A 114354-nucleotide genomic window follows, 5' to 3' on the forward strand; every position below is an offset into this window, starting at 1 on the left:
TCTAAATTGACTGGCAGGGTTATGGATTATGGAGTACTAAAAGCAAGAATGAAGAAAAAATCTATGTTTGTTGACTCTGTTATGTTTTTATTGAAACTGCACATGTAAAATCTCAAAATTCAATTTTCCTACATGTGTATTAGTTTTAGTAACCGTGATAAAACAGTAATTCTAATATGACTACATATTATTGTCAACCAGTATAATCACAATATATCTACCTTAAGCTCAAACGCAGTTATACACAAAAAGGGCTGTTCCGAATTACGACCAACAGATATTCTCAATTTTCGACATTAAAACCCCAAGTTTACGAATGCCAAGATTAAGATACAATACATTTATTTCTATGCTACAGCAAAATAAACAAATCAGACCATTTCAATTTATTTTTCATGGTAAAATTATATAAATCAAAAATTCCGCAAAATGATATCATTGTCTTGGAATTGCAACGAATCAAGGTGACTTCACAAGTATGTTTCTGTAAACAAAAAATGTAATGTAAATACCAGCTGTCTTGAAGCTTCTTGTACGCCTCCGAACTAATAAAATTACATTGGAAGAAAATATATAAGTGAAAAATGCAATTAAAATAAAAATCATTAAATTATATAATACTAGAACACACCCGTGATATCGCGGGTCTGTGAATGAATTAATGTATATAACTATGCGCAAGCCTTATTTTAGTATTAGTATTGTCATCTGATAAAGTCATGCCGATTATAAGATACACAGTTTTCTCTGCTTTCAAACGGTTTGAACCCGTCGAACTGGAACTTATCAATTATTGGTAATATTAATTATTGTGAAAACTATATAACTATGCGCAAGCCTTATTTTAGTATTATAGTATTGTCATCTGATAAAGTCATGCCGATTATAAGATACACAGTTTTCTCTACTTTCAAATCTTTCTGTTTGAACCCGTCGGACTGGAACTTATCAATTACTGGTAATATTAATTATTTGTAAAACAATGGAGTATTTTTTAATCAACAGCATTGTAATATATTAGTTATGAATAAAGTTGAATTCTGTGATTCGCTGTTTTATGTCATGCATGCCCACAAACAAATTGAAAAGTGTACCGATACGCCTTATTTTTAGCCCAAATTTGTTATCTTAGAAAGTCTTACTGATTAAAATACTACAATAGGTAACAATTTGACAATTTAGTAGTGTCAACCCTGTGATTATGACCCGTGTATATGGCATATTATAATTAATCCCGAATACACCGTTTGGTGGTGCGCCTGTCAGATGCAGAATGTTCAGATAAGGTAATAGGTAACAGGTGAATATACTATTGGTATCGGTATCGGACTCGACCCTGAACTTCTTAATTATTGGCAATATTAATTACGTGGAAAACAAAAAGGCCTGGAGTGGTGTAATTTTTAATCTACACCTTTGTACTATATTAGTTAAATATAAAGTTGAATTCTTTGATTCGTAGTTTTTACGTGATGATGGCTGACAAATTGGACCTCGTAATTTTAGTATTATAGATTACTAATAATATCATAATTGGGTTAACTGAACAGCCAAAACAGTATTGTATGTGGCTTTCACGGTTAACAAAATTACTGAATTTGTCTTATTAGAATCAAAATAATTCATGATTGCAGTAGATTTGTTATCATTTAATCTTGCATTGGGCATTTGCAGGGTAAAGTAATCTAATATAAATGCCAAACCATTTGTTAAATGAAAAGAAATATATGGCTGCCATGAATTATTTCTTAAAAAAAAAAGTTTTTCAATTTTGCTATTACTTTTAATAACAGTCACTGTGATAAAATGGTAAATAATGAAGTTTTTTATGCAGTCACTAAGCCATGAAATAAAGTCAAAGATAACAGATAAAGTCTAGAGACAGCTTCATACCGTGAGAAATCTGATAGATATTAAAAGCTTTAAACAAAGTTTACCCATCAATGTTGGACTAGATTTCTTTTACTCTTATTTTTCTGGATCTGTTGCAGGCAAGATAAAGTACAAAAATATAATTATGATGTGTAGTTTCGGAGGAGTTGTAATGACAAACTGTTGTACATTAGGCCAAAATTCAAAGGGGCATAACTCCTAAAAAAACAAGAGTGCACACGCTGAAATGTCTCACCTTCTTTACTAACCATTGATATGTTGATAGTCCCTAATATAAAGCTTTACAAAAACTATCACATAAACTTAACATGATCCGAGAAAATGAGGTCAAGGTCATATAAACCAAACAAGAAATACATGTACACCTAACAATCATTTAAGACACTGAATATAGTTGTCCTATTGCTTATAGATTCTAAAAAAAACTATATAACCAAGAGAACTAAACATTAACCAATAAACCATGAAAATGAGGTCAAGGTCAAATGAACCATGCCAGGCAGACACATACAGCTTACAATCCTCCCATTCAACAAATATAGTTTACCTATTACTTATAGTTTAAAGAAAAACAGACCAAAACACAAAAACTTATCACTGAGTCTTGAACCCTGAAATTGAGGTCAAGGTAAAATAAAACCTATGAGACTGACATGTTCATAAAATATTTCCATACACCAAATAATTTAAGTTGAATTAGTATTAGAAAAAAAGAACAAAACTCAACAACTGAACTTCGACCACTGCACCATGAAAATGGGGTCAAGGTCAAATCACACCTGCCAGCTGGACATGTACACCCTGTAATCCTTCAATACACCAAATATAGTAGACCTATAATGGCTATTGCATACAGTATAAGAAAAACAGATCAAAACACAAAAACATTACTATAACCACTGATCCATGAAAATGAGGTCAAGGTAGGATGACACTTGTCAATTGGACATGTACACCTCAGTCCTTCCATACACTGAATATACTAGACTTATCGCTTATAGTATCTGAGATATGGACTTGATCACCAAAAGTAAACCTTGTCTACAAATCCATGAAATGAGGTCTATCGAGTGAAAGCTGTCAGATGGACATGAGGACCTTGCAAGGTAGCACATATCAAATATATTTATCCTATTAATAATTCAAGTCGTCACTGAACCATTAAAATGTGGTCAAGGACAATGGACATGTAATAGACGGAACTTCATAACATAAGGCTTCTATATACAAAGTATGAAGCATCCAGGTCTTTCACCTTCTACCGCAGCCAGATAACTATCCCTATGTCGAGCTTTTGCGACAAATGGGGCAGGTTTCGAAAAAATTGAATCATAAATTCCTATCAATATGTTCATCTTCATAGTGTCTTCTTATTATCTATTAAAATTTTCTGAAATTCAGGTGGGTGGTTGGAGTTGAGTCTGTTAAGATAATGAGAACAGGACAAATGGACAGACAGACTGCCAGATAAATGGTTCACATTGTACCTTACACAACAAAGTTATATAGTGTATGATTAGGAATCTGCATGTAAGGCATGAAACATACATGTATTCTACCGTCTATAATATAAAGATTTAAACAAACAGTAAGCACTGTTGCACTGAATTGTAATCCTTATGTGTTGCAGTGAGACAAAAAAGAAGCATGCCAAGTTGATGTCAGCTACATTTTTAACACTTGTATCCCACTTTTTCTGTATTCTAATATTGAATGCATACACAAATGTGCCACTTCCTTATCTTTATTTCATCTTTTTTAAGTTTTTGTTGGTTTGATTTAAGGAATAACAGTACTGTAGTTGAAGAGTTGCCACCGTCAATTGTAGATTTGACGGTTGCAAATGCAGTTTTACTGGCGACGCGTAGCGGAGACAGTAAAACAGAGATTTGCGACCGTCAAATCAAAATTGACGGTGGCAACTCTTCAACTACAGTACTGTTATTTCGATTCTAATGCACTACAAAATGAAAAAAATACGATAAAACTTGAAAAAATGTCTAAATTTATCAGATAAAAAAAAATCTGTGAATCTTCATGAGTGATTTTGGCACAAAGACATCATGGCTAAACGTGACGTCATACAAATGAACTTACAAACTGGAGGTTATGACGTTACTTGTACGCTTCAAATTCGGATAAAATTACATTAAAACGGCGAATTTGAGGTAGGTGTTGTTTTATTTTCGATTATATAGTAGTAATCGAACATTTGTTGATTCATCAATTCAAAATGGTGGGTCCCTCCTTAGTTACGCCTGGTCAACTGTGGATTTGACGGCCACTTTTAGCCAATGAAAAAAATTGTTACATCCAAATTGCTTTAGAATTTCTGTTGAACCTTGAAGACCATGAAGTAAGCTTATATACTGTTCCTTTGTCAAATGATGAATATGGGCCTTGGTGTCTTTCCACAATATACTATCTCCAGCTATTGCGACCAATATTTTTTCAATACGGTTAAAAACCATTGTCATTTCCAATACAAGTGCTGTGCTTATTTGTTGTTCTTGCAATGTGATGCAATAAATCAAAATGGAGAAATTGTAAAATAAATTGGGAATGTGGCCCGAGAACACAGTTATTTCGTAGTGCATTTCTTTAAGACAATAAATTCAAATTAAAAAAATCGCACCTGCTCTTTCTCAAAAATATTTTTACAGTGTAGTGTACCACCAGTGAGACAAATAATATCAAAATTATAGAAACTTCTACCAGCTCTAACTCAAAATATTGACGATTCTGTGTTAAGGGGGTGTAAAATTCAGTTTGACAGCTTCAGACGTGATAAAATTTGACCTTTTAGAACTGGACCAATTCACTACTTAAACATAAAGTTTCAGCACCCAAATTTTTTTGACATGTAATTACGTCCCCCTACTTAATATTTCATGCATTTAATATAAAGAAATAAATTGGGAAAGTGAATTAAATAAAACATGCAAGTTATACACTATTTACACTAGGGACTATATTCGTAGACAACGAAAACCAAAGGACGATAACTGTGTCCTTGGACCATGTGTCCATGGGACACAAATGATGCCCCTGCTTGCTTAATAACTTTTTCAAAGGGACATAAGTCAAGAACTGTACAAGTGATGCTACTCAAATTTGTACTTGACCTAAGTTTTGTGGTAATAAGCATTGTGTATCAGTTTCATTACATTTGGTAGAGGCAAGCTAAAGTTAGAAAATGGAAACAAAAAATTCAGCAATATTTCCGTTTGTAAAGGGGCATAACTCCCTGTGAGAGGACAGAAAGTTAACTGAAGTTTCTTACCCTTGCTTAAAGCAACTTTTCCATTTCTGGGATTTATTTATTAAATTGGCTGCAGTAACTGTGAATACTCTTTATGTATTGGCTTTTGTTTGTATGTTGTTTTATTTATGCTAATTCCAATTAATTGAGTTCATCCATTTGCACTTTTTTTATATGCTCAAATTTTTTGCTACAACACCTCTGTCTCAGGTTAGGAGATGGTTTACTGCTCACATATTTGTTTAATGTAACTCCTTCCACATTTTCTATGTCCCTGTCACAAGCAAGAAGCCTGTAATTCAGTCACTGTGGTTGTCATTGTTTCATGTCTGTCAATTTTATTTTTAAAAATTTTATTGTATAAATTGTTTGGTATTTTTATGGTTTGGCCTGTTAAAGCTTAATATACAGAATTGTTTTTTTCTCTTTGTTGAAGGCGGCTGTACAGTAACCTTATAATTGCTTTAATCTTCATCATTTGAACTCTATTGGATGGTTGTCTCATTGGTAATCATACCCCATCTCCTTATTTTTATATACAAATGGCTGTTAAAAATAATCAAAAGCTGTATACTTGACAACATTTAATGAAGGCCTGATGTTACATATTAAGATGTGTAAATGTATTCCATCTATTTCACAACCACATAATGCATCCTTTGCATCCAAGTTACAAACATACAGTTAAATACAATCTACAGATGTCTTCATGAAATATGAAAGGAAAATGATTTCTAACCAATGAATTAGGCTCTAAGATGCCAATAAATATATAGTTCCTATGTGACTCGACAATAATATTTAATCATGGTATGAAAGCCTACATATTTGATAGATTTAATTTCTATATTACAAAAAATAAACTGGTATTTCAAAACTTACAGGGGATAAGGATAATGGTTACAGTGACATAAAAAATAACTACAAAAAAAACAATATGATCTGTTCCAGTAGTTTGCTCTTTAATAGCCTTAATAATTTAAATTTGAAATAGACAAATGAATATATTTACAAAAATAACACATAGCTGTATAGCAAGTCTTCATAAACAAATGAATTTGTACTAAAAAATCGATGTTTTTTATCTTGAAAAATAAACGAAAAAGCATGGACTCTGTGAGCAAATAAGTGCAATTCCAATACTTCTAATTTCAAAATAATTAATGATGGTTCAACGAAACATCCCCTGGGACTGAATAAAATTATTTGGATTATAATTGATGAATATAAATGATTTAATTGGTTTGTAGACTATAAATAAAAATTCATGGGTAGGCTAGCAGCGATAACTTGTGGTTATTTTTTCTGATTACAAAAACTAGTAATACTTATTTGCCTTTAAAATATTCTATTTTTACAGTTATTCATTTTAATTACTAAATATATTCTGATAATGATTTTATGAATGATAAGTTGAACATCCCATATAAACCATAAATGGTTTTGATAATAAATAATCTGATCATGGTCATTAATGAATGGTATGTAATGGTATTAAACACAACATTAAAATGAATTACAAACATAATGTATCTGGTATTTACAGTGAAATGTGGATTAAAGAAATGTTTACCAAGTTTAAAATATCTAATATTAATTTATTTATGTACCAGTTTATATTTAGCATATAAAATTAAACACCTTTTCAAAAAATTATACAATATGTTCTTAAACAATAATATTGAAAAGTATTAAAAAATATGAAACCCATTTACTGCTGAATCCAACTTAATTTACTCTTACTCATGCCTTGTTCACATGTACGTTTAATTCTAATTGAATTCAAATCGAATGTTAACTGAATTTGCTTATCTCGTTCACACACTCTTCTTTTTTGATTTGAATTATCCAATTCTGATTAGAAATACGCTTTAGTTAATAAAATTTAAAAGTTAACATCATTTGGACAGTTATTGACACGTATTGTAATTTGGGACATTAAATGTTTGGAATTCGAATTAAACTAATTCAAATTAGTTAATGCGAATCAAATTCGAATTACATGTGAACTCAGCACAAATGGTGAATGTAAATTAAAATTTTTATTATATGACAAGTCACATTCACTATATAATACATTGTATTGCATTTCACAAAACACTGCATAGTATGTTTATTTCATGTGGCACCGTGTGCTATGGTTCTGATATATGAAGACGTACCAAGTTGTAGCACTGATTTACCATTACTGTGTTTTACAGTAATATTTGTTTTAGAGGTTGTATAACGATGGTATTGCATAAAAATTGAACAAGGAACTACATGCAATGCTAAAAAGTGAAAAATATAAACCCAGTAACTTAAAATTTCATGATCAGTGAGTAGGTATAAACATGGAAGTAATATTGAAAGGAATTTTAAATATAACTTCCATGGTATAAAAATAAAAGAATTTTGAAACAGGGAGTAATATGATCAAACTTTTAATTGCTTTCAAAACTGGTACTACACACCATAATAAAGTTCCAGATTAAGTAATTTATAATTCCTTGATACAGATGCTAAGAAATGTGACAAAAAAGGTATATTAATAGGGAATTAATTATCAATTTTCTATGGGTCTGAGAAAGAATGCTTTGTTTTTTCAGTTATCAGAGATTTCACATTAAAAAAAAAATCCTCCTATCAACACCAATCAATAGTTAAAGACTTGGATAGACAAATGAAACAGAAAAGGAAATACATATACACCAGTCGAAAACCAAATGCTCCGCAGGGCACAGCTTTATACGACAGCAGAGGTTGAACCCTGAACGGTTGGGGCAAGTATGGACACAACATTCAAGCTGGATTCAGCTCTAAATTTGGATTGTGATTAAATAGTTGACACAGCATAGGTTTCTGACACAGAATGAATGTGGTCTGATGAACTTAAAATTTTTGTTTTGCCTTTGAGCAATTCACTATGCTGTTAATCCTCTCAAAAAAATGTTTGAAAAATTTTCTTTATATTTATGAAATTTCAAATGAGAAAAATTGAACCCCCCCCCCCTCCCCCTCCCCAATTTTTTTTCACATCCCCCTATCCTTTATTCCAAAAACGATCTCAATTCAAATTTCTAATGCAGTTTGCAACAATAATCACTCATTTAAATACATCATAAAATATCAAAATGTAAAAAAAGTGCTTGTTATCACTGAATGTTAAAGATTGTTTTAATTTATCAGTTGGTAGTAAAAGTGAATATACATTGTATATTGTATAAAACATTGATTTAAGTTGATTCAACTACTATTCTGGACAAAGAAAGATAACTCCAATTGAAATTTCTTGCTATTGCACAATATTGTGCAATTAGATATTTCTTGCTATTGCACAATACTGTGCAATTTAAAATACTTGCTATTGCACAATACTGTGCAATTGAAGATTTCTTGCTATTGCGCAATACTGTGCAATTGAAAATTTCTTGCTATTGCACAATAGTGCGCAATTGAAGATTTCTTGTTATTGCTGAGTACTGTGCAATTGAAAATTTCTTGCAATTGCACAATACTTAATATAATCATTTTAGATCCTGATTTGGACCAACTTGAAAACTGGGCCAATAATCAAAAATCTAAATACATTTTTAGATTCAGCATATCAAAGAACCCCAAGAATTCAATTTTTGTCAAAATCAAACTAAGTTTAATTTTGGACCCTTTGGACCTTAATGTAGACCAATTTGAAAACGGGACCAAAAATTAAGAATCTATATACACAGTTAAATTCCGCATATCAAAGAACCCTAATTATTCAATTTTTGATGAAATCAAACAAAGTTTAATTTTGGACCCTTTGAGCCCCTTATTCCTAAACTGTTGGGACCAAAACTCCCAAAATCAATACCAACCTTCCTTTTATGGTCATAAACCTTGTCTTTAAATTTCATAGATTTCTATTTACTTATACTAAAGTTATGGTGCGAAAACCAAGAAAAATGCTTATTTGGGTCCCTTTTTGGCCCCTAATTCCTAAACTGTTGGGACCATAACTCCTAAAATCAATACCAACCTTCCTTTTGTGGTCATAAACCTTGTCTTTAAATTTCATTGATTTCTATTTACTTAAACTAAAGTTATGGTGCGAAAACCAAGAATAATGCTTATTTGGGCCCTTTTTTGGCCCCTAGTTCCTAAACTGTTGGAACCAAAACTCCCAAAATCAATCCCAACCTTTCTTTTGTGCTCATAAACCATATGTCAAAAATTTCATAGATTTCTATTAACTTAAACTAAAGTTATAGTGCGAAAACCAAGAAAATGCTTAATTGGGCCCTTTTTGACCCCTAATTCCTAAAATGTTGAGACCAAAACTCCCAAAATCAATCCCAACTTTCCTTTTGTGGTCATAAACCTTGTGGTAAAATTTCATAGATTTCTATTAATTTTTACTAAAGTTAGAGTGCGAAAGTATTCGGACAACAACGACGACGCCAGCGTGATAGCAATATACGACGAAATTTTTTTCAAATTTTGTGGTCGTATAAAAAGTTAAAGAATTTATCTTTACAATAAACATTTTACTACAACAAATTATACAATTAACAATCATTATTATACAATTCAAACACATAAATTAACAACATGTACATGAACAATAAAATAAAGCACTAATATGCTGCAGGAATAGCTGTTTCTAGTACATGTAATACTCATATAGATTGTACAAAATGTAACCTCAGTGCTGAATCAATTAAAAATTGCAAATAAATGAAAAAGCCAAGTACATGTACTAGTTTTAATAGTCAATATGACTCATGATTTTTATCTAACAAACATTATCTATCTGTAAAGTGCTGGAGTAAACAAGAGATGATAGTAGGATTTATTTGAAGAAAAATCAAACTAGTCATTTGAAAGGGGAGTAACTCTTATCAAAATAAAATTTCAAAAGTCAAATTCACTTTTTGTGAAACGAAAACCTATGCTGTCGATAAATGAGGGATTGTATATCCCTTTTAAGCTTAAAACTGTAACATTTGCTTGCAACAAATATCTTCTAATGGAAAACTGTACCAAATATCACTTATCATGCTCATGATGACTATCCACAGAAATTGTGAAGGAACTTAATTTTTAATGTTACATAATCAAAAACAAATCGTTGAGCTGTTCATGCTTTTCTAGCCAAAAAGATTTTATAATATTAAAACAAATAAGAATTTCAAAATCATTAAAACATTACCAGGATAAGAATCTTATAATGACCTTGAAACTACTGGTAAAATATGCAGATTCCTATGAAACAAATAAATAGTACTGATTGTAAAGATCTTAATACATGTAACATACTTCTGTACATGTATATAAACACTCGGATGTGTAAATTGATCCAATAAGAATATTTGAATAATTAAGCTGCTAAGATAACTATGCCACTTCACAAAAAATCTGACCTTGTACTGACCATAATTGTATAATGAGAAACTATCAACGTGTGTCAAACTTGGGGGTTTCTCAAGCTAATCTGATAAAAAAATATATTTCAGTAAAGAGTATAAAATAAAAATTTATTCAGTACACAATTTGATGAATTAAAATACAAATGTATCTAATTAATTCAGAAAAAGACATAATCAGTAAACTGTAAGTTAAAGTGTGAGTGCCTACATTTGACTTTTTGGCCTTCATGGCAGTGAAGGCAATTTTAGAAGAAAAAAACAATGAATAAAAGAAGACATGAATCAAACAAGTGTTTAAACTACAATATGTAGTAACACATGCACTTGCAACATTTGAAGGATATTGGTCAAGTCATACACAAAGTTGCTTTCAAAAGTACATGTAGTAGACCAGATGAGATACAATACAAAGTATTTTGTAAGAAACATACCACAAACATATAAAAAAATGTTGTTTGAATGTAAATCTTAGTCTTGAAAACTTGGATTATAGAAAAACATTTCTCTTTAAAAAGATATTGGTTTGTATTCAAAACTCGTTTAATCATGTTAACTATTATAAATGTCATGAATGTTTCACAATTTCAATATCAACAAAATTCAAATGAAGATTTTGAAAAATTGAGTTCAAAAAAGCTGTTTAGATTTTTCCAATCTGATAAAAATAAAAAAAAGAATAACAACTGACTGACACATTCGATTTTCATGCATGCCATTGGTTGGTAAAAATACATCACTATTAAATATCCTTCAACTATGACAGAAAAATCTTGCATTTATGATTTAAATTACATTTGTTATTATATTCTTAATTATGATATCAAAACTTAAATTATAACAAAGTATTGCAAATGTTCAAGACATCATGGTTGTTGCAATTTTTTTAACAGATAACATGAAATATTTCACAAACATGGATGCATAAATTTAAAAATTTAAGAAACAGTGTAAAACCCTAATTATGATATTCTTTCTGAATTTCCTAATAGTCCAGTTCCTTTGAAGCCTGATTCAGGCCCAGAAGAGACTTGAATCATATCTTGTAACACTAAAAGGTCTTCAGCAGGTTCGTCTGCTTGTAACATGATTATGGATCCTGGTGCAATACGTAGGCCACCTAACGTGGCAGTGTCATCACACAAACTGTGGCCATTCAACAATAAAGTTTGATCAAAAGGCGGCACAGAAAACAATTTCATTAACTGTAACTTAAAATCTTTCAAAGTTTGTGTAGATTTTACTTTCACTTCTTTTTCACCTCTCACTTTTCTATGACGCTGACTTTTCCTTGTTCCGTTTTCATTTTTGGATATTTTTTCCGGAGGTTCCTCTAAAGGATCACTTGTGCTGCCTCTTTTCTTTGAACCATGCTGATTGAAGTCTGGGTCATAATCCTTAGAATTCTCATCGTTAGGATTGAGAGAACTGGATCCTGCTGCTTTTTGCAATTGCTTGGGTATTTTGCGAACAAATATAACTGCTTCATCATAATCAAACCTTGCATTCTCTTCTTGATTTAGACGACTAACAACACATTCATCACAGACTTGTGGAAGTGTTACAATTCCTAAATTTTTGTCATCGTCTTCATAACTGATAATACTAATTTCATAATCTACATTGAACATTTGACTGACCTTGTCCCACTCTGAACTCCATGTGTAAACAAAGTTATCATTTACATATAACTCTAACTGTCCTTGAGATTGAGGATAAAGGTAACCCCCATGTTCACATATCAGTATGGCATTTCCTATGTTCTGAATTGGTTTGTATTTAAGTGGTTCCTTAATAAATCTTCTCAATTCTTCTAAAAAGGCTTTATTCAAGATAAATACTTCTATTGGTTTTTTCAGGGTTATTGGTCTTTTTCTATCATTAAGAAGGTCATTTAGAGCTGTTTTTTGTTCTTGAGCCAATTTTCTCAAATATTCTTTTGTTTGCTGTTCATTTTGCATTGCGTCATTGCATTGTCCACACACAGGATCATCTTTAGAAAACTCTGGACAATTGGCAAAATATTCCTTGAGCCTACGCCAGACTTCTACTGGGACTAACTTTCTACATGTCATATCTGGGTCAAGTCTTTCATGAGCCTCACAGAGAATGTCTTCATTAAATTTAAAGCTTTCTTCTTCTTTAGACAGAGCTTCTGCTGTTGTTATCGAATTTTCTTTCTCTTTTTGCCCTTCTTCTTTGGCACTTGCACTTTCTTTTTCTTTCAAACCATTTTCTACGGAAGGTTCAACATCAGTTGAATCTCTCTTATCGTCATCATTTTCTCCAAGCTGTTCTAAAACCATCTTCTTCCATGATCTAAACGAAGCTTTACCCACCCAGTAACTAGGACCAGAAATGACATTTGGTTTGGTCATGCTGCCGAAGACTTTATCATCTTCCATCATTCTTATTTTTGTCCTAATGACATGGCACTGTTGCTGGACACAAAGCATACATAAGCTATCTCCCCCGATAAGTCTCTGTCCTCCTTCATATCTATTACACAAACTTTCACTTCCGTTTAAGTTGACAAATTTCAGTTTCATAGCTGCTGCGGGAGACAATTTGTCATGTTTGCATAATGAAGTTTTATTGTCTATTGGTTCTGCTTTAGCTGGGTCAGTTAACCATGAATTCAGCCATTTTAGGCTAATCCATTCTCCTTCATTGACCTCCAGTTTATCAAAGGCTAGTTTCTGATATGTTTCTTTAATTTCTTCTTGTTTTTCCTTACCACTTTCTATATTCTGATCTCTAATTAACATTAATTCAGACACCCAATTTTCAAATGTTTCATTGTCTTTAATGACATAATCTAACACATGAGCTGGTAGAAGCTGTTGAGAGTCTGCCTTACTATCAGTACTACAGGGATTTTCTTCATTTAGTGTATATACCAACATGTATGCATTACGTGATGAATGATATCCTTTAGGACATCTGCCTTTTTGTTTAGCGCCTGTCTCTTCTGGGTCATCCTCGGTACCCAACTGAAGCTTACTTCCTTTCATTTTCTCGATCTCTTCATCATTAAATTTATACCAGTTTTTACTGTTGATATCTCTGATATGTGCAATATAATGTCCACTATAAGCAGTGGGACCACGATGTATCAATACAGCTGTAAGGTTGTATGTAACAGAATTCCCATCAACACCTTCAGCTGTGGCTGAATCTCCGGCACAATTGTTCACAGTCAAATATTTTGTCATATCAATTTGTTCGGGAAACTGAATAAAGCTGTTCAGTTTCTTTTTCATTCCAGTTTTCTTGTCAAAAACAAATCGTAAAAGTTGTAAATTGAGGACAGGCGGAAGGTATTTCAAATGAATTTTCCGTGAAGCATTTTGTTTACTATTGCACGAAGAGCACATGTACTGGTTATCTCCTTCTAATTTCTCTTCTTGTAAAAAATCTTTTAAAGATTCATCTAAAGTTTTATGACCTTTTATACTTAAATCTAGTTCATAGAATGTTGATGGTCTTTCAGATTTTGTTCCACATCTATTACAAGTAGTTACATATGCATATTCTCCCCTAAACTGACTTTGAATAACATTTCGCACACATGCATCCTTTTGTCTAGATAAGGCATCTTCTAATAATGTTAAAAATAGATTCGAAAATTCCTGAGCGTCTTGCTGCTGTCCAGCATCTAAACCTAAATGTGTTATGAAATCTTTAGGATCTAAATATCTTCTCTCGGATAATGAAAGTAATGCAAATAATGCTTGAAGATGACCACCAATGGAAGAAGGTGACCATTCTGTAGTTACATCTCTGGTCACATGTTCATCTGGTTCCCTGAATTTGTAAAGTGCATTTCGGATAACAGGATTATGAAACCACAACTGAAGAAATGTGTTTACATAACAGGTGGCGCCAAGATTTTTGAGTCCAACAAACATATCATCATCCCGCCTTTCATAATTTGGATCTTCAATTTGGTGCCAATCATCATCATCAATTTTCCCAAACCACACTCTTTCTCCTATTGCATTGAGACAAAGGGGATTTCCTTTGCAGTTCCGTTTACAAGATCCTAACGGACATGGTTTTAAGTTCAATCTGTATGCTGTCCGAACATGGTCAAAAGTGACATTATCAGGATCAGTTGTTTCTGCCCATTGCCAAGCTGCTTTATCAAGCTGAAACTTTGAAGGCATCTTCAAAAACCTGAAATATATAGTATTATGTCTATTAGTCAAAATTATAAAACCAGTGATTATGCTAGCACCCTTAATAAATCTTACATATATAACTAAGAAATATTCTGTGATCAGACAATAACAGTACTATATTTAAGAGTTTTCATGGGTAGTTGTAGATTTGAGGGTTGTAAATAAAGTTTTGCTAGCATCATAAAAATTATTACAATGCAGGGTTTAAGCTAGGATTTTGAGGGCTTGAGTCACTTTTGCACGCTACGAAAATCAACCATTTTTTGTGTAATACATTGTAGCAAGGGACCAAGGATGTATTTTTGTAACTAGCTTCATCTTTGACTTTGTCAGATTTTAAAAGACTTAAAGCATTATTGGCATTCAGTATGGTATGATTTGACTGTATGTATTAGCCCTTAATATGAAGGATTCTGACATGGGATGTGGAAACTCAGCTCAATTTCTTTTCAGTTTGCTTCTGATCAACAAAAGTTGGAGTTCATTTTTTAAACGAGGAACCACAGCAGAAATTAACTTGCAATGATTATATCACTGCAGAATCATTATACTTATAAAGCGTCTAAATCGATATTTGGAAATCATTTCTAGAAGTTGAAACTGTATAAAATCTGTTTTGGAACAAGTATAATGACTGAAGGAGGTTGTAAATAAATCAAGAATAGATCACGTTTACTAAATGTATTTTTCGGTTTTAAAATAAAACAAAAACAGGAATTAAAGTGACATGTGGATGGTTAATTCAAAACAAGAGAGGATTCATCAGGAAATTATATTTTTGTTTTGTTTACAGCAGATTCCAACGAGTATGAAGCTACAAGTAGATTCTTTGGTTAGCTTCCTTGCTAGCTCAACCATGAAATCATTATTAGGTAAGGTAAACAATCCTATGGGTGGAGTCAATAGTTTCATAGAGAACCAATCAGAACTAGTGACAGAATATAAACATTGTAAATCCAGTTTTACAAGTCAGTTTAAAATAAGTTTTCAATCTATAAATTTAAAATTTATTGATTATTATAATCTTATTCACAAGCATGCTGTAGGTGAGTTTGATTTGTCAATTTTATTTCAATCAATTACCAAGTTCTTTTATAAATCCAGTTATGTGTATGTACTTTACTATGGTACAATCACGGCGTAAATATGAGGTTTATGACCCCTTCTGTCATGTCTGTAGCCTTTAAATTACAAAATTTTCACAAACTGCAATAGTATAAAAACAGAAAAGATAAGGAATAGAGATGGGTCATTTTGTTCATATACAAAGGGGAGCAAGCATTATTATCTATTGTTTCATTGCATTTCAAAGTTAGACAGGATTTTGTGGCAAATAAACCAAGATTTTTTGTAGAATATCCACAGAAATTTTTGTTATACAATTTTAAGCATAGATTACTTGCTTGATTTTCTATATATGATGTGCTAGCGTTTATTGTTTACAAAAAGTCCTAAACAATCTTCTTTTATATTAAATCGTGCTAAAACATGAAAGTCGAGCGCACCCTAGAAGGTGTACTTGAATTGGTCCATATTCATATTTGTTTAAATCTAAATTAATTTTTAAACTTGATTTTAGAAAATCATTGCTAGCACTGCTTGCAATAATCCTCCATTTATCAAGCACCAAATTGCCAACTATGACAGTACAAGGGGAAATGTTTTGGATTTTCTATAAAATATCTATTTGTTAAGAATTTAATCAACACAAGGGTACATCATCCTTGAACAATACATAAACCATAACTTCGCTTTTTACTTTATTGTAATACAAAGAATTTTTTTATTCAATCAAAAACTATAAGAAATGAAATTTAATTTGCAAAGTTGTTAAGGTAAACCTGTTTGTATGAAACATCCATATTATAAACAGGCCATTTATATGAGTGTTTTCATTGGATGATGAATTGGTACTATGCTCCTCCCAATTTTAAGGTAATAATCACTTCATGGTTGAGCTAACAAGGAAGCTAACCAAAGAATCTACCTGTAGCTTCATACTCGTTGGAATATACTGTAAATTCCTTTACTTTGTTTAAATTCCTTTACTAAGAGAAACAAAATGTATATATTTGTCTCTCTTGTTAAATTGATTCTAAATGACTTTGTATACGTTTTTAATCAGGGTCTATAAATGGTGATAGGAATACTTTAATGCATACGTAGCACAAAAAACAGGAAGCACCTACATGTATTTAACTCCTGAAGACATCTCTGAATGCTTTGAATAAAGTTCTATATTTTAAATGGAAAGTGTCAAAAGTTTTTGATGAAAATTTATACCAATTACATGTATATGACGAAAATGCTTTTGAATGAAGAATCTTCTACAAACGAACTTTAAATTGTGATCGTTTGAGAAATATTGAAATTCAAATGCGAAATTTAGGGGATTAGTGACCCATCAGATGGCAATAACCGGATTAGTTGTTATCACAACCTGTAACACCCGTTGCTAATGTTAATAACCTGAGGGTCATCAACTTGTCAAAAACATAAAGACAGGTAAATTTTTAGTATTTTAATGCAAAAAAAAATTTTCACTTTCAAAATTTAAGTGACGAAATTGTTTGAAATATTTTCGTCAATGCGAAAACTCTTTCATAAATTACAAAAGTAAAGATTGCTAGCAAAATCACTGCAATGTATAGAAAGCTGGCAGTCTTTTCAATGTGTTTTTCCATATTTTAATTCATACTCAATTTCAATGCAAGAATATAAACTTTCAGTTATCTGACAGGGTTATAATTACAATAATTGAAACTTGCATTTTGAATTTTTTAATATGAATTAAACAGGATTTTCCTCAATATTGCAAAAATAAAAATCACATTTTAGTCAAAATTAGTAAAATTACACATGTTACAGGACCAAAATGAAAATGCTAATTACTTTCTTAATTCTTAAAGGATTTATCTCAAATTTGAAATATTACAAGATCTTATAATTCAAAACATAGATTTAAAAAAAAAAATATAGAATAGTTTTTTAAAAGCTTTTGAAAACATGACCTGACCAATGCTGACACTTAAAGGGCCCATTATCGACAATGACAGCTTGACCAAATGAAAAAAATGCTATTGACTTTTTATTTCTCAAAAGATTTTTATCATATTTGAAATGTTTAAACACTAATTTGGAATAAAAAACAAACCAAAAAATTAAATTAAATCTTGACAAATTTTAATAAAAAACTAAAAATAAAATTAATCTTGACATGAAAAATGCTGACAATGACAGGACCAAATAAAAATGCTTTTTTATTTCTCAAATATTTCTCTCAAATTTGAAATATAATAAGATCTCATCTTTTAATACATAAATTTATGAAAAAATATGATTTTTTTATTTACAAAGCTTGTGAAAATGTGACATGACCATCAATGATAATGACAGGACCCATCTCGACATTGACAGGGCCAAATGAAAATGCTAATAACTTTTTGTATTTCTCATGATTAAGCTCTCAAATATGAAATGCTCTAATATTCAACAAATTCACATTTAAATATAATAAAAATACACAAAAAAAGTATTAAAAGCTTGCGGTTATCATTATGTGACCTGATCCACCAGAAATTATTCTACCCAATATAAATTTATATGTGTATATTTACTGAACCCTGTTGATTTTTCCAAACAGTATTGTTAAGATTGTTTTGATGAAACAAATATTGTACCTTATGTCAGTTCACTAAAATTATCAAATATTCTAAAACGAAATCACATAAGCAAAATTGTATTAGATGAATAGATAGAGCTCATGGATATGTGATGCTACTTTCACAACGACACAACTTTATCAATGCTGTTTTTTTCGGACCAGAAATACTGTTTTCATTTGTGCAAGCAAAACCTGAAATTTTTCATAAGTTAAGGAAAGAATATTTACTATTTTTCTGAAGATGTAAGGGGAAACAATGTCATTTCAAACGACGATTATATTCATTCCCGCCTCAGATTCAAGAGTGAAGAGTTATGTCCCTTTCTAATTTTTCGGGTTGATCAAGGTCAGATAAATGCTTTAAAAAGATTGAGCTTGATTAATCACTCGTATATTCTGGTCGATGACCAAAATACACTAACATGTTTGGTAAAACCAGTTTGATTTTATATTTGATTTTGGCATGTGATTTTTGACTTCCCAAATTGATTTTCCTCTGAGGTCAGTATTTTTGTGATTTTACTTTTTGTTTGGATTTTGTTTTCAGTGGATCACATCCCATTGGAAATTGAAATATGAAAGACTCATGAAAGGAGATTATAATGGAATGGCATATTGAATGGAAATTGCACGGAATATGGAATGGAATGGAATATTGAATGGAAGATTGTACGAAATATGGAATGGAATGGAGAATGGGATGGAGAATGGAATGGAGAATGAAATGGAAAATCGAATGGAATATTGTATGGCAGGCGCGGATCCAGAAGGGGGTTCCAGGTGTTGGAACCCCCTTTTTTTATATGATTAATGCATTTGAATGGGGACATGTAGTTGGACATCCCCCCTTTTTTTCCTGGGTAAGGAACCCCCCTTTTTGAAATGGCTGGATCCGCCCCTGAATGAAGAATGAGGGGGGGATAGGAGGGGTCCTGATCCCGAAATCCCGGGCTTAAAAATACGAAATCCCGAAATCCCGGTCTTCAAAACATGAAATCCCGAGGTCCCAAAATTCGGAAAAAGAATTCCCGGATCCCGAAAGGGTCAACCCCAAAATCCCGAGCTTAAAAACACCCAATCCCGGAGTCCCGATAAAGGTCATATTCCTCCTCAAGAATGATATAATTTAAAATGGAATATTGAATGGAATGGTTACGGCGAATGGTAAATATGAAAATGGATGGAATGGAATATGGAGAATGGAATGAAGAATGGAATGGAGAATGGAATGAAGAATGGAATGAAGAATGGAATGAAGAATGGAATGCAGAATGGAATGAAGAATATAATGCAGAATGGGATGGAGAATGGAATGGAGAATGGAATGCAGAATGAAATGCAGAATGGAATGCAGAATGGAATGCAGAATAAAATGGAGAATGGAATGCAGAATAAAATGGAGAATGGAATGGAGAATGAAATGGAGAATCGAATGCAGAATGGGACCGAGAATGTAATGGAGAATGGAATGCAGAATGGAATGGAGAATGGAATGCAGAATGGAATGCAGAATGGAATGCAGAATGGGATGGGGAATGGAATGCAGAATGGAATGGAGAATGGAATGGAGAATGGAATGGAGAATGGAATGGAGAATGGAATACAGAATGGAATGCAGAATGGAATGCAGAATAAAATGGAGAATCGAATGCAGAATGGAATGGAGAATGGAATGCAGAATGGAATGCAGAATGGAATGCAGAATGGAATGCAGAATGGAATGGAGAATGGAATGCAGAATGAAATGCAGAATGGAATGCAGAATGGGATGGAGAATGGAATGCAGAATGGAATGCAGAATAAAATGGAGGAGAATGGAATGCAGATTGGAATGAAGAATGGAATGCAGAATGGAATGCAGAATGAAATGAAAGAATGGAATACAGAATGGAATGCAGAATGGAATGGAGAATGGAATGCAGAATGAAATGCAGAATGGAATGCAGAATGGGATGGAGAATGGAATGCAGAATGGAATGCAGAATAAAATGGAGGAGAATGGAATGCAGATTGGAATGAAGATTGGAATGCAGAATGGAATGCAGAATGAAATGAAAGAATGGAATACAGAATGGAATGCAGAATGGAATGCAGAATGGAATGCAGAATGAAATGGAGAATCGAATGGAATATGGTATGGAGAATGATATAAAATGTAATATTGAAAGGAACGGTTACGGTGAAGGGTAAATATGAAAATGAATGGAATGGAATATGGAGAATGGAATTAAATGGAATATTGAATGAAACGGTTACGGTGAATGGTAAAATATGAAAATGAATGGAATGTAATACGGAGAATGGAATGAAGAATGGAATACAGAATGGAATGCAGAATGGAACGAAAGAATGGAATACAGAATGGAATGCAGAATGGAATGGAGAATGGAATGAAGAATGGAATACAGAATGGAATGCAGAATGGAATGAAAGAATGGAATACAGAATGGAATGCAGAATGGAATGGAGAATTGAATGAAGGATGGAATGAAGAATGGAATGCAGAATGGAATGCAGAATGGAATGCAGAATGAAATGCAGAATAGAATGGAATATATAATGGAGAATTAAATGGAGAATGGAATGGAGAATGAAATCGGGAAAGGGATGGAATACCGGGAATGGAGAATGGAGAATGGAGAATGGAGAATGGAGGATGTAGAATGTAGAATGTAGAATGGAGAATGGAATGAAAATAGAAAACAACAGAATGGAATCAAACAAATTCGTCATTGGTCATTTCTGGCATAAACATTCATTTGACTCAATTACACTATCATCACCTAAATAAACTGATACCTTTTCAATCTGATACAAATTGTTTAAAAAAAAGACAGATGAAATTTGTCTTTAGTCTGAGACTACTGTCACACTTTTTTTTCAATTCAAATTTATTTTAAGTCGACATTCAATAAAAGTTAAACAACAAAACACAAGCTCTAGTGAGCTTTTAAAATCGACTGAATAACAAAATATATATATACACACTCAAAAGTCATGAAAACAACACAATTATAAACATACAGTGCACAGTAAGATACGATAGATGACATACATTAGAAGTTAAAAGCAAAGTATGCAAAATAATGTGCAATTCAAAACAAAGCACAAGTTTTAAAAGAATAACAAGCACAAACCAAATAGTCACACAAAAAATAATAAAATTAAAAGATTGGTTAAAGGATGTTTCCATTCGAAAATGGTTCGGCAGCTTATTCCAGGTTAGTATATAGTTTATAGTCTTTAGCACAAGGCTGGTCAATTACCGGAGTACTGCCGGATAATTTCTTTTAAAGACATTACTGTTTCTGTTCCTTATAAAAAAAAATTAAATGGTTTAAAATTGGCCGGCTTTCATTGTTCAAACCGTTAAGCTCCACATATAAAAATATGGTATGTTTTTTTTTCTTCACAAATACAACTGTCACGAAACAAATTAAATGATTTATTTGGATTCAAATACAAGAACTTTTTGGTGGCCAAACAAAATTTTAAAATCTCATGTATCTCACGATTAATTTGTGAGGGGGGGGGGGGGGGGCATATGTGTTTTTACCGTAAAATTTTCGAAAAAGACTTTACGAGGCAGTCTCTTTTACATTTCCTAATATAAAAATCTGTTATTAATTTATACATAGATTTGATGACATTAAACAAATTGATTCAAATGCAACAAAAACAAATTACCGGCAAACAACATCACCGTACAAATTAGGATGTGAGGTTCCGTTTATAATAAGTTTTCTACAAGTAAAGTCTTACTTCCGAACCGAAATCTTTGATAATGTTGATTATAAGTTTTGTTATTAAAAAGAGGGACAGGAGATACCAAAGACACATTCGAACTCATATGAAGAGTTGTCCCATTGGCACTCATGTAGGCACACCATGCACATCTTCCTTTATCTTATCATAGATCGAAAATAAAGGCAAACAGACAACTTCTAGTACACAAGACACAACATAAACAACCAAAGACTAAGTAACGCGAACCCCACCAAAAACTGGGCCGGTTGATCTTATAAATTAGGTGAAACAGATATTCTATAACGGTCAACCAAGGGATGAATTCAAGTCAACTCCACCACTTGAAACTCTTGGTAACTAATAGCTTCCTTGTGAGCAGCAACCCATATCAAGGAAACCATAATAGGAAATGCAAGCTCGGAATATTAATATCAATTGGGATCTGTTGCATTTTTTTCTATAGTTCGATGGGATAGATGCTTTAACTGACATGTTGAACGATTTATTTGGCAATGTAGGATTTATCCCTCTCTAAGACAAGATACTTGTATAAGTTACGTTTGCTTTTTTTTTATGAAACAAAGCGATACAAATTCTTTTAATTTGCTTATAGTTTGGAATGGGGAATAATTGTGTAAAGTTCAAATGTTTTGGTACAAAATGTATAATCAAATCATTGACTAACTTAAGATCACTTAAGTGTCCCCTTTCAGTCCAATCTCTCTTATCCGATTTACGGATCACTGTACTGGATCATACAGTGAGTTCTATTTATAACAGTACAGGAACAAATTTCTAAGTCTGATTTCAGATTGGCGCAGTTAATGTGCATATGAACCATACACACTCAGTGCCGACAAACTGATTTTGCTTGTATCATTTCTTGATGTTAAAAACAAAGCGTAACAGTTATTCGGTTACCGGGATGTGATAAGATTATTTTTAAGTAGACAAATCAAGTACAGCCCAAATATTCAAAACGCACGAAAGATACAGAGTCGATGTAAACAAACATGGAAAGTTTCACGTGGACTCAACAAAGTATCAGAACTTGTGAAAAACTAGTCGAATCATGCTTGAAAAAGCATAATATTTGTGTACAGCGGCTTGTTCTTTGTAAAAGAAACAGGGACCTCAAAGACGGTGATGTTTCCATGCCAACAGGTCTTGTAAAAGCTGTTTCAGTGGAGGTACAGTGCGCTAAAATAGATATTTCGATCCGAAGACCCCCTTTCCCCTCCTCCCCTTTTAACCTTTTCTCTGCCATAGGGCCTATCCGGCCTATTCAAAAACACTACCGTTAAGTGCCACGCTGAGGCCCAAAGGCCAACGGAATTTTGACGTTACGTAATAATAAGCCTTACGTCATAGTACCAGAGTGCTTGATTTGGAAAAAGTACCAGAGTGCTTGATTTGGAAAATGGGCGGCGTGAACGCCGTGGATTCGGGTTTTGTCTGTCAGAAGAAGATGAAGAACCAGCGGAACAATTAGAAAGCCAGATAAAACTGGATTTTTACAAATGTTAATTATGTTCATCATCAAAACTACTTTATCCGTACTAAAAGAAATAATCTAACTAAAAAAGAAGATTTTCCTTCTTTGAAGTCATAAAAAAGAATTTTAAAAAGAATTTCTCAGTTTATTCAACTTGAGCAAGCGAGGGCACCTGATAGCTTGGTATATACATGTTTGAAATTCTTTATATTCGGAAAATAAAAAGATGTCGCATTGTTGTTTTGTTTAGGGAAGTTGTATTTTTTGTTTATACTAACTATAAAAAAAACATCAGTCAGAAACTTTAATTGCCCTGTATCAACTATTCAAATTATCTTCTGTTGTGGTTGTCGGTGTTTCTGTTTCCATGAACTATATGTTTACTGAATGAATTTGAATTTATATAAAAAGTGTCATTAGCTAAACAAAACAAACGTATAAAAGGACAAACTAGCACACAAAATTTCGAAGCACACACGTGCATATGTTCTGATAACGTTAACAGGGTACATGTTTCTGGAGAAAAGTAAAAACATTAGATGACTCAATTATCTGCAAATATTCTTCAAACAATTCTATTTCTTTCTTATCAAAAGTAAAATCCAACATAATGTGCCTTCAAAATATATATTTAGTATTCTAAATGTGTTAAATATTTGAAACCAATAGCAAAAAAATTAATACTGTACATCCATAAGACAGAAAAAACGATACAAAAATAGAAAAAAATAAAAAGAGTTAAGGGGTCAACAAACTCTGCCGCTCATAAATTGTATGGCTTGATCCCTACTACAAAAATATACGGTGGCAGAATGCGGCCATGAAAGAAAAAAGAAATATGTTGTTCCCTCAATATACTATGTCGTTCCCTCAAGATTCTATGTCGTTCCCACGAGATAGTTATCTCGTTCCCTCAAGATACTATGTCGTTCCCACAAGATAGTTATCTCGTTCCCACAAGATAGTTATCTCGTTCCCACAAGATGCTATGTCGTTCCCTCAAGATGTAATATTGTTTCCTCAAGATAGTTATCTCGTTCCCTAAAAACGCTACGTCGTTCCTACAAGATAGTTATTGCGTTCCCTCAAGATGATATGTCGTTCCCTCAAGATATCATGGCGTTCCCTCAAGATAGTTATCTCGTTCCCTCAACATAGCAATAACATTATATTAATATGAGGAACAACATGTATCTTGAGGTAACATCATATTTTTTTTTCTTTCATGGCCGCATTCTGCCATCGTACAAATCACAACTGCTTGTTGGTGACATGAGAACAAAAAGTGCGGAAGACATAAAGGGTAACACAAAACCGGTCCTCCTAAAAAAACGCCCGAGACCGTCCGGAAAATAAATAGCGCCCGGGAAAGAAAATATAGGGCCCGGGAGAGGAAAATAAGATATTTAATAACAATATTTTTTTTCCTAAAAAAAATAAAATAAAAATCATTGCTTATGTTATCTAAAGTGTGAAGAAAGTGTTGTTGCACTTTTACATTTAGGTTTTAAAATTGTATATAAGTAAGGAAGACGTAAATATAAACAAGAGGAAAGCAAAAAATCATGAATTGATATTGTCCTCGATCAAAACGTATCTTTCGTTATTTAAAAAAATCAGTGCCCGAGTTCTAATATTCGCAACTGCATGGTGACAACTCTTCAAAGTTTTGTATTTTATTATACACATTTGAATAGCCATTGGACGGTCGTGGATGCCTGTCACTAAGAAAAGTTAACCTCACTGCTAAAGCAAATATGATATTCTTACCTTGTGGAATGTGCAGTTAAAATTATAAAATTTATTAATTTTTGTTTTTATAAAACCAAACCTGTTCAAACCGCGGCTTCTCATCGGTGATTCAATGTTTTTTTGTTTTATACCAAACACCTGCTTTTAAAATTCGTAGTATAATTGTTTTATTTGCTGCTGCTGATATGCATGTGCGTGTCACTTTTATCGTTCTTAAATAATGTGTAACTCTTTTAATTTTATAAAAATTACGAGTAACGATACAGTAATATGTACTGCACAATAAATAAGTACGTCTGAACCAGGCAGTGACATCACTACGACAAATTTTATCGGATCGTTGGCTGAAAACACATTCTGTATATATAATTCGTCTGAATATCAACCAAACAATGTAAGATCTGTAAATTTGCGGAATTCTATATTCTGTTTAATAGGGGAATGGCAAAGTAATGTTGTGATTACATTGTGCATCAAATTCTAAATTTAAAAGTTTCTATATATATATAACATGTACATTTGAAAGGATTCAAACAGTAAACACAAATTCGTGTACTCCTGTAAATATCAAGTAAAACGGAAAATGTATTGACATAAAAGATAGTTTCAAAGAGCTGCATCTGATAAAAATCGACCGAATGCAAGTGTGTGTATATATAATATGTGCATGTATATAAGACTCAATTTAAGACTTTGTTTGATTTTGGAACATTCAAATACGAAAAAGAAGATGAATTTTGGACTGTTAGTAGGGTTCTTATAACAACTCAGTTTTCAAACACTTACAGACATTAACAGATGTATTGATATACATTTGCATAAGATCGATTTCTTTTCGACGTAGCTCAATTTTGATACATTTATATACTTTCTGAAGAATATTAAATTCGCCGCTTTCCCACGAACTATAATATTTCTTGCATCCTTGTTTTTATATATATTTTCTGCTCTAATAGGTATATCAACTTTGCATATTTCTTAAACATCCATTAGACTGACCATTGTCCTTTATTATCAAACAGAAATCTAACTGACAAACGTCGACCGTCGAAACAGAATTGCGTCCATACGGAAACAATTGCATGACGTTATGCATTGTTACGATTCCTTTGTGACGTTTTCCGTTGAAATTTGAAATCAAGGGCCTTTCTCTTGGCACTCAACGGTAGTTTACCCCAAAAAACCGTGGCACTCTAAGGGTTAAGGTCACCTGACCCGAAGGGCTAAGTGAGCTTTTCTCTCTCTTCGGACAAGTGAGCTTTTTTCATCACTTTGCGTCTGTCGTCCGTCGTCGTTAACTTTTACAAAAATCTTCTCCTCTGAAACTTGGCCACAATCATCATTGGGGTATTTAGTTTGAAAAATGTGTCCGGTTCCCAGTCAACCAACCAAGATGGCCGCCATGCCTAAAATAGAACATAAGGGTAAAATGTAGATTTTGGCTTATATCTCTGAAACCAAAGTTTTTAGAGCAAATCAGGCATCGAGTTAAATTGTTTATCAGATCAAGATCTATCTGCTTTGAAATTTTCAGATGAATTGGAGAACCGGTTGTTGGGTTGCTGCCCCTGAATTAGTAATTTTAAAGAACTTTTGTCGTTTTTTTGGTATTATCTTGAATACTATGATAGATAGAGATAAACTGTAAACAGCAATAATGTTCAGCAAAGTAAGATCTACAAACAAGTGAACTTGATCTAATAGTCAGTTGACCCTTTAAGGAGTTATTGCCCTCTATAGTTTTTTTTACAAATTTTTCATAAATTTTTGTAATCTTTTACAAAAATCTTTTCCTCTGAAACTACAGGGCCAAATTTAAGCAAACTAGGCCACAATCATCTTTGGGGTATCTTATTTAAAAGATGTGTGGTGAGCCAGCCAACCAACCAAGATGGCCACCATGGCTAAAAATAGAACATAGGGGTGAAATGTAGATTTTGGCTTACAACTCTGAAACCAAAGCATTTAGAGCAAATCTGACAAGGGGTTAAATTGTTTATTAATTCAATATCTATCTGCCCTGAAATTTTCAGACTAATTGGACAATTGGTTGTTGGGTTGCTGTCCCCAATTGGTAATTTTTAAAGAAATTTTGCCGTTTTTGGTTATTGTCTTGAGTACTATTATAGATAGAGATAAACTGTAAACAGCAACAATCTTCAGCAAAGTAAGATCAACAAATAAGTCAGCATGACCAAAATGGTCAGTTGACCCCTTAAGGAGTAATGGACCTTTTTAGTCAATTTTTAACAATTTTCATTAATTTGGTAAAGGTAAAGTTTTGTAAATTTTTACAAAATAAATCCTCTGTTACTAATGGGCAAAGTTTATTATAGATAGAGATAATTATAAGTAGCAAGAATGTTCGTTAAAGTAAAAACTTCAAACACATCACCATCATCAAAACACAATTTTATCATGAATCCCAGCCAGTGAGCGACACAGGCTCTTAAGGGCCTCTAGTTATGTCATTCAGCACCCCTAACCCTTTTAAAAAGTTCTGGGTACACCACTGATTTTAACCCCTGGGCCCCCCCCCCCCCCTAAATCCGCCTCTGGTTGGTATAGTGTTAGTCCCCAACTGTTCCCTTCTTTAATGTTAACATAATGATTAATCAATAGTAGGTTCTCAGAAACTCCTTAAAATAGAATAGATTGATCAGTGTAATATCAGCAAATTATTTTCCTTTAAAAAATAAGAAATGAATATACTAGACAAACAAAGAAACAAAGTAAAAAAATAAACTGATAGATAAATGAATTATTTAGATTGAATGATATATATTGTATGTAAGGTCCAGAAGAGTTGGGTTGCCTAAGATAGCTACTAAGATAAACTAAGATAGTAAGATATCTCCATACAAAACTTCCAGCACATAATTTGAACTACATGTATCCTTTTGCTATGAATAATTTCATTTTTTGCTTTTGTTTTACACCTATCTCCATAAAGGGATACAGTCTTGTTTTTTTATTTTTTATACGCTTCTTACTCTCTGTTACCCTAAAAATCAGGAAGTGGATATAAACAAAATTATAGCTATTTTGTGCAGTTTTCTTTTGATATTTTTTGTGATAATTTTTCATACCATGCTTCTCGCTTGAAATGGAAAATGATCGCTAGAAACTAAGGAGGCAGGTGGCGTTGATAATGAAATTGACAACGTCGTCATAGTTCAAATATTGATAAACAGATTATCTTTGGTCATCTCAACTCTTTTGCTTTTCTCGCTTTCGCCGGAAAATTATCTCGCTAATCTATAACTCTCCTACAGTTGCCATTAATTACCTAATATCATTTTAGTTTTTTAACAAATTTAACATGTAATATTTCTTCTACTACAATGTTGTAAAAATTTACTGCAGAAAAGTATTACTACATTGTATATACATGTAGATATAGGAAGATATGGTATGAGTGCTAATGAGACAACTCTCCATCCAAGTAACAATTTTTAAAAGTGAAACATAATAGGTCAAGGTACAGCCTTCAACACAGAGCTTTGGCTCACCGAACAGCTACATGTAGCTTTAAAGGGCCCAAAAATTTACTAGAGTAAACCCATTTAAACAGGAAAACCACTGGTCTAATCTATATAAAAACAAGAAACAAGAAACCCGTATGAACTACATGTACATAAACAGTAAAACAGACGACAACTTAAACTACTGTACATCAGATTCATGATTTAGGATAGGTGCAAACATTTGCAGCTGTATTAAACGTTTTAATGGTACAAACCTTCTCCCTTTTCTGAAACAATAGTATAACATTACAACATAGAAAGACATACTATAAAATATCAATTGGAAGGTTTAACTCAATCAAAAATTGCAAAATAACTATGTATGACATGTATTTATGAATTTTTCATGCATGCTAATTTTTGTGGATTGAAGAAAAAGTGTAGCTTGGTGGATATTTAGTTTCATATTTTTGGCAAACTCTCTATACTTATATTAAATTTGTTCTCAGTTAAACATTTAAATTTGTGGTTTAACTTTATCCACAAAATCCACAAAATCTGATAGCCCATGAATAAAAACAAATCCACAGTACTTGAAGGTTAATAACCCTGTGCTTCTGATCTGAAGCCACTGGTAAGCAGATATTTGACTCAGATGAATTCTAAATGAATTTGGACAGCCTTTCTGTGAAATAATGATGACTATTGTAATATTGTTGCTATTTGATGCTTGAATGAATTCTAGGTGTATTTGGACAGCCTTTCTCTGAGGAATGATGTTGACCTATGTTATGTTGTCATAATTTTCATTATTTTTGCAGGAAAAAAAGGCTATAAAAGATGAACTTTTTCAGATACTATCTGAACAAAAATGGAAGATATCGAAAGTTACCTCCCCTTCCTATTGCTTTCTGGCATTCCATTATCATCGAGAGACCATGTACAGAAATGTTTTATCAGCGGTATTAAATAGTGATTTCTCGTCCAGAAGATATGAAGGTGATGATAAAAGACAAGTTTTATTAAATGCTGGGTTACAAGTTAATGAAAAACAGACTATAGATGATTTAAGATGTGCAATACTGTTGCAGCATGTTAGTCACTTACTATCAGCCAATGGGTAAGATTTTGATTAGAAATAAAGTGAACTTTTTTGCTTCGAGACCAGCTGGCATCCGAAACTTGCTGTGTTGTTGTGCCATTGGTGGCTTTGGGTTTTTTACTGCTCTTTCGTCGGGATTGTTATGACATATTCCATGTTTCCATTCTCAGTTTTATTACATGTACTTACTAGGAAAGTACTTTAATTCGTGGGTATCAATTTTTCGTGATTTGAGCACTATTTACATGCATGCTTGTTGGTTTTTAAATTTGTGGATTTTAGTTTTCTAAAAAAAGTTGAAAAATTTAAGCCAATAGAAAAGAAAGTTATAAATTGTCTGGATTGAAGGAAATTACAAAGTAAACATTGACCTGTGTAAATTGTTGTTATCACACTTATTAACCTGAGATAAAGTGATCAACACATTAAAGACAATCAAAGGTGTTAATTAGGCCATATCAATCAAAATTATTTTTTTAATAAGAATTATAAGATCAAAAGTTGTACAGTCTAGGTTTTTAAAGAGTGGGTATAATTTTGCCTACAATTGTAGTTTATTGTGCGTTTGCCCTTTGACTTTTGACACTGTTATAGTATTCTCAAGTTTGGCGATATTCAATTTATTCACCAGATCATATCAGTAGTCAAACCTCAAGCGGGATCTTTCCATGTCTTGATTTGGAAAACAGTTGTTTTATTTTGTTTGACTCTTTAATTTATGGATAAAGTCACCCACGAAATCTAAGATAATTGGTTCCCCAGGATCAAAGGTACTCTCACAGTATATAACTTTATCACTAATTTTATCATGGGGCATGGGGATTCAATTTACTCATTGGATACCATTTTTGTGGATTTTATATATGGGTAAAGGTAAACCACTTATTTGAATGTTTAATTAAATGCACATTTTTTTTATTAAAGCCTTATTCACAGAATTTGGCACATCCATGAAATAAAATTTCTAGTAAGCTTTTCTCATCACTCAGTGTTTTTCATTCATTTTTTAACTTTTACAAAAATCTTCTTGTGAAACCAAATTTAACTTAAGTTGGAAACAATCATCATTGCCAATTTGAGTCATTTAGGTTGAAAAATATGTCTGATGATCCCATTTGGCAGCCAACATGGCCAACATAGCTAATAAGAGTCCTGTGTTGGTCACCTAGGTCTGTGTGCAGCCTCAACAATGGACTCCATCCAACATTTTGGACTAGAATAGAATTCATGACAAAAATCTCATTTTAATTGACCTTTTATTGCTGGTAAAAAAAATCTGTTTACATTTTTTTTCCCTTCTTCTTCAGTTTTGCCTAAAACACAGAAAAGGGTAAAAATGTTGTCATTTAAAGACAATCAATTCAATCCTATAAGAGTCTACTAATGAATTTAGCAAAAAAAAGCAATATATTTAGATATTTTCTTGCTTATCATTTTTGCTTATTCCAATAGACCACTTTCGAGTTCATCTGTCACCGGCAAAAACTTGTCAATTATGCACGCCTTTATGATGTCATTTACCAGATAGAGGGGGTCGCCTGTATCCCTGCACTATTTACGTTCATCAAGCGTCTTAGTGTACTTACTGACAATTCCCTAATGACAGCAGTGTTGATTGTCAATTTTGAGAATTCAATTTGCCGAATAATTTGTACAATATAGAATTATAGTTTTCCAACCACTCGCTCAACATTGGAAGGGAAGTGACGACGCCCCTAAACGCACAAATGACGGTGATAAAGGCACATATAATTGACAAGTTTTTTCCGGTGACAGATGAACTTGAAAGTGGTCTCAAAAACGAAAGCATTTAGAGCAAATCTGACATGGGGGAAAAAATGTTTATTAGGTGAAGATCTATCAGCCCTGAAATTTTCAGATGAATCAAACAACCCATTGTTGGGTTGCTGCCACTTAATTGGTAATTTTAAGGAAATTTTGCAGCTTTTGGTCATTATCTTGAATATTATTATAGATAAAGATAAACTGTAAACAGCAAAAATGATCAGCAAAGTAAGATCTACAAATAAGTTAATATGACCAAAATTGTCAATTGACCCCTTAAGGGGTTATTGTCCTTTAATGTTCATCATATTTGCTAACTTTAAAAAATCTTCTCCTCTAAAACTACTCAACCAAATTCAACCAAACTTCAACTGAATGATCAGTAGGGTGTATAAAATAAAGTTTGTGTTTTATTTTATATTTCGCCAAAAAGCATGGCCGTCATGGCTAAAAATAGAACACAGGGTAAAATGCAGTTTTTGGCTTATATCTCAAAAACTCCAGCATTTAGAGCAAATAAGACAAGAAGTTAAAGTATTTATTAGGTCAAGGTCTACCTGTCCTGAAATTTTCAGCCGAATTGGGTAACTGGTTTTTCAGTTATAATGCCCCTGAATTGATGATTTTAAAGAAATTTTGCAGTTTTTGGTTATTATTTTGAATATCATTATAGATACAGATAAACTGTTAATAGCAAAAATGTTAAGCAAAGTAAGATCTACAAATAAGTCACTTTGACCAAAATTGTCAATTGACCCCTTAAGGAGTTATTGCCCTTTAAAGACTTTTTTCACAATTTTTTCATCATGTTGACTTACTTTAAAAAATATTCTCCTTTGAAACTGCTGTATCAATTTCAGCCAAACTTAGGCTAAAATGAGTTTCAGAGTATCTAGCATAAATTTTATATTTTATTTCCTTGTATGTCAAGAAACAGCTCCTATGGCTAAAATAGAACATAGGAGAAAATGAATTTTTTTTTTTGCTTTTGAAGAAAATAGGACGATTCAAATGACATTTAAATAAATTAAGAGCCAAAATAATCATTAATGACAGATTTAGCCAAAAAAGTTAAGGTGAGCGCTTCAGGCTCTTGAGAGCCTCTTGTTTTTTTATCTTAAAAAAATGAAAAGGCTTAGATATCAGATTGATTTGACCATTGATTTTTTTTCAGATATCAAGTATCTTTCATACCTCAGGTGGTGTCTGGAGACAGGAAAAATATGTTTGAGAACGTTGGACTGGAAACAGAAAAGGTGTTTACAGATGAAGTATCTGCAGAACAAAGATTTTCAAAAATCTTAGAAAAATTCAATTTACAAAATAATCGATATCTAATACATAAAGAAATAGTTAACAGTAAATCATCAGAAACTGAAAGTGAAAGTAAGTCTGTGACTAGTCAAGTTGATAGTGAAATTGTGCCATGTGACTCATCCTCTGTTCAGAGTGAGGCTAAATCCAGTTATACTGCCATTTGTAGATGCTTAGGATGGAAGGAAGAGAAGAGAGTTTTGTGTGATGGTCCAGAGAATGATGACATTTCTGTTGATTTTGATTTATTTATAAAGGATTTCAGCATAGGATTAGGGAAAGGCAGATATGAGAAAAGTTTGAAGGAGTTAACTCCATCAGGTATTTTTTAGATTTTATGTATAATAAAGATATTTTTTAAACTTTTAGTAGTTTCAGAAATTTTTGGAAATTTGTTTTAATGTTGCAAATAGACTTTAATTTAGATATGACCATTGAAATACCATTAGAAATAGCTGAAATTTGATGAAATTTTGTTCGACTTTCTATTATGAGGTGCTGTTAAATTTATTCATCTGTATTTTTTTCAGTTTCTGGTAAAGATGACATGTGTACAGATTTAATATGTGAAGTTATTCATCTTCAGGAACATTCAACACAGGTATAAAGCTATGCAACATAAATTATTAAGTTTTTACTGATTATTAAAGCTATACCCAGCTGTTGAGACAAGGGTTCATTGGTTTACCTCTGTAACTGTAAATCACATACAATTTAAATCCATTTTGGGATCAGGGTTGATCAAACTGACCTATCATATATATGTGATGCATTATCATATCTGCCAATTGGGTTTAGGAAATTTTGTGTATTGTCAATGTTTAGTTTGATTTTTACAGTTTTTTTTTTACAATTTCATATTAAATAGATGTATGCATTTTAAATAAGATTTGTCACAGTTCCTGTAATTTTTAGTAAGTGGCAAAATGAATAGATAATCATACTTGAACAGAAAGCAAAAAACTTGTACATAACCACCTGCTTATAGGAAGGAGGCCATTTAAAGTACACTTCAACATTTTGATATTCGTCCCATTAAAAGTTCACAATTTTAAACAGAAATGACAGCACTACATGATGTTGTCATCTTTATACAAGTACAATTATATCTAGATGTAATGGGAGATAAGGAGAAAGACACCTGAAAAATAATGAACCAGCAATTTGTTTTTAAAATTTAGTCACATAAGCGTTTAATTTCCAACCTGTATACAATATTATTACTGCATTTTATTTCACAGGTCAATGGTAGTGTTATTGTAGCACATTTAAATTCAGAGAGAAGATTTTATCACCAGCAGAAAGTTGATCTATTATGGAGAGCATTATTTGGAGAACAAAATATTAGCCAGGTATTAAGAATGTGAGAGAGAATTATCTAGCATTATTGGTTATGTTATTGTACCCTGCTTTAGGATAGTGGCTGTATTCACTTTGTCAGTCATTCTGTCTGTTTGGCCAACAATTATTCCATAACACTTTTATAAGAAACTACTTAACAGAATGACTTCATATTGAGTCAGCAGCTCAACATTAATGATGCATGTGTGTGATTTTATTTTTCAGTATGTTACATCAATTATTTGCATACATGTTACATACATTTCATTATTATGGGGAAATTGACATGGAGAAATTCAAATAATGTTAATATCATTCATTTATGAAGTTCAGGGGTATAGAAACAAAATTACAGAACTTTCTCATACTTTTCCAAAATGAAGATTTTACTATTTGTTTTTCAAAAAAACAAAAAAAGTATGGGTCACCCTGCTTTTTTTTCAAGGTACGAGTCGTCCAAAATTGCCAAAATTTGCTTAGATTGTTTATGAAAAAACACATTTTTAAGCATAAAAAGAAACCTATGAGACAGAATCTTAAAATAGAATATGAGAAGAAAGGTTTTATTATATATTTTAAGAAAGAAAAAGAAAAAATGTATCACTGAACTTGTTTTCTTGCTACAAGTAAAAAATGAAAATTTCCTTATATGTCCAGTATACATTTTGTACTAAAAAAGTTACTTGGTATTTGTTAAATAAAAATTCAATAATGCAATATAATAAACAGTGTTACCAATAAATTGTAAATTTGTCTCCAAATAAGCCAATTTGGGCAAAGAACTAGACCAATTTTTTAATGTGATTGTTCAACTCAAGATGGTGGTATACCCCTGAACAACCTTAATTACTTACGTGGTCCAGTCAATCTAGCATACATTTGACCCTAACCTTGAAGTAATTAACTGTGATTACAATAGAAAATTTTAACCTTTAGCATTATACTTCAAATTTACACAGAAAAAAATCCCATGAAATCTAACTTTAGGAAAACTAAAAAAAAACTGGTTTTAAAATTCCTATGGAGATGGGCATTGTCATGGGAGATAACTCTTCAAAAGGAGCAGAAATATCTATTTAAATTGATAAAAAAATTATAACTTTACCACTTCTATTCAATAGGATGTATTGATTTATGATATTTTATCTGTCTTTAGAGTATAAAAAACTACTCTAAAGGTGTTTTCATATCTTTTATCAAGCTACAACCTAGATTTCATAATTCATTAGCTGACCATTCATTGGAATTTTAGCATGTAAAGAATCTCAAATTGAACACAACTAATTCAGCATATATTCTTCTTTTTGTGGTTAAATGTATCTTTTAACAAGGTAGATGCTGAACCAATAAAATTTACAGACATAAACAATACCAAATATTCACATTATTTTTTCAAAATGGTCACAAAGCCATAAATTTGCAATTTCTTTAAAGAAAAATGTGCAAAAAAATTAAAATACCCATAACACTTCTGTTTTTTACATTTCATGAGCAGAAGATTAAAAAATATAGTCAAAAACGAACTAATAACCCCATCAAAGTATCATATTTTACATGAATTTTAAGAAAATCAACAAATAACCTGAAAAAAAACTTATTTTACAGAGTTATCTCCCTTTCCAATGTAAATTTTCATAAGAAGTTGAAAATGCTGATTTTTAGTATTTTTTCAATGGTATAGCCTATAGATTAGAAAACTAAACTAAAACTAAAACATTTCCTAGAATGAGGTTTAAACTTAGTTTGACTGGACTAACTTTATTATAAAAAATATTGAGTTTTCATGAATGATATAAAAGAAGTTTCAAGAGGTTAATGTAAGAATTTCATTGATAGAAAAGTTTAGGCTACACCATTTGCCAAGATCTAAACCGCCCCAAGTGAAGACAAGTCATGATTAATTTTAAAAATAGATCCATTGTTAATACCCAATTCATTAATGATAGAAAAGCAATGAACTTTTGTGTTAAGATAAGAAACTAACAGTTATATATTATTACTTACAGATTCATATTAACTATGGTTTAGTTTCCAGTAGACAAGGGAGCAGTCATGATAAAGCCTTGACAGCAGAAGAATTTATACAGTGAGTTTTAATTCTTTGATGTATACTGGATAGTTTTGTTAATTTCAAGCAGTTACAAAAAAAATCATGCACACAATAACCAATATTTTCAAGTGGTAAATTCAAATTTTATTAATTGAATGGAAAATGTATACTTAAGTGAGGCAAAAGTCCATACTTTTTAACATCACATATTAATGGTATCAGGTATTCATAAACGTTTTAGTGAAAATATTCATTTATACATGATTTCAATATCTATTTTAGAACAAGATTTCAACAGATGAGAGAGGCTTCTGTTATGAAGTACGGAGACAAAGTCAAAGGTCTGTATCAAAAATAGTTATTTCCGAAGTTAATTCTGCTATCAGTAAAATAAACATGACATTTTACTGCTGCACGTGGTCTAATTTTTACTGAGAGTGATATTGTACAGGGTTCCAACCCCAAACCCTCCCCCTGTCCCCCTGGATCCTCCACTGTAAATATAAGAATAAAAAGATTTGGTATGATTTCCAATGAGACAACTTTCCACCAGGGACCAAATGATGAAAAAGTTAACAACTATCAGTCAATGTACTGCAATGTACAAAACCAATACTACATAGTAAGCTATAAAAGGCCCTTAAATAACAAATGTTATACAATTCAAACCCAGACTAGCAGTCTGATTTATGTACAAAACAACTATCAATTAAGTTGGTTTAACAAGGGGGGTGTCCAACTACATGACCCCATTCAAATGTATTGACCATCCCAAAAAGGGGGGTTCCATCTCCCAAACTCTCCCCCCTGGATCTCCGCTGTAAATATAAGAATAAAAAGATATGGTATGATTTCCAATGAGACAACTTTTCACCAGGGACCAAAGGATGAAAAAGTTAACAACTATACGTCAATGTACTGCAATGTGCAAAACCAATACTACATAGTAAGCTATAAAAGGCCCTAAAATAACAAATGTTATACAATTCAAACCCAGACTAGCAGCCTGATTTATGTACAAAACAACAATCAATGAAGTTGGTTTAAAAAGGGAGGGTGTCCAACTACATGACCCCTTTCAAATGCATTGATCATCCCAAAAAGGGGGATTCCATCCCCCAGACTCTCCCCCCCTCAATCCTCTGCTGTAAATATAAGAATAAAAAGATTTGGTATGATTTCCAATGAGACAACTTTCCACCAGGGACCAAATGATGAAAAAGTTAACAACTATCAGTCAATGTACTGCAATGTACAAAACCAATACTACATAGTAAGCTATAAAAGGCCTTAAAATAACAAATGTTATACAATTCAAACCCAGACTAGCAGCCTGATTTATGTACAAAACAACAATCAATGAAGTTGGTTTAAAAAGGGGGGTGTCCAACTACATGACCCCAATTAGATGCATTGATTGTCCAAAAAAAGGGGAGTTCCAACCCCCAGACCTTCCCCCTTTCTGATGCATTGATTGTCCAAAAAAAGGGGGGTTCCAACCCCCAGACCCTCCCCCACCCCCTTGGATCCTCTGCTGTAAATATAAGAATAAAAAGATTTGGTATGATTTCCAATGAGACAACTTTCCACCAAGGACCAAATGAGGAAAAATTAACAACTATAGGTCAATGTACTGCAATGTGCAAAACCAATACTACATATATATAGTAAACTATAAAAGGTCCTAAAATGACAAATGTTATATAATTCAAACCCAGACTAGCAGATTGATTTATGTACAAAACAACAATCAATGAAGTTGGTTTATCGTTATATATTATAGGCTTCATAATTTTCTTTTAAAAGTTGCCAATCCTCAGATATGACTAGCAAAGTCACACTCATTTCATTATAACTTTTTTATGTATGATTCTTAATTAAATTCATAATTTTGTTTTTATTTTATAGGTCCTAAATGGGAGAATACTATTTTCAGATTGACAATGGCCAGTTTGAAATTTGAATTTCTGATGTCTATTCACAAAAACATGGTATGTATATATGTTTAGTAAATAAGCATAGCTATGTTACATGATCTCACTGTTACTAATAATTGATAAAAAAAATAGACTTTAATTTACAGTCATTTTGAGGTTAATTATTCAGTTTAATTTCAAGTTTGTTGAAAGTTAAAAAAAACATTAATTATTTTTAAATTTATGTTAATCAAAGATTATAGGTTCTAATCTGAGTCATCACTGCATGGATTAAAAATCCCTCATCATTGACTCTTCATGGAGCTTCATAGAGCACTTCTACTTTCCAACGATAGAATAACCTGAATCAAATTATAAGTTTAAAGTAAAATCATTTTTTCAGGAATCCTGGATATCCTGGAAAGGTTATTTGCAGTTTGTCATTTTGATTGTTAATCTCCCCTTTTAGATGATATCTTTTTGCTAAGATTTTATACACGTGTTTACGGGAGATATTATGATATACAGTTGTCCGTTTGTCTGTCTGTCATCAACATATGGGACATTACCCGATAACTAAAAAACGAATCAACCAATTAATTTAAAGTAATGATGAGGAAATTTTGTTTAGGGAAAATAGCAACCTTTCCAAAACATGTATAGCAGGGATTAATTTTAGCATTACCAGTTCCTTAAAAGTTCTAGATTTTTAGTGTGATTTGGTTACAGATTTGTGATAATATTTAAATTTGATCTTTTAAGCATGATTGTGAACCCATTATCTTATCTGAGTCTAGTTTCACATTTATTTTATTTTTCACAGTTGAAGTTAGATTTATCACAAGGCCAAGAGTTTGGAGGAGGCATAGATAACAGAGCAGGGGCATTTGTAATGTATAACTGTGCTAGATTGGCTACGTTATATAAACATTTTGAAGAAAACGTTTCAAAAGGTATGTCATCTTTTTTTCTATTCATCAAATCTCCCTCAACTGTTTTCCATACCTAGTGTATTTGTGTTGATGATTTAGTTAGTATCTGTAACAGAAATAAAAAAATACAATTGTTGAAACACTACTAGTCTAAGGGAAATATTTTATTATGTCCACCTTGTAAGCACTCTCATCTATATAGTTCTTGATGGATTCTAACTGAATAACTGAAGGTGTTTTATGTCAGCAATGCAGTTAAAAAAAACATTAAAAGAGGTATAGCTATTTAATGTATTCATTTATATTTATTAGTTTGTTTTGTTATGTTCTAGGTATATATCCACCATTACCTGAGATCAGTAGTATAGACTTTTCAAAGCTTAGAGAGGAGGTTTGTGTTATAACTACTATCAGTTCAGTTTATGCTATTTACAATTTTATGGAATAATTTGAAAGATTTTCAGATTTTAGCTGTTTAACCTACCCTGTAAATGATAAATGTAGTGTTAGGGTGATCCCTTCTACCCCTGACTATTTTTAAAGTAATTCAATTGTCATTTTCCATGTCTTTTATTTATAAAGGGGGTCTGTTTTAAAGATGTATGTATTCATTATATATTCAAATAGTTATGTATTTTAGGATGAATGGGAATTACTCTACAACTACATTTGTATTTATGGCGATCTGATAGCAGAAACAACAGAGAAGTTCATACCTGAAGACAGTATAATTTCTAAAACTCACACTCATAAGGTAATGATATGCTTGTCATCCTTTTATGATTTGTTAGAAATAACTGAGTAAATTGATGATTTGTATTTCCATCTGTCTATCATGTCCATACTAGATAGATGGTTTACAGATGATGATTTTAAGTTTGCTTTGACCAACAACATTTTATGATATAAATACTTCTGCCAGTAATAAAACTGATAGCTCAATAGTCATCATGAAATAATGAAAATCAGTAAAATTGAAAGTATCCTCAGTGAAGGAGACTACATTATCCAAAATGTAAGATAAATAGAAGAATAAAAAAGCTTACATATTTTAAATTTCCTATTCTCTTAGGAGAGCACAAAATTTGTAAAGTAACAACAAAGATGGAACAGGCCTGTTTGTTTCTTGACAAAAAGAATTATAACTATACATTATATTGACTTTTTTGTAAAAAGAATTTTAATGCAGTTGTATTGTTGATTATTGCTCTGGTCATTTGACAAAATTCCAGTTTAAATCTGTAAATCCATGCTGTAATTGTTTCATTGTTTTAGAATTTTGATACTTTAAAAGAGGTGAATTGCAGTGAATGTTGTCCACAATTAATACAAAAAAAATGTTTTTATTAATATGAAAACAGCTCATACTCATATTTAAAAGATATTTTGTGTCAAATGGGAAAACATATCATATCTCTTACAGAGGACCTGGTTCAGAAAGTCTATTGAAAAAAAATGTAAGAAAATTGATATTAAAACCAAAAAAATAATCACCCTTTATAAAAGGGAGATAACTACATTTAAAAGAAAAATCATTTGAATTATTCATTCTTTGTAGGTGTGTAATTTTCTGGTCAGTTTAAGTAGACATCTCAGTTCATACTACAGTAGAACACATGTTTTAGGGGTAAGCTTATATAGAGTTAATAGTTGTGAATATTAGTTAAAAACATACTCTAAAACAGCGGAGTTAGTTTATTATTTGATTTATTTTGTCACCAAGTTGTGCTTATAACAGGTCCATCATGAAAAACCGATCTGCATTCAGACAACTTATAAAAAATACAGCCATGGAGATTTGTATAAAGGATTGATCACAGTTATCTATTTAAAGATTATCTGATAATACGATTGATAATCTGTTAGCATTAAATTTATGATTGATATACTATTCTCAAGAGTATGCTTGATATTCATAATAAAATATAATGTGTTTTGTCTCAATTGTTCCTTTATTGGGTGCACAAAATTATTGACTGTCTCAGCCAACATTTCATCAATGAAACAAATTCTCTAAAGAATTTACTGATGCATATTTAAAAAGTCTAATGTTTTTATTTCAGGAAAATCTAGAGCACCTGTTGCCCACAATGTATGCCAGACTGTATCTGTTGAAGGTCATCCATCAAATTATGTGTCATGCGCTGAGCTTGTTAGGAATCACACCACTTAACCAGTTGTGATAATGCATGTTTGGTGTAATTATACACACAATGGAGTAGTTTTTTACCATTATTGGTGAAATTGTGATGATGTCTTCTATTTATTTATATAAAGATTCAAATTACTGGTTTTCCGATATATGACCATTTGCATTGACAATGTAGAAAATTCTGACCATGAACCTTTCCTCCTCTCTGCCTGATATAGAATGATCTCCATTTTAAAGTCAGCTTTCCTTGACAGTGTTTTCAGGGTTGAATAGTGTTTAATTTTTGTGTTTATATCTATGTTTCATTTACAATGAGTAATGGACCAACTGTACAACTTTCATTAGTTTTGTAAACCTTTAAAAGACATGATTGGATTATATAATGACATAGGTCCTCCAATTTTTTCAATTTATTTGTCAAAGACCATCTGTAGCTTAAAATCAAATAAATGTGATTTTGTCTAAGGTCATCAGCTCCTTTACATCTTATACATGTAATTCTGCAATTAACATTTGCGTGACACACTGTTTATAATTCTGTTGTGCTGTATTTGATGTAAATGCTATGTTTTTGTAGCAGTTCAGTGCTGCTGTTGTTCTTTTTTCCCCTTTTATAGTTGATGTTTTCCCTTAGTTTTGGTTTATGAACGGTATTTGTTTGAGTTAAATCGATTTATGACTATTAAGCACTGGTATACTACTGTTGCTTTCATTAAGGACATCATAGTCTTGCATCAATACAGATAATTTAGTCAAAGGTTTGTAGAACCCTAGAAAAATGTGTATGTAGGTCTGATATGATAAACCTGACTCGAACCACTTTATAATTGTCTATTTGGTGATTAGGTAAGATTTTTAATTAGTACATAGCCACAATAGGTCAACGAAAGTTGGTTTATAATTCCATTGTAAGGTAGCAATACACAGTAAGAAGTTTAGTTTAGCATTATGGCCCCTGTGAATTTTTTAAATATGAAAGTTTTTGTACAATAAAATTGATTTTTAGATAATTGAAGACTAATATAGCCTTCTTAGTGGGTTCATATGAACATTTAGATTGATTTGAACATGTTTTATAGGCCATTTCAATGATTGACAGTCCGTATTTTCCTATCCGTACCATTCATAGGTTCATAAATTATTGTAGTGTTTATCAACAAAGATTTTGCGCTCGATCTTTTCAACTCAATTTTATGGAAAAACGAGCAGGAAGACATATGATTTTTTTTGGACCACTTGATAGATATAAACCTATGGATTCAGGAAAGTTATCACTGTAATTCATTGAAATTTTCCTTTAGACTAAATTTTGGAGACTTTTGTGACATGTTCACCCCCCTTTTTTGCTATATTTTGTATCTAAGAAATGCAGATTGTTGCCATGGTTACACCCAAAAGGGATTATATTTCACCCTTATGACCATTAGAAATCAAATCTATGGAAGATTCTCTTTCTACAAGTATATACATGCATAACACACATATAAAGCCTTCTTTGTTAGACAGGAGGGGAAAGAGGGTGTTTAAAAATTATGAGTGTCAATTTTAAGTTTTTTTCCTAACTGTATTGCTACCTAAGGTGGCTAAGTAGGTCTGGTTAAAAAAAAACTCATTTTAAGGTGTATTTTTTTTTTAAATAAGATAATCTGACTGATTTAAATTACGATGCCCACTTGGATAAGTATTGAAAAGCCTCAAAATTAAGGATTTTTATGGAGAAAGTTAAAACTCAAAGATACCAGGCCTTTCAATGTTACTCAACTCAAAATAGTCAAAAGTCCAAATCAGAAATAAAGTTTAAGAGAATAAAATATTGTAAAATTTCAGAGTTGGGTCAAATATGGTAAATGCCAAATATACCTGGTGTAATAACATCTTTGGTGTTTCAAATACTTGAACAGTTTTAAAACAATGAATCAACATACATTCTGGTTCCTATGATGAGTTTATTTACAATCTCTGGGTTGATACCATTGCTGGCGGAGTTTTAATTCCTGATGGTATCACCAGCCCAGTAGTCAAAACTTCTAAGTCAGCACTTCTTAGCTGACATGAATTATCATGGATATGGTCATATTTATAAATTAAATGTTTACAAAACTTTTGAATTTGTGAAATACTAAGGCTTTTCTATCTCAGAAAAAGATTAACTTTATTTACTGTATTTGGCAAAACTTTTAGAAATTTAGTTGTCAATGCTTTTCAACTACATACTTTATTTTGACTTTTTTTTAAACTTTTTTGGATTCGAGTCTACTAAAAAAAATGATCCTGTTATCTATGAGTTTATTCTTATATCAATGATACTTCATGTCAACACAAAGGTAATGGCTACTGGGCTGTTTATATCTTGAGGACAAAAAATTACCAGTAGTGGCATTGAACCAGTGGTTAAAAATCAAACTAAAAGATACCCGACTAATTTGGTAAACCTTACAGTATTTTGTCTACATTAGACTTACCAGTGTAATGATATCAAACCATTCGGAATATTATTTATGCAAACAAGGGAATGGAAAAGACATAATTTTGTTTGGAATAATATGTAGACAGCATACAACTGTGGCATCAAGAAAAGTCATGATACACATTTTTGGATTTAAAAAAAGTTGTTTTTGACATCAAATTGCAAACTCAATTCTTAATTTACAATATGTAAAACGAAACGAAAAAATAAAACTTATTATGAATTGGATTTAATACCAGAATAATATTTTTAATGCTTTTAACATTTATTTACATACACATAATCTTCATATATTGTCTTCATTTTTGTTGGTGAAACATCTACTCCTAGCGAGACTTGATGGCTGTATAAGCTCTTCTTTGTAGTTGCTTATTCTTTTCCCTATATCCATCTGGTAGGTCAAATACTGAGAAAGTGAAAGCTCTTGAAAATGACAAATTAGATATGCTTCTTTCATGAGAATGAGGTCGGCTAGATTCAGCTTGTATAGTTTGGTTGGGTAAAGATTTGGTTTGTTCTCCCAAACATTTCGGACTGGCCTTTTCTTGCTCTGAATCTGTGTATGCCTTGGCTATCATATTCAGTTTCTAAAGAAGAAATCAAACCCGTTAATCTTTACTATGTTCCATGGTACTATTGGGGTCAGAATCCCTTTCATTTCTATTCAGGAACTTCAAAAGTAGATGAACTTTAAACATATAACCAGTGTTGAACACTTGAGATTATTATTTTTATGATTTTGTTGAACGAGGAATACTGATTTCTCAAAAGTTGCTAAGACAGGGCTATCAATCAATCAAATTAAGGTCATCACTCAAGAAATTTTACGGTCGCCATCATGAGCTGATTGGCCATTGTGACAAAAGTATGTCAGAAATCATATCTGATATTCTTTCTCAGTCATACTAACCTTCCATCATTAACGAACTGAACACAGAAATAACACGACGGGTCCCGTATAAGGTGCAGGAAATGCTTACCCTTCCGGAGCACCTGATTTCACTCCCGGTTTTTAGTGCAATTCGTGTTGTTTCTTATTTATTATTTATAACTGTTGATGTAAATGTCCTTTGATTTTTTTAATCTTTGTTTACTCCTTGGTTTTGAGTACTACCGGTATTGTCTTTGAGCAAAGTGACACATCAGGATATCTCTTTTCAAAGTTACATTACTTCAATTTTAACATTTAATTTGGTCATAGATCAACTTAGCTTTACATGTTATACAGATGTTTATGTATAAGGATCATCGTAGGTTTGTATCTAAAACAATTGTTTTTTTTAATTTTTATTGAGGTCACTTTCACTTGATGCATGTGAATAACCCCTCCTGATTTTTACATCTAAAACAAGGTAACTGTATAAAGCCACCTGTTTTACATCGAATACAGGTACTTCTGGCGATGCCACCTACTGTTTAACATAATATATAAAACTGTTCTCTACGGTCAACTGTAGCTTTAATATTATACAGGTAATTTTGTACAAGGACACTTATACTTCTACTCTGGTTGGTTCTGTCCAATGTCACCTGCAGTTTTATCACATGAAATATGTTATTCTGTCTCCTTTTTCTCTACGGTAATAAGGCTCAAGGTCACACAAGATCTTGCATGTTGAGAGGTACGTCTGTCTTGAGATAAAATGTTTTATTGCAGATAACAACCATTCTGTGAAAGGTCGTCTAAGCAAGACGCTTAATAATCGTAAAGTGTATTTTAAGCTAAGGTGCAAAACCACCTAAATTCACCCACACAACGGCCAATTTAATTCTAATACGTGTGATTTGGACACTTTACATACCTTCACATCTAATGCAGGTAATTCTTTTCCTGAATCTTGATCCGATTGATCACAAGTTATTTTCTTCGTCACCTTTTGGATGAACTTTTTCACTTTGTTTCCAGGCATTGTTTGCAAAAGTTCATTCAGTGTCAGCATTGATAGTTCTGTTTCAGCAGGTTCGTTTTCTTGCACAGATTGTACTAAAAAGATGAAATGTAACGTAATGAGAACAAGCTTAAATCAGGGACCTATTGTTTAGTGGTTGTCGTTTGTTGGTGTGTTTCATATGTGTTTCTCGTTTTTAACTTCAGGTTCAGGCTTTTAATATTTATTGTATGGCATATAATGATTACAATGTCACAAGACTTGTTATATTACAGATCGTAACTACTAGTTTCTAAAGAATAACTCAAGTTGATGATGCAACCTTGGATTTATGTCCTGTGATCGACAATATAATTTATTTGATAGTTTTGTTAGTGCATTTCACCGTAGGTTTGTATCTAAAACAATTGTTATTTTATTTTGATTGAGGTCACTTTCACGTTATGCAAGTGAATAACCCCGCCTGCATTTTTTTGGTGGAGTTTTATTTCATTGTTGGTTGCCATGGCAATTTAAAAGACAATTAATGTGTCAGATTAAAAAAAACAGATATTTGACTATGCTTCAATTATGTCTATATCGTCACACAAAGAAATTAATGTTTAAATATACATCACATGAAGTCCGATACCTCGAATTTATTCTTTAATGTTCCTTTCGTATAGTATATAACTAAATATTAGTACTGACTAAAGACAAGATATAGAAAATTAAAAATCATTTGATGACTTTTATGCGTCCGAAGTTTTTTTTCTGGATTCATCTTCATCGGGAACTCCCAAATCCGAATCTAGCTGTATAAAACATGTTTCCTGGACACTTTGAAAACATGTAAGACATCACTGATCAAGTAGATATTACTAATAGATGAATTTTAGTCTTCAAGAGTCATTTTGATTTTAACTCTTGACATCTTTAGAAAATTCTGAACAATTTGTCAGACTTATCCTCAGCAGTGAATTCAGTACAGTACTGCTCGGGAAATTCATTTGTAGTCAGTTTAGTATTAATACAATTAAATATGAAGTTCAGGTGCACAGATGATTAACAGCTAATGAACATAATAAACTTAGACGAAACAGATCTTAACTGCAAGTGAATTTTTTTAACAGCTCTGAATTAACCGCAGTGGATAAGTCTGAAAATATACTTTGAAAGACTGTGAAAGGCTGACAATGACTTCTTAGAGCTGTTCATATCAAAATTACCGTTTCAGACTAAAATTGAGTTACTGACGAATGTCTGAACAGGATGATAGCTTACACTGAAATATCGGACATTATTTGACACACAGTTGTACACGTTCAGATTCCCCCACCCCCCCTTCCAGTATATTTTTCATTGCTGATCGCCGTTGAGACATTTTCCATTGCTAATTGTATATGCATTACAATTGTGTCAATACTAAAGTTAAATATTATTATGTCGTCTGTATAAACTACCTATGATAGATAAATATGCTGTGCCTAGAAATTTTAAGTACTTGACCTTTTTGCAGATACAAGTTGCAATTACCCTAAATAGTCAACATGTCATACAGTGCTTACATTTCATATAGAGTGGAAATGATTTTAAGGACACTACCAAAAGTAGAATGCCTCCTTCATATCTTGATATTTTCTTCGATATTGACCCAATGGTGACTTCAAACTAAAATCTATGACAAACATCATGATTTCAACTTTCCAATTGCCAATCTCCCATTTCTCAATTGTAGCATACCCGTTACTCATATAGTGTTTATTATTTTAGTGGATACGTTACGCTCGTGCGTACTTTAAGGACTTTTTTTTAACATAAGTGTGCTGTAAGTCTAAGATCTATAAATATTAAGTACCAGAAAAGTTGTCTGATCTGTATATTTACTGATTGTGTCCTATTACCGATCATGACATGTGTTCTTAGTGGGAACTTGTAATGCGTGCATGGCAGAAGACACATACCGTCTCGACGCACTCTGTCTCGCTCCTATAGGATTTCATGCGATTCCTTCATGTTCTGTTAGTTCTAGATTTGACTTCTCTTATCGATCTAAGAGATTTGAACATAGCTTATAAAAAATTGAAAACAACACTTGCGTCCTAAGCTGTTTTCTTGATTTACCTTCAGCGTAAAAACTTTCCGAGACTAATTTAGTTACTAATTTTGTTTTTATTTCTTGTACGTTTTTTATGCCAAAGGAACCAGTTTCAAGTTACCTGTTGAATTATTCAGCTTTTTCGACAGGGGTTGACGTTGTGAACGTTTTTCTCTTTTCAGTTTATCATTCTTTATAACAGGATTCTCCTTCCTATGTCGATAGGTCGTTGTGACCAGAACAGCATCGTTCTCCTTGAGGTAAGGATTAGTGTTTCCCTCAACGTTCTGGACGTCCAAAGGTTTTACAAACCTAAATTTGAAGCATAACTTGTTACGATTTACAAGAAGTCAATCACTCAAAAATGGTAATTTGAATTGAAGAATAAACATAACTCTTATCAAAATAAAAATGAGTAAATATGGTTTGATTGTTGAGAAATAAATAAATATCCACCACAGGATATTCAGCATGGCCTAGCAAATATTTTTTGATTGTTCATTGTAATAAATAGGAAAACTAAAACTTAAAATTACTGTATGTGGAAGTTGAGTAAAGTACCCGAATACTTCCATTCGAATTTAAAGGATCATTAAATGCACGCCTAATTTAATTTAAACGTTCCAAGAGTGTTTACACCTCAAAAATAATTAGTTTCATTATAACTATATGTTTTATTACAAAATGAAATTATAAGTTCTTATAAAATAGTAGGGAAAAGAGGGGTTTTAGGGGTTAAAATTACAGACATATTGCTTAGTAATTGTAGAGTGGTTTCTTGCAACCAAGACAAAAGCATAATTGGCGTGTTTGTTGTGCTTTTTTAGGGAGTTCCTACAAAATAGAAGAAACGATGGTTATCTCCGAGTCTCTCCATTAACAAAAACTGGCCGACCTAATTTGACAAATATAACTTTCAGGGGCGCTAAACACCAACAAACAAACGTAGTTATACGTAAGAACCTTCAAAATCACGACTGGGAGGTATTAAACTGAAAACGGGTATTTAATATGATTGTCTACTATTTGACTTTCCGTGGATCATTTTGACAATTTTACCTTTTGCATAGATATGAGAAGATTTGTGTTTGTTTTGCTCATACATGGCATAATTTCAAGTCCAACATTAACGTCATCCCACTTCCACATTGTATGATTAATTTGACGGCCAGTACGAACATCATTCAATGCATTTCGTTGACTTGAAGCTGAATCTTAACCTTGAAATATCTATTTGTCAATTTATAAACATTTTTGAGATATCAATCTGAAATTAATCAAATTATACATCCAAATAAGAAAAAAAAACAACCGTCAACATAGAATAGTATCAAATTACAACTTCCACTCACCTATCCAAGATATTTCTATAATTCTTTAACTGTTTCCCTTTATCTGTACTTCGTGTTGATGCCTTGACATCTTGAATATTAGGAAGTTTTGGTTTAAGCTGACCTGCAGAATACTTCTTGTTGGACAAAGACTGATTTTTCTGGTGGTGCTGTTTTGCCAACTTTAAAACAGACCTTTCTAGATCTAAAATGGTGTTGAAATCGCTTTTCCTATCTTTATTGTAAAAACGGTGACGAGATGATTGCATGGGGATACCTGTGATGTTTTCGCGACTATCTTTTGTTAGTATTTGATTGCTAAGATTTCCATACTGTTGACTATTTCGCAGTACAGTTTCTACTCGTATAAATGGGTCTGAATCGCACTCACTTGTGGAATTCATCGATGAATGAAGCACATTTTGCAGAATTGGTTCGGAATAGCCATTTAGTACATTATTTTGTCGATAACTACTTGCGTCTAACATTTGATCAGAAGCTGAAAAACTTTGTCGACAACAACTATCCTCCAACAATTGACAGTCAGTTGAGAAATTCTGTCGACAATCACTTGCATCCATCCCTTGACCAACATCCGATGAATTTTGTCGATAGCCACATGCATTAAACGCATGATCGTCAGGTGAGGAATATTGTCGATAATCACTTGCATCCATACCTTGACCGATATCCGATGAATTTTGTCGATGACCTCTTGCTTCCAACACATGGTCAGCAGTTGGGGAATTTTGTCGATAACCACTCGCATCCAGCACTTGATTGGCAGTTGCTGAATTTTGCCGATAACCACTTGGATTCCACTTTGGATTCGGAGTTTGGGAATTTTGTTGATAATCATCGGCATCCAACAGTTGATCGGCAGATGATGAATATTGTCGATAATCACTTGCATCCAACATTTGGTCGGTAGTATGGGAATTTTGGCGATAACCACTTGTATCCAGCACTTGATCGGCAGTTGGTGAATTTTGTCGATAATCATCGGCATCCAGCAGTTGATCGGCAGATGATGAATTTTGTCGATAATCACTTGCATCCAACATTTGGTCGGTAGCATGGGAACTTTTTCTATTACAACTTGCATCTAACACTTGATTGGGTGCTGATAAATTCTGTCGACAACTACTTGCATCTAACATTTGACCGGCAGCTGAGGCTTGATCAGGAGCTGATAAGTATCCATGTTTAATCGAGTTATTCGGAGATGTGATAAAGTCATTTTCCGGAGATACCAACTCGAGCATTCTGTTAGGTTTTGTACCACCATTTTCACATGAAATTATTTTTTCCCGAACAAAACTCGAATCTTCTGCATGCTTGCCTCTATGAATAATTTCAACATTTAATCCCTCAACATTTCTATTCTGAGGTAACTTTGATCTGTTTCCTTTACTCACTTCGTTATGATGTCTGTCTAAGCACTTGCTTTTTTTTGATCTATTTTGTGTTTGCCTATCTTGCATTTTAAAACGGCTGTTGACCCTTTTGATAATATCGGTATCATTCCCGTCGAAACCTTCTGTTAGTGGTATAACATCTTTTGTCCGAGTTACAGCCTTTGTTGACTTCACTGATCTTTCTATGTTAGAACCCAGTTGTTGTAAAAAGGTTGAGCTTGTATATTTCTCTTGCTGATTATATAGAGACGAAAGATGCGTTCCATCTAAAAGAAAATCAACAGTGTGTGTGTTAGATATTTTTCATGACAAATTATTTTAAACTTTTTTCTATATATCTCATTAAAACTAAACCAACTACAGTGAGGCAGTGAGGGTTTCAAATGAATCATAGACTCTAAGGGATAAACATTAATCAAACGATATATCCTAACTAGTTTGAAGTAAACAAGCCTTATTTCTAGACTAAAATAATGTCTGTATCAGTCAGTTGTTATACCAAACTTATTAATTAGTATAGAATCATATTCAAAATAGTGTGTTCCTGGCCATTGATTGACGACCTAAATTATCCCATTGACTGGGACAGATTAGGTAAACGTTTGTCTGTAACGACCATTGCTCACTTCTTACTTATTATAGAATTTAAACTGTGGGGTCACCAAAGGTTCTTAACGCCTTTAATAATAAAATAATTCGAAAAAATATTCAGGAATAACTTTTATGTTTTGATTTATATTATTGATATAAATCAACACATCGTATTATTCCGGGGTCGTTTTTCGAATTGCTTTATTTAGGTGTTGAGGAGCTTTGGTGACCCCACAGATTCAGTGTATTTAACAAGTACATAGTGAGCAGTAATTGTTACCGACAAACGTTCACCTAATCTGTCCCAGTCAATGGGATAATTTAGGTCGTCAATCAATGGCCAGAACCACACTGTTTTGAATATGATTCTATCACTTTAAATTTTAGGAAAAGAACATGCAAGTAAATTAGATATTTCACAAATCAATCAGTAAAACAGATTTGTGCAATTCGATTACAAATTTTATCAGTTGTTGTGTGATTATAAAAACAATGCAAGTATAAACGCAATTATCAAATAAAGATATATACCGTTACTTTTATCTTTAAACGCGTCAAATTCCTCATCAGATATTGGAGCATGATGACTAGTTCGTAGGTTATTCGCCCATGACATGTAATTATCTCTGTCTGAAGATATTAGATCCGAACTAGCATCATAGCACAACATTGCCTGTTCGCTACCAAAAAGCTTCTTTAAGGTTTCTCGGCGTCGACGGCGAAACTTGGGTTGTGAATCGGGTCTTTCCGGAGCGATGGAGTCTTCCTCGTCATTGGCTTCTTCTTCCGAGCTGTCGTCAGGTGATACCAATTCTTGCTGCTTTCCATCTCGACCCTGTTTGCTCTTCTTCTTTCGCCTTCTTTTCCATCTGTTGTACCGTTTATCGGTATTTGGTTCAAAGTAAAAGTCCTTTCTTGCAGAAATGTCTGTAAACAAATAAAAACTATTTGAAATTAAACTCAAGCTACCGAAAAGTCGTTTTCACAAAAGGTATAATATTAAATATCCGCTTTTATGTAGAAACCTTATCGGTATTTGGTAAAACGTTTAGGAATTTGTAATCCTCAATGTTCTTCAAATTTGTTTTTTATTTGGCCTTTTTTTTACCTTTTTCTTATTCGAGCGTCACTGATGAATGTTTTGTAGACGAAACGTCTGTCTAGTGCAAATACAAAATTTCAATCTTGGTTTCTATGATGAGTATCTTCATTGCTATACAAGTTAAGAGTCTTTCAATTTTTGTTTTATTAATATCCTTACCTGGCAAAAATCCCCTATGAGATATATGTCTTAATCCCTGGGCACACTCGCGCATGATGTCTTGTAACATCTCTCTGAGAAAAAAAAGTATAAATCACTATAACATTTCCATTCAACAATACTAATGACATTGACACAGTTATACAAAAACTTATATGAATAGGTCACTTTTAATATCAATGAACAGCTGTAATGGATAGAATGGGCGATACCTGGGGTTGAAGTCAGTAAAACTTTGCTCAGTGCTTGAAGCACAAAAATCATGTTCGAAACATGAAATAAAACATTTTGATTGTTTGATTTTCGAGTACGAGTACAAAAAACTGACTCGAAAGTTTTATGACCGCAAGGCCAGAAATAAAGTCAATAAGTACACCACATCTTCCTATATCTATCTACTTAGATATAATAGACGTAGTTTCAAGAAATTTGCAGGGTGCTGTGCTAAATAAGGTGATAGAGGATTAATATTGTAAGAGGATTTACATATGCTATGCCTGTTGCCCTAATCCAATTCAATTTATTTGAATAAAATATTGTTTAAACTAATATTGTAAATGTCTTGCTAAGAGCTATAGAGGATATTAGTTTTATCAAATGAGATAGAATATGTATCATTTTTATTTAGTGTTGATGCACCAAAACAATAACAAAGCTAAGACTGAAATATCAGTTTGAAAGTCCCCGATTAAATATGTACGTATGGAGATAAAAGTAAAGTAAAAACGCTAACCTTGATTCCATGCCATTTACTCTTCCTATGAACTCGTCTTTTGAATATACTGCATTTGTCAAAGTTTGTTTGACACTTTCTGTTTTGAAAATTTCGGCCTCTATTATAATGTCATTGTCCTTTGATGACGAATTACTTGGAAGATTATGTATGCTAACAGAAATACTAGGATCTTCTAAATGTATTCCAATCTGCATTTCCGTGTTTGAATTATATGGAGTACCTAAATCGGCAAGTGGTGGTGTTTCTGTTAATTCAATTTGCGATAAATCAGGTGATGGTGGTGCTTCTGCTTCTTCACATGGCTCTAAACCAGGAGATGGTGTTGCTTCTGTTACTTCACTTTGTATTAGATCACTGGTTGACATCGATGAGGCTTTCTCTCTCGAAATGACAGGTAAATGTGAGCACTTTTCACATGGTTTGTAATTCGGCCGGTCGCTCGAAGGGAAAGCTAAATGCGAGTACTTTTCACATGGTTGGTGATTTAGACGCTCCCACGTAGGGACAGGTGAATGTGAGTCGTTTTCACGTGGATGGATGTTTGGTCGCGCCAGCAAAGTGATAGGTGAATGTAAGTACTTTTCGCATGATTGGTGGTTTGGCCAAAGTAGATTTATTATCCCATCAACAGCACGTCTCTCTGTATCTTTTTCTTTCCTTTCTCCAGAGTTTTGGTGAATTTCATTAGTTTCATTGGTAGAAACTTTAAATTGCTGGCTTGTTGTTTCTTCGTTTATAATTTCTAAGGACAAAAAATTATATAATGTATATATTGCATTACAAATATCAGATTTGTATACTGACGAAGCACATCTTGTAAAGATGTTACAAGAGTTATCAAAGGTACCAGGATTATACTTTGATACGGCTGACGCGCGTTTCGTCTACAGAAGACTCATCAGTGACGCTCAGATCAAAATAGTTTTAAAGCATTTAAAATAGGCAATCATATCATTATTAAACTTTTACCAATATTGTCTAATGTATAGTTCTTTTTGAGTTCTATAAACCTATAAGACTTCAAAGACAGATGCTGACAACAGTTTCTGTGCAATAGTTTTTGAACCGTTCAACCGCATTTAAATATGATGTTGAAAATGACAAAATGGAAATCAAGTTTGATATTGACGATTTTCACTTTAACCGTCTAGGAGTCGATTTTGTTTTGATATGATGTTGAAGATGACAAATGGAAATCAAGTTTGATATTGACGATTTTCAATTTAACCGTCAAGGGGTTGATTTTGTTTTGACATGATGTTGAAGATGAAAAATGGAAATCAAGTTTGATATTGACGATTTTCATTTAAACGACAAGGGGTTGATTTTGTTTTGACATGATGTTGAAGATGACAAATGAAAGTCAAGTTTGATATTGACGATTTTCACTTTAACCGTCAAGGGGTTGATTTTGTTTTGACATGATTTTGAAGATGACAAATGGAAATCAAGTTTGATATTGACGATTTTCACTTTTACCGTTCAGGAGTGGATTTTGAAATAGCACTTTGTGTCTTTTTATGATAATGGTTCTAGTAAGTGTCTGGAAAATAGCACTAATGGCAGTTGTTATCAAATAGTCCGTTTTTGTTTCACTTCAGTTTTTTTCTGTTGTTTATTGTTTTTTCTTTTAGTTGATGTGTTTCCTTCGGTTTTATTTTGTAACCCTAATGTGTTTTCTCTCTATCGATTTATGACTTTTCAGCGGTATACTACTGTTGCCTTTGTTTATGTGGTTTCAGTATTTGTTTCTGATGGCAAAATGAGGTTAAATTTATATAGTCCTTGAAATATTGGAAAATACACAAAGAACGTAGCAGGTCCATCAAGCATAAAAGGGCTTTAAATTGAACACATTTTTCTCTGAATTTGACAGCTTACGTTGGGTTATTTCGCTGTGTATCTCTTTCTTTAAAGCATACAAAGATTTGACAATTAATTTTTTTAAAGATAAACACATAGCTTATGATAAGTATGTGTATGTTAATTTTAATGTCTACCTGAATATAGAAGATACCTGTTTTGTTAGAACTGTGTTATACCTGTTTTGTTAGAACTGTGTTATACCTGTTTTGTTAGAACTGTGTTATACCTGTTTTGTTAGAACTGTGAAATATCTGTTTGGATATAATGCAAGTTGAACTTGAAAGTTCTTCATTTTCATCGGACCTCATTTTATTATGATTATTATGTAGATATCTCGGGCTGAGCCTTGATCTTTGATTGCCTTTGTGACGTTCTAATACAGCTTTAGATATCACTTTTTCATTGGCTATATGATGTGGTAATTCTGGTAAAGTAAACATATCATCTTTTAGAAAACTGTCTTTTAGAGGTTGGTCAACAATCAGTTCTTCACAAGTTTCCAAGCTCTTGTCTGGGTGTAATGGTTTTATGTTGTTATATGGCAGGGTTTCTGCATACGTTGCTGGCTGGCGGAAATAAGACTGGAATGGACTTTCCGATTCCAACATCAACGTGTCGTGGCTTGTCATTCTCCCCTCACATTTGACACAGCAATACGACGTTTTCTTTAATAATCCGGGTTTGAAATCTTTCAACTACAAAGTCAAACAACTCATGCATTTTGTGGTGAGGCTAGTTCATGGCCACCAATGAAGCGAGGTTAATTTGTACGTAAATATTTTTTAAATAAGAATGCTTGAAGACTGAAGTGAATGCTTTTCACATTGCCGATGATAAAAGAAATATTTCTTGAAAAATTTGCAAATGTCAATTTGGACCCTTGTTATGAATTCTAAACTGAACTTCTACGAAAAGTAGTATTTTGCTAACATATGCTTGATAACAGAATGAAATGTATGACGTAAGCATAAGTTGACGAAGTTTCTATAGAATGGAGTTTCTTAGTTTAACGCTAGCTTATCACTCGAAGCGAATTTTTAGAACAACATATATATAGACTTCACATTCTACCTGTATCTACACTTTATTACTGCATGCACTTATACTGCATAATTAGCAATGCAATCAAGACTATTTTTCTATCATCATTTTAACTGCCCTTAATGGGCTTATCCAATCCTAGTGAGGAAACAGTGAAATAGATATTTAAAAATAAGAGGAAAATACGCAAACAAGACAAATTATTAAAAACAGAAGACCACGATGAACGGTAAGGCGTCTAAAGTTAAAACAATAATATACTGAGTTCAAACGAAATTCGAATTCGATTCGCATTAACTAATTCGAATTAGTTTAATTCACTTAAAACGTTAAACATCCTAATTGAAATGTGTGTCAAATTCGTTAAAGTTACTGTCCTAACGACGTTAACCTTTGATTCGTATCAACAGGTTAATAATGCAACTTGGATAGTTCGAATAAGCCAATTCGACTTCAAGTAAAAAAAAAAGGAACAGAGTTCGAACGCAATTAAAGAATTCGATTCGCATTTCGTGTGAACGATGTATAAAATTGATTTCAAAATGATACCAGCAAGGCGCCCCAGAAGATTTATATTGAAGTTTTGTTTTAGCTTATATGATAAAAATATTCATTATGTTTCGATATTTTTTATTTTGTAATATAAATTAAAACTTTATCTTGTGAGAGGAGGCCTCGGTATGAGAGTGGTCTTAACATTTTTCAACATCAACCTTAATTGATCAGGATTTTCCGTTCATGTTTCATGCAGAAGGTCAGTGGTTCTCTCCGACTTCCCTTCCAATAAAAACTTATTGCCGCGATATAGCCAATATCACTGAAAGTGGCTTTAAACACCAACAATTCATGATATTCTACATGATTCTTATTTTTCTTTTAAATGTAAATCAAGCATGCAAGATTTTGAAATTCTCTGTGACATTTCTGATTTGTGTTTTTAATCTTTTGTCAACGATCTTTGAATCTATGTTTTAGCTGGAACACAGATTACATTGAAAAAAATTACCTCAGATTTAGATCTGAAATCAGGACATGACATTTTTTTACCATCCAACTTTAAATAAGATGCTTCTGGATTGGGAGATGACGGTGGGTTATCGGGAGACGATCTTCCACCGCATTTACTGCATTCACTACAAGTTGTACTGCTATATGATTGGCTGATGTAATACTGTCGCCTATGTGTTAGTGGCGTACTTGGCTGCAATTAAGATCAACAAAGAATGTAGAAATTCAATTACTGTAATTCATTTTTAAAAGTTAATACCAACAAAATGTTTTCCTTTTTTTAATTGTTTACATTTTGATATGTCGGCCCTTTATTGCTAACTGTTTAAAGTATGACTCGTAGATGACCATTATCCCCGTAAGCAAATGTCCCTGCATGTGCAAGTAGAATTTTTTTTTTTTTTTTTTTTTCGCATACAGTGTTCTTAGTTGTGTTCAAACAGTATGGTTAAGCAAATGCAAGCAAAGCAACTCGTATCACTTTCAGGGATGCAAGTCGATCAACTGTAAACACTCAAAGACAAAAGTTAGAAAACTTACGGTCAAATATGTACACAATTTGCATAAGGGCCAATAACTTGTCTGATGTCAACTTTTCCTGAAGAAGTGCAAATCCATGTTTAATATTGATATATCCGATTCATAGCGTTCAATAATCATAATGTCTATGATGGTGTTTTTTTATACTTTTAGGCGTACATATCAGTTAGATTGTGTACAAATGACCCAATGAACTCGTAAGAAGGATCGGTTGACGAATATATATATGTATCTAGACGTTTTATAAGCATGTAAGATTTTGAATTTCTCTGTGACATTTCTGATTTGTGTTTTTAATTTTTTGTCAACGATCTTTAAATCTATGTTTTAGCTGGAACACAGATAACATTGAAAATAATTACCTCAGATTTAGATCAACCTCAACGTTTTATAATATATACATTTTTTACAATTTCTTATGTAATTGCATTTTTAAAATATTACCAGACGAAACTGCAGATTGGATAGAGCATCCAGTTTTTCTCCATTGACACTCAGTGGTCCTGTTTGTATCTCATCTTTGGCGCACGCAGGATCATAAAACGTGTGCTGATAATACTGGGTAGTTGATGGTCTTTGTGGTAGAAGATCAATCTTAACATAAACAAAATGAATATTATGTTTTAAGGTGTGTTTTGTGTTTTTATGTTCATGAATTTAATTGGTACAATGCAATTTCTTTTTCCATTCTCTTTGCAACAAATAAATGTATCAACCACTCAGTGGCGGCATATCTCTTCTGGTATTTGTATACCTAATATTTATCATTGATGAACTAGGAGTAAGAAATAGGAATATAAAAAAAACTAGTGGTTATAAAACTCATATTACTTTAAGAAATAGGTAGATCAGACTAGTTTCCACTGAATTTCTGTCAATCTTAGACTCAAAATTAGAAAAAGGTTAAAACCTGGAATGTGTATATAGAAAAGTCGCAACAATACAAATTATAGATTGTGCAAATTATCAAAAAAAAAGAAAAAGTTGTTTTAGCGCTTTACATCGTTGTTGAAGACAGTTTTGTTCTGAACTGAGAACAAGCAATATGTGGTTGATTGTAATTGGGTTTTTTTCTTCTTCTAAGTGTTTCATTTTAAACTTTTGGTTTCAACAGTACCTAATGGTAACAAATTACGCACTAGATTAAAGTTGTTCACATCATTCGAATGAGATACAATACCACGGTGTATTAAAATGCATTCTTCTCTTTATATATTGCATGTACCTCTCTCGGTTTTCTCCGTATTGCTGTTCGACTTTTAAGTGTGTGTGTCAGCTCTGTATTTAAAAGGGATAGCCCTTGTATTTCGTTGACAGTACAGCTACCTTCCCTGCTTCTGTTGGCCGCTGTCAAACTTCCTATCTTAAAGGGGAAGTAAAAACAAATAAATGACTGGGGCTCTATAAAAATCAGAGACTGGTCATCTGGTACGTCGACGTTAAAGTTTTATACATTTTTGTTTTGCGCGTCTTATTATTGTTATTTACTTATCTATTTGTATATTCGTTTGTTTTGTGTTTTTTGTCAGCTAGCCGTTATTGTTGTTTGTTTTATAACTTTGTATTACTCATTGGTGGATAGTGGATCTTAGTGGTAGTAAGCTGCGTCATAGTACCCGATGCCACGGCGAGAACAAAATGCAGTGTCAAACTACCAAGATTAAAGTCAAGTAAAAATTCCACGTAAAAGATAAAGTTGTTAAAATCTTTGTTACTTTTCACACATAAATAGTAAACAGTTGTCTAATGTTAGTTTTTTCATATGTTCAACACGTATAAATGAATTACTTATTTCGCGATTTCCCCTGATAGCATGAATCATCATTGAAGAGCATTTATACAATCGAATGTAAGTTGGCTTCGTTAATATCTTTCTAAATAGTCTTTGAATAAGACATTCATATCTACCTTAGCAACTTTTGTCTTGTCTAACCCTTTAGTTGGAGTTGATGGTGAATGGCGGGATCCTTTGTCTGGATTGTATTCTATTAAGGATACGGTTGTCATTATAACACGGGTAGATCCTTCTCACTCCATTTTCGAGATACGCCGATATCGAATGGTAACGTAACGTCATAATAGCTTAGTTGTTAGCGCCTGTGTCATTGGTCTCTTGTGGAGAGTTGTCTCATTGGCAATTGTACCACCTCTTCTTATATCTTTATAAATTAGTTGGGTGTTGGTAGATGCAATAGTGCTGATTTACAACTGATGTTATCAAATCAGATTCTTCCGAATGGGAAAGACATATGTTAAAGAGTTAGGGATTTCGTTATCACATATTATCACAAATATATAAGCAATTGGTATGCTAGCCAAAATAAAGCTTCTGATGGAAAACTGTTTAATTATGTGAAATTTAAGCACAATTTTGGTTATGAAAATTATCTTTCTTTAATTAAGGACTCTGATTTAAGAAGATCTATATGCAAATTACGTATTTCTGCTCATAAGCTTCAAATTGAAGTTGGACGTTTTTCAAATATTCCACGAAATGAAAGAATTTGCAAAAAATGCTCCTCTGGCTGTGTTGAAGATGAAATCCATTTTTTAACTAACTGTGAAAATTTTAAATCAGATAGAGATGCGCTCTTTGACTTTGTTTGTCAAAGAATTCCAAATTTTTCTATACTTGATAATCAGCATAAATTTATTTATTTGTTAAACTGTGAAGACAATCAGGTCCTTAATGCTGTTGGTAAATTTATTAAAGTGAATATGTGTTAGTAATTGTATTGTTACTGTATGTAAAAAATGTTTGTATCTATATATCTATCAAGTTAATATTCTTTTTCCTCTGTATGCCCCTTGTGGGCCCTTAATTGGAAATAAAATATGTTCTGTTCTGTTCTGTTCTATTACTAAGAACTTTTACCCTATTCTTTGTATTCAAAGATTTGGTTTAACCTGCAGAATTCAAACCAGATATTACATCCTAAGTTTGACAGTTGTGTTGTTTAAAACCCTATCAACTATTTTCCGTGTAAACTCAATGCGCCTCTGCATAAACCAATTATTAAAGAATATCAAGTTATCACCGCTAGGATGAAATTTGAAAAAAGGCAGGACAGGATTATGAGTTAAAAAAAAAGGCAGGATGAGGAACTTGGCAAAAAAAAAGGCATGACAACAATTGTTTTATGAACCGCTCAACACAAATGGATGGAACAAGCACACAGTCATATTTCCATGACTACATGATACAGTCTAATACTGATCATTGATACCAAAAAACTTATACCAGAACACTAAAAGAGTTTTTGTAGATATGATTTTGGCATACGGAGAAAAATACAAATATAATAATAAACAATAGGTTTGTTTGCCCAAACGCTACCTACCCAGAAAAAGCTGCCTACTCAAATTCTTTTATTGTCCTGATTTGAAGAAGGTTTTTTTTAATCAAATAGGCATGAAGACTAATAAACAACTGATACTTCAAATTTTTTTTTGAAAAAAAGAAAAAGAAAATGACTACCTACCTACCCACTGTCTCAACCTTTGTGTAGGGTTTGGGCAAACCAAAATATTTTTAATTGTCGCCTTAAACCATTCGGGTGCTGGGCAACTGAAACGTCAGGGGAGATAATTCAAAGAAAGGTACTTTTACAATAGAATGTGTTAGGAATTTACCTTTTTACAATGTAGCAAGAAAATGGGTCCGGTGACCCCATTTTTTTCCTTTTCTTATCTGAAAGCATACTATTAAAGCTATCTTTTAATAATCAGTTATGTCAAATTCTATTGTGTAGTTTTCGTTTTTATGACAGAAAATTGGGTTTTCCATGATGATACTCTATACAAAATCTGTCAATTTTGAACAACACTTAGCGTGAAAATAAGCCGTGACCCATTTTTTTATTATTGTTTTTTCAAAAAAGCATGATATAAACTACATTTTGACGAATTATTAAAAAAATCAATGGATTATAATTTAGACACCCTATACACAGGCACTTGTCTCAGAAAAAAATTTCCTATATACCTTATTATAACACGTGTTATAATAAGGTATATAGGGGAAAAAATTTCTGAGACAAGTGCCTGTGACCCTATACCTACTATTAGGCTGATAAATTTTATAAGATAAACTTTTATCATCTGGTCCAAAAAAAGTATTTGCCAAATAACATATAACCTGTACAAAACCCATGTACAAAATTTTTTAATTTGTTCACAACATCAAATATATACATCTAGATCCATGATCAGTACACGTCTGTACTGTAGTAGTAGTCTAAATGTATCCACATATTTTATCACTTGTTCCTTTAACCAAAAAAATCAATATCACAATTTTGTTTTTCCAATAATAATATAGGTGTATTGATCACTAGAAGTAAACTTTGTTGCTAGTGTATATTTTATGATAACATGGAAGGGGCGAAATGGTGTGGGACGAATGACGACTAAACAAATTTACATTTTTAGTTATGTCCCTTTGTCTTCGTTCTTATCAAAGAAAACATATTTAGACCAAAAATGCTTTCCTGACAACAACAAAGTATTTTTTTTACAAATTAATCGACATAAAAAGCATATTATAAAAGAAGATGTGTACCCAAACTTGTCAGAAATGTTGAAAATCATTCAAATAGTTAAAATTGTACAGAAAATATGTCTGATTTTGGATCATGTGCATGCATAGTCTGTTTAACATAAAACATTAATTTGTTGATAAAATCATAAATAATTAAAATATTGAGAAACATTTCAGAAATATGTTGACATTAAATACAAAATTGTATATTGAGATTTGTTAAAGAAATAAAGTCATAAGGATACACCAGACTGCACCGTATAACAGTTTGGTTTTAATTTTAAATTCATTTTATATTAACATACACCTTATCGCTATTAGCCTAGTCGGCTGGCTGACCTGGCCTCTTGACCTTTTGACGCATACAACAATCACTTATCCATTGTGGCGTCAGATATTTTGTTTTATGACGTCAAAATTTTACGGGAACCTGTGTGATATCCAGTAGTGGTGTACAAATAGCGATAAGGAATATTCCATACATATCACAGGCACTTGTCTCAGAATTTTTTTTTACCTATATACCTTAATATAACATTAAGGTATCAGAAAAAAAAATTACCTATATGGGACAATACCCCTAATGCGCCTTGAAATGAGGAACACAAAAGTCACGTGTAAACAAAAAATCTCTGTGTAGTGATATTTGACACATTTCTATGATAAACAAATAACTGAGCTGAACCATTAGTGTTAATTTAGAAAATAAGGGAACACAGAATAAATGTGTAAAAACCATGGAGCTATGAAATGTGTTCAAAGTATAAAAATTTCAAAGAACTTATTGTGTTAAAATTGGGATTTTTTACCATGAGGAGCGACATCGCAAAAGGATACTCGAGGTTTGCTAAATTACGGAAAAATGAATCACACTTCGTACCCCGAAAATTTAACCACATATGTAAAAATGTCTCAGCTTCGAAACAAGCCATCATACATATACAAGTTTACGATATGGGCTGAGCAACAGAAGAAAACGTTACCATTACGGCCTATGGAATAACAATTGCGCATATTGCCCCATATACCTTAATATAACATTAAGGTATATAGGTAATTTTGTTTTTTTCTGAGACAAGTGCCTGTGATACATATAAATTATCTTTATAGATTGGTAATGGAACAGTACACAATATTGGGAAGGATAGGAGAAGGCGCTCATGGCATTGTTCTTAAAGCAAAACATATAGAGGTTTGTTAATGCATGGTTTTATGTTACATACTGTTCATCATTCTTTCAGGGGGAATAAAAATCTTAAGATTTTTTAGCCCTCTGCTGTCCCTAAATAATGTGCATTTCAAACACATTTTCAATTTTTGCAATATAAAATTCACATTTAATATAGAAATAAGAAGATGATGTGGTATAATTGCCAATGAGACAACTCTCCACCAGAGACCAAAGTATAAGTCACTAAACCATACAGATTAATACCCTCTTAGAATTAAAAAGAAATCAATATGCTAAGTTAAATATTATAAGAAAGTTCATCAAATGATTTTTAACTTTCCTTAAGGACAAACCAAAAATTCTAACATGGTGTCCTTCAAACGCTTTGAGTACACACCCTTGGTAAAATTTGAATATATTGCATGGGCTGTTCCGATCGTACTCCCACGTCATATGCTTTTTTATGAATGAGTTTGAGACGTCATAAAACAATGACGTTAGAATATGAGCATTTTACGGGGAAATACACGCTTGTCTTACCGAAAATCATCACAACATGGAAACGTAAACAAACAATGCTAAAATTTGTTATAAGCCATATTTGTTTAAACATTTAAGACATATAAGTAAATTATCATTTAAATCAATTCAAAACTATCTATATACGTTATTTTAAATAGTTTAAGCATGTCACTAATTCAGTTTGCTCAGTTCTTTTACGCCAATTTAATAGTGTGTTTATTTCTGGATATGGCAAATATTTGCCTCCACCTAGAGCGCTTCGTTGCAAAAGAATTGCCGTATTTGACCTATTAGAATCAAAATAATTCATGGGGGCTTGAATATATCTAGATTTAACCACGGGTTGTCCCTTTGACAATAACATAAAACTAGAAAGATATGCATTAAAAATATTTTTGTGAAAAAAATAACATTTGTGTAGGCATTTAGTTATTTAAACTTTTTAAAATTTTAGTGATGATTATTGAATTTGGGTGATACATATTGTTATATTAGGTATACATGTACATGTATATTTTATAGAGTGGTGAAGTCGTTGCCTTGAAAAAAGTTCCACTCAGAAAACTTGAAGATGGTATTCCAAATACAGCACTCAGGTACTTATGTGTATTTCACTTTAGAACAGAATACATGTTTAAATGTTTCCTTTAATCAGACTGAAAATAATTAGAGAAAAGCAGAAAACCTCATTTTGATGTCTTCATTTTTCATTATGATAGACTTGATAACAATAAATATTAAACTAATTTAGATATTTTAATACATGTACCCAGGGTTTCCCCTGGGTCAATTATTTTTTTCGCCACCTCTTTCGCCAAAACAATATATTTTCGCCACTTTATTATTTTTCTCGCCAAGTAACACTATATGCTTGAAACGCGTGTGTAACTGAAACAACTTTGAAGTACCCACTCAAATTAATGATCTATATGAAAGTTAAATGATAAAGTTATAAATCAGAGACCTTTCTTGCTTTTGAACATTTTTCGTCATAACAACAATTTTCTTTTCTGGACTATCATTAAAAAAAGGAGAGGAAGCTTAAAAATTTTGCTTCAAACATGTGCTTCGCAAAGTGGTTAATCAATCCCTTTTGTGACATGTGACAGAAGCCATTTAACCATATCATTTTGTCATATACAATCAACACCTTTATTAATTAGTCCTTTGACGTCGATAGCTATGAATGCAATCAGCTGATTATTGATTTTCTGTCCGAATTTTTTTTTTTTGAATTTTTATTATTTATAACTTCCAATTTACAACATAATATACACAAATATAATAGCAATATATAATATATAAATCTATAGATATTATCTAATCAAAACAACTGTCTATTAGGAAGCAATTTTTTTTTAAAATACAAATATAAGATAAAGAGTAAAGCAGTTTGAACACCGGAGAGAGAGAGGGAGAGAGAGAGAGAGAGAGAGAGAGAGAGAGAGAGAGAGAGAGAGAGAGAGAGAGAGAGAGAGAGAGAGAGAGAGAGAGAGAGAGAGAGAGAGTGAGAGAGAGAGAGAGAGAGAGAGAGAGAGAGAGAGAGGTGTTAGAGGAGAATGAGAGAAGTGTGAGAGGAGAATGAGAGAGGTGTGAGAGAGGTGTGAGAGGAAAGGAGAGTGAGAAAGGAGAGAGAGATGTGTGAGAGGAGAATGAGAGAGGCGTGAGAGGAAAGGAGAGAGAGAGAAAGAGAAAGAGAGAGAGAGAGAGAGAGAGAGAAAGAGAAAGAGAGTGAGAGAGAAGAGTGTGATGAGTTTTCAATATAATTCATCTAGAAATTAAATTCTATTTTAGTATAGTAAATACAGCATTTTCATTTATAACATGTATAATATTGAATGTAAAGTATATACATTTTTGTATTTAACTAAGTATTATATCAAAAACATTCCATTCTCTGAGAAACTGATGTTCACATTTGTTTTTCATAGCAATATTTTTGTCCATTGCATACACATATTTCATCTTTTCTTTTACTGAGTTTAATGTAAGATTTTTTTTAAAACATCTAGAATTATAAATATATTGCTTTATGGTAAGAAAAATAGTATTTTCTGCATTGCCTTTTGATATTTTTGCAGAGTTACCAAACAAAAAAACTTCTTGTGTAAAAAGTACACTAATTCCATTGGTCAGAAACCAATTTTCAATCTGTTCTAATAATAATTGTGTATGTTCACATTCCCAAAATAAATGTTCTAATGTTTCAATTTCTCTATTACAAAAAGTACAATTTGGATTATCATAAATCTTAATTTTATGAAGAAATTTGTTTGTAGCTAAGATTCGATGATTGAATCTATACTGTAGCCACTGTAACTTAGTATTATTTGTGACAACAAATGGCAGTTTATAAATTTTTTCCCAATGATTTTGATCAAAGCCAAAAATTTCAGTCCATTTTAACTGACTAGTGGGAACACTTCCATTTTTATTTAAACAATATACATATCTTTAGATCCTTTTGAACTTTTAACTAGCCTTTTAATAGCAGATGGAATTAAAGGTAGTTCTAATTTGTGATTTTTTCCCACAAATGATTTTGATGCTTGATGTATAGCAGATATAATACTATTATATCTTATGAAATTCACATTTATCTGATACATTTCTTCTATTTTTTTATGAGAGAAAAAGGTCCCATCTTCATTTACAATATCATTTATAAATCTTATACCATTTTCAAACCAATCTTTATAAAAAATAGGTTTATTTGCTACCTTTATATTATTGTTAAGCCAGATTGGACTAGCAAGAAAGCATTCCCAACTGTCATATTCTTCTTTTTCTCTAAGAAGTTGCCATGCTTTCAGAACATCTTGCCAAAATTTATTTTTGATATGTTGTTGTAATTTTTGGATATAAACACTTCCACAACCATAAAATTTTTCAAGTTCTACATGAACGTTTGACAAAAAAACATTCTGCCATTTGTTGTCTGTTTTAAATAATCTCCTTATCCATGTACACTTCAGTGCTAAAATAAATGCACTAAGATTTATCATTTTGAGTCCACCATCTTCAATATCATTTTGTAAAACATCTCTTTTAATTCTATCAATTGGTGAACTCCATATAAAATTGTACATAAGTTGAATAACATTTTTTAAAATATCATCATTTGGATTTGGTAAGGATATAAACAAATGATTTAAAATAGGCAATAGCAATGTCTTTACTACAGTAATTCTACCAATAACAGTAAGATTTCGTTTTGACCATTGTCTTATTACACATTTAATTTGTACAATTTTTTCATCATAATTAATTTTTACAATTCTATCAAGATTAACATCAAAGCTTATACCTAATACCTTAAAACATGTTTCTCCCCATGTAAGGTTTCTATTTTGGCATAATACCTCATTACTATACTTTTTATTTCCTATCCAAATAACTTGTGTTTTAGAAAAATTAATGTTTAAACCAGATATATTTCCAAACCAATCTAATTCATTTAATGCTTCATTCAAAGATTCTTCTTTACCATCTAAAATAAGAGATGTGTCATCAGCAAATTGTGAAAGTTTGTGCTCAACTTGCGTAATTGTAATACCATTTATTTTATCATTATTTCTTATTTTTAGTGCTAATATCTCAGCACAGAGAATAAAAATATAAGGCGACAAGGGATCACCTTGTCTACAGCCTCGTTCTATAGAAAAAAATTCTGATAGATGTCCTCCCTGGTTAACAGCTGATTTGATATTGTTATAAAAAACTTTAACCCAATTAATTATTGATTCTCCAAAATTGAACAACTTCAAGACACTAGTTAAAAATTCCCAAGAAATCGAATCGAATGCCTTTTCGAAATCAATGAGCAGCAAAAGTCCTGGTATATCTTTTTCCTCTGTAAATTGCATGATATCATAAATTAAACGAAGATTTTCTCCAATATATCTTCCACTAATAAATCCAGTTTGGTTGAAATCTATCAGTTTATCTAAAACTGTTTTAAAGCGTTTTGCTATAACTCCAGAGCCAATTTTATAAACTGTATTTAATAAAGATATAGGTCGCCAATTTTTTAAGAAATGTCTAGGCTTATTTCCTTTCGGCAGGCATGTAATGATTCCTTGTTTTTGCGTAACAGATAGTTCACCAATCTCAGTACTGTAGTTCAAGGAGTCGACAACAAAAAATTTCAAATCTTTCCAAAAAAATTTAAAGAACTCTGTGGAGAAACCATCAGATCCTGGTGTTTTATTATTTTTCATATTTTTCAATATCAAACCAGCTTCTTCAATTGTTATTTCTCCTTCAAGATTTTTTTTCTCATCATCAGTTAGTTTTTTAAATTTTATATCTTTTAATCCTTCTTTAAGTTTACTGAATTTATCTCCCTTTGACTTGTCTTTATTCTTGTATAAATTTTCATAAAAAGATTTTACTTCTTTTAAAATATCTTTTTGTTTTGAAATTACATCTCCATTTTCTTTTTCTACTTTTGGTATTATCTTATTTGTAAAATTTTTTGATTCTAGCCCACAAAAATAGCTAGTAGGTTTTTCACCCTCTTCTACCCATTGTATTCTTGATCGAATTATCTTCCCTTTAATTTTTTCTTTTCTTATATTTTCTAATTCACATTTTTTATTTTCCAAAATCTGTATTGAACCTTCATCTACCTTTTCTTCCAAAATAAAAATTTCATTTCTAAGATCTTTCTCTTGTTTTTCTTTTACCTTTTTCTTATAACTTGAATAAGATATAGTTTTACCTCTAATTTCCATCAACATTGTCTCAAGAAATAAGTGACTGTTAATATTAAAATGGAGATCTTCATTATTTATGTCTTCAATTCTATCTATATCATAATCTGGTGTTACATATTGTTTTTTAACTTCAACTATTTTTTCTTTAACAATCTTTATATATTCTGAATCATACAATAATGAATTATTAAATTTCCACAATCCTCTACCTCGCTCAAAAGGATTAAATTCTAGATTTAATACAACCATAGAATGATCAGAGCGATAGCTGGGCTCAATATTACAGTTTTTTAAACAGCATAGTAAATCTTCAGATAAAAGAAAAAAATCAAGCCTGGCTTGTTTAAAGGGGGTTCTTTTTCTCCATGTGAAACGCTTCAAATCTGGGTAAAATTCACGGAAAGGGTCAATGAGACACCTTTCCTGAATGATTTCTAAAACTTTCTCCCGAGCATTCTGGTTATTAACATGTAAATAGTTAAAATAGTCAATATCAGGGTTGAGAACCAGATTAAAATCACCACAAATCATATAGCTATCATTACCAAAATCATCTATAATTGACATAATTCTATCATAAAAAATTGGAGTATCTATATTTGGTCCATAAATAGTTACAAATGTAAAATGTAAAGTATCAACAACTAAGTCTAATACTAAATAATTACCACCAACATCTTTTTTTTCTTTTAGGACCTTAAACTCAAAGTTGTTATTAAACATAACTGCTACACCTCTTGAATTTGAGCTATAAGATGAAAAATAACTATCATATCCCCACATAGCTCTTATATTATTTTCATTTTCACATAAGAAATGAGTATCTTGTAAACAGTAAATATTATAATTCTTTTTTCTTAAATAGTTAAAGACATCTCTTCTTTTAACACTATCTCCTAAACCTTGGCAATTAACAGTTAATACCTTCAGGGCACACATGATATGATGTCAGTAAATACACTAGCACATAGCATGACCTTAAAAAAATCTAATAGTAATATCTGAGTATTCTCCATATGTGTAACAATACTAAAGAAAAACATTTCACCAACCTAAAGATGCATAAAAATGATAAACAGGATAACTCACCATAAACTAAATCAAAACAAAATGTAATGGAATGATATTGCAGAAATGCAATAATTAATAAAAAGAATGAAGGACTGGAAAGAAAAGAAAAGAGATAAAAACAAAAATTAAGCATCAAAATGGCATACATTTTTGATTGAATTAATGTAAAAAAATTTTTTTAGTTTTTTGCAGTATAATTGTTCTTTCAATTTTATATATCCTGTATAGGATTTATCAGTTATGACATAGTCAACTATTTTACAAAGTGGAGACAACTTTTATAGTATTAAGATTTGTCCCACGAAAATTAGAATAGCACTTTTAACATGTTTAAAAAATAAACCAAAGTTCTTCAAGACATAATGTACATGTAACAATGAAAGTCAAGTAGTAAGTTAACTACTTATTTCCTCTGTCCGAATCTTAACGAGTTCAAGGTGAATTCCGAGTAATGTCTGATCGGTAAAGTCAGAGAAACCCAAATAAAGTAAATAAACAAGATGGCTGAAAATAAATTGTAATACATATATCTTTCGCCAATGAGGAATTTCAATCGCCACAATTATTATTTTTTCGCAAATTGCGAAAATGGCGACCGCCAGCGGAAACCCTGCATGTACCGTCCTTGTATTGAAAATCTTTTGAAATCTTTAGCAGTAAATCCGACAGAAATTCAAGATGGATTTCTCAGGTTGAATTTGTTAAAAAATTATTAGCAAATTTACGAGCTTTATATTTAGAAGCAAGAATACTGCTGTTGAAATAAAAACCTCAAGTCTTTTTAACTTTAAACCCTTAAGGTTCTTAAGCAAATGTTTTTGATATGAGAACTTTGAATTTTAGTATTTAAGAAAAATAATTAAATAAACAATACATTTGTGTTTCTTAGATATCCCTGTATTTGATCAATCATCATTACTGTTTTTCTGACTCATTTCCTGAATATGTTTATATTTTTAGGGAAATTAAAGCTTTACAAGAAATAGAGGATAATCCATATGTAAGTAGATATTATAGAAAAATTCAAACAAACCATTTAGAGTTTAAAACTTTTAAAATTAGCTCACTTAGACCTTTGGTCCATGTTAGCTATTGGCATCTGGCATCATCTTTGTTGATATTTTTCAAATAATCTGTGTAGGGAAAATGTGTATGTTACTATAAATATGTTGATTTAAAACTAAATTATCATTGCCTCTGAAATTTATATATATTTGTTTCACAAGTACAGGTACACACTATCTACTTTGACAACTTTCAAAGGGAGATAATATGTAGGTAGCTCTGATTGTTACCTCTTTATGAGGGGTTTAAAGATGAGAAAGTAAACATGTTGAGCTATGTTCTGCATAAAAAAAGTTTGACATATTATGTCTTGAATAACACAAACACTTTTTTCCAGGTGGTAAAGTTACGTGAAGTTTTTCCTCATGGCAGTAGTTTGGTTTTAGTCTTTGAATATATGCTGTCAGATTTATCAGAAGTTGTAAGGAACTCAGAAAGACCAATCACAGAAGCACAGGTCAAATCATACATGTTGATGCTTTTAAAAGGAGTAGCTTTCTGCCATGAAAACAATATAATGCACAGAGTAAGTATTTCATATTTTATAAAAAAAAAAAAAAAAAAGTCCATTTAGGTTCTTCCTATTATCTTGTTGTTTCCACTGCCTTTCCAGTTAAGTAAAATTTAAGAAGAAATATTGTTAAATTAAGATTAAAAGAATCTTATTGATCTTATTATTGTATCCAAAATATAAGCACACACTTTAAAAAAATATTATTTAGTTGTTAAATTAGGATCTTTGTTACTATTTTACTTTCAAGTACTCAGTAATATAGAATTTAAATTTGGTGGTGCTGATCCCATTATAGGTAAGGTAAATAAAGTTTTGTTTAATATAGAAATTACTTGATTGACATTTTCATTGTCAGTAACAGCATTATACATCAAACTGACATATTGACCAAGCTGGTCAGATTCATATTACTGTAGTTGTTTTAACACAAAGATAACAATTTTTCAGGCTGAAAGAGCCCTATTGTTATCAATAAATCTTCCTAGACATTAATCTTTATCTGTTAATATAAGTTTATTTATAAGTCAGATTCCCATATACCAAAATATCTCTAAGGTACAAATTATGGAGGGTAGAGATGTTTTAAAGCTAGTCACTAAAAGATAAAAGTGAGAGTATGCATATGGTAAATCTCATTAATATAATTTCAGGACTTGAAACCAGCAAATCTATTGATAAGTTCAACAGGTCATCTAAAGATTGCAGACTTTGGTCTTGCCAGGGTGTTTCAGAATGAAGGAAATAGACAGTATAGCCACCAAGTAGCTACAAGGTTAATATTAAACACATGTAGTTTGGAGATTTTCCTTATTGATCTTCATTTAAATCTGTCGTTTGAAATGTCAAAGAATGATCCCAGATAATTAATGAACAGTTATTTTTAAACGGTAAATGCCAAAAAAAACAACCAAAGAACCTCCAAATATCCTGCAACCTGCACACATTTATTTGTCCAAGGGCAATAACTCCATGTTTTTTTTAACCTTTTTCATAAACATCCTATATGAAATATAGAAATGAGAGTACTTACAATACTATTTACCATCAAATTTTATTTCCTAGGACATAACTTCTGTCAAAACAGTTCTGTCAAATCTTGCAAGACCTGTTTGATTTAAACCTTTGATAAAAATGTCATATAAATCTGACCAAAATGTGATTGTGAGAGTGCTTAAAATGCAATTTTTCATAGTTAACATTTCAAAAATTTCAGGACAAAATATGAAAAATACCAAAATTCAGAAATTAGAAAATTCCATAATTTACTGCTTGGTTAGTCAAAGGCTTAATTTGATACATTATCACTCATGTGTTCATTAAAAGCAAATTGATGTTGTAACTATACTTATGTGTCTATTGGAGTTAAGATAACACCTGAGTTAAACATCAAACTTCCTTTGTAGATGGTACAGAGCCCCAGAGTTGCTATATGGAGCTAGAAAGTATGATGAAGGGGTAGATTTGTGGTTAGTAATATGTACTAATAAACTTGATTTTAATATAATTATTTATAAGGATAAGATTATATATACACATTTAAAACAGCATTTATACAAAGGGGACATAACCCTTAATATTAAATAAAGTATGTACATTAAGTTAATACCATAATTTTTCACTTTATAGGGCAGTTGGTTGTATATTTGGTGAGCTACTCAACACCTCTCCATTGTTTCCTGTAAGTATACTATTGTTGAGAAGGTACAGTTATATTTTGTTTTACATGTATTACAACGTAAAGTCATTGAATTTGAGAAAAAGTTGTTGTTTGTTGTAACATATAATTTTAGCCATCAAGACTGAGACTGATATGATTTATACATGGAAATCAGCTGTATTTGGTAGGTTTGTGCAACACATGTTAGTCTGTTAGATGTTACTTGAAATTGATTAAGGGATTTAGGTCATTTATGCAATTTGGTTTTTTTTTCTCTATAATTTCATATGAAACATCAGCTTTGTTTATGTCAGAATGTTGTATGTTTCTGTGGCAGTAATCAGACCTTTGAATAATAAAAAAAAATAACCTGCTTGTTCCTAATTATTCATGAGTAAGTGTTTGTATTTTTGTATTTTTTTTTTAAAGTAGCTGTATACAAAAGTTCCGTACAGTGTCATAAAAAACTGTGAATAAAAAAATCCTCTTTTGTAAGCTAGAGGTTTAAAGTTGAAGTGATCTTTAGCATGTGAATCCTTATTTATTTCAAGCATAAAGTCTTAAAAGGGAGTTTCCATTTCTCTCTCAATGATATTGATATTTCTGTTTCAGGGAGAGAATGATATTGAACAGTTATGTTGTGTACTTAGAGTGTTAGGGACACCCAATGAAAAGATATGGCCTGTAAGTATTATTACAAATATATATGTATTATTTGTTACTTTTATATATGTGTTTAAGGATATTTTGTTTGATATTAATGAGGCAATAAACTTTAAAATACTTGAAATTACCAAAGAAAATCATTAGGGTTAATAATAAAAAAAATAATCAAAGATACCAGGCTTATAACACATGTTTTGTGCTGACACGGAGGATTTTTTTTTGTTTTTGTTTTTTAGAAAAGGCCAATGTTAATGGTTACAATTTCCTTTTGCATTGAATAATAGGTCAACTCAATTAATACTTTTTCCTCCTATTACTTTACATCCTGTTTAGTGTGGTGCAAGAAATATCTCTTCATGCAGAATAGATATCAGGCTATAGCCATAAGAGAAAAGATTATATCTTACAGTATATTTTGAAAATGTTTAGATATTACAATAAACGTGCCAAAAATATCACATATTACCAAATTGGACTAGCATAACAATGTTATGTGTAGATAATAAATAATATCATTGTATAGCAATATAATATTTCACGTAACCAAAAGTTAACGTGCAATAAATTCTAATATTGCACTAGTGCAATAAATCTTCAATATTCATGGCGTCATCAACGACAAAATCTTATTTTAAACCATTTTTTACTTTCAAATATTATATTGCTATACAATAAAAGGGTTATTGCATGAATATTGGGGAATATTGTCCCTCGTAGAACATATATTGCACTCGCAAGCTCGTGCAATATAAAATTCTACTCGGGACAATATTCCCCAATATTCATGCAATAACCCTATATTACTAAAAAGAATATAGTGTAAAGATGCAGTTTATGATTAACAGCATACTATTCTGAGTAGTGAGGAAAAGAGGAATGACAGACAATGATTGGTGTTATTAAGGACACTGTTTTTGTTCAGATTGCATGGTTCTCTTGTCCATAAAAAGTTAAGAAGAAAAAGGACATTATCAAAAGTTTTGTATGTCCAAACAATAATTAAAATTGGAAAAGAGAACACAATGAAATGTCATTTGTTGTATAGATTAATTTTGTTAATTTCAGGGAATATCAGAGTTGCCAGATTACAACAAAATAACATTCCCAGAAAACAAACCTATACCATTTGAGGAAATAGTACCTGATGCTTCACCTGAGGCTCTAGATCTGCTGAAAAAGGTCTTAGTTTATCCATCCAAACAACGCATATCTGCAAAAGACGCTTTATTACATCCATACTTTTTCACAGAACCCCTGCCAGCTCATCATTCAGAATTACCAATACCTCAAAGAAGTAAACGTGGGTTACCACGTCGACAACAGACTCATGAATATAACTTTGAAACTCCTTTGGAGAAATCATTAATAGACCCTGAAATGTTAGCACCACATGTAGTTAAGATGAAATAGATATATGTAATTAACATATTTCATACATTTTTTTTTTATGTAAAAACAATGTCATTGATAGCATGAACTATATATGTTACAGTTTCTAAAAAAGGATATTAAGAAAAAAATAATTATGATAGACCATTATAATTAAGGATGTACTCAGGTAAGGCTAGGTGAAAATTAATAAATTAAGAAGTTGAAATTGATACATTTAGCTGGTAGAGCATCCATTAAAGATAAAAAAATAAGCTTAAAATATTAATAGGTCATGGACCTCCTTTTCCAGATATTTTAGATTTAAAATATGGCGGGAAAAGGCTGACTCTGATTTTTACAATATATTTGCATTGGTATTATTTGGGTCTCAAAACATAAGAAAGAAAATCAAGAATCTTCTAAAATTTTGGCATATGACCTTTCATGAGCTATCAAGTCTTATATGAAAAAATAAATGGGTGTTATGGGGCAAAATATTTTACATTGTATTGTATGGAAAAACACCAAGGAGTCCGAATATTTGACACAAATTCCAAAACCTCAACTAAGTACATCCTTAAGTGTGGTTATTATTGAAAATCATACATTTCTTAGATGAATCTTTGGTGAAAACTGTTGAATTGTGTATATGGTATGAGTACAATAACAAAAATACTGGACTCCAAGGAAAATCAAAATGGAAAATTCGTAATTGAAAGTCAAAATCAAAAGCTGAAACACATCAAACAAATGGATAAAATTTGTCATATTTCTCACTAATTACAGACATTTTCTTATGTAGAAAATGTTTGATTAAACCTGGTTTTATAGCTAGCTAAACCTTTCACTATTTAATACTATAACAAATGACTATGCTTAACATTTGTTGAATGCTGGCCACATATGGTTTGCAAACAATTCAGTTTTCAAGACTTATACTTTCCTTCCATAAATTATGGAATGCTGTTCAGCCATTGATACTTACACAGTTCAGTTTCTGGACAAAAATTAGCTATTAACCATTACTTTACCAAACTTTGTTTGATATGACATTTGGCGTGAAGAAAATCCCTATTTGATTGAATTGGAGGTCATTAATCAAAAGAGCAAATCATCAGAAGCAAGTTATAGACTGAAATTAAGGCCAAATTTGGGTTTGATGATCTTTTTATTTTTTTTCAAATAATGCAAGTTGAAAAAAGAAAGAAGTAAATGCCTATTGATTATTGGGTCAGTAGATCAAAGATTAAGATCAAGGTTTCTGATGATATATTTAGAACTATTAAATCAGTTTAAAGAGGACATTGTCTCTATTTGGTAAATAGTTATCAAAGGTACCAGCATTATAATTTAGTACGTCAGACCCGCCTTTCGTCTACTTAAGACTCATCAGTGATGCTCATATCAAAATATTTATAAAGCCAAACCAGTACAAAGTTGAAGAGCATTATGGATCCAAAATTCCAAAAAGTTGTGCCAAATATTGCTAAGGTAATCTATTCCTTGGATAAGAAAATCCTTAGTTTTTCAAAAAAATTCAAAGTTTTGTAAACAGGAAATTTATAAAAATGACCACATTATTGATATTCATGTCAACACCTAAGTGTTGACTATTGGGCTGGTGATACCCTCGGGGATGAAACGTCCACCAGCAGTGGCATCAACCCAGTGGTATAAATAGTTAACAAAGGTACTAGGATTTTGATTTAGTACGCCAGACACGCGTTTCGTCTACTTAAGACTCATCAGTGACGCTCACATCAAAATATTTATAAAGCCAAATTAGTAAACACCCATAAATTTATTTCAAGGTCGTTGGGTATTAGTAAACATGGATACATATTATAATATATTTCAACCTTTACTAAACCTAGCTTGATACATTTATATATTGGTCATCCCTCTTTAATATATACATTTGTATAGATGATGTACCTCATTATATGATTTTTATGTCAATTTTTAGTTTTTGATTATTTGGTTAATTTCTTTGCTACTATAACCAGCTATGCTACCATTTGAAGTATAAAACTTTATACAAATAGTTTGTACATGAATAACCTTTATTCATTCATGCATAGAATGATTATAGAACTGAAATATCCTTAATCAGGAAAGCATTTGCCAAAGTTTGGAAACTAAATATATAAAACATCAAAAGAATAAATGGGCTTTATAGAGCATATCAATTTATCTAAGCTATATGCTGGTCAGCTTTCCTTGAAGCAGTCACAATGTTATTAGATTGTGTATTGTAACATGCTTTTTAAATAGAAATTAAGAATATGCATGCATCTAAATTATGCTAGTACTAAAGTTTTTCCCGGAATGTGACCAACCAAATTTGACTTATCATCGAATTTTTACTTACATGAGCAACCCGAGCGGTGTCACAAGTGGAGCAGGATCTGCTTACCCTTCCGTATCACTTAAGCTCACTCCTCGTTTTTTGCTGGGTTCGTGTTGCTCAGTCTAGTTTTCTATGTTGTGTTTATCATACTGTTGCTTGTCTATTGTTTTTTTGTCAGTTTTTGCCATGGTATTGTCATTTTATTTTCAACTTAGAGTTTAAAAAGATGGGCGAAAGATAACAGAGGGACAGTCAAACTCATAGATCGAAAATAAAATGAAAATGCCATGTAAATGTCCCTTTTTGGTATCTTTTGCATCTCTTTCTAAAAACGGGATAAACTTCATATTCTTTGTAAAATTGACACTAACTTGGCAACGTGACAAGAAAGTAGCACAATTGGTTCTCATTGGCATGCTGATTTTTTGATCGGGTTGTTGTCTCTTTGACACATTCCCCATTTCCATTCTCAATTTTATGATTATCTGGTAAAAGAACCGTCCTTAAAACGTTGCAAATATATAGTAAATCAAGAAATCAAACATCTTGATAATGTAAATTTCAGAGAATATTTTGTTCGAATTGGAGTGATTTTGTACAAAGTACAATTTTCTTTCCTTCCATAAAACAGGATACTTAATTGTATCTGCGTTGACCCCAGTGTAAGTAGTTTCACAATTTATTTAGCCCAGATTTGATTACTGATAAAATAATGTTAATAAAAAAGAAAAGTTTCGTGTAGCACATGGAAGAACCACCAAGTAAGGAAACTAGTGTAGCTCAGGTATTCAGTACAGTGGAAGGAAGATTAAGTCTTCATCTTATGTTGAAATTCCAAAGGAACATAGAACAGACCAATTATTATTTCAGATGTGCTACTTGGTTGGCTCCGTGGGGGTATAGGTTGAGTTTCCAAGTGAATTGTCAATACCTATTTCTGTTATCAAGCCGTTTATTTAATGTGATTTAAACACATAAACGATGTCGTTTTGGGGCTATATTTGCAGGGACAACATCATTTTTGTCATATATGCAGGACGTGTTTATATATAGAAACATTTGGGTCTTTGATGAAGATCAATGTAGCATGTGTATACAAAAACCAATTCGTCTTTGTATTCTTATTTGTTTCAACGACCTCGTTGCCCTAACCCAATTCTGTGAGATTATTAACATCCTCAATGAACGAATGAACTATTTAATGATGGATTATCTCCTATGGGAACGCACTGTGCGCCTTTCCTTGTCAACCCCTTCTTTTTTTCTTATGAATCGGAGTTCCTTCAGACACTTGTCAAAAACAAGATGACCAAAGAAGCCAGCTCATTTAATTTCACATTCAGATATATTGATGATGTTCCTTCTTTTGACAATCCAATCTGTTCTGATTGGGTTCCATTAATACATCCCCCAGAACTAAAAATTAACGAAACTCAGACACGGGCTCATCCACCTCATGTTTATGCCTATACATAGAATTTGACATACACTGTAATTTTCAGTACCAATATATACGACAAACGAGACGATTTTAATTTTGAAATTATCATTTTCTTCCACCTCAATAGCAATATACAAACTTCACCTGCATGTAGGATACACATTTCCCAACTTATTCGTTATTTAAGAGCATGCAGCAACTACTGAGACTTTGTAAAACGTCACCAATGTCTGAGCACAAAGTTGACGAACAAAATTAACCGGAAGGTACCTAGACCTTGTTGATTAATAATTGGTATCAACTTCACAAATAATACACGATGGCTTTTGAAGTACTGTAAATTCAGATATTATGGCGAGGTATTTATTATTGCGAAAAATGCGACAGAGTTGTAAACGCAATAATCTAAACTCACATTTTGAAATATTTTATAAGAATTAAACAGGATTTTTTAAACATCGTTAAAATTAAATTAGCATTTAAGTCTAAAATGACAAAATCGCAATAATAAATGCACGCAATAATTTCTGAATTTACAGTATACAATCTGGGTACTAACGTTGTTTATTATCTTATTAACATGTTATAGTATTCTTTTATTTGGCTTTATGAATATTTAATGTTTAGTCTGCTTTTGGTTTCCATTTGACATAGCTCTGTACTTATACATCTCGTTATTGTGTTATTGTTCTATGATAAATTTTGTATTCCCGTCTTTCATATTTGCTTATATATTTATCTATATATCTTTTTTTGATTCTATGTATCATATGACGTGGCTCTGAACTTATACATCCCTTAATTGTGTTATACATCTTCTTTTATAATTTCTGTATTCTTGTCTTTCATTTGTGCTAATATTCTTTTTTGTGTTTACTTCTTACATATGACGTGGCTCTGTACTTTAAATCATGTCATTGTGCTATTTTGCCATCATCATCATGGTTAATATATTTGTTTGTCTATGAAGTGATTAAAATGATAACACAATGTTGACTGCTGTGCCCCTATTACTGCCATTTTTACCTTTTCTGTGTTTGTTTGATTGTTCACACAACGATGTCAATATAATATAATTTATTCGACTTTCATACAAGTGAGTGGTGTAACTAACTATAAAACCAGGTTTAATCCATTTCCCCCACTACAATAAGGCCTGTACCAAGTCAGGAATATGAAAGTTGTTATCCAATATGTTTGAGCTATTGATTTTGCCATTTGATATTTGACGTTTCTCTTTGAATTTTCCTCGGAGTTCATTATTTTTGTAATTTTATTTTTATAATGATATTTACACATAGATATCATGACGTAACATAAACAGCGACAACGCGCATAATACATTTAGAATAATGTCAGTTTTGTTTTTGATACTGTTTTATCAGGATGATGAGACACCTGCAATTTCAGACGAAACCGGTTCGATGGTGCCATTTGTTTGGGCCTTTTATACTGTACTGGACGAAATCTGCGCTGATGTTCTGGTTAATTTTTGTAAAAGCGTCTACTGCGTACATTACCAACCCTGCAAATCCACACTCAGTTGAATTAAAACAATCATTTTTTACGGAACCAGTGGCGAATCCAGAACTTTTCATAAGGGGGGCCCGCTCCCGTTATGCTTTAGTGATTTCCTATGAAATCATCCTAATTTCCTACCAAAAGGGGGTAGGACCCAGGCGCCCCTAGATCCGCCTTTGTGATCGGTAAGTTAAAGGACAATTACAGATTCATTTCTTTTTTCCTCAGAGAAACTCCTATCTAAAATGTCTGAAGTCTACCTCATATAATAAAAGGAACAAATAAAAAAGAAGAGGAGCACAGCTAGTGTATGACAAGCTGCTTTATTGAAAAAAAGATAGGTAAAGCAGGTTCCGTCCTTCCAAAGAAATGAATAAATTTTGTTCATCACCAAAAGTATATAATGGGATAAATAGTTTCTTATATAAAACCGAATTTATCGATAATAATCATGCCTAATGGTGTATACGTTAAAACTGAAAATGAAAGTAACTTGAGTTCTGAAAACTTGAGTTAGTCCTGTATATTGACATGCCAGTGTTATCTATTTTTAAAGTTGACAATATTATTTCCTTATTCATATAGAGCTAAAAATGAATTTGCGACCGTCTGAGATTTACTTTACACAGTCTTCGATAAGTAGCATATTTGGTAGGAGTACCAGTCATAGAAGTAAAGAAATCGGAGAGACTCTTGATGATTTGGCTGAGGGAAGAACTAGAATTGGAAGCATTCCAAAAATAAGTGTTATGAAGGAGAATGGAAAATGGTGGACAGCAGATAATAGGAGATTTTGGATATTCAGGTACCTTGAAAAATTAAAGAAATGTACAGAAATTCCCGTTAATATCATCTACAGCATAGATTCAAGGAAACGTTCGTCAACAAACGGAGGTACTGACGTGAGTATCTGTAGGGGTAGAAGTCCGGGAGGTATTTGGCATAGAAAGGTTGACAGCATTAAAATACCAGATAAACCAAAAAGTAAGGATATATTAACTCTACCAGTTGTACAACATCATGCAAATAACCAATTTGGAGGCAAATTCAGTGACAACATAATATTAGCGTGTAATGATCTACCTGTAAAACCGGTTGAACCTAACAAAGGGAGCCCATACAGCATGATCAAGCCCGATTGTATTTCTAGTGTCTTCAAATCAGAAGCTGCAAAATTTACAAGTTTCCTAAGTATGGCTTTAACAAAAATGAGCTATACGTCGACAGAAAATTCACCTGTTTTGACTCTTCGCCAAGATTTTTCTTCTGCTTTTAACAAAACCGAGTTTGAAGTGTCATGTGCCGATAACGGTAATACACAAGATACTTCAGACTTTCTACCCAAATGTTCTTCACCGCACCAGAGTATCAGATACGCACCTTATAAACGTGTCCTTAGGACAACATCGAAGAGAAACACAGGTAACCTGTACATTGAATTTAATCGTTCTCATTTCAGTTCGAAAGGTCGATTTACTAAAACCGATGACCCTTTCTTGTATTTTAGTATTTACCAACAGTATGAGCATTGTTATTCTTTTTATCCGAGGAAAAGTGCTTATTCCTTTCCTAAAACAAACGACTACAATTATCATGACACTGTTCCCGATGTTGAAGATGAAGATGAATATTGTTATGAATATGAATCCGACATCTCGGATGACAGTCAGAGTCCTGATAACATTAAAATAAAAGCGTTTGGTGAAAGTTCAGACGAATCAGACGACGAAACTTCCGACGAATCAAGTGATGATGATGATTCCTATGAATCAGATGAAGAAAATTCAGACCTTTCAGACAATGATGACTGTTCATCAAAGAAAATCTCAAACAATGCACTCCTAAAAGATTCCCGTCATTCAAAAAGAGAATTTCAACATTCATGCAGAGAAATCTCCGATATATCTCATGACTCTTTTTACAATTCGGTTGATGAATTCATGTGTTATGATCTTACATACAAAAAAGAAGGATACGTTTCAAGTTACTGGGATGAGGAAAATTCTTGTGAGTATTACGACGAACAAAATACTCCATTTAAATATTTGAACATGGAAGATTCCGCCATTACAAATATTGACAGTTCCGATGACCATTATACTGCTGATTTAGACAGCGCATACCTTGCTGGATCTTACAATAGTGACGTGGATAATATGATATACGACTATATAGATTGATCGTAATTTGAAATGCATCTTCTAGATTTTACATTCTAATGAATACCAGAAAACTGAAATTTGTTATAATTGAAACATGCAATCAGTTTTTGAATGATCACGTAAATTGATTTCTAAATTGTGACCTAAACATTGTCGACAACACTGATAAATGTTCTCACCAAAGGATTAAATTCCTCGTAGCCTAAAACAATTGATTTTGACTGGAAAATAACTTTAGATATTAAAGTGTTCAGTCGAAGAGTATACCCAGCAATGAACTTAGCGTGAAATACGAAAGCATAGATACACTTTGACAATAGATTAAGGCTGTGTTGATAAAAATATAATTAAGCAATTAAAGAGGTATATGAAGACGATTGCTACATCTATCTTCAAGGACCCAAATATTTTCTATCACATATCCTTTCATCACGACAAGTATGGTGTTTCACCCAAACAACGTTTTGCTTGTAAACTGCTTGATATATACAGCAATAGGCTTATCACTTAAAAACTCAAATTATACTCCCATGACGCTTATTTAAGAGAAAATACTGAACAATCATAATTATATTTGTTCTATGATTCTTTATATTTCTACTTAAAATGAATAGATAGATCTGCATTCTCTGTAGTGTATTCCAAATTACATATTAAGTATTCTACAAGTTAGTTATATAACTGTATGATCTGACAAATGCTCTACGAAGCATCAGTCAAAACTATTACAATCTAATTTATCAGCAGTCTAATTAGAGGTAATAGTAGAATAATGATGTTCACATCTCTAACATCCACGTAAAAGATACAACTCAAGGTGTAAATATGAGGAAATTGCATAACTCCAAAAGAAGGTATCACGAGTGCATGCCAAGTTAAGGATGTTTGCTCCTCATTTTTTTTTATTTTTGTCAGATTTTCGGAATCCTCTGGTTTTATCCATGTATTGCCATTACAAAATTTGCCCACATACCCGTACTTTTTCTTTTCATAATTTTATTGTATAAAGTTTAAAAAGCCATAATTCAAAATCTTAGAAAATTCTTGTTATTTTTTCATAGTTTTTGAAACAAAAAACGTGCCAATATTAAATGTAAGAAAAATCTAGAGAGAATTAATTCCCGCCAAATTTTGAAAACAAGCAAACGAACCCTCCATATTTATCTGCTTTTTTGTTTCTTTATTTATATACTTTCAATTCATAACAGTCTTTTTAAAAGCTTGTTATTTTTTAACAGAGTAGCGTACATCCTTAAGCATCTCCTGCTATTCATTCATCACCTGCAATGCAAATCAAAACTTCAAAACAAGAATGTCCAATCTGCACTATCATTTTCTATGTTCAGTGGACAGTGTAAAATCTCTAATTTGGCATTCAAATTAGAAAGATCATATCATAAGGAACATGTGTACTAAGTTTCAAGTTGATTGGACTTCAAATTCATTAAAAACTACCTTGACCAAAAACTTCAATCTGAAGCCGGACGAACGGACGGATGGACGGACGGATAGACGGACGGACAGACCAGAAAACATAATGCCCATAAATGGGGCCAAATAATCAAATCGAAAATTTGACGCAACCAGTAAAAGGAGATGAGCAACTCAGGGCCATTTTCGGCATACAGATATACTTTAGGGTGTTTCAAAAAGTAAATACACGCGGGTTTTCGTAACAAAAGATTTGAAATGAATTCGCTACAAAAGTATGCTCTTAATTTGTTAACCATTCAAATTTATTAAAAAAATTATTTAAAACCGGCTTTTGTTTGCTGTTTATATATATATATCTGAGACTACTACAACACATAGTTATAGTAGTCTCAGATATATATATATAATTTATTTATATATATAACAAGAAGTTGCATCAGTGATTTTTCAAAAAAATTGGAACACATTCAATAACCTTCATACTGTATCAAGTCGTATATCATATTGTCGAGCCTGCGACTGTTGTCACAGGGGTATTGTTATCTTTTTTTCTTAAGGATGTATCTTTCTAACGTTTGAGTCTCGTTGAAATCTCGTTTTGGAATAATTTCTGACACATGTGATACAAGTAGCAAATATCATTAAATTTTAGTTGAAATGTTATAACCAAACTCTGTGAGAAAAAAAATGTGTGTTTACCACCAACAGTTAACTTTTCAATTTTTTTACAAACAAGTCAGTCTTTTTTGCCAAAATTTTGTGAAAAAGGGCTAGAGGTACAATAAATAATTTACCTGGAAAATGTACATCCAATATCACTTTTTTCTTTTCAAATTTCTTAGATATGTATTTTTCAATCATTTATAACAAAAAAGTTGAAATAATATGCATTTTTTCTTAAAGCAGAGAAAAAATAATGTGTCCCAAGGACACGGATTCCCCATCCGCACTTTCATTTTCTATGTTCAGTGGACCGTGAAAATGGGATAAAATCTCATAGGGAACTTGTTTACTAAGTTTCAAGTTGATTGGACTTCAACTTCATCAAAAACTACCTCGACCAAAAACTTTAACCTAAAGCGGGACAGACGAACGGTCGCATAGACCAGAAAACATAATGCCCATAATGGGGCATAATTACAAATTTACAAAACTGACAGCATGGTAAATTTAACACGAAAAAGCATCAAAATATGATAAAACTTTCTTATATAAACACCTACCTGTAGGTTTTTTTAAGTGGAATTAATTAAGATTAGTCCACTTCACTTTTATTGAAAGCATTAAAAAAAGTTTAATTGTTAAATTGTGATTTTTTTTTACGATAATAGCCCCAAAAAAAATGGGTGAAATTTGAAGAAAATGGGAAAATCATCAAAATTGGGCACTTTCAAAGGGACATAGTAGCAAAAAAAGAAATGCATCAGCATATGCTTTTTTCTTCACAAATTATCTTTTTACAGTCATATAAACCCCAAAATCAGGTTAAGAAAAAAAGTTTGATTCTAGAATGTTTGGCTCCTCAGAGGAGTACATCCTTAAACTAAAAGCAATAGGTCAACTATATTTGTTGTATTGAAAAATTGTTAGCTGTACATGTCTGCCTGGCATAGTTCATGACCTTGACCTCATATGCATGGTTCATTGGTTAATGTTTAGTTTTCTTTGTTTTGTCTGTTTCTCGGAAATTTTTAGGAAAAGGTAAACTATATTTAGTGTACTGAAGGTGTACATGTATTTCTTGTTTGGTTTATATGACCTACGCCTCATTTTCTTTGATCATGTGAAGTTTACGTGATAGGTATAGTAAAGCTTTCTTTTTATGACTATCAACATAATATCAATGATTAGTAAAGAAGGCGAGACATTTAAGCAAGTGCACTCTTGTTCTTAGGTCCATGTACTCGTTTTCAAGTTAATAATTTAAACCAATTAAAATTCATCTTTTCCGGTATATTGCAGTTTGGAGAGACAAAGTTGTGTCCCGTCCCACACCCAAACTCGCTCTGTGTTACATGTTTAAGGTTTATGTACCCTTCTGTAGCTATTTTTGTACGAATTTTTCAAACCTCAATTGTATCAAAACTACAGATATAATGAATAATAGAGATAGGCCATTTAGTACATAATCCAAGGGGAAACTTGACGCAAAGCATTATTTTAACTGTTTAATTGCATTTGATAGAAAAAGAAGACTTTGTTTTTTTATAGAAAATCCACAGCCTTTAATACAGAGATTTTTGTTATAAAATTTGAAACATAAATTACTCACTTGATTTTCTATGATGTGCTAGTGTTCATTTTTTACAAAAAGTTCTAAGCAACCTGTAAATTCCAAAACACCTCGTGCTGAGTCACTAAAGTCGAGCGCACCCTAAAAGGTGTACTTGATTTTGGCCATATTTATATTTGTTTTAACCAATAACTACATTTATAAAGTTGTTTTAGGGAAATCAATGCTAGCACTGCATGGAATTATCCTACATATAATCCTATATATATCAGTCATCAGTTTGCGAAATATGAGAGTACAAAGATAATGGCTGTGGATTTTCTATAAAAATCTTGATTAATTTGCCACAAAGTCCTCTTTTTCTATTAAATGCAATGGAACAGTAAAAAATATTGCTTTGCATCAAGTTTCCCCTAAGAATATGTACAAAATGGCCTATCTCTATTATTCATTATATCTGTAGTTTCGATACAATTGAAGTTTGAAAAGTTCGTACAAAAATGGCTACAGAAGGGTACATAAACCTTAATGTAATAATATTCAAATGCACAATATGAATTTATAGCTATAATGGCATGCACAATTAATTCTTATTATTAACAAGTAAATAATCAATGTTAAATCATTCTTTTAAGCAAAGCACTAAATTTTGAGTTACACTAACACAGCACCAAAAGTATACTAAATTGACATTATTTATAGCACTCACATAGTAATACATTGAACATGATTGAACATATAAAAGAATACAAAGTCTTAATCAATGTGCAGGAGATGAGAATCAGCATCTCCATACTCGACTGGAGTAAGTTCATCATTCTCTAACATTATTTTCTAATAGAATCTATGATAATTAAGTACTCTTGATATTATATTATATTCATTTTTAAAAATCATAATTTGATGAAGTAAAGAAATTAATAAATTCTTTGTGTCTGTCCCAAGTTAGGACCCGAAAGTTCAGTGGTTGTCGTTTTTTTATGTGTTACATATTTGTTTTTTTCCTTCATTTTTTTTTTATATACATAAGGCCGTTAGTTTTCTTGTTTGAATTGTTTTACATAGTCATATCGGGTCCTTTTATAGCTAACTATGCGGTATGGGCTTTGCTCATTGTTGAACGCCATACGGTGACCTATAGTTGTTAATGTCTGTATCATTTTGGTCACTTGTGGACAGTTGTCTCATTGGCAATCATACCACATTTTTTTTTTATATTTGAGGCTGAAATTGAAAGTATGACTTTTAAATGGTTTTACTACTTTTTCCTTCAATTTATTTTTACTTTTCCAATGCTTTTACTTCCTTTTCTTTCAATTAAATTTATTTTTTAGAAATTCCATGTTATTAAAATACTTAAAATTATTACTTTATGCATGTTTTCAAACAAAAAAGTCTCATTTTTTTAATGAGCGTCAAGTTGGTTACTTATTCCCTATTCCCTATTCGTTACCTATTCTCTATTCCCTATTCGTTACCTATTCTCTATTCCCTATTCGTTACCTATTCGTTACCTATTTCCTATTCCCTATTCGTTACCTATTCCCTATTCCCTATTCTTTACCTATTCCCTATTCCCTATTCGTTACATATTCGTTGCCTATTCGTTACCAATTCCCTATTCCCTATTCGTTACTTATTTGATTTATAATATCCTTCCCCCTTTTTAATTATGGCATGGAATGGTTTAATATGGCTGCCGTTACCATGGAAACGGCACAAATGTGAAAAAAATCAGTTTTTTGTGAACTGTTTGGATTTCAACTCAAAATCATCATATTTTAAAGCAATGTAGGTGCCCACTATATACAGGTGTTGGATGATTTTGGCGATCATTGGAACTTCTATGTTGCCATGGAAAAAAAAAAGTAAAATCACAAAAATACTGAACTCAGAGGAAAATCAATACGGAAAGTCCATAATCACATGGCAAAATCAAATAACAAAACGCATCAAAAACGAATAGACAAGAACTGTCATATTCCTGACTTGGTACAGGCATTTTCAAATGTAACGTAAGGGTACCCAAATTGCACCGAGTACCCAAATTGCACTTATTTAGAAAAAAATAGCAATAAAAATCTTACAAGATTTCCTAGAGACTAAACAAGTTGTATTTTTATGATTTGATACTATGCCCGTCTTTCAACATAGGTAAACATATTTAGTTATACTCAAAACGTTCACAGTATTTATCAACAGATGGACTGTTTACTGAAAAAAACAAAATGTACGAAAACGTCACCATGCGACGTCATCAAAACGTCATCTTTTTAAAATTGGCAAATACAATATATTATAAGTATCCATTTCTTAAAATATGAATAGTAAGTATGGACAAATATCCAATTGTTTAAAATATTTGAAGAAATTAAACAAAAGCTCGGTTATTAGACTTTTGATGATGTAAATTTAAGCATGGATGCAATTTGGGTACTCCTCATTACAGAATCATATGGATAGTTTGGAGGTTGATTCAAACCCATTTTTTAATGACTCAATATGGACTAAAAATTAAATTGGTGTACCTATATGACAAAGAAGGATAGGGCTACAAAATAAACACAGTATGGACATTTTTTTCCTGATCATAAAAAAACGTAGGTGAAAAAACTGTCAAAATAGGTGCAATTTGGGTACCGTCACGTTAGAAAATAGTGGATTAAACCTGGTTCTATAGCGCTAACCCTCTCTCTTTAATAACAGTCTCATCAAATTCCGTTATGTTTACATGATGCGTTAAATAAACAGTCACAATTAATAAAATAGTCAAAATATGGGTACATCAGTCATCATCGCATAACAATTTTAAAAGGGACAATTTAACAGAACACTAAAACATCTATCTACGAACACATGGATTGACTTGAGTGTCTGACGTCATAAAATGTGTATACGTCACATAAATTTGTCGTTCAATGTGCATACAAACAGTTTTAAAATTTACATAGGCAATGTAAGCATACAGAGTTAAAAAATCAAAAGTATGTAGGAACAAATTACAGAAATAGACCGAGATTTGAACTAGTCCAAAAGTTATAGGTAGAATTTATGAGAATCCAAAAATAGTTAATTCCACTACGCGATTGAATGATTTTGAAGTTTGTGGTTCAACGTATATAGTAATTCATAATAGAAATATATGTATCATAATGACATATAATAGACCAAAATAATACTGACGGGATCTGTTAAAGTACAGAGTCACGTAATAAGAACAAAAGAAATACAAAGAGTCGCATATACAAAACAAACCACCAAAAAATGAAAGCCAATACACACACATTGACGAGATGTATAAGTACCGAACCACGTCAAACGGATATCACATAAAACCATTCAACAGTAAAATGATATTAATAACAGAACAAAGACAAATGAAAGAACAGTAAAACACGTTGTTAAGATGATAAACAACATCAGTACGCAGAATCTATACATCAAGACCATCGTGTATTATTTGAGAAGTTGATACGGAATATTTATCAACAAGGTCTTGGTACCTTCCGATGAACTTTTTTAGAAAAAGGACGAGCCGTTCTTTGACATACCCCTGGTTCATCAACTTTCTACTCAGACACTGACTCAGTGACGTTTTACAAAGTCTGAGTAGGAGCTGCAAGCTCTTGAATATCGAATAAGTTGGGAAATATATATCCCATATGCAGGTGAAGTTGGTATGTTGTTACTAAGGTGGGGGAAATTTATAATTTCAAAATTAAAATTGTCTCGTTTGTCATAGATTCTGGTACTGAGATGACTGTGTAAGTCAAATTCGAGATATAAGTCTTAAAATGAACTGCACTAAAATTTTCAAAATTCTCAAAATGCTAAAAACTTCATGAAACTTCACAGTAATGAAGAGCAACATTGGAAGATGCGGCATTAGGAGTTGGAATTTCCAAAATAGGTCTTGTTACCATGGTAACAATGCAAAAAGGTCAAAAAGGTCAAAAATAAGAATTTTGAGCAAACTGGATGAACCTTTACAGGAATGGTAACTGGCATAGGCAGAGTTGGATTTTGAAGTTGGAATATTCAAAATGACCACCGTAACCATGGAAACAGCAAAAATATCCAAAATTTCAAATGTTCAGACTTCATGAAACTTTGCAAAACAGAGAAGCATGACTTGAGCGGGCCCCCTTTTAGGCAGTCAGTTGTCCCCAATTTATGAAAATTTCTGGATCCACCACTGTTATCATGAACAAAATAAAATTGAACTGACACTTGTGTTCTTTGAATATTTTTATTTGATACTTTATTCGTACTTTTTACTTTTGGTAAAATTTCTCATATGTCTGAATGATGATTTTTGCAACTTGCAGAAAAATTCGATGAATTTGAATTTTAAAACTAGAATAACCTACAATTTGAAATTATATCAAAATATTTAAGTAACTTCATCAAAGTTGTTCCTTCGTGTAAACTTTTATTCACTGTGCAGTATCTTGCCTTCATTTCCAATAATTAATATTTTTATAGTGGTTTTCATATCTAAACAGGTTTTGTATTTACCTTTAACCAAATAAGCATTTTTCTTGGTTTTTTAACAATAACTTTAGTATAAGTTAATAGAAATCTATAAAGGTTTATGACCACAAAAGGTAGGTTTGGATTAATTTTGAAGTTTTGGTCCCAAGGAATAAGGGGCCAAAATTAAACTTTGTTTGATTTCATCAAAAAAATGAATTACGGTATTGTGCTTCTTTGATATGCCAAATCTAACCATGTCCAAGTTCTTAATTTTAGGTCCTGTTTTCTAATTGGTCTACATTAAAGTCCAAAGGGTCCAAAATTAAAATAAGCTTGATTTTAATAAAAATTGATTTTTTTGGGTTCTTTGATATGGTGAGTCTTAACATGTACTTAGATTTTTGATTATGGGCCCAGTTTTCAAGTTGGTCCAAATCGGGGTCAAAAATTATTATACTAAGTATTGTGCAATAGCAAGAAATTTTCAATTGCGCAGTATTCTGCAATAGCAAGAAATCTTCAATTGCACAGTATTGTTCAATAGCAAGAAATGTTCAATTGCACAGTATTGCACAATAGCAAGAAATCTCCAATTGCACAGTATTGTGCAATAGCAAGAAATTTTTAATTGCACAGTATTGCACAATAGCAAGAAATATTCAATTGCACAGGATTGTCCCTTTTTCAAATTGGTCTACATTAAGATCCAAAGGGTCAAAAATTGAACTTTGTTTCATTTCAACAAAAATTGAATTCTTAGGATTCAAACGCAAGTTGATCTCGGGAATTTCTTCACTGTCGTTCCCTCAATAACTGCATTAAACAGTTTCTAATCATTATTCATTCGAAACCATTTTATTATACTAATGTCTCACACACAACATATTATAGTATACTGTTGTCTATCAGTCCACCATCCACACTTCAGACAATAACTAGAAAACACTTCCCCCTACTTTCAAGAAAATTTGTTGAAATGTTTATATCTATTGACATAAGCTCCACATCGATTTTATAAATTTTAGAAATTTCATTTCCATGTTATGAAGAGAGATTTTATCCTTAAAAAAGAGAGAATTTTCCAATTTTGAACAATAACACAAAAATGCATCCATCACCTTTAATTAAACTTTGGTGAATTGTTTACACTATTGACCTAAGGTCCCTTTTGATTGTAATAAATTTCAGATTATACATTTCTGTGTTATGAATTTTTATATATGCTAAAAAAAAGAAGGGATTTTATAGTTTTTGGACACCTATAAGTGCAGGAGTTTCTGGCTACATTGAAAACCCATTGGAGGCCTTCAGCTGTTGTCTACTCTATGGTTGGGTTGTTGTCACTTTGACACTTTCCTCATTTCCCATCTCAATTATTCACATAAACACTTCCACATCATTTTATAAAACTTGGGTGAATTGTCTATGTCTGTTGACTTCAGCTACATTCCAAAATTTAAAACAAGATTAACAACTACAGGTCCCCAAATAGCCTTCAACAATGACAAAAGCTCATACAGCACAGTCAGCTATAAAAGACCTTAACATGACAAATATTTAACAAATGAAATGAGAAAACAAATAGACTAATAATTGTACAAAACAAAATAGTTCAACCTTAAAGCAAGCTTAAAAGGAATCAAGACATATCATGCGCTTACAGTGCAGCTATTTCTTAACAAACTCCATATTCAAACACTCAAACAACAAATTCACAGAGAGGGGTGGAAGTTGAAGCCCCCCTTTTTTTTATCAGTCAATGCATTTGAATGAAGACATGTACACATCAACTCAATTTGTTAATACACATTTCCAGTCTAGCTTTCAATACATTTGTAACGACCTTTAACCCCACTGACAATTTGCGTCTGTGTCCATACTTGTTACCTTTAACAATTTACATTTTGAATGAGGTCAATTTTGAATGTTAAAATAGCTCGTATTCTATTATCTTTTCTTAAAACCTACCCCTAAAATATGCCGACTTTTCCATTTTATACTGTTTCATTAATATTACAGTCAAACATAAGATAAATTATGAATGTGCTATATATATATAGCTTGTTTTGCCTGTGGAATGTCAGGGGAAATAAATCTTAACTTCAAACCGTTCGTTGCAACGGTTACTAGCAAGGGTTTGTTGAAAGCATAATCGAGTACACACAATATCGAGCCGAGCGCTGGAAAGGGTACATGCGCGCTAATAGGGTCATTTCATCTCTAAGAACACATTATTACCACCAGAGACATGGGCACAATTGAAAATCCTTTTCTAAAAGGTGCAACTTACAACAAACGTATTGAAAGCAAAGTAGTAACGAATAGGTAACAGGGTATTAACGTTAACCGAGCGCTGGAACAGGTACATGCGCTCTTATAGGGTAATTTCATCTCTAAGAACACATTGTTACCACCAGAGACATGAACACAATTAAAAAACGATTTATTTCAAGGTGCAACGTATACCCCGCGCATTAAAAGCGAATAAGGAACGAATAAGTAACAGGGTATTATCCGAGCGCTGGAACGAGTACATTCGCGCTAATAGGGGTATTTCATCTATAAGAACACATGATTACCACCAGAGATATGAACTTAATTGAAAATCCTTTTCTTAAAGATGCAACGTACAACAAACGTATTATAAGTGAATAGGTACAGAATAGGTAACGAAAAGGTCACAGGATATTAAACGAGCGCTGGGATGGGTACATGCGCTCTAATAGGGTCATTTCATCTCTAAGAACACATTATTACCACCAGAGACATGAACACAATTAAAACACGAGTTATTTCAAGGTGCAACGTATACCCCGCGCATTTAAAAGCGATTAAGACACGAATAAGAACAGGGTATTATCTGAGCGCTGGAACGAGTACATATGCGCTAATAGGGATATTTCATCTATAAGAACACATTATTACCACCAGAGATAAGAACTTAATTGAAAATCTTTTTCTAAAAGGTGCAACGTACAACAAACGTATTTAAAGCGAATAAGTAACGAATATTTAACAGGGTATTATCCGAGCGCTGGAACGGGTACATATGCGCTTATAGAGTTATATCATCTGTAAGAACCCAGATCTAGCACCAGAGACAAAAAAACAATTGAAAATCATATTTTAAAAGGTGCAACGTATGATACACGTATTATAAGCGAATTATAAGCGAGTGATGGAACGAATTAAAAAGGTAATAGCATGCTCCGAAACGATGTACACCCTGCTTACAAGTTTAACCACACCACATTATGTTTGTATGTGTCTGTCCCTAGACAAGAGCCTGAAATTAAGTAGTTATAGTTTGTTTTTGTGTTACATATTTGTTTTTCGTTTATCTTTTTGTATATGAAATACGGCCGTCAGTTTTGTTGTTTGAATTGTGTGAGGTTGTCATGTCTGGGCCTTTCATAAGTGACTATACGGTTTTTCTATGCTCATTGTTGAAGGCCGTACAGTGAACTATAGTTGATAATTTCTGTGTCATTTTGGTACATTGTGGAGTGTTGTCTCATTGGCAATCATACCACATCTTCTTTTTTATGCAAGCGCTAACACGGTGATTTCATACCGTCGAACCAAGATCCATCTTCAAACATACGGACATAAAGCAGTTAAAAGGTAGAACGTATAAATAATAAGTAAGGAACAAATGCGTAATGGTATCGAACATGAAGTAAAAGGATCGGTTGAGCACAAACACATATAAATAGGTCATAAAAAGATAATTTTACCTCAACATATTTAGAACTATTACCAGATATAAGAGTATTAACAACTAGATTTGTAATTGCTAGCAATAATGGATGGCACCCTTCCCCCTATTGCCGGGTGAGCGGCAGCCATTTTTACAATTCCAAAGTCAAAGAGAGCATCTGCAAAATCCAACTCTGCCTATGCCAGTTACCATTCCTGTAAAGTTTCATCCAGTTTGCTAAAAATTCTTATTTTTGAAAATTTTGACCTTTTTGCATTGTTTCCATGGTAACAATACCTATTTTGGAAATTCCAACTCCAAATGCCACATCTTCCAATGTTGCTCATCATTACTGTAAAGTTTCATGAAGTTTTGAGCATTTTGAGAATTTTGAAAATGTTGGTGTAGTTTCCATGGCAACATAGTAGTTCTAATGATCGCCAAAATCATCCAACACCTGTATATAGTGGCTTCCTACATTGTTTTAGAATATGATGATTCTGAATTGAAGCATATCCAAACAGTTCACCAAAAACCAAAAACTGATTTTTTTCACATTTGTGCCGTTTTCATGGTAACGGCAGCCATATTAAACCATTCCATCCCATAATTAAAAAGGGGGAAGGATATTAAAAATCAAATAAGTAACGAATAGGTAACGAATAGGTAACGAATAGGGAAAAGGTAACGAATAGGTAACGAATAGGTAACGAATAGGGATAGGGAATAGGTAACGAATAGGTAACGAATAGGTAACGAATAGGGAATAGGGAATAGGTAACGAATAGGGAATAGGGAATGAGTAACCAACTTGACGTCCATCATTTTTTACCTATAAAAAACGATTTTTATCTAATTTCCACAGGTAAATGTACCTTTGACCAAATTAGAGACTAATGACTTAAACAACATATTTTGCAGTAAAACATGTATTGTTCTTCCACTAATCCCCCATGTAGGAATAGCCAGAATAGTGAAATACAAAATAATAGCCAGAAGACATCCATACAGGGGACCACAGGTGGCCTTTAGACCAAATTACTCTCATTTTCTAGTGCGAGACAAGAACAACAAAAAAATCACATATCAACTCAGTTAATCAATCGAACAATTTTTCCTGTAATAAGGGCGTAGATCTCTTTAAAATAACAGTGTATAATGAATGAATGTATATGTGAATATCATTCCTAAAATATGGAATATTGTAGAATACTTTTTCACAAAAGTCAGTTTATCTCGGTTGCCAAAAGCTGGTAAGTGCGGGTTTTCATTTATTCTATGTTGTCTGTTAAATTAAATCTTGTTGTGTCACAACTGATACGTAATATGATTGTTGAACAGTTATAATTGTAAGGATGAATGTTATCATATATTTGAAATTGCATTGATTATCATTCTATTACATGTTCTAGCTCAAATACCTCGGCTGATTTACACTGTTCTTATTATCAACGTTGGTAAACTTATCAAGTTATGAACGGCATCAATGTAGGATAAATATATGTATAAAATCAATGTCAATTAAACAAAACTTGCAGCAATTTTGTCCCCCTCCCCCCCCCCCCCCCCACCTCCAAACTATTTGAACTAATATTTTTTTTATCCTTTATTGATTTTTTTTGTGCCACATTCTGTTAAAAGACGTATGTATCAAAAATACGAGACAAGATTTTTTTAAAAGATACGTTATAGTGTATGAAGTACACTTTATACAGTGTATGTAAAGTGCGGATCCTAAAATATCATTTTTACTGTATATGCCATAAATGTCTAATGTAGAATGATAAATAAACAGACGAACTTTTTTTAATTTTTGAAGAAAATGAAGAAAATTAGTTAAAATGTATATGTTCAGAAATACATAATACTAATACAACAAAGTTAGAGATGCGAGCGGGGTTTTATCGCGCCTAAAGCCATCCAGCTGTGAAATATATACCAAAATAGGTGAATATTTAGGGCATTTCACGAAAAGATCGTGCAGGTGCTTTATAACTAACAGGTGAGATGTTATTGCAGTAAAAAATATTCATTTTTATACAATTATTAAAGTTGAATAACGTAGAATATGGTTTGTCATTCAGTTTCTTCATATTTAACTAAATTCTACTATGATGATTTCGTAATGCTAGTCATGTTTACTGTCGAATAATGATACTATTCTTTCATTTTCACTGTGGAGCGAATCATTATTATTGTATATGCGGTGAATTTTCACTGTATATTTTTTTTTTATCTATTACAGCTCATTTCTTTGAGCATGTAGAGCAAGACTTTAGTTGATTTGCTTGCTTTTTTTTATTGGATAATCATTATGATAACACCCAATTTAATTCAAATATTAAAATACAGGTTAAACTATGCCTATTCATATTGTTTAAAAATGTCAATCTTATTTACAAAGTTTGTATAAACAATTATACAAACAAAGCAAGAAAGCCAACCAAAGTTTTGCTTTACATGCATTAGGAAATTAACAAACAATAGATAAAGTAAGAGAAAGATTTGATAAAATTTAACTTACGGAGGAAAGTTTGGTTTTAAAACACTAATAAATTCAATAGAAATAACATTTATTTCAAATGTATTCCATTTAGTTTCTTATAAAGCGTATAGGGATCTTTATCCTTATTTTTTTTATCCATTTCCATGACACTTCAACACTAATTACGTACATCTTGATATAGATTGCACCTTTGTTTTTCCGTTTAAAAAGTTTTACACCGGAGCCCTTTATAACTTGCTGTTCGGTGTGAGCCAAGACTCCATGTTGAAGACCGTATTTTGACGTATAATGGTCTACTTTTATAAATTGTGACTCGGATGGAGAGTTGTCTCATTGTCACATACGATATCTATAGATGGCTCAAAAACGAAACGAGACGGGATAAAAAGGGATAAAAATTCTACGCTACTTATTTAATATATTTATAATGGGCTTAATATGAGTCAAAATAGAGTAAAATAGTGAATCGCATTTGGGTATAAGCGTCACGCCGGATTGCCGATTTTTTACAAGCGTGACAGGTGAAAGTCAAATGATTGTGTAGTGAAAAACGGGAAATGAAGTCTAGCGGGACACGGATAATTACAAAAAATTAGAACTGCATAGTATAAGGGGGATACGGGAATCTGACAAAACAAGAAGCGGAATATGGGAATCTGCAAAACAGTAAGCGGGATCCAGGATCAGAACCCCCCCAATGAGACCCAAGAATAAGATATTTTTGTATATTCATCCTATTGTTACAGTCATGCCTTCAATAACAAATGTACCCGATTCGTGCATTTTTTTATATTTTTGGTCCGTTTTTCAATTTTGTGGGGTCCAAATTTATAGACAAAAGTCCTTTAATATAGATATTTGGAATTCGTTGACATGCTGAATCTAACCGTGTATCTAGTTTGGGGGATTTTTTTGTCTAGTTGCTGAAATAGCCCACATAGAGTTCCAAAGGGTCTAAAATCAACAAAAATGAATTGTAGCATGCATTTCGTGTACAATAACCCAAATGTGCATGGTTTTAACTCTGCGGTAGTATGATCCATTCGCGGATCTAGAATTTTTCAAAAGTAGGGCCCACTGACTGCCTAAGAGGGCCCGCTGCTGTCACGCTCCAGTGATTCCCTATATAAGTTAAAATCAAGGAGAAACGTAATCTGAAGAATACAATATGACATTTTGAGAATCGCTTTTGTTACAAGTTTGAAAAGATAATATATTTGATGAGGAATGAATGAGGAGTTTGTATTTCAATTTGAAAATACATGTATCATAAATCCTAAAGTCATCAACTAAGTTTTTTTTCATTTGTTGCAAGTGCATTTATCACATAATTCTACAATAAAAATTCCTCGCATCTTTGAAAATTCTCGACATTAATAATGACTGCACTAACAGTGATAATTCATCCCATCTATAGTTAAAATGGATCGCTTTCAATAATCGATATGCTATATTATGATGCTTTTATAACACTTATTTGAACTTTAATGCTATGTTTGTATATTATAAAGACATATCACAATGAAAATTTGTTAAAACTTAACTTAAAATCCTTTAACTTGATATTTTCAAAACGTAAACAAATACAGTTTTCCCATGATCCTTTATTCTACAATAGACATACCCGCATATAACAGTAAAAATGAACTAGCTGGATTCGCACTTTATATACACTGTTTATATATATTTTATTTTAAATATTTCGTCTCGTACCTGTGGAACGTATGGACAGGTTTCTCAAATGATTTCGTTCATTGACCGTAAAATATTTCCGCTAATTATCAAACCAGTCAAATAGAGTGTGTCCACTCTAGTAATTAACTGTTTGTTTGTTTGTTTGTTTGTATTTCTTATTTATTTATAGTTTAATATTGTTCAGTGCATAAGTTCTTAAACCGAAAATGAAAGTAGCTCTGAACTTTAATATATCCTGCTGTTATTATTTGCTCTGATGTCATTGATTATCAAATCATAAACGATGGAGTTGCGGCCGTCCGAAATTTACTTTACACAGGCATCGATTAGTAGCAAATTTGGGAGGTGTACGAGGCATAAAAACAAAACTATCGGAGAAACACTTGATGATTTAGCTGAAGGCAAAATTAGTATTGGAAGCATTCCAAACATAAGTGTCATGAAGGAGAATGGAAAATGGTGGACAGCAGATAATAGGAGATTGTGGATATTCAGGCACCTTGAAAAATTAGGGAAATGTAGCGAAATTCCAGTTGATATCATCAACAGTATAGATTCAAGGAAACGCTCTTCAACAAATGGAGGTATCAATGTATATATATTTAAAGGAAGAAATCCTGGAGGTGTTTGGCATAGCAAAGTTGACAGCATCAAAATCCAAGATACTAGTAAACCAAAAGAAATAAATAATGAGATATCAACTGTGACAGTTGTTCAAAACCATGAAAATAATCAATCTGAAATAGGATGCATTGCAGATTGCATATCAAGTGGCAACAAAATAGTAAAGTGCAATGATCTACATACGGTCGAAGCTATCAGAGAAAGTCCATACGCTACAACCAATCCCGATTCAATTTCTAGCATCGTAAAATCAGAATACGAAAAAATAAAACACTACTTGAAAATGAAACGTTTAAAATCAGATGACATGGGAATGGAAATGAATAGTATTTGGCTAGAGAATTTGCCTTTTCCATTTGGCCATCGAGACCATAAAATTCCTACTCTTAGTTACAAATCCGAGTGTAAAGTCTCAAACCGTATTAATTCCCGTAATACTTCAGACGTCATACCCAAAAGGTCGTTTCTACATCAGAGTTCAAGATACAAACCTTATAATCGTGAAAGTAAGTTTGGATATTTTGAACAGACGTTTGCATCCAGGACAAAATTAGACATGAATACAGTCAATATGTTCATGTATCCTATTTATTCTTATTTCGATAAGATATTTAAATTTGGAAATTATGATGGTCGTTACGTTGATGTTAGTATTTACCAACAGAGCAAGTATTATTATGTACACCCGAAAAAAAATGTGCATTCATATCCTAAAACAAACAGCCACAATTATGACAGTGGTTCCGATCTTGAAGATGAATATGAGTATTGTGATGAATGCGAATCCGACACCTCGAATGATAACCAGAGTCTTGTAAAAAGTTTTAAAGACTCAGTCGAAGAAAGTTTCGACGATTCAGACATAGAAAACTCTGACGATTCAAATGATGATAATTTCGATTACTCAGACGACGAATATTTGGACATTTCGGACAATGATACACTCATGTATTCGCAAAAGAAAAACACAAGTAATGCATTACAGACAGGGTCGCAGCATTCAGCCACAGAATTTCAACATTCATACAGAGAAAGCTTTGATATTGTATACGACTCTTTTCACAATTCTGTTGATGAATTCAGATGTTATGATTATTTGTCTAAAGAGTTAGACGACGACGATTCTTGTGACTCTGGAAGCTCCACTATATCAAATGATGGTGACCATTATACTGCTGTGTTAGACAGAGCATACCTCGCTGGATGTTATAATAGTGATACGGATAATATGATATACGACTATATTGATTAATTGAAATATGTATTATGATGTTTTAGATTTGGTGTTTTCAATCATTATTAATAGAGTTTATATTTGCTTTAAAAAAATCAGTTTTCAAATAAAAAGAGTTAAGGCTATTCACGTTTTTACTGGAGACCTGAACAGCGTCAACAACAAATACCATTATAGACTAAATCCATAATTTGGAAACACAATTTTAAGGTAGAAAAGGGTTATGTCGCAGATCATAACAAGTTATGGACTTAAAATGAAAAAGACAACATAAATACACTTATACCATGAGACTCAAACATTTCTGTATTGAACAACTTCAGGGGTATATAAACAGTTATTCAACATCTTTCGTCAAAAAGCCAATAGTTATTTAACACCCTGTTCCTCCTCCATGACAAATATTGACCTTGTGTTTTCCCGTCTGTCAAACCACAACCAACATAGTTTTTTCTATTAATTATACCCCACGCAACGGGTTGCGGAGGGTATAATGTTTTTGACCCGTCCGTCCGTCCGTCAGTCCTGTTTCTTGTCATCGCAACTCCTCTCAAACCACACAACAGAATTTCACGAAACCTTTTCAGATAATAAGGACATACTATGTAGTTGTGCATATCGACGGGAAATTGCGATTTTGTTTCTCCAGTGGCAATATGAGGAGACGTGGGGTATGTGAGCGTGCTTACAAAGGTTCTTTAATTATATAATACAATCTCGTTGGTAGGGCGATTAGGTATTGGCGAGTCACTTGGAACCTCGACACATACTTTCAAGACATTTACCAAAGAGAAAATCCTGAACAATCATTAGTTTGTTCTATAATCCTTTAGATTTCACTTAAAGATCAAAAACTTGATCAGCATTCATTGTAAGTGGATTACCAAATTACATATGTATCCTTAAAGATTTGTAATATAACTGGGTCTGACAAATGTTATTCGGATCATATTAATTTCAAAATTACTAGCATCTAGTTTATCAGCAATCAGAGGCAGCAGAAATTGACCGATGTTCAAATTTCATTCATCAAAGAAGAAGATACAAATTTAGGAACAAAATCAGAAGGAATCGCATAAACTCCAAGAGGAGGAAGTACGGGTGGTACTCAGACAAGTTAAGTGTTTTGTCAGCAACAAAATAAAAGGCAATCTAATTAAAACCCGATCTCTCATCGCTCCAGAGAGGCAGCAGTAGTATACCGATGTTAAAATCTCTTGCATTTAGGAAGAAGATATACATCAAGGTATAAAACAAACCCAAATGAATCGCATAAACTCCAAAACTGAGCGACAACGGATGCATGGCAAATTTAGCATCACCTGCCATGCGAATCCACACTCAGTCAAAATATTTCAATCGGAAATTTGACACGACTAGCAAAAGGAGTAGGTGCGCTAAGGGCCGTTTTGGTCAACAGAAATGAAGAGTTTCAAAGCTATGTTATTGTTTTTTTTTTATTGACAGCATATTTGGTACATCTTTTGACAAGCAATCATTGTGGCTATGTGACCCAACTGTTCTCTTTTTCGTGTTGAGGGGCTGTGTGCTACTAAATGGTATAAATAATTCATCAAAAGCAACTACTTTCATGTCAACGCTGTGATTGGATATTCGAATAATGTTCGTGGCAGTTGCGTTCGACTACGATTTTTTGACAAGGATTGTGGCCTGTGTTTTTTTTCTATCGCAAGTTTGTGGTTCTCTCTTGGCACTACATTTACCGCCATCAATAAAACTGGCCGACACGATAACGCCACGTCTGCTGGATTTGATGTTAATCACCTAAAACATTAAATCAGTCAATCTATATCTTTCTTATCCACTTGTTCTTTTATTTATATGATAGAAAACAGTTATGTGTGGTGTGATTGCCAATGAGACAACTCTCCACAAAGGACCAAATGACACAGTTATTAACCACTATAGGTAACCGTACGGCCTTTAGCAATGAGCAAAGTCCATATCGCATAGACAGCTATCAAAAGCCCAGAAATGACAAATGTAAAAAATTCAATACTTAATGCCTATTTTATGAACAAAAAATAAACGAAAACAAATATGTAACACATCAACAAATAAACTCATCATAGATACCAGGACTAAATTTAGTATATACGCCAGACGCGCGTTTCGTCTACAAAGGACTCACCAGTGACGCTCAAATCCAAAAAAGTTAAAAATGACAAATAAAGTACAAAGTTGAAGAGCATTGAGAACCAAAATTCTTAAACGTTTTGCCAAATACAGCTAAGTTTATCTATGTCTGAGGTAGAAAAGCCTTAGTATTTCAAAAAAAATCAAAAATTTGTAAACAGTAAACTTATAAATATAACCATATCAATGACAAATCATGTCAGCACAAAAAGTGCTGACTTCTACGACAACCACTGAATTACAGGCTCTTGGGACTTGGGACAGGCATAAACATACAGAATGTGCCGGGTAAAACATTTCAGAGGGATCCTAACCCTCTCCCTAACCTGAGACAGTGGTGTAACAGCACAACTAAAATCAGTTGAAAAGGCTGAACTCATCAGATGGATACAATTATGAAAAAAATTCTACAAAAACACACAGTGAATGTTGACTTTTACTTTCTTCTATACAGATAATGCCCTCTCACTTAATCATTCAAATGTTGGTAAGTATGTTGAAGGCATCTATCCAATCGAACATTCAATAAAGGATACCATAAACACATTATTCTGCCTGGTATATTGACTATTGGATACATAAGAAAAGTAGACCTTTTAAAGTCATCATTGACATCAGGAAAGGCAAATGTAATGGTCACAATTTTTTTCTGCATTGAATAATATTTCAACTCAGTTAATACGTTTCCACCTATTCATTTACACCCTGTTAAGTGTGGTGCAAGAAATATCTCTTTGGGTAGAATAAGATAACAGGCAATAGCCATAAGAAAATGGGTTACATCTCATACTTTGAAAATAATTAAATAATACAATAGATTTGCCTAAAAATATCACATATTATCAAATTGAACTAACATAACAATATGTAGATGATAAATACTATTATCAAAAAAAGTAAAGTGTGAAGATGTGTATGATTAACAGCATACCTTACTGGGCAGTATGTTTAAGGATGTACACCTCTGAAGAGCCAAAAATTTCTAGAATTAAAACTTTTTTTCTTAACCTGATTTTAGGTTTTTAATATAAGACTGTAACAAAATAATAGGTGAAGAAATAACATGTGGTGGGGCACTTGTTTTTTGCTACGGCTCTTTGAAAATGTCCAATTTTGATAATTTTCCCATTTTTCATCGATTTTTAGCTATTTTTGGGCTATTATCATGAAAAAAATCACAGTTTCACAATTAAACTTTTTTTCATACTTTCTATAAAGATGAAGTGAACCAATCTTAATAAATTTTACTTACAAAAACTATAGGTTGGTGCTAATATAAGAACGTTTTATCATATTTCGACGCTTTTTTTGTGTAAAATTTACCATGCTGTCAATTTTGTATTTTTGTGATTTTCTCAGTTTTAAGAACACAATGCATATTATTTTATCTTTTTTGTTATAAATGATTGAAAAAAAGACATATCTAAGAAATTTTAAAAAGACCAAAACGATATGGGATGTACATGATTCTTGTTAAATCATTTTTGTATCCCTCACCCATTTTCTCAAAATTTTGGCAAAAGATACTGACTTGATTGGTCGTAAAATTTGAAAACTGGATTACGCAAAAAACATTTATTGTAAATACACATTTTTTTCACAGATTTATGTTTGATTATAATATTTTTTTAAATTCATTGTTCATGTTGATATTCTCCACTTCTATCACATGTTTTGGAAATAATTCAAGAACGAGATTTCAACGAGACTGAAAAGTCAGAAGAATACATCCTTAAGAAAACCGTTTTTGTTTTGATCGCATGGTTCATGTGTCCATTAAATTTAAATTAAGAAGGAAAAGGTCACATAATTCTTTGTAGTCCAAACAATAATTAAATTTGGGAAACAGATTTTGACAATAAAATGTCTTTAATTGTACACATTAATTTTGTTAATTTCAGGGAATATCAGAATTGCCAGATAACAACAAAATAACATTTCCAGAAAACAAACCTATACCATTTGAGGAAATAATACCAGATGCTTCACATGAGGCATTAGATCTACTGAAAAAAGTTTTAGTGTATCCATCTAAGCAACGCATAACTGCAAAAGACGCTTTATTACATCCATATTTCTTCACAGAACCCCTCCCAGCACATCATTCAGAATTACCGATACCTCAAAGGAGTAAACGTGGATTACTACGTCGCCAACAGACTCATGAATATAACTTTGAAACTCCTTTGAAGAAATCATTAATAGACCCTGAAATGTTAGCACCACATGTTGTTAAGATGAAATAGATAAATGTATTGACATATTTCATACTTTTTTTTATGTAACAACAATGCCATTGATACATTGTAGCATCAACTATAATTTTTACAATTTTTACAAAAGGATATTTGGAAATAAGTAATTGTGATACACCATTATAATCAATGTGGTTTTGAAAGACAATCATCCATTTCTTAGACTTATCTTTGGTGAAAACTATTGAATTGCGTATATAGTATGACTAAAATAACAAAAATACCAAACTCATAGTAAAGTTCAAAACAGAAAGTTCATAATTGAAAGGCAAAACCAAAAGCTCAAACGCATCAAATGAATGGATAACAACTGACATTTTCCTGACATGGTTCAGGCATTTTCTTATGTAGACCATGGTAGAGTAAACCTGGTTTTATAGCTAGCTAAAGCTCTCAATATTTTATTATTTTATTATTACATTTTGAACAGAGTTGAAACATAGTTTAACTCTGTTTAACATTTGTTGAATGGTGACTTCATATATGGTATGTAAACAATTCATTTTGCAAAGCTTAGACTTGCCTACCATACACTGTGGAATGCTGTCCAGCTATTGGTATTTAAATAGTTCAGTTTCAAACTCGACAAAAAATTCAGCTATTAACCATTTCCTTACCAAAGTTTCTTTTATATGCCATATGGGTGAAAAAAATCCCGTTTTGATTTAATTGGAGGTCATTAGGCAAAATGGCAAATCCTCAGAAGCAGGTGAAAGGCTGATTTTTGGGCCAAATTTGACTTTTCTTTTGTCCAGCTTTTCCGAAATGCAAGTTCAAAAATGTCCTTTAGAAGGAAATAGATGCCTATTGATTATTGGGTCAGTAGATCAAGATTAAGATCAAGGTTCCTGATGTTATATTTAGAACTGTAAATTACATCTTAATCAGTTTAAGAGGATAATGTCTCATTTTGGCGAAACAGACCCATACATTGATTTCAAGGTCTTCAGGTATAAGGAAACATCTGGATACCTATTATATTATAGTTCAACCTTTACTTAAACTAGCTTGATACATTTATATTAGGAAGACCCCCCTTTAATATAAATATAGATGATGTATCTCATTTTATATTTTTTTAGTTGTCCAATGCTCAGTTTTTTAGGTTTGGTAAATTACTCGGCTACTATAAGTGGTTAACCAGCTATGCTACCATCTTCATTATAAAGCTTTATACAAATAGTGTGCAGATATGTTATCTGTATTCATTGCATTGAATGATTGAATATACACCAACATTATATTTTTTATAACCACTGGTTTATTACACTTGTTAGCGGACTATCAGTCACAGAGGGCACTATTTTCCCAGTTGCAATCGCTTTCCTCTTGCAATATTTAAATCATACATTTGCAAGTTGTCTCATTATGTTTTAATAAACAAGTTAGTTAATGATACTTGGTCATCAGCTGCATTTAGTGTCCAGAATCTGTATAATATAAACCTATGATATTGTCTCAGTAGTTCTATCCACATATGTTGCTGGAATAACCTTAATCAGAAATGCTTTGGCCAAAGTTGGGATGCAAAATTGATAAAACATCCAAATAGAAAATGGCATTCATAGAGTATATCAATTTATCTAAGCTATATAATGGTCAGCTTTCCTTGAGGCAGTCACAATGTTATTTATAAGATTGTGTATTGTAACATGATTTATAAATGGAAATTAACAATATGTATGCATCTAAATTGTGATAGTACTAAAGTTTCCCCCGAATGTGACCAACCAAATTCGACTTATCATCGAATTTATACTTACATGAGCAACCCGAGCGGTGTCACATGTGGAGCAGGATCTGCTTACCCTTCCAGATCACTTAAACTCATTCCTCTTTTTTTTGGGTTCGTGTTGCTCAGTCTTTAGTTTCTATGTTGTGTTTGTTATACTGTTGCTTGTCTTTTAGTTTTTGTCAGTTTTTGCCATGGCATTGTCATTTTATTTTCAACTTAAAGTTTAAAAGAGGGACGAAAGATACCAGAGGGACAGTCGAACTCATAGATCGAAAATAAACTGACAATGCCATAAAATGGGATAAACTTCATGTTTTTTGTAAAATTGACACGAACTTGGCAATGCACCACCATTTAACAGCGTAATGTTTTATGAATAAGTTGTGATGTCAGTTTGCACATATAGTCATCATTTGCCTTTCTAACTAAACTGATAACGTCATTCCGAATTTCTCTTAAACAATTCCATTGGATTATATGAAATATTGGCTTTCTGGTGAATTCTATTACAATTTCATATCTTGTTTCTCTTAAGAAGTTAAAGGATAAGGCTATCATTGTTTTCATTATTCCTTCTTAGCTCATGTATAAAGTCAGTCTCATATGAATAAAAGAACAAAGTGACAAGAAAAGGAGCACAGTTGGTTTCAAAATTGACATTATGATTTTCTATTAAAAAAAAATGTCCTCTAAACATAGCAAATATGTATTTAATCAAGAAATCCAACATCTAGACAATTGCCAGTTTCAGAGAATATTTTGTTCGAATTGGAGTGATTTTTTTCAAAGTACGATGTTCTTTTCTTCATATAACAGGATACCGAATTGTATCTTCGTTGACCTTTTTTTTTTTAAACAAAACCGGACAATTTATTTCAATTTTCTTTTAGTCTAGAGTGGGGAATTCTCGTTTAAAGGATAAAAAAGTCAAATGTATTAATACTATTGCAAGAGGAAAACATATTTGGATTGTGTGTACTATCTTTCGATTTATTTTAATGTATCTGTATCTGATTGACTGCCAACCCCAGTGTAAGTAGTTTCACAATTTATTTAGCCCAGATTTGATTACTGATAAAATAATGTTAATAAAAAAGAAAAGTTTCTTGGAGCACATGGAAGACCCATCAAGTAAGGAAACTATTGTAACTTAGGTTTTGTGGAAGGAAGATCAAGTCTTGATCTTCTGTTGAAATTTCAAAGGAACATATAACAGACCAATTATCCTTTCAGACGTGCTATTTAGTGAGCGCCGTGGGGGTATATGTTGAATTACCAAATGAATTTTCAATACCTATTCCTTTTATCAAGCTGTTTATTAAATGTGATTCACACACATAAACCATGTCGTTTTGGGGCTATATTTGCAACTTTTGTCATATAAGCAGGACAGGTGTTTATATAAAGCAATCTTTTGGGTCTTTGGTGAAAATCAATGTAGTATGTGTATTCAAAAACCAATTTAGTCTTTTTGTTTTTATTTGTTTCAACGACCTCGTTGCCCTAACTCAATTATGTAAGAATATTAACGTCCACAATGAACGAATGAACTATTTAAAAAGGGATTATGTTTCTATGTGTACAAACTGCGCCTTTCCTTGTCGACCCCTTCTTATTTTCACATGAATCGGAGTTTCTTCAGACACTTGTCAAAAACAAGAAGATCAAAGAAGCCAGGTCATTTAATTCCACATTCAAATATATATTGATGATGTTCTTTCTATGGACAATCCAATATTTTCTGATTGGGTTCCATTAATCCATCCCCAAGAACTAGTAATTAAAGAAACTCAGACATTGCCTCCTCGGCCTCATGTTTAGGCTTATACTTCGAATTTGACATACACGGTAATTTTCAGTACCAGAATCTGAAATGACAAAACGAGATGATTTTCATTTTGAATTTATCAATTCCTCCCACCTCAGTAGCATATACAAACTTCTCCTGCATATGGGATATACATTTCCCAACTTATTCGGTATTCAAGAGCATGTAGCAACTACTCAGATTTGTAAACGTCACCAGTGTCTGAGCAGAATGTTGACGAACAGAATTCATCGGAAGGTACCATGACCTTCCTGATAAATAATACACGATGGTTCTTGAAGTATAGAATCTAGGTACTGACGTTGTTTATCATCTCAAAAACATGTTATAGTATTCTTTTATTGTCTTTATGAATATTTAATGTTTAGTATGCTTTTGGTGGTATCCATTTGACATGGCTCTGTACTTATTCGTCCTGTTATTGTGTTATTGTTCTATGATAAATTTTGTATTCCTTTCATTTTTGCTTATATATTTATCTATAAGCCTTTTTGTGATTCTTTGTATCATATGACGTGGCTCTGTACAATGTACATCCCGTAATGGGGTTATAATTGTTCTTTTATAATTTCTGTATTCTTCTCTATCATTTGTGATAATATGCAATGATTAAATTCATGTTTGTGTTTACTTCTTGCATATGACGTGGCTCAGTATTATTATACCCTGTCATTGTGTTATTTTGCTATCATCAACATCTTCATCATGGTAAATATTTGTTAATATAATTGTTTGTCTATAATGTGTTTAAATGTGTTTAAATGATAACATAATGTTGACTGCTGCGCCCCTGTTACTGAGATTTTTAACTATTATTTTTTTTTTTTTTTTTTTTTTTTTTTTTTTTTTTTTTTTTTTTTTTTTGAAGTAATCATACTTTATTGATATTTTTACATTTGTTAGTGGATACATCAAATACCGGTACCTTATCCCGGCCTCGTTAACCGTTAGTAGCATATAATTAATTTGATTAGTATTTGTTAGTTTCTTAACTGTAATATATACATTCATAAATCATTGTAAATTATAATATATCCAACTAAAAACATTATCAATATAGAATGATCAATAAATCTGAATAGATAAAAAAAATTAATAAATTATAAAGAATAAATAAATAAAAAAAACACAGAAGTTTTGAATTTTGGAAAAAAAAATAAAAAAAAATAAAAAATAATAAATATATTTTACTTGCAGGATATATTTATTCAAATATTTGTATACAGGCAATAACTTAGAGGAACCTACATGTAGTTATAAACATAGACAAAACATCCAGCATATATATAAAACCAGCATATAACAGTATTAAATTATAATATAGGTGGTGGTGTGGATAAGGAAAGGAATGTACGTATAAATAATTCTGGTACATAATGTTTAACTATTATGTATGTTTGTTTGATTGTTCACACTTCGTTGTCAATATAAAAGAATTTTATGCGACTGTCATGAAAGAGAGGTTTAGCTAACTATAAAACCAGGACTAATCCATCTTTCTCTAATACAAAAAAGGTCCGTACAATGTCAGGAATGTGAAAGTTGTTATCCATTCGTTTAATGTGTTTATGATTTTGATTTTGTCATTTGAAATTGGAATTTTTTTTTGAATTTTCATCGGAGTTCATTATTTTTGTAATGTTACTTTTTACAATGACATTTACACATAGATATAATGACGTTACATAAACAGCACTAACGCGTATAATGCATTTAGAATAATTACAGGTTTTTGATCCTGACTTATCAGGATGATGAGACACTTGCAATTTTAAACGACACCGTTTCGATGGTGCCATCTGTATGTGCGTTTTTTTTTACTAGACTGGACGAACTCGGCGCTGCTATTCTGGTTGATTTTCGTCGAGACTTCGGCTTTAGTTTTGTTATGCTGGGAAACATTACATTCACTCTGTGGTTAAAGTTTTAAAAATTTTAATAACTTTCTTAAACTATCCTGGGTTTGTACCAAACTTGGACAGAAGCTTGTTTATGATCATAAGATAGTATCGAGAAGTAAATTTTGTAAAAAAATAAATCCATTTTTTTCCATATTTTACTTTTAAATGGACTTAAATTTTCTGCCAGGAAACACCACATTTATTTAACTCTGTGGTTGAACGTTTTAGCATTTTAATAACTTTCTTATACTATTTTTGATTTGTACCAAACTTGAACAGAAGCTTGTTTATGATTAAATGCTAGTATCTAGAAGGACATTTTGTTTTCTTCCAATTGACATTACATTCAGTTTTCAGTTAAAGTTTTTAACCATTTATTAAACTATCCTTGATTTTAACCAAACTTGGGCAGAAGCTTCTAACAATAAAAAAATAGGAATATTTTTATTGATTTATTTCTCCATTTTTGGTGAGCCTGCAATTAACGGAAAAAGTATAGTAAAGTACTGGGTTCCGCGGAAACCTTACACAATTTTTGTAAAAGCAAAACTGAAACCAGTGGCGGATCCAGAACTTTTCATAAGTGGGGCCCGCTCACAGTAGTCCCCCCCCCCCCCCCCGAACTGGATCCGCATTTGGGAACGTTAAGTTAGAGGACACTCATAGCTTAATTTAATTTTTCCTCAGAGAAGCTCATATCTAAACAGTATGAAGTCTGCCTCATATAATAAAAAAAAAAAAGAACAAATAAAAAAAAAGTAGCACAGCTAGTTTACGACAAGCTGTTTAAATAAAAAAAAAAAGATATGTAAAGTAGGTTCCGTTCAAAGAAATCTTAACAATGCACTCCTGAAAGATTCCCGTCATTCAAATAGAGGATTTCAACATTCATGCAGAGAAATCTCCGATATTTCTCAGGACTCTTTTGGCAATTCTGTTGATGAATTCAGGTGTTTTGATCTTACATACAAAAAAGAAGGATACGTTTCAAGTTACTTGGATGAGGAAAATTCGTGCGAGTATTACGATGAACAAAATACTCCATTTAAATATTTGAACATGGAAGACTCCGCCATTACAAATATTGACAGTTCCGATGACCATTATACTGCTGATTTAGACAGCACATACCTTGCTGGATCTTACAATAGTGACGTGGATAATATGATATACGACTATATAGATTGATCGTATTTCGAAATGCATCTTCTAGATTTTACATTCTAGTGAATACCAGAAAATTTAAATTTATTAATTGAAACATGCAATCAGTTAATTGTGACCTGAATATTGTCGACAACGTTGATAAATGTTCTCACCAAAGGAGTAAATACTGTTAGCCTAAAACAATTGATTTTGACTGGATATTAACTTTAGATATTAAAGTGTTCAGTCGAAGAGTATATCAAGCATGCAATGGACTTAGAGTGAAATACGAAAGCATAGATACACTTTGAGAATAGATTAAGGCTGTGTTGATAAAAAATATAATTAAGCAACTAAAGAGGTATATGAAAACGATTGCTACGTCTATCTTCAAGGACCCAAATATTTTTTATCACATATCACTCCATCAAGACAAGTCTGATGTGTCACCCACTGTTACATCCCAAACAACGTTTTGCTTATAAACTGCTTGATATATACAGAAATAGGCTTATCACTTAGAAAGTCAAATTATACTCCCATGACGCTTATTAAAGAGAAAATACTGAACAATCATATATGTTCTATGATTCTTTATATTTCTTCTAAAGATGAAAAGTTAGATCTGCATTCTCTGTAGTGGATTACCAAATTACATAAGTATTCTACAAGTTAGTTATATAACTGTATGATCTGACAAATGCTCTACGAAGCATCAGTCAAAGCTATTAGAATCTAATTTATCAGCAGTCTAATTAGAGGTAATAGTAGAATAATGATGTTCACATCTCTAACATCCACGAAGAAGATACAACTCAAGGTGTAAATATGAGGAAATCGCATAACTCCAAAAGAAGGTATCACGAGTGCATGACAAGTTAATCATATCCTGCTATTCATTCATCACCTGCAATGCAAATCAACACTCAATCAAAACAAGAATGAGTCCTAAGTACACTATCTTTTTCTATGTTCAGTGGACTGTGAAAATGGGGTAAAATCTCTACTTTGGCATTAAAATAACATAGATCATATCATAAGACGTTAAGCACGATATTGCGTCTCAAATGGTAACGTCAATTTTTTACGTTTTACGGCGATTACCGATTATTTGGGATAAGTTTTGTATTTCGCTTGCAATTTTTGTTTTGCACATCAATATGAATAGTTCTTAAAATGTTTTGTTGTACTGAATATGCTTTGAATATTTCCCAATGAAGGTAACGTAAGCAACTAACAACAAAATATATCGTATTTGGGTAATGCATATCTTTATGAAATGAGAAGATATATACGGTATGATGAGTGCCAATGAGACAACTCTCTACCAGAGATCAATTGACATAAAACGTATCAGAGTGCAATGTTTTCCCATTTGGACCCGAAAAGGAGGAGGATATATATTTTGCTTTAATATAAAAAATGTGTCGGGAATTACAGGTTAAACGGGTCTTGCTTATAAAATTCACTATACTTTCTTTAATAGCGGTACAATTAGATTATAAAATGAAACGATTGTCAGAAAAAAAGGTTAATTATAATTCATCTCATATGTTTACAAGCTTTGTATGATGTGGAGAGGTATATAGCCACGCTTTAGGCCCAATTTTATTTTCATTTTCAATTATATACACATAAATCTTATTGCAGAGGAAAAAAACAACTTAAGAACCTCATCTAAACGAACAAACACAGTCATCGGATTTTTTTTATGATGCTTTGTGGTCTTGTTGATAGTATCTGACTATCAAGAAAATTCTATCTGAGGGACTATATACAGATGATCCACCATAAATAGCTTACCCCGAATCGACAACGTTGAAAACGTACGAAAATCGTCCAGTGGACAAACTTGCAAGACATTTCATTTCTTTGAAAACGAAGTCGTTTTGACTACGCAAGTTATCAAAAAGTATGTAGCTGTTTTGTAAAGTTAAAGCACAATTACTAAAAAGGACTATTTAGCATGCAACTAATCTAGTTTTTTAATAAATAACGTCGCAAATGACAATTTTTTCTGTAAAAAACGGCAAAATCCGACATTGGACATCTTGCAAGACATTTGCTAGAAGCCGTTGCATTTTTATATGTAGTGTGAGTGCTCCAAAAATTCGATTTTAATATGGTCTCTGTATGCACATATGTGAGCTGAATTTACACAAACGAAATATCATATAATCTTATATTTTAAAACCTATAAATTTTGATCACTTAACATCTTCCAAAATCTGACCAATATGAACACTATTTGTTTTTGCCAAAAAATAGCGCTGGTCGTATCAGAAACACATATCCAGTAATATTGTTATACTTTATATATGAAGCATATCATTCATTCGAATTTTCGTGGATATAACACTATTTTGAAGAACACAAACACCCCTGCTAAAGTGATTATGCGTATAGTCTGTTACGTCTGACACGCACATTTTTGACGTTTTGTCAATATGTTGTCCTTATTTTAGACTATGGTAAAATATGATAAAACAATTTGTACTTTTTTCGGAATAGTATTTACCTGTCTAGTCTATGGATATAAGTTTTATATAACTTAACTGTTATGAGTTTATAGAAAAGGTGTTTATTAGTGTGGTCTGGTTGATCACACGGTATTGACGCAATAACGTGCGAAACGTCTGAGGAACATGTGTACTAAGTTTCAAGTTGATTGGACTTCAACTTCATCAAAAACCACCTCGAACAAAAACTTTAACCTAAAGAGGGACAGACGGACGGACAGACGAACGGACGCACACACCAAAAAACATAATGTACATAATGGGGCATAATTACAAATTTACAAAACTGACAGCATGGTAAATTTAAGACGAAAAAGCATCAACATATAATAAAACATTCTTATATTAACACCTACCGATAGTTTTTTCTTTTAAGTGAAATTTATTCAGATTGGTCGACTTCACTTTTATTGAAAGTATTTAAAAAAGTTTAATTGTTAAAGTGTGATTTTTTTTCACGATAATAGCAAAAAAAAT

At 32.1% G+C, this 114354-nt stretch overlaps 5 protein-coding genes across 9 annotated transcripts; 2 read left to right on the forward strand and 3 right to left on the reverse strand.

Annotated features, from left to right (window-relative positions):
- Positions 1-5726: 5726 nt before the first annotated feature.
- Positions 5727-18729, reverse strand: LOC134686033 (ubiquitin carboxyl-terminal hydrolase 48-like). The gene is made up of 2 exons (XM_063545735.1): positions 18616-18729; positions 5727-14718 (listed from the first exon to the last, which is right to left on the reverse strand). The coding sequence occupies exon 2, from the start codon at positions 14706-14708 to the stop codon at positions 11502-11504; it is 3207 nt and encodes a 1068-aa protein (XP_063401805.1). The 5' UTR covers positions 14709-14718; positions 18616-18729; the 3' UTR covers positions 5727-11501.
- Positions 18730-23125: 4396 nt separating this feature from the next.
- Positions 23126-41575, forward strand: LOC134686044 (DALR anticodon-binding domain-containing protein 3-like). Its single transcript, XM_063545743.1, has 13 exons — positions 23126-23324; positions 29670-29968; positions 32910-33370; positions 33580-33650; positions 34291-34401; positions 36397-36476; positions 36723-36781; positions 38349-38431; positions 39180-39309; positions 39621-39679; positions 39929-40042; positions 40847-40915; positions 41352-41575. The coding sequence occupies exons 1-13, from the start codon at positions 23148-23150 to the stop codon at positions 41469-41471; spliced, it is 1833 nt and encodes a 610-aa protein (XP_063401813.1). The 5' UTR covers positions 23126-23147; the 3' UTR covers positions 41472-41575.
- Positions 41576-44120: 2545 nt separating this feature from the next.
- Positions 44121-59724, reverse strand: LOC134686021 (uncharacterized). The gene is made up of 12 exons (XM_063545726.1): positions 59574-59724; positions 58891-59028; positions 58110-58259; positions 57124-57318; positions 55303-55771; positions 53208-53952; positions 52475-52548; positions 51745-52140; positions 49226-50888; positions 47995-48185; positions 45710-45891; positions 44121-44494 (listed from the first exon to the last, which is right to left on the reverse strand). The coding sequence occupies exons 1-12, from the start codon at positions 59670-59672 to the stop codon at positions 44234-44236; spliced, it is 4563 nt and encodes a 1520-aa protein (XP_063401796.1). The 5' UTR covers positions 59673-59724; the 3' UTR covers positions 44121-44233.
- LOC134686054 (cyclin-dependent kinase 20-like) lies at positions 53703-77740 on the forward strand. 5 transcript variants are annotated; one of them, XM_063545761.1, is made up of 10 exons: positions 53703-53781; positions 63316-63397; positions 64421-64494; positions 70648-70687; positions 71090-71278; positions 71917-72038; positions 72670-72732; positions 72893-72944; positions 73536-73607; positions 74655-77740. In XM_063545761.1, exons 2-10 carry the CDS (start codon positions 63323-63325, stop codon positions 74997-74999), a joined length of 1032 nt encoding a protein of 343 aa, XP_063401831.1. In that variant the 5' UTR covers positions 53703-53781; positions 63316-63322; the 3' UTR covers positions 75000-77740. The 5 variants fall into 5 exon arrangements, with proteins under 5 accessions (XP_063401831.1, XP_063401826.1, XP_063401836.1 ...); XM_063545756.1 differs by lacking the exon at positions 53703-53781 and adding an exon at positions 62080-62169 and having other exon boundaries at positions 74655-77739; XM_063545766.1 differs by lacking the exon at positions 53703-53781 and adding an exon at positions 62139-62271.
- Positions 65665-67678, reverse strand: LOC134697074 (uncharacterized). Its single transcript, XM_063559109.1, has 2 exons — positions 66506-67678; positions 65665-66320 (listed from the first exon to the last, which is right to left on the reverse strand). Exons 1-2 carry the CDS (start codon positions 66985-66987, stop codon positions 65762-65764), a joined length of 1041 nt encoding a protein of 346 aa, XP_063415179.1. The 5' UTR covers positions 66988-67678; the 3' UTR covers positions 65665-65761.
- Positions 77741-114354: the final 36614 nt, after the last annotated feature.

This window comes from Mytilus trossulus, chromosome 1, assembly GCF_036588685.1.
Source record: "Mytilus trossulus isolate FHL-02 chromosome 1, PNRI_Mtr1.1.1.hap1, whole genome shotgun sequence".
Taxonomy (NCBI): domain Eukaryota; kingdom Metazoa; phylum Mollusca; class Bivalvia; order Mytilida; family Mytilidae; genus Mytilus; species Mytilus trossulus.

Excerpts from the sequence above, each read along its gene's own strand:
- LOC134686033 (XM_063545735.1), bottom strand. The coding sequence starts at position 14,708 with ATGCCTTCAAAGTTTCAGCTTGATAAAGCAGCTTGGCAATGGGCAGAA.
- LOC134686044 (XM_063545743.1), top strand. The coding sequence starts at position 23,148 with ATGGAAAGTTTCACGTGGACTCAACAAAGTATCAGAACTTGTGAAAAA. Across the intron at positions 40,043-40,846 it reads CTAAAACTCACACTCATAAG|GTGTGTAATTTTCTGGTCAG; the intron begins GTAATGATATGC and ends CATTCTTTGTAG. Across the intron at positions 40,916-41,351 it reads GTAGAACACATGTTTTAGGG|GAAAATCTAGAGCACCTGTT; the intron begins GTAAGCTTATAT and ends TTTTTATTTCAG.
- LOC134686021 (XM_063545726.1), bottom strand. The coding sequence starts at position 59,672 with ATGACAACCGTATCCTTAATAGAATACAATCCAGACAAAGGATCCCGC. Across the intron at positions 59,029-59,573 it reads ACAAGACAAAAGTTGCTAAG|ATAGGAAGTTTGACAGCGGC; the intron begins GTAGATATGAAT and ends TTCCCCTTTAAG. Across the intron at positions 45,892-47,994 it reads AAAGCTGAATAATTCAACAG|TACAATCTGTGCAAGAAAAC; the intron begins GTAACTTGAAAC and ends TCATCTTTTTAG.
- LOC134686054 (XM_063545761.1), top strand. The coding sequence starts at position 63,323 with ATGGAACAGTACACAATATTGGGAAGGATAGGAGAAGGCGCTCATGGC. Across the intron at positions 71,279-71,916 it reads AAAACAATATAATGCACAGA|GACTTGAAACCAGCAAATCT; the intron begins GTAAGTATTTCA and ends ATATAATTTCAG. Across the intron at positions 72,945-73,535 it reads ACACCTCTCCATTGTTTCCT|GGAGAGAATGATATTGAACA; the intron begins GTAAGTATACTA and ends TTTCTGTTTCAG.
- LOC134697074 (XM_063559109.1), bottom strand. The coding sequence starts at position 66,987 with ATGTACAATTTTATATGGAGTTCACCAATTGATAGAATTAAAAGAGAT. Across the intron at positions 66,321-66,505 it reads CATAAAAAAATAGAAGAAAT|TGTTCCCACTAGTCAGTTAA; the intron begins GTATCAGATAAA and ends TAAAAATGGAAG.